This window comes from Crinia signifera, chromosome 2 (genome assembly GCF_055691185.1).
Source record: "Crinia signifera chromosome 2, ASM5569118v1, whole genome shotgun sequence".
Taxonomy (NCBI): domain Eukaryota; kingdom Metazoa; phylum Chordata; class Amphibia; order Anura; family Myobatrachidae; genus Crinia; species Crinia signifera.
In genome coordinates, this window is record NC_139218.1 from 28,432,256 (window position 1) to 28,576,434 (window position 144,179).

At 47.5% G+C, this 144,179-nt stretch overlaps 1 protein-coding gene across 1 annotated transcript; it reads right to left on the bottom strand.

The window, feature by feature from the left end:
• Nucleotides 1-69,173: 69,173 nt before the first annotated feature.
• Nucleotides 69,174-115,166, bottom strand: CYYR1 (cysteine and tyrosine rich 1). Its single transcript, XM_083170962.1, has 4 exons — nucleotides 114,762-115,166; nucleotides 96,174-96,276; nucleotides 72,154-72,311; nucleotides 69,174-69,594 (listed from the first exon to the last, which is right to left on the bottom strand). Exons 1-4 carry the CDS (start codon nucleotides 114,913-114,915, stop codon nucleotides 69,461-69,463), a joined length of 549 nt encoding a protein of 182 aa, XP_083027088.1. The 5' UTR covers nucleotides 114,916-115,166; the 3' UTR covers nucleotides 69,174-69,460.
• Between the last annotated feature and the right edge of the window lie 29,013 nt (nucleotides 115,167-144,179).

Here is a 144,179-nt window from a genome sequence, read left to right on the forward strand (position 1 = left end):
TTAGGTGGGGATAGGTGTGGGACCTTTCTCCTATATATTTGGCTACATTTGTTTTTGCTGGCTGGGTGGTGTGTGACCCCGCCCAGCGTTACAGCCGCAGATGATTGACAGATGTAGCCAAATATATAAGAGATTATTTTCTATATATTAATAGTAGTCTGAGGCTCATTATATGCCAATTTAAAGGTCTTGGGCTCTCATTCAGTATGGGTCTGCAAAGGTGAACACTCCCTGTGCACCTGCTGGGTGATCTGGAACATGTCACCTGCTGGGTGGTCCAGAAACTGTGGCAGTTATTTTTTTTTTATTTTTTTTTTATGCAATCTGTTTTTATTAGGTGATAAAGATAGCAGCAAAAATAACACGAACAGGAACTATTCCAGAACATATAAAGATTTTTAAAATATATCGTAGACATCATAAGGGTATAGTTGAAGTCAAACATTGCTTGTATATTAAAGAAAATAAATGATAACAAGACACTTATATAATTGCAGCATTTAGAAAAAGCAATGTAGTAAAAAAAAAGGGAGAAAAATTAACGTAGAATAGTAAAGAGACAGGAAAAGAAAAGTGAAGTATGAGGACAGGATTCTCATGAAGGACGCGTAGGTGTGTAGTTGGAGGTAGGCAAAGAATAGGTAGAGTAAGGTAAAGAAGACTCCTTGAATTTCAACCAGTCATACCATGAAGTTGTAAAAATGTGGGAAGTGAGGTTTAGAAAGGTCGTAAAATCTTCCGTAGACATGTAATAATCAATTCTCCGGAACCACTGACAGAGAGGAGGGGAGGTGTTAGATCTCCAAAAGCAAGGTATGACAGTGCTAGCTGCAATCATTAGGTGTCTAATTAAAGACTTTTTTTTTAATTGTGATATGGGCATATTTGTCTAACTGATTATCCAGAATTCGGCTGTAAAAGGGAGTAGGAGATTGGTAATGTTTTCTGAAAGAGTATGGACCTGACACCAGTACTCGGATAGTCCTGGGCAGGACCGCCAAATGTGTAAGGGGGTACTTTCTGGCTGGTCACATCTCCAACATGCGTTTGTGAGATTAGGATTAATTTGATGAAGAATTGATGGACATCTGTACCAATGGGACAGAATCTCATATTGGGTTTGTGACATTTATTTGCACCCACTAAGCAGAGTTTTTTCAAAATTCAACTCCTAAGGGGGTAAAAGGTTCCACCGAACAAACCTTTGTCCTGTTGAAACTGGGCACAAGGGCTAGTTATTATTGTTTTTTCTTGTTCCGATCACCGTCATGGGACCAGGGCATGGGCGGGGCATGCGCTGTCCCCAGCCTCTATGGGGCTGCTTCGGGAGCAGCCCCGTAGAATTGTATTGACGGTCCTGGTCTGGTGCATGCACAGTATCGCATACCCTCCAACATATGAAGGTCAGAAATCAGTACACATTCGGAAAGGGTGTGTGTCCATTTGTAAAGTAGGCGTGGCCACAGTTAAAGTGGGCAAAGTCACACCCCATTTCCGAATCTGTACTGTGCATTTTTTTTTCAAGAGGACTCCCACCAGAAGTGGAGTTAACACATAACACATGCATGATGAGTGCTGTATAGCTTTTGCTACTGCTGCCGCCTACCTTGTCTTACTCCAGCAGTCCAGCTGAGCATCAGTCCCCAGCCCCCTGGCCATGTGTGCTGCGGTAGCGGGAGGGCTGGCATTCCCTCACTAATAAGGTGGTGTCTGTCATTCCCAGCACCTTCGCCCTGTGCGTGTGTGTGAGCAGGGGGAGGCAGGCCTGCTGAGTCCCCCCCCTCCCCCCCCCCCCCCCCCCACAGGGCACCTCGGGAGAAGTAGTCTTCTTGGCCAGCCACTCCCCTTCCCGGCTCACTATAACTGTGAAATTACGAATAGGAAACTACAACTTCCAGACTTACAAAAAAACGGTACATTCGGTACAGTTAGATTTAGCCAGTACAGACCATTAAAAACCGGTACTGTACCGGCTAAATTGTTACAGTTGGAGGGTATATAGTCCGCAGTACTGTGCATGCCCAGAACCCGTTTTTAGGGGCTGCCCCGCTGCTGCACATAGATAGGCATACAGGAGGGAGAGAACACCTCCCAATGGGACTGCCTTGGGTGACACAGGCAGGTCGGACATCTAATAGGAAGCCACTACCAGTCACAGTGAAGCCAGTGCGGTCTCACAGAATACATCTTGCTTCACACACAGTGGCGGATTTTACCTGGAGGGGCTGCAGCTCTGCAGCCCATAGGTAAAAACTGCCACATTATTATTATTATTATTATTATTATTCTCTAGATGAAAAACCTGCAATCATTTCTACATGTCTAGTTATATCCAGGGCCGGTGCCACCACTAGGCAAATCTAGGCATTTGCCTAGGGCGCCGGCCACTGGAGGGCGGCATTCCCCCCCCCCCCCCCCCCCGTGCCGCGGGGGTACCTGTCCTGCGGCTGTGTATATAAAGCTTGCGGCGGCAGCGGGGGGTCCCTGCAGTCAATAAGAAATATCCGCCTGGCTACGTGGAAGCGCTTCTGTTGTGAAAACACTGGCCAGTGTTTCCACAACAGAAGCGCTTCCGCATAGCCAGGCAGATAGCGCTCGTTATTTCTTGACTGCAGGGACCCCCATTGCTGCCGCCGCAAGCTTTATATACACAGCCGCAGGACAGGTACACCCCCCGGCACCGGGGCGCCCCCACCCCGACTCGCCTGGGGCGCTCCGGTGCCTTGCACCGGCCCTGGTTATATCTCCTATCTAATACTTTCACTGCTACTAAATTGTCTGATTTTGAAGCTTTTTCTCCCATTTACCTGTGAAATACAGAACATGAGGCAGACAGCCTTCATCGCCTCCTCCTTGTCCCAATTCTAGGATGAGCTCCTGAAAGACACCCCACACTGACACTGCCAAACCTTTCTTAGGAATTGTACATGTCATTTTCCCTACAGAACCTCTGCAATTTACTCTTCAGAATGTAGTCTCAAAGTCCGGTACTTGTGAGTTATCCGGGCGTCCGATTTTTAAATCGGGTCGGATCGGGACATCGCATCGCATCGCATGCGACCATCGGATGCGATGCGATGCGATGCGATGACCCGATTTTTCCATAGGAATCAATGTTAAAATGGACTGAGTCCATTTTAACATGGAATTCAATGGGAAAAAGGGTCCTTTTCATACCCCTACTATCCAAGTGGGCATGGAGTTGGATATAAACCTGTGGCGAGCGTAGCGAGCCACCGAGCCCGAAGCGTGGTGAGCGTAGCGAGCCCCGCGAGGGGACACGGAATACCGTCCCCTCGCGGGGCTCGCTTCGCTCGCCACGCTTCGGGCTCGGTGGCTCGCTACGCTCGCCACAGGTTTATATCCAACTCCATGCCCACTTGGATAGTAGGGGTATGAAAAGGACCCCTTTTTCCATAGGAATCATTTTAACATTGATTCCTATGGAAAAATCGGGTCATCGCATCCGATGGTCGCATGCGATGCGATGCGATGCGATATCGCATCGCATCGCATCTGATTGTATGCCTTAACTTAAGGCATACAATCAAAAAATCGGACGCCCGGATAACTCACAAGTACCCAAAGTCCTATTACCTCCAGCAAACGCAGGTGCAAGTGAACCAGTTTATCTATAAAACAGGTATCGGAGATAATGATGACATTGACAGGAAGCATGGGAAAAGTATATGTTGGTTTGGTTGGTAAAATGATCTGTATAGAGGAATAAATGTAAATGGCTAAATTAGGGGTGGCTGAGAACAGCTGGTCATTCTTTTGGAAAATTATGCTGGGGAGATTTTTCTAACCTTCTAAAGTGAACAATTGATGTTGCCCTTAGCGATCAATTTGATTCTATCAATCATGGTGTAGATTGTACTTGATAAGTGATAGGATCTTGAATCTGATTGGTTCCTATTGGCAACATCTTCACTTGTCCCAGCAGTATACGCTACCCAGTAGGACCTCTAGCCTCTGTCTTCTCCAAAGCGGTGGCCATTTTTGGAGGGACATTTCAGCCGGATTCCTTATGGACTGCCAGACCCATTGGAATCTGCAGAGACCATATGAACCCACAGCGACGGCTCCCCCAAGCCATCGCCTGGGCTGCAGTGCCATTATTACGCCAATGGACATTCTATTATCATCTTATTTTGTTTCTTCCTGCTCCTGGTCTTGGACTGTTACCTCCTCTTGTTTCTGATTCTGCTTCTTGATTACTGATGTTCCCTTCTGGTACTGACCTTGGCCCACCTGACTGCCCTGATCTGGCATGTCACCTGCATCTGATTTCCTATTTTCTCTTCATCTTCATCCTACCTGGAACCCAGTGTTCACCCCATCTTATTGTCCACTGCCACCTGGCGCAGAGGATTGTATGCAGTTCAGTGAACTACTGTAAATGTATTGCTGGCTAGGCTTCCCCCATAGGTAGCATTATAATCAGCAGTGTTATAGTTTCTCTAGCAAGCTCTGTGTTATTGCTGGCCTTCACTATACTAAAATAAAGGACATTCAAAGTCATAATAAGTGGCTGATTTAGTCCAGGATTAATTTAATTCAAGTGTTGTGCCTTCAAATAGCAGCATTCTCCCAGAAAATACATTTTATAGAACAGGATGGAAAAATAATAATGTTCAGTATTGATGGAGAACAAAAACAACAACTTAGAATGATTGAATTATTGATGTATCATCATTTATTTATAAGGTAGCGCAGCTCTGGACAGCTGTAATACATGAGTACAACATAGCAAGTACATGGATATTTAGATAAAGCGAGGGCTGCCTAAGCCAGAGCGTACTTAAGAGGATTACATTTTTTGGGTTGGCAGGAAAGAGTTAATGACTGCTAGTTGCCTAAAGTTAGTTTCAGTTTTGTGGTTAGACTATGGGAGAGCTTAGGGGCGTGAGCTTAGGAGAGGGGTATATAGGCAGGTCCTTACAGGAAATGCTTCCTCTTGGAAAAGTTCTTCAGCCCAGCAGCATGCATGCAGTCACAGCCCAGCAGCATGCAGTCACAGCCCAGCAGCATGCAGTCACAGGCCAGCAGCCTGCAGTCACAGCCCAGCAGCATGCAGTCACAGCCCAGCAGCTTCTCCTCAAAGCTAAGTGCCTGCCTGTGCAGCTGATATTTATCCCCGTGGCCAAGCAGTGCTGTTATCCAGCGTGTCCCATCCCCAGCACTCAGGCCCCCCTCCCTGCCTGTTTTCTGGATACCACCTTCCCTTCCAGGGATAGTGTGCCTCCTCCCCCCCCCCCCCACCTCATTACAGCATGTCCCGTCTCCCCCCAAATCCGCACCCTTTCCGTAGCCCACAGCATGCTGTCGTCCCCCCCCCCCCTGCCAGATACTACCAGGGCCCGATCCGGGCACCCGGATCCGGCACAGCCACTGCTGCCTCGCGGCGGCGCCATCCCCCCGCCCCTTCCCTTGTGCCTCCCGCGGGCCCTCTCTTACCGCCCGCCACTTTCCTCCGTCCCCCTACTACGTCCCCGCCGGGCGCCGGCATCCACGTGTGGCTAGTGCCCCTGTACAGCCGGTCAGCACTGGGCTATGACGCGGTGGGCGGCATTTCCGCCCGCGCGTCTATGCCCGACCCCGGCACCTCCGGGCGGGCGATCCAACCCCATCCCACTGCACTCCGCAAATCTCCCACCCGGTGCCAGGTCAGGGGGGGGTGCAGCGTTTAATGCCGCCACGCAAGATTGCGGCTCCCGGGTGCACGGTCACCCGCAGGTACCCCCGTTCCAGGCCCGCCCCCACCCCCATCTGCCGCCATAAAATAAGGGGCCTCATTCAGCCCTGGTTGGGGCCGTGCCGGGCCTGCCGGGTCAGCCATCCAGCACCCCCTTTCACCCCAGCAGCGAATTTCCTGTGGTACAGGCCCCTCCTGGGCCTGGGGTCGGGTATCCCCACCCGTCCTTCCCACAAAGGGGACCGCTTATCTCACCGGTGCCTCCCCCCGCCTCGGCAGGGGTATGAGCACCGGTGACCGCTCCACCACTGCCCGCGGGGTCCAGGGGGTGGCGGACTTTGTGGCCCCCTACCTCGCGCCCTGGCCCCCTGCCGGGCAACCGTGGTGCCAGCCCCCACTCCACGCCAGGCCCCAGCGGGCTTGGCGCGGGATACCTGGGCCGGGGCCCCTGCGTCTCTGGCTCCCGGATTGCTCAGGCTGGTGTCCGCCCAGTCCCAGTGCTTGCCAATTTTGCCACACCCCTGGGCCATACCCGGCCCAGGGATACGGGCAGGGGGACTGGTCCCAATCCAGCCCGTCCTCCTGGCGGCCTTACCCCTCCCAGCAGCATACGCTCCCGGTGGCCAGGACACCTATTTCGCCCGTCCAATTTCCCGCGCTTCCCCACTCCCACCCCCCTCCCCCTCCCCAGCCAACATGGACATTCAATTCCCACCTGTGACCATGCTATAAAAGGGCAGGGTAGGCCACCGTCGCCCTTGCCACCATTGGGAAATGGCAACCGACCATCGATGGTGGATGACAGCCGATGGGTGTTACATATCGATGGTCGGCCATTGCCACGTAGACGGAATGCAGTGCGGGCTTCACAGGTGCCTGCTCGGAGCTTCCCTCCGCAGCCAAGGCAAAGGCCGGTACAAAAAACTATTTTATGCTTGACATCGATGGGGGGGAAGCCATCTGGCTCTTCCACATCGTGTCCAAACTAGTTGACATCGGCCATAAACCATCTATGTTTTTCCAAACTTCAAAGACCATCCATGTGGGGCCCCACCAGGCCTTGGCAACGCCCAAAATATTGGTGACAGCCCCATCGGCCGGCCTATACCTCTCTCCTGGAAATAGCTCAGATCGAGGGCGCGTTAGCTTAGCATGAGGGGGTAGCGGGGCCGGCGCTTGCATTTTCAATATTGGTATGGGTTGGTCCTCATGTCAGTGTATAGTGTTGTTGGCCAGCTGTGCCACGCATACATTACTGTGGCAACACCCCCCCCCCCTTCATTAGTCGCGCGCATCCCCCGTTTGTGGGAACCTTGTTCGTGACTTTAGCAGGGTTTAACATTTTCTTTTGTTTCCTCCGAGGTGTTACCCAGGATCCGGTGGAGTCTTCTGGATACCTGCCGTCAGCCGGGTTGGATGCAGTCCCGACGCCCCCCCACCACGTGCTGTCAAGAGAGAAACTGGTTTCCGTGCAGGCTTCACTCACGCATCGGCCAGGGGGAAGCGGAATTCCTCCTCTAGGTATTCAGACAGTGCCAGCTCTTCAAAAAAGGCCCTGGATATTATCCTGGGTTTTTGGTGCTGATCCACTTTTGGCGTCGCCGCCGCAAGCATTGCGGCGGCTGCAATATTTAGTGCTGAAACTGCCTGTGTGGGCAGCTACCTGCGCAGCGGCCAGCAGGCTTCCTGACTCTTCCGTTCAGGCAATGGGGACGATGGAAGTCCGCTGCAATTAGGATTTATTTAAGGTAGATAAGATTTGGATGTAGTGCGCCTGTGGCGCTGACCCAAAAACGCTGTTTACCCGCTGGTTTTGGAACAGCTAGTGTTCCGGAATCAGGGGTGTGAAGGACTTTCTTGCATTTTTTACCTCCGTGGGTCCTTATTAATTTCAATTTGGCCCACCTCCCCCTTCCGGGACACACGAGAGGTTTTTATCAAGTTTTCGACTTCACTTGGGTCCATTGTACTAACTTACCTTGTCATACTAATCAATGCAATGTATAATTTCTAACGGTTAGGAACTTTTTCTTTCAGGCTCCCCTTCAATAAGGATAGGGGGTTTTGTTGAGGTATAGTTCAGTTTTAGTTTAGGATAACGGACACTTAGGTAGGTCTTCGCGGGTGGCATGCGGCGGCTCTTAGAGCTCATCTAGTTAATCTCTTAAGAGCCTGGCGGTGGCGGTAGGGCGTCACGGTCCAGCGGTCACTTGTGGCATGAGAGGGCGCTGGGAGGCACTACCCCCGGGAAAGACGGCGGGGTGTCCTGCCTTTGCGGGGGGGCGCTGTGGGCACTTCGTCAGCGGAGTGTCCACACCAGCCAGAGAAGGGGTGGTGAGACTTCCCAGCGTTAGGTTGTGCCTTAGTCGGATGGGGCCGTCTCAGTCGTCCCCATGTTAATATCAGTCAGTTGGGGCGTTTAAGTCGCCGCCATTTTTGATGTGACTAGAGCTGGGCGCCGTGACGCCTTATTGCCAGCCCTTTACGAAGAAGGGTCATACCACATAATAAATATACTATGCCCTTTAAATCTAATTGCTTTGGTGTCCGTGTCTTTATTGTGTCAGTGTGAGTTATTCTTTAGTTAAGCTAGCTTAAAGTGTATGCTAAGGTTCAAGCCAAATAAATGTATAGACGCCTTAGATAAAGCGAGGGCTGCCTAAGCCAGAGCGTACTTAAGAGGATTACATTTTTTGGGTTGGCAGGAAAGAGTTAATGACTGCTAGTTGCCTAAAGTTAGTTTCAGTTTTGTGGTTAGACTATGGGAGAGCTTAGGGGCGTGAGCTTAGGAGAGGGGTATATAGGCAGGTCCTTACAGGAAATGCTTCCTCTTGGAAAAGTTCTTCAGCCCCACCCACCCTCCCTTGCCTTTGGCATTTCAAATTTATAGTCAATTCATTGGTACATTTACCATTATCAGAACTGGGGCGGTAGGGCGTCACGGTCCAGCGGTCACTTGTGGCATGAGAGGGCGCTGGGAGGCACTACCCCCGGGAAAGACGGCGGGGTGTCCTGCCTTTGCGGGGGGGCGCTGTGGGCACTTCGTCAGCGGAGTGTCCACACCAGCCAGAGAAGGGGTGGTGAGACTTCCCAGCGTTAGGTTGTGCCTTAGTCGGATGGGGCCGTCTCAGTCGTCCCCATGTTAATATCAGTCAGTTGGGGCGTTTAAGTCGCCGCCATTTTTGATGTGACTAGAGCTGGGCGCCGTGACGCCTTATTGCCAGCCCTTTACGAAGAAGGGTCATACCACATAATAAATATACTATGCCCTTTAAATCTAATTGCTTTGGTGTCCGTGTCTTTATTGTGTCAGTGTGAGTTATTCTTTAGTTAAGCTAGCTTAAAGTGTATGCTAAGGTTCAAGCCAAATAAATGTATAGACGCCTTATAAGAATATTACTTATTACAATTAAGTATAAAGCAGACTGGATCAAGTCAAAATACCCACAGTCAGGAGACCAACAGCGGGATCTCTATTGCCAGAATCCGGCACATCCCGGTGATAAGTTTGGATAAGATGGAATTAGGGTTAGGCACTAAGGATGAAATCAGGGTTATGCTGCCCATATGTAAAACCCCACTGGCACTAGGTATGGCATACCTGCAGTCACTGGCTATGGTGCATCACACTTACTTTCCTCCGGCTGGTCATGGGTAAGGCACAGGTACCAGGGGGTCCCCTGAATAATCATGAGTTTAATTACAGTTGCATTGTGGGAGTGGACTACAGGTGTCAGTGCAGCCCAGAAAGAATTGGGCGCCAGGCCATCTCATAAAACAGCAATAAACAGTTTATTTTAACATATAGCAGGGAAGAAGCAGGGAAAACTTCTGAACACTCTCCTCCAGCACAAAGCATCACGGTTACATCAGGTCAGGGGCGGATTTAGGGAGGAGGGCGCCCCTAGGCACAACAATAATGTTTACTAAGTAGGACAGTTTATAGGGGCAGTATCTGCATGTCCTATCCATTTACACTCTATTTAAGTTGGAATATAGTACAGTACAGTGGATATTTTGCAGTTATTGGTACATTTTGGGCTGACAGTACTATCACAGGCATCCAAGTGCCGCCCCAAACATGTGCCGCCCCTAGGCCGGTGCCTCACGTGCCTAATGGGAAATTCGGCTCTGCATCAGGTCACTTATCATTCCATCTCCTCCAGCACATTAATCATATCGGTTACATCCGTTCCATCAAGGCACCTCCTCCAGCACGTCACTTAATTGCAGCGGCATAAATATGGCGAACAGCAGTCCATACCAGGGCATCCTGGGACCAGTAGTGCTACACATCACAGGTTACTGTCTCTCTCATACATAACAAGGACTCTTGTCAATGGGGGGCTACTCAGCATGCCGCGTGGCTTCGACCACTCACCCAGATACGTCCTCTCCTGAGACTCACACCTGGCACTTTTCTAGGGCACCTCTACAGGTGGGCATCACCCTCTCACTGGACTCTGTGTACTGCTGCTCTCACACTGCGATCTCTCTATCTGTCAGGTGCCTTGCTGGGACTGGCAGCACTCCCCACATGTGCTGTGAGGGGCTGCATTCTCCTCATGTTACTCTGCAGGAAAGCACCCACATGTGCTGCTGCTCTCTCCATAGAAGGGGTGCAACTCATGACTGCTGTTTCCAAAGCTGGGGACCATGGAAATGACAGTTAGCCATTCCATGGCCCCAGCAATCATCCATGCACCTTCTCCTTCACTCCAAACTTGTGCTGAATCTGCTACTTTCTAACTACACTTCCTGTCTTCCCCCTCTGCAGGAGGCTTGCATGTGTTCACTGCCTGATCCCCAAACTTCTCCCAATCAGTGCACAGGAAATAGACCTAGCTTTGCATGATAAAACTATATGGTATTAACCCTTGCATTACCTGGGTATTACACATACACGCCCCGATACGGGCGTGCGTTCCGTGCTTAACAAGCACGGATCACATTGCCTGTGCATGCGTTGTGCAAGCACAGAACACACAGCCCGCATCGCAGCGTGTATGGGCTGCTTTAGACTGCGGGATAGGAAGATTAGGCTGTGGGAGGTTAGGGTCAGGCTGCAGGATGGGAAAGTTAGGGTTAGGCTGCAGGATGGGGAGGAAGGGTTAGACTGCGGGTGGAGGAGGTTAAGGTTAGGCTGCGGAAGAGGAGGTTATGGTTAGTCTTCAGGATGAGAGGGTAAGGGTTAGGCGGCGGGATGAGGAGGTTAGGGTTAGGCTGCGGAAGAGGAGGTTATGGTTAGTCTTCAGGATGAGAGGGTAAGGGTTAGGCGGCGGGATGAGGAGGTTAGGGTTAGGCTGTGGGAGGAGGAGTTTAGGGTTAGGCTGTGGGAGGAGGAGTTTAGGGTTAAACTGTGGGAAGAGGAGGTTAGGGTTAGGCTGCGGGATGGGGAAGTTAGGGTTAGGCTGCGGGATGGAGGGGTTAGGCTGCAGGATGAAAGGGTAAAGGTTAGATTGCGAGGAGTGATTAGGGTTAGGCTGTGGGAGGAGGTTAGGCTGTAGGATGGGGAGGTTAGGGTTAGGTTGCGGGATGGGGAGGTTAGGCTGTGGGATGGAGGGGTGTAGGGTTAGGCTGTGGGAAGAGGAGGTTAGGGTTAGGCTGCGGGATGGGGAGGTTAGGGTTAGGCTGCGGGATGGAGGAGGTTGGGGTTAGGCTGAGGGATGGGGAGGTTAGGATTAGGCTGCGGGATGGAGGGGTGTAGGGTTAGGCTGTGGGAAGAGGAGGTTAGGGTTAGGCTACGGGATGGAGGGGTTAGGGTTAGGCTGCGGGATGGAGGGGTTAGGGTTAGGCTGCAGGATGAAAGGGTAAAGGTTAGGCTGTGGGTGGAGGAGGTTAGGCTGTAGGATGGGCAGGTTAGGGTTAGGCTGTGGGATAGGGAGGTTAGGGTTAGGCTGTGGGATGGGGGGTTAGGGTGAGGATGCAGGATGAGTGGGTAACGGTTAGGCTGAGGAATGGGGAGGTTAGGGTTAGGCTATGGGATGGGGAGGTTAGGCTGTGGGAGGAGGAGGTTAGGTTAGGGTTTATGAGTGGGAAGTTATAGTTTGTAACCAGTCGGGTCAATTATTTGATTTTAGCTTACAGGAGCATTTTAACTGAGGAGGGGGCCCCATATGCAGCCTCCGGATGGACCCCTTCCTCTTCACGGTGACCTCTGGCATGGTGCCCAAAAAAATGTCACATGAGGTGTGCTCGGATCTCCTGGTGTTATATTGTACCCACTAGCTCCCTAGAAGAACATAATGGCAGCTAGGCAGTGACTGGTATGGTTTTCATATGAGGACATTTTTAAATCCCCCCCCCCTTCCCGGGGCAATACACACTGAAAACTGTTGGCATTGGCATAAGGTCTCACCTGTGTTCTGCAAGCAGATGATCCTGGCACAGACTGTACTGTGTTCTTCTGGGGGTCAGTATGCTTTATTTTTTGTGCACTATGGGGGGACAATGCGATTGATTATTTTATTTTTTTATGTGATAGCCAATGTATTTTATTTTTACTACCTGTGGGGACCAGTGTTATTATTGTTTTTATAAAGGGACCTATTTGTTTTTTTTTTCCCTGTGGGGCAAATGTTTTTTTTTCCCTGTGGGAGTCCGATGGTGCACTTAGCAATTTTTTTTTTTTACAATATTTTTCTTTTATTGAAGCATTACATACAATAAATGTGCATCGTGAATACATTTCCATTGTATAGATCACAATCTGTAGTCATCACAATTTTTTTTACATAAAAAGAATAAACAAGTTGTTACAGACATTTCACAGCAGTGTCTTTTGTTATAAACAATCAACAGAATGCGTAAAAGGGAAATTAGTGAAATATTCCTGGATTTGCATCTATATTCTTCCCAGTCCCGACTAGAGAAGTACAGCAAGTGATATTGGGGGGCCCTGAGCACACAGTCATGTTTCATACCACAAGATGTTCTTGAAACACTTCCATATTTGTTCCTTCATAGAATCTGACAGAGTCTCTATGTAGCTTTCCCACGTTTCAAAGAATTTCTCCGTAAATTTTTATTTTTGTAATGAAGCCTCAAGCCACTCCATTCTAAAAATATGGGACAATTTATCCAAAAACATTGAAAATGGGGGGGGGGCTGTGGGCTGTATCCATAATTGGAGGATGTATTTTTTTGCAGCCGCGGATACTATTATTAGCAATTTTTTTACTCCCGATGCTATTAGAGTGCGGTCTGGTGTTATACCGAATATTGCCCATTCGGGTGTCAGGGGTAGGCAATTTACTAGATGTTGAGTGAAAAATCTCCAAACCTGGATCCAAAACCCCCTTATAATTGGGCAGTCCCAAAAACAGTGGAATATTTCCGCCCTTTTGGAACCACTTGGCTTTTCCATTGTGCTAATCCTGTTTGCTGGGTCTCGTAATTAATGGGGACATGGAGGAAGAGGTAATGCGCAGAAATTGCCTTGAAGGTGGAGTTTGGTGTCGCCAATAAAGTATTCAGTGGGTTATTATAATCCTTCAGAGAAAGTGTCCTGGAAAGGCTAGCTACGTAGTGTCGGGCTTGTAGGTACGCCATGGGGAAGGGTTCTAGCATTGGGAATTTCTCCACGGCCTGTGCAAACTGTAACGGTTTTCAAGTCTCACAATCCATTAGCTGCCTAGCAGTTTCCAGGCCCTGTATATCCCATAAGGAGAAGGGGTAACATGCAAGCCCATTTTGAAAGGAAGGGTTACATACAAAGGGGAGGAATAATCAGTGGCGGAACTATAAATTTTGCTCCCCCCTGCCAAAATAGTTTTTGGCGCCCCCCCCCCCCCTTTATTTATATATATAAACCACCCTGTATACTTTGGTCTGAAGGGATGTTAACCACCTCCCTATGCACAGAGACACATACAGTACATATTTACACTAACACATGTATGTAGACACATAATGCTGACATATACTGTATATGCACATAGACACACAAAGTACATAGTTATGCCGACAAATACATGCACAGACACATACAGTAAGTACATAGTTAACCACCGACACAAACATGCATGCATAGACACACAGTACATAGTTATGCCGACACATACATGCAGAGACACATACAGTACAAAGTTATGCCGACACAAAACATGCACAGACCCATACAATACATAGTTAATATGCTGACATACAGTACATGCACAGACACATACAATACCATACCTCCCAACTTTTGATCTGAAGAAATAGGGACACTCGCGCGGCGAACCCGCGTGAGCGCCCGAAAAGGGGGTGGGGCGTATGCAAATGAGGGTGCGGCTTATGCTAATTAGCCATGACCTCATTTTCATACTAGAATAGACGCTGTGCGCATGCGCACAGCGTCTATTCTACTAGATTGGGGGGTCTCCCAACTGCCACCCCCCGCAGCGGGACAATGCCTGCCGCGGGTGGGACAGCGGGACAGGACCCGAAAATCGGGACTGTCCCTCTAAAATCGTGACAGTTGGGAGGTACAGTATGCAATACATAGGTATGCCAAAACAAACATGCACAGACACATACAATACATAGTTATGCCAAAACACAGACATGTACAGACACATACAGTACATAGTACCTTACAGATTTGTGGCACTGGCAGCTCCTAACTGCCATGTCAGAGTGCAGGCTGTACTCACTACTACGTGCTGGGAAGTCCCACCCCCTGCTGGGACACTGTGTCAACTCCATCTATTCTTTGCTCTTTTTTTAATCAAGGATGGCAATTAGGAGAATGGTGGCCCTGAACACACATGTCCCCAAAGAATCCCTTACTGCTCTGCAAGCAGCTGCCTCCTCTTGAGCTGGGAGGTGGAGCTTCTGCCTGCCGTGCTGGGACTCCCAGGACTAAAGCAGCTGACAAGGAGGAGACGGAGCTGGCTGTCAGTGTGCAAGCCAGGACTGAGGAGCTGATCTGTCAATCAGCGCAGTGGGTAGGGAGCGCAGCGCTGCAGATTGGCTGCATTGTGATTCTCTCCTCTCAGGTTGTAATTGCCGCGAGATCAGCCTGAGAGGAGGAGACGTTTGCCAGCCCAGCGCGGCTCAGCTCAGCCACAGTGACACCCACATATCAGTGCGCTGGCGCCTGCTGGCGCTTGCTCCCCCAAGCAGCCGCAGGGGCTGCTGCATGATAGCTACGCCTCTGGGAATAATGATGCATGTGGCAATTTTTTAAATCTTGTCTGGTGTGCCGTGAGTTGAAAAAGGTTGACAATTCCTGTCTTAGGGTGTTGAACAGTCTTAGCGACTAAAGAGTGCAAACCACACCTCGGTATCCACATTACTGGCCTGTTTACATCTTCTTTATATTTTGCTTAGCAGATAAATAAATAATGTAATTCAAATTACTTTTATCTGTGATATAAAGTCAAGCAGTTTTATTGAAGTCTCAGCTGCGAGGTTCACAAAGATTAATCTACTACCTGGGAGTTTTCCATGTTGTTCAAGCTCTTAATCAGCTCGGGGCACACTGAATGGTTGGAAAATCCGAGCAGCGCATAACACATTCAAACCTGTAACCAGTGGAGGCTCCAGAGGAGGGGTAGCAACACATTCAAAATTCAAGTAGAGGAGCCACACCAACTGCCAGTGAGTCAGTTTGGATTGGCAGTTGGTTGTAGTGGGTGTGGCTCCCCTATTTGAATTTTGAACAGTGCTGCAGCCTGCCCTTTGGAGCCTCCTCTGCCTGAAAGTGACGTTAACTTAAATCTGACTTTAATCGTATGAAAGCGAGATTCTCTCGGTCATTTAAATAATGGTTTGAATTAAACGCGTGCTGCAAAATAGATCCAGGGTTCTGTTATTATTATAAAAAACAAAAGTCTGCTTGGGACTGATAATAACATGTTTTACAATTGTAATTCTTTGGATTTGTCACATGATGAATAAACCATATTCACAGCTCCGGGAAAACATTTAAATAATAATACAAATTTTTATTTATATGACAAATTTCTCCAACAGGGCTCAAGGCGCTTTACAGACATCAAAAACAATGTATATAAAACAGAAGTTTAAGTAATACAGCAGAACACAAGCCACACAGACGTGAAAAGAAAACCTAGAGCGAAGAGTAACTGTGATGTAGGATTGATGCAGGCATTTTGGCCAATAACTTCCATGGGTTGTGTATTCCACACTAACAAGGTACCAGGTGAGGCGGCCATCTTGTTTGCAATGCGTAGGATTACCCTGGGTGTAATAGGTTACCCCTAAAAGAGATGATACAAAATGGGGCGATTGCCGCATCCTAAAGGTCAGAGTAGGATCCCAACAAAACTGTTAGGTCCATGTATTTTTTATCCCATTCCCCAAACATACCAGATGAGGCAGCCATGTTGGGTGCACTTTGAAGGTAACACTATTGGAAGTGAGACATACAAGAGTTCAGTTCATATATGACACTTGTGTAATTGTATGATATACCTTGTAATGGAAAGGGCTATGGTCATAGGGTTGCTAGGCAGCGAGTGTACGCTGCCTAGTGGGCGGGTCTGAATTAGGCCTATAGTACAGATATAAAGCAACTACAACAGGTTTTTAAAGTTTTAACTATGAAATATAATCACTGTTCTTCTATAAAAACACAGATCACATAAATCCAATGAGCATGTTAGTTGATCAAAAATTACCTATATATATAGAGGTATATTCAATGCTTTCTGCTCGCTGTGACAGCGAGCAGTGCTGCCGAATCTGATTGGATGAGTTGGTCACCCTACCTACGGGCAACACCCCATCTTCAATAGAACTCCCATATTAAGTTAATATACCCCCTAGCAATTTAGATTTCAGTTTGAAAAAATATCTGTGTGAAAATAAAGCTATCTGACTTTTGTGGACTCCATGCAAAAGCAGCCAGTATTTACCCTGCACAGAAATAAAAATCTGAATATATGTGTTCCCCTTGCATTGAAATGTGGTTTGTTCTAGACACTAAACTTCTTTCTTTTTTGCTTTACTTACAAACATGAATCATCATACATTGGGAGCAGGATGATATTCAAGAAATTGTATTGTAAATGTGTTGTGTCCCACAGTAAGGGGGGGGGGGGGCAGCTGGGAGTCCCACCTGAAACTCACTGCTCTGCTTTGCTGACCAGAGAGGAATAGACGCCATGCACTATGAGAGAGGGGCTGGGGGCATGGGCAGCTGCTCTCTCAGCACAGTAGTGAAATAGGGGTGTGGCCTCGCGACTACATACATTTCTGCAAAGCCATGCCCCCTTTTTTGCAAGGCCACACCCCCCTTGTAGAGTGTTGTGATGAAAAACAGTTGGGAGGTATGCTCCAGTAATGCGAATCCTCCTCATCTCTGGGCTTTTTTTTTGTAGGGGAAAGAAAGTGTTAATACAATTCTTTCAATTTCTAATGCAGTGAACTTGTGTGAACAAATCCCTAAACGATGGTATAAAAGAAACCAGTGCGCATTTATATGCAGGTGACAGGTCCACTTTTGTAAACTCATTATTCATCTTTTTCCTCCATAAATGCCTATTTTCCCCACTGCCCTATATATTTTCACTAAATCAATTGAATAACAATGCATTTATATTTCCTAAAAGAAGGTAATTTGGATCAGCAGGAGGCAGACGGACCTGGCATTTATATGCTGTGCGGCTGGAGAAATATGTATTCTCATTCTCCTTCAATGGCCGAAATACCCGGTGACCTTCACTGCAATTCGATGTACAGTCAAGGTCGTAAAATGGGCCATAAATAGCCGTTAATTACATAAACTGCAAATAGTGTCTCTATGTATTCGTCACACAATTTGTCCTAGCCTATTTTGTCAGGTCATCTCAGCATAGGAAATATATTATTACCGACATTTAACCAGGTTGGTGCAGGAGGGGGAGTGGCATCATGTGACGGGGCGTGGATGCTCACATGCATCCCCACAGCCCCAACCCCTCTCTACAATGCCCCGATTACCGGCATTGTAAAGCGAAGTGCTGGGTACAAATTGTGTTATTCATTTTAGAGATGGGCAAAACGGGTCACTAGCGAAAGCTGGGCTCCAGCAGATCAGTCAGTGAAAAGATCCGTATCTTTTAGGCTGATCAACGGTTCACTTTGAAAGAAGGGGTAATTTGTGAATAACGAAGCATACTTTGTCTTATAATCATTTATTCCCATTATTTTTTACTTAAAAAAAAAAAAAAAAAAAACATTGATCTGAACAAATAAGAACATACATAACCAAGTAAAACACTGATCGATGGCTGGGTGCAGAATCGCCATCGATGGAGTCTGCACCGATGGCCATCCCTAGCAGCAGCAGGCTTATTATTCTTTATTTTACTTGCAGTAGCAGCACTGAACTCAGTCTCCGGAGTCAGTACATCTCAGCTGCCACAGGTGGCAGTACTGAGATCAGGAAAATGCATTGTAATTAAAAACGAAACTGAAAGTAAAAGAACGACGGATCACCTTTTTGGGATCGGTGGCTCAGTCGTTCTTGAATGGGATCCGTCTCAAAGATTTGCTTCGTTCGCGAACGACCCATCTCTAATTCATTTAAAAAAATGACCCCAGACCACACACTTTTGTGACTGGTGCAGAGGAGGTTCCAGTGGCAGCGGGATAAGAGGTATGCATAAGATTGGATAAGAGGTGAAGCTGCTAAGGGGAGCGTTCTGAGAGATTTTGGTCTAATTACTTTGGGGTATGGATTGGACTGCTGCAGAAAATGAGGACGTGTTAGCCAAGTTTCGCTGGTCCCGGCAACAGCGTATGTTTGACGGACGTCCTGACATCCCCGAGGGTTACTTAGACACACGGGGAGATTTGCTGAGCCTTCTGAACGATGCTAGATTGCTCAGAGTGCTCAGCAAGATCACTCAGCAAACAGCGGTGCGTCAGCTGAATCAGGCCGTTAGTGTTAGGCTATAGGAGAGCATTAGGCGCTTAGAAAGGAGGTGAGTGTAAGGTTTAGGGTATGGGGCAGGAGGGTAACAGTTTGGTGTAAGAATGTTATTGTTCGCCACTATGCTGCGGTGGAGGGACGGTATGCGTTGGGGTGTAGGATGGAAAAGTTAGGGTTGGGGGCAGGGAGTAGGTAAAAATACTTACCAGTCCCCTGCCTGGATTTCCTCTATTGGGATGCTGGTGTAATTATACTAACTGCCAGCATCCCATCCATCAGCCCATCTTTATGTATTCCATAATCCGGCTTTAATCATAGACCTTTCCATCCACACCTGATCACAATGGGAAAATATTTGATTTCAGTTCAATAAAACATTTTCTACAAAAAACTATATATAATGTGTTTGATACATTCCTACAGTACTTAGACTGTAATAGAGAGTAGGAACATATCAAACACATTATAAAGAAATACTGGCGCAAATATATCATATGGCAATAATATTTCTCTGATTTATAGACCAACTGGGCTAAATGTAATAAGGTGTGATTTTTTTACATGTGTGATTGTTGGTCAAAAATGTCCGAATTCGCAAGTTTTCCAAAAATCGCACATGTAATAGGATACGAATTGTAGTAAAAATCTAACTTTTTGCCGTAAAATTTGCACATTTCGACATGTCGATTTTTTGTCACACTTTGTATCCAAATGTTTTCTCGTTATAAAGTATACAACTCACAAATGTATTAGGGTGCAATTTTTGGTAAACATTACCAAAAATTGCAAAACAAATAAACCAGGTTCCGGCAGACGAGTTTGACAGAACCATGCACAGATCAGTGAGATCTGTGCATGGTTCTGTCCAAAAAAATGTGTTAAAGTGAGAATTAAAATAAAAAAAACGGCGTGGGGTCCCCCCCTCCTGAGCAAACCAGACCTAGGTTCATTGAACTGGTCCTGGTTTAAAAAACACTGTTAGGAATAAGATGCTCCAGCTACCGGCAGTCGCTAGGCATCTCTTCCGCTCCCGTGCAGTCAGACTTGGCCACTCGCCGGTCAATCACAGATCCTGCTGATAACGTCATGTCCGCTCCCAGACGTCCTAGTTCAGCCATTCGCCCAGCAACCAGAGACACCAGACGACTGCGGGAGTTACCGCTTCTGGCAGTTCCCAAGACACCGGGTTTAGAGCATCTAGATGAAGCTGCAGTAATTAGGATTCTTCGGGATGGTCTGACTAGGTATCATTTGATCAGCCGTCTAGGTCTTTTTAAAAGATTCAGGCCAATGCAGCCCCGCCGGTGATAGCTCCTAGGTTATCTTGGTCTCTGGTCTGCTTGGTCCAGGTTCCAGGAGTTTTGAATCCACACTTTCTGCCTGCGTATGCAGTGTATTTCCATCTGGTCTCCGGCGCTACTTTCCTTCTCAGGTGTCATGAGTACTAATCTTCAGGTCTCCAAAACCTTGTAGGAAGATCTTGTCTTTTTATTTATTATATTTTGATGCTGTTTATTCTTGCAACGGAGTTGCTGGTATTTAGTTATGTTTTGCGATCTAGACATCTCTTATGTTTTGGGTTAGTGTCTGGGTCGCTCCTGCATCTGGTTAGACCCTCCTTGTGCGGCGGTGTCACTTGCTTAAATTCTTATCCCTTGGTTCTTTATTAGCCTCAGCTAGTTTTCAGTTTGTATTTATCTGTGTCCTGCTAGTGCTTTGTCCTTAATTAAGACCTGGCGGCACCGGAGTTGGGGTGTGGCTGTTATAGGCGAAATCTAGCTTTGCAGGTTCTTTGACGGGCACTGGGGAAGGCAACAGAGGTAGTGTCAGTTTAGGGTCCGCTGTGGCCATTCTGAACAGCAGTCACAGCTACGGGTTCACATCCACAACCTAACAAATACAGGGGAAAAAATGTGTAGGGGTCCCCTGTATTTAAGAAACCAACACCAGGCTCTTGGATCAGTCCTGGTTTTAAAAATACAGGGGACAAAGAAACTGGGGATCCCCTGTATTTTGGAACCAGCACCGGGATCCAACAGCCACCAGTGTCATGCCACAGTCGGGGGACACATTTTGTACAAGATCGTCGATCTGTACCATGCGCACCATGGCAAATCAGTCCTGGATGGGGTCTGTGGGGGAGTCCTGTCCAGGGCTCAAGCCTGGGGCTGTCCATCCCAGAGCAGTGGACACAGGAGAACTACCATGGGGGGCATTAATGTGTCCACTGAGCCTTGTAGTTCACCTGTAAAAAAATGTGTAAAGAAAGAGGCAGACACTCAGAGTAGTATACTTTTAATAACAACCCAAGTTCAGAATCACACATACTCACCTCTCTTCCACTGCTCACTAGCTTCTCACAGCTGCTACAGCAGCCACGCTGTAGAGGAGATGAAGATCCGGTGACGTCACCGTGTCGTCATCTCCGCTACATTATAGTGGCTTTCAAAAGCTAAATCGCATACGAATTCCGACTTTGTCTAAAACAATGCACCCTATTACATTTGCAATTTTCGGACAAAAATCGCACACCATTATTACATCTTGCCCCCTGTTGTTACTGAAGATGTTAACTGGAAAAAATAGATTTTTCAAAATGATTTAAAATGGAAAATGAATAATGGAAGAATGAGTAATGTAGTAAAATACTATATGTAAAAGGGAATCAAGTTAGCAAAGATTGAAGCTGTAATTGGAGTTTTGCAGTCAGCACATTTTAAAAAAAAATTTTAATCAATATATTTTATTCAGATGATCTTTTTTTGATTTACAATTTACAATATACAAGAAAATCAAGAAATACATACAATAAAAATGGACAATGTCAATCAAAATTTTACATAGTACAAATTATAGAAAGTACATTGTGCCATAAAATTTTTAACTCAATCTTATTTTTTGTACAAAAAATAATGAAGTGACACAAGTGTTGCAATAAACTATGTTTTAAATACATGTTCTTAAAATTGTAAACTGCATTACAAACATATTAATTCTTACTTAACAGTTTAAATTATAAAGGTGAAAATTATAGAAGGAAAAAGAAAAAAAAATAATAATAATAATATTGGGTTTAAAAAATATGAATTGGACAACCTAAAAAACTATCCAGAAGTATTTTCATCAGTATTCAAAAATAAATAAAAACAAAACAAGGAAATAGCTTAAGTAGCAACAACCTATCCTCTGTCATCAGAACAAGGTGTAGTTATACCCAAACTTGACTGAGACAAACCAAGAGCCGGACCTGGATGATGTTCATCCAAGTAAGCTAAGGGAGCTAAGTCATTAATATGGTATGTGGTCCTTGTCAACAGTGCATATGTTGATGGTCAATAAGTTGAGAGATATGACAGGGGCCACCTTCACAGTTACATGTGTTACTCACAATGGAGTAACTACCATAGGTGCAGGGGAAGCGGTCATCTATTAGAATGAACTTAGGTCTACAGTCATTAGGTCGACCCCACTAGGTCGACTGGCAGGACGGTCTACCTGATTTAAGGTCAACATGGGCCAAGGTCGACATGACTTAAGGTCGAATTTGCATAAAGGTCGACATGAGGAAGGTCGACTGGTCATAAGGTCGACATGGGGTTTTTCACTGTTTTTTGAGCGACATGTGCCGACAGGCGGTATTTCATGCCCTACCATCCACTAGGGCGTGGAGGAGGTTATTAAAGCTGTGGCGAGCGAAGCGAGCCACCATGCCCGAAGCATTGCGAGCAAAGCGAGCGATGCGAGGGTCCGATTCTCATTGCCAACTGTGTCCATGTCGACTGTGTCGACATTCGGATCAAAAAACAGTGAAAACCCATGTCGACCTTATGACCAGTCGACCTTCCTCATGTCAACCTTTATGCAAATTCGACCTTAAGTCATGTCGACCTTGGCCCATGTCGACCTTAAATCAGGTCGACCTACCTGCCAATCGACCTAGTGGGGTCGACCTAATGACTGTAGACCTAAGTTCATTCTGATAGATGTACCGATTCCAGGTGCAGGGGGTGCAGCTGCTATGGGACCCAGAGCTGAGAGGGGCCCCCTTCCCTGTCACAGTTACATGTGTTATATACAGGGGTGTAGCTACCATAGGTGCAGGGAGTGCAGCTGCTATGGGCGCTGAGCTGAGAGGGGCCACCTTCCCTGTCACAGTTACATGTGTTATATACAGGGGTGTAGCTACCATAGGTGCAGGGAGTGCACCTGCTATGGGGCCCAGAGCTGAGAGGGGCCACCTTCCCTGTCACAGTTACATGTGTTATATACAGGGGTGTAGCTACCATAGGTGCAGGGAGTGCAGCTGCTATGAGGCCCATAGCTGAGAGGGGCCACCTTCCCTGTCACAGTTACATGTGTTATATACAGGGTGTAGCTACCATAGGTGCAGAGGGTGCAGCTGCTATGGGGCCCAGAGCTGAGAGGGGCCACCTTCCCTGTCACAGTTACATGTGTTATACACAGGGGTGTAGTTACCATAGGTGCAGGGGGTGCAGCTGCTATGGGCCCAGAGCTGAAAGGGGCCACCTTCCCTGTCACAGTTACATGTGTTATATACAGGGGTGTAGTTACCATAGGTGCAGGGGGTGCAGCTGCTATGGGGCCCAGAGCTGAGAGGGGCCACCTTCCCTGTCACAGTTACATGTGTTATATACAGGGGTGTAGTTACCATAGGTGCAGGGGGTGCAGCTGCTATGGGGCCCAGAGCTGAGAGGGGCCACCTTCCCTGTCACAGTTAGATGTGTTATATACAGGGGTGTAGCTACCATAGGTGCAGGGGGTGCAGCTGCTATGGGCGCTGAGCTGAGAGGGGCCACCTTCCCTGTCACAGTTACATGTGTTATATACAGGGGTGTAGCTACCATAGGTGCAGGGAGTGCACCTGCTATGGGGCCCAGAGCTGAGAGGGGCCACCTTCCCTGTCACAGTTACATGTGTTATATACAGGGGTGTAGCTACCATAGGTGCAGGGAGTGCAGCTGCTATGAGGCCCATAGCTGAGAGGGGCCACCTTCCCTGTCACAGTTACATGTGTTATATACAGGGTGTAGCTACCATAGGTGCAGAGGGTGCAGCTGCTATGGGGCCCAGAGCTGAGAGGGGCCACCTTCCCTGTCACAGTTACATGTGTTATACACAGGGGTGTAGTTACCATAGGTGCAGGGGGTGCAGCTGCTATGGGCCCAGAGCTGAAAGGGGCCACCTTCCCTGTCACAGTTACATGTGTTATATACAGGGGTGTAGTTACCATAGGTGCAGGGGGTGCAGCTGCTATGGGGCCCAGAGCTGAGAGGGGCCACCTTCCCTGTCACAGTTACATGTGTTATATACAGGGGTGTAGTTACCATAGGTGCAGGGGGTGCAGCTGCTATGGGGCCCAGAGCTGAGAGGGGCCACCTTCCCTGTCACAGTTACATGTGTTATATACAGGGGTGTAGCTACCATAGGTGCAGGGGGTGCAGCTGCTATGGGCGCTGAGCTGAGAGGGGCCACCTTCCCTGTCACAGTTACATGTGTTATATACAGGGGTGTAGCTGCCATAGGTGCAGGGAGTGCACCTGCTATGGGGCCCAGAGCTGAGAGGGGCCACCTTCCCTGTCACAGTTACATGTGTTATATACAGGGGTGTAGCTACCATAGGTGCAGGGAGTGCAGCTGCTATGAGGCCCATAGCTGAGAGGGGCCACCTTCCCTGTCACAGTTACATGTGTTATATACAGGGTGTAGCTACCATAGGTGCAGAGGGTGCAGCTGCTATGGGGCCCAGAGCTGAGAGGGGCCACCTTCCCTGTCACAGTTACATGTGTTATATACAGGGGTGTAGTTACCATAGGTGCAGGGGGTGCAGCTGCTATGGGGCCCAGAGCTGAAAGGGGCCACCTTCCCTGTCACAGTTACATGTGTTATATACAGGGGTGTAGTTACCATAGGTGCAGGGGGTGCAGCTGCTATGGGGCCCAGAGCTGAGAGGGGCCACCTTCCCTGTCACAGTTAGATGTGTTATATACAGGGGTGTAGCTACCATAGGTGCAGGGGGTGCAGCTGCTATGGGCGCTGAGCTGAGAGGGGCCACCTTCCCTGTCACAGTTACAAGTGTTATATACAAACTCTCATGTTTGGTGCACCTTCCAAATTAAAAATTTGTTCCCTGCTGCCCAAACACCATAAAAAAATAGTACGCACCGAAGGCTCGCGACGAAAAAAAGGGGGGTGTGGTATAAATAAAATGAGCATGGACATACAATAGTACCCCCAGTTCAAATAATGCCATAGCATAGAACAATCCTATTTATTTTACACAACACAAGTAGTGACCTTTATTCACATTGACCTCACATAGTCACCCATATTCACGTTACATCGCATGTAGTGACCCATATTTACGTTATACCTCACATAGTGACACATTCGCTTTACACAACACGTAGTGACCCATGTTCAAGTTACACAACACGTAGTGACCCATTTTAACATTACACAACACAGTGACCCCTAATTCACATTACACAAGACACGTAGTGACCCATATTCATTTTACACCACCCATATTCACAATATAAAGTGTTCCACATTATCCAATGCCCTTATACACATAATGACATACATAACACTCCTTACACATGCACCACATTATTAAATGCACTTATACACATAAAGCCCTACATAATTTTCCCTACAAATGCCCCACTTTATTTAATGTCCCAATACATATATAGCCACACACATAATGCCCCTAACACATGCCCACATTATTAAATGCCCTTATACACATGTGCCCCCCACCCCTTACCCTCCTGTTTCCTACAAAGAACTTACCCAGCAGGTGGTACTCGGCTGAGCAGTAGTGGTGAGCTGGGGAGGCAACAGCAGAACAAGCACGGAGGTGTGTGGAGGGGAGTAATATCCCAAACAGGTGCGGCTCCCAGCCTTACACTCCTGAGTTTGGATCACCTCCCTGCTGTGCTTCGCAGTCCGCACACAAATTCTTCCCCTTCCCGTCTAGGATCTTCAGCCGTCTCACTTCTGACGGCTCACATCCACTGACCACTAGTGATATTGCCAGCTAGCGATCTGCAAGCTTGGGAGTAGGGGAGCCGGGAAAAGTGGGCCAATGGAGGTGGAACCGCCTCCAAATTGGAACTGACGGAACGCAGTTAAGCCCCGTTCCGGGCCACTTTAACCCCTGAATGTGGCACAATATGAAGTAGGGGCACCTTAAATGGATATAATAAACAGAGGCTCTGTTATGTGGTATATATGAAGTGGAGGCCTATAGTGAGGCATATTGTGAGTGGGGGCACTGTATACTATGAATTATGAACACTGTACTGTGGCATAATATGAACTGGGGATACTGTATTGCATAATGTGCACTGGCAGCCCTACAATGTGACATAACATGAACAAGGACACTACTACGGTTGATAAAAAAAAAACTATGGCATTACTATGGGGAATAATATTAACTAAAGCACTACTGTTCATAAAATAAACGATGGCACGAGACACGATTCTGTGGGGAGGTGTCTCTCTAGAAGCATTGGGACTGTGGGCCTTATTCTGCTCGATACGGTGGGACCGTATACGGGCAGATCGGGTTTTTTTTTCAACTGCGCATGCGTAGCTTTCGCAATGCGCAGGTGCGGTGACCTCACACTGCTCACGGACGAGTCTCTCCGTGCGAAAAAACCTGTCCGCAAGAGTACGGTCATTTTGGATGGCATGGGGGCGTTTTAATGGGAGCGGCCGGAATAATGAGGAAAACTGTGCGTAAACATGGGCGTACACGGGGGTGTGCACCAAAAAGGTACGGTGCTACAACCGCTCGATCGGCAAACGCACCGTGCATTTTGGGCCAAAAACAGGTGGATGCCAAAGATAGCTCCAGACCACCCCTAGAGATACCGCATGAGAGCGGACGCCTGGGTCTGCTAATTAATGCTGATTACTACACCTGAATGTAATAAGCAATGCTGCAGCCTATTAAGTGAAAACCATGATTTCACTACCTGCAAGCCACACACAGCCCTCAAACACATTGGAAGCATACTGTATCTTTCTACACTTCTCAACATGTAAATGTTGTTTTAATATTAGGTAAGATTCATTCTAAGACCTGCTTACATATGTCAAGGTAGTTATTTTATAAACATCTACACCCATTCAGTAAGTGTTTTTGTAAACTTTAAAAAGCAGGACACTCAATTCACAGAAGTCGACATGTGTCAACTTTTTCCCTGAAACCAACTTAACTTTATTTAAAAGTAAAACCAATGTGGGGACACATAGATATTGATTAAAATGCAACATTAGAACATAATAAATATACATGTAATGAGGGTTCAAATGTTGTTTTATTAGGGTGTTTATTAAGGTACACAATTGAGTTAATAGAAAACAATTATTGAATAACAGTTAGAATAATTAATTAATTGTCTTAATTATAGTTCAAAGGCAAGATTTTCAGTGCCATATATGTGAAGGGTGTGCCACCCTGCACGGACGTACACTCCCTCTCACGATCGGTGACACACGCTGAGTTTTTGAAAAAAGGCGAGACCCGTCCATGCACTGTGGTGTACGCTCCGATATACGGAAGATCTCAGTGTGAAAACGGACGAGACCTGTCCGTACATGGTGGCGTACGCTCTGTTGTGCGCCAGTTAACGGTGTCTAAGAGGAGACCCGTCCGTATACGGTGGCGTACGCTCAAGTGTATGCCACTCCCCATTGTCGGTGTTTGTGACCGTCCGTATGCGGATGTTTTGTGGGCGGACCAGGGGCGTTGCTATCGTAAGGCAGCCCCCGCTGCTGCTTGGGGGAGCAGGGGCTGCGTGGGCGCCGGGTGCTGGCACCAGCCACTGCCCTCCGACCATCTACTTACTGTGCCCCTGCCTCCCCCACCGTGTCTGTATCGCCGGGAGTTGGGACCGCATATCTACTAATATGCGTCCCGGCGCCTGGCTCCTTAGAGTCAAATGTACATAACAAAATGGCCGCCTCCTTAGAGCAGACCGTTTTTTAAGATGCTAGAGGAGGCAGCGGCGGCCTCCTCTAGCATCCTTACAAACGGTCTGCTGTAAGGAGGCGGCCATTTTGTAATGGACATTTTACTCAAGGAGCCAGGCGCTGGGAGATGCAGTCCCAACTCCCGGCTGAATATAGACGCGGCGGGGGAGGCAGGGTAAGAACAGCACTATATATATGGAGGGAGGGGGCGCCGATATTATCCGACAGGGGGGCGCAAAAATTGGCGCTACGCCCCTGGGGCGGACTTACAGTCACCGTCCGCGTACGGTGAAACGGACCGTAGGTCCGTTGCACCGACCAAACCAGAATAAGGCCCTGTGTCCCCTTCAAAATGTTGGTATGGGGTCCACAAAGTTTTGGCTATACCTCTGACCACTGCAGTTAAACCATATTAATTGACTACTGTATGTGACCTGTAGGGCCTGAATTAATATTGTAACTCAGTTACAGACAAAAGTATATCAATTGTATATTAACCTCATATCATGGTGACAAAATACAGACTTTATTAACGGTTACAATAGACACAGACATTCTTATAAATCCAGAATGATATGCAGTTTGCAGTGTACGGTTCTCTTATCATCTTCATTACCTTGCCGTAATGTGCAGTACTCTTTATGTTGCTCATTCCATTTCTTTCCGCCTCGCCATGGTTTATGGTTTCCAATTTTTCATAGCAAAACCCACCTGATCAAGCAAAATGACATTTCTATATTTCGCTATTTTTTTTCCAGCAAATTCACAGCTCCCTCAGCTCAAATCATAATACATTTATTTAACTAAAACAGAAAGGGAACGTATTGAATATTCTGGGTTACCGAAACTGAAACATATATCCAGCTGTGAGAACAATGATGTATAAAAATGAATAGAAAGTAAATACAAAACACATGTATATTAAAGCTGTGCATTTCCCTGGCTGCCCTTGTCCTTCAGTTGGGTATGGGTCATCAGGTCAAGAGTGCGAAGGTTGACATATGTTGGGTCGAACACTAAAGGTCAACAGGCCTAAGGTCAGTAGGGTCGGAAAGGTCAACACAAGCATTCGGTGGACAATGGGAAGGTCGAAAGTCAGAAGGTTGATTTGAGTTCTTCACGTTTTTTCGTGTCTATGTTGACATAATAGTGTTCACTCTAGGTTTTTAGTCGGGCAGGGCGCCGGGGGGGGGGGGGCGGACTGGGCCCGCCGAGGTCACACTTGTGGGCCGTCCCGGGCTGCCGACGTCACAAAAGGGGCGTGCCCGGGCCGCAACGTCATGAAAAGTGGCGGGCCCAGCTGCCGCCGTCACTAAAGGGGGCAGGCCCGGCCCGGGAAGCGCCGGGCATCACCGTCTAAGGCGGCGCTGGTCTTCCCCATGCAAGCAGTCAGGGCAGGCATCAGGCTGTTTTAGCGGGGCACTGCTAGCGGGGCAGGGCACATTTTGCCCTTTAAAAATCGGGCAGGGAGCAGCGCCCCGCTAAAACAGCCTAGCGTGAACACTACATAAGTCGACATGGACACCGTATGAGTGTACCGCGTCTCCTCGCATGGCCCACTGCCCTTACCATGCTTCAAGGCTATTCTCCCTCCATGCCCTAGTGGATAGTAGGGTATGAAATACCACCTGTTTTTGAAAAAAAAAAAGGGGAAAACTCAGCTGTCACCCACTGCTGTGTTGCATATTATAAACTCGGTTTGAGGTGGAGACCAAATCAAATTATCTATTTGAACTTGGGCCCAAAACCTACAAGTTCTGCCAATGTTTCCAGGGTTTTGTTTTCTACCATACGTAGGGTCCTAGGGCCCGCTAGAGTGAAATCCTGCCATGTGAATTAATGTGCTTGCTGTCCGTATGCGCCCTCAACACGCCTACTTCATGTCAATCACCTTGCGACGTCATGCGTTTAGAGAAAGTTGCAGGACTTCTTTGCAAGTTTGCCTCACGCATGCGTACTGCTAATCGTACACACGCGCAGTGCAGCGATAATAGGCCGCTAAATAGGAACCCATTCGGATTGGTTGCCAATAGCAACAACCTATGTGAAATAGAACTCATGAAGACATAGGATCACTATTGACATGGTAAATGTCGACGTGGTTAATGTCGGCATTTCTGCTTTAGGACCATATCAGTATGGCAGGTCAACATTCTCCTATCAACATTGTGAATGTCAACAAAAAAATATACCACACCGTCCAAAAGTTTCATAACATTAACTGCACATGTTACAAATCAGAAAACGAATTAAACATTGTCAAGTGTGATGCTCGCTAATTTAATGCTAAGTATAACTTGTGGGGAATTTGGTGCAGCTAAAGGACTAACGAGACACACAATATAAATGAAATATGGTAAAAAAAAATATATAATGTAGATTTCTTTTAAAAGTTAGAAAAATAGGAGGGATAAATGATATATAAGAACATTAAGATGGCCCAATATCTGCTAACAGTAACAGAAATCTGTTATTTCTGCTAGATGCATTACGTACACTGCCGCTGATTCTCATGCCTCCCAACATATAGGTTTCAAAAACTGGGACTCCTGCGCGGCGATGCCACACACATTACCGGAAAGGGGCGTAACCTTTGCAAGAGGCGTGTGGCTTAGAACAAATTACATATTATGAGCCATGCCCCATCTTCATTAGTCTGGGGGCATGCTCAGTGCTCTGTGAGCTGCTGGCTATGCACCCAGCCCCTCTTTCTCCCGCGCAGAGCATCGAGTTACAGAGGTCCTCCCAAATACCCCCCCCCCAATGGGACACTGCACTGCCTGTGGGTCCGAAGAAAAGGTTCCATTGTGACCTCAGTTACACATTCTGACAGAAGTGGAAGCTGGTGTGGTCTTCTACTACTGTTCCTAATATGATCTTGCCCAAGGATAAGTTCAGTATAGCTTAAACAGGAAGTTTGGTTTATTGAGCAAGAGTACAATCGTACTCACTGTTACATCCATAGAAGGTCATGAAGCGGTGCAGGGTACAGACAGATCACCAGCTGGTGACTGTTTCCTGGATGCAGTATCCCACTATGTCACTCCTACGCAGTAACAAGATGGCACATGCACAGTAAAAGTAGCGCCGGCCATCTTGGTAAGGGAATGAAGCCTCACCTCGGTGGAGCCATAGCGGAGACTGCACAGTAGCATTAGCACATACACTTTCTCATTTAAATCGGCCATTAATTTCAATGATCACATATTCTGTAGAGCATTTAATGTTCGATTGCTTTCCGTTCGCAGAAGAATTGTCATAAATCTTTAAAATGAGACTTCGGCACAGCAGCCGGAGAAATGTTTCTTGCAACGCACCAAGTGTCATATTGAAAAATGATAACTTTTAAAGAAATCAGTGGATTTTTTAAATTACACTCCTAGGTTCTTTAATTACAGTCGCACACCTGGCAAATGTGGTGATTTATCCGTCACATTCAAAACACACAAAGATCTTTGGAGATGTAACGTAAAGCACAAGGGAAATTGAGATTTTTAAGGTTCAGCCTTGCGTGGAGTCACTGGACTAAAATAGAAAATGTGCCTTGGTTTAGGTAGAAAGCATTTATTATTAAAGACTGACCTGGTGGCTGGTAATGTCCTACAGCAGAACTGAAGGAACAACGACCTTAAGTCAATCTGTGCTTTTGATAGCGAAACATTTAAATGCACCTAGTACCTAGGAAGGGAAAGGTAGAATAGAATATCTTTCCGAATCCTAGCAACCATACCCAGTGGGAGAGGATGATCTCAGCCTTGGAAAGCTCTCTGACCCATGCTTGTTGGTGTTGTTGTACGGTTCCTTCGAGTTCCCCCTGTGGCACCTGACAGATGGTGGCAATCTGACTGCTCAAGTGTTTGTGCTTTGCTACTGTCTATTTTTGCTTTTGATTGTAAGCTCTTTCGACATGGTTTCTAATGCTGCCTGTGCCTGTGTTAGATAATACAATTATTAAAGGAATCGAGACAAACAACCTTTGCTTTTTTTAACATATTTATCTAGAATTTCTTCCTTGTGGATGCTCTCCCCCTCCCTACTGTAAAATAACACATAGAAAAAACATAATAGTACTTTACAAAGGGCATGCACTAGTTGTCTTGAGAATTTATTTTGGATTATTTTCAATCAAATATTGTTGTGTGCGCAGAATACTATATTTAAGTCAGCTCAATAAAATTTTAAGTAGTAAACAGTGTCCCAACAGTTACTAAAAACAGGATTTTACACTCATACATGCTAAATATGGGGATGGTGTCCAGTGTCCCTCTGCGGATTCAGAGAAACGGCCGAGAAGAGGAATTGGTGGATACACTAGTCTGTATGGCCACAAACTTGCAAGGGCTTCTAGATCTCTTGTTCTTGAAGTTGAGACATATCGAGGCAGGCGATGGTTGTGCCTCAACACCATTAGCTCCACCACCCTCAACAAAGTACTAGGTCCTGGACCACTTCCTGGTTCAGAGCCCATTCTCCCAGATGGAGACCTGTTGAGATCCTGTTGGTCATCGGTGTAAGAAAAGGCATCCAGTGAAATGTATGAGCTGCCCACATATATATCCATCTACAGCTTTAAATACCCAACATACCTGAAACGTAACACTTACGTTATGGACAGACTTTTCCCCCTTCTGGGAATAACATGGCAATTACAATGGGCCACCCACAGGTGCGACAGCCTACCTACCGGGAATCTCCCTCTGTTAGGTCTGTGGTCAATCCTGCTACCATTGATATTCACTAACAATGAAAAGCATACTTGACAATATTTCGATAATCCCCCTGAACGACTTCTCATAGAGGAGACAGAAATGGCCACTGTGGGGGCAGGAAAGGGGCAAATCTTTGCCCAGAAATGCATTGCAGCAAATTGTGGCATTACATACAGGGGATTAGCCTATGATGATATCATCATTTCATCATCCCATTACCTCACCCTCCTCCCCACGCCTTGCCCATGTCACTAGGAAGGTTCCTAAAGTAAGAACAGTGGATACAATGTTTTCTCTGAAGAAAATCAGCCAGTGCAAACACACACACACTGGACTTGTCAGTAATAGGGTAGCGTACATTGTTATCCTCCTTTCCTTTATTGTGTTCCTGCTCCCGAAAAGTACATTGGGGGGAGGGATGTAATATGGTAGTGCTGGAAACCACCCAAGGGTATAATGCAATGTTCTTCTATGCTCTCTGCTTCTTTCATTGCTAGGCCCCTTATATGATCCCGGTTTGTGGTAGCACAATGTTTACAAATCTCTAATTATAATTACGTTTAGCTTAGATTTTAATTGTATGGTTCTTAATTGAGAGAATATTAGATGGAAGTGCTTAGTCAGTGAGCACAATGTCAGCCAGAGGCACCAAGCAGAGCATTAATGTAAGGTTAATAACTAAACAGGAAAAAAGAACCTAATTAACGACCAGGTCATTTTTCATCTTAGAACTGTAAATTACAACATGGACGGTCAGTGGTAGATGAGATGTCCTCAAAAAAGACATTAGGGATCTAGGCAATAAACTTAGGGCGAGGACATCTAAGGTAATAATCTCAGATATATTACCAGTGCCACAAGCTAGCCCAGGGAGACAGGGGAAGATTAGGGAGGTTAACGTGTGGCTCAATGATTGGTGCAGTGGGGAGGAATTTGACTTTTGACAATTCCTCTCCGGGAGAAGCCCGGAGAGGAGTGAAGAGGGGCTGGACGAGGCTTCATTTTGGGGGCGGGGCGAGGCTGAAGTCACTAAGCTCCGCCCCCATGACCTGAAGCCTCATTAATTTGTGGGTCCGTGGGTGGGGGGAGGGGCTAAAATTACACAAATTGACGCATCATTTAGCCCCGCCCCTCCCCGCGGACCTGTGGCACCCTGCAGAGAGTCCTCCGGGTTGAGACGCGGAGGATTAACCCCGCAGCGTGGCGGGGGTTAACTGCCCTCCCCGCGGCTGCTGCTGCTGTTGAGACCAGGGGCGGGACTTACCCTGGAGATGAAAGAAGGAGCCCGGCCAGGATTGGAGGAGGCAGCAGCGCGCGGGGAAGCCGCAGAGAAGAGGGGTCAGAGGTCGTCGGTCGGCGCGTGAACAGGCAGGACGTGGAGAGAGGAGCGGCAGCCGGAGCAGTGTCTGGGAGCCAGAGTGGAGAGTCAGGCTGCTGGACGGGAGCAGCACTGACAGGAGAGGAAGCACAGCGGCAGCAGGAAGTGGGCAGGGGGACGCCACGGAGACGGAGCGGTGATGGACAGCTCCTGTCTCAGCATCCGGCGGCATATAGGACCCGCGCCCCGCAGCGCCACGCTACCAGATGCCCTGGCCTCCGTCACCTACAGGATAGCCAGTGGCAGCCAGCAGAAGAGGCAGCGTCCGACTGTGGACACCACAGAGGCAGTTCAAGGGAACCATTGTGGGGCTCTTCTAATTACATGCACCCGGACCCTCATTATACACCTCCCCAGCCGAGTAGACCTCACCAGGGCCTGCCCTCCTCTACCTACACCAGGGCAGGACTCCTTTAGCCCTCACTGAGCCCCGTCATACATATGACATCGACAAACAGCCACTCAGGCCCCTCCCCGATTATCAGGGGAATTGTGCCTCTGAACTGACACTTAGGGTACAGTGACGCTACCCACAATTTCCCCAGGCAACTATACTACCTAGGCTATTGATCCGTAGGAAGGCCTACTTGGTGGTAACCCAGGCTACTAATCCATAGGAAGGCCTGCCCAAGGTAATATCCCGGCTACTGATCCGTAGGAAGGCCGGGCGGTCTATTAGAGACATTCCACAGGGAAAGTGTACATTCATTCCTTTTTACAGGCCGAGTCATAGACCTCGGTTCTGCAACGATCATTGGGTACCGGTACCATTGGTCCATGTAGGGTTAGGTACAGTACACCTTGTATTATGTATTAGTAGTATAAGTTGAAATATAGGCGTCCGTTTAGTACGTTAAAAGAAATATGATGTTGGTTAGTCTCGTATAGGCTATTATTTATAGCGTAATCCAATGTATGCAAGATTGATACATTTATTGTTGCAAGATCACCTTGTTTATTTGTTTTACCGCAGCGATTTGTACAGCTGTCCGTGGGGAAGTTGCAGTCGTGATGTTTGCCTGTGCTGAGTTGCGAGTAATAAAATTTATCCTATTTAATTGCATTTGCTCCCTCGACCCTTTGTCCGCTATTGCTGTCTAATCCCCTGGATTAGAAAACCCCAACATCGTGCGGGTACCACACTTGGCGTCATACGAACAGGATCCAGGGTACAATTGGGAAGCAATAAAGGATGGAAGAACCAGTGGCATCAGCGGTGCCAGCGCCACCGAAGGCAAATGCAACGCCAGGAGGGGAACCCCAACAAGAACAGCCCGTACCACCGGGGGTCACGTCCATCACGCTACCGTACTACTTCGGGGCCCCGTGGATACCGACCTACAGCGGGGATGCAAACAAATCGTCAGGGGCGACATTCGAACAGTTTAAAAACAAAATCGGATCGATGTCTCTGCTCTACATCCTTCAAGAGCAACAGACGATAGAAATATTGATAGGACAGCTGACTGGGTCCGCCCTACGTGAGGTGATGTCATGGCCCCCAGAACACAAGCAGACAGTGAAACAGATCCTAAAGAGATTGTTTACCATGTTTGAGACAGGAAGTCTTCTGGAGCTGAGGGTGGAACTATATGGGAGGAAACAGCAACCTGGAGAAACGCTACGGGACTACGCCCTCAGCCTGCAGGAGATTTTGAGGGCAATACAAGCCATCAACCCAGAAGAATCTAAAAACTCAGATGAGACGCTGACCATCCAACTTACAGAAGGGGTGGCGAAGGAAAGTATGCGTGCGCAACTGAGGCTACTCCGTCGACAGATGCCTGGGAAATCGTTCAGCGACTTCAAAGAAGCCGCCATCGCAGTAGTTGGCACCGAGGTCAAGCGAGAAAATGAATACCCCGAGTTATTGGGTCTGAAGGAACAGAGGGACCTGCATGGGCCCACCACCACCAGCCAGGATGAGACCAGGACAAGCAAAAACACGGCTGTACAAGGCGGACAGAACCTTTAGGAAGACAAACTCCAGACGTTGAGCAGACAAATAGAACAGCTGATGGCAGGAATGGTAGACATGAAAAGGGAGATGTATCAAAAGAACAGATCACCGACCGGCGATGAGAGGGGGCCGGGAGTAGATCCAGACCCGGAGGAATGGCGGTCCCAATACATAGGACAATGCCCGAAGATTAAAGTGCTGATCAACGGGATAGAGACGCTGGCCCTGATAGATACTGGGTCGCAAGTATCCACGATACAGTTAACCACTCTTCAAAAATACTGGGGAAAAGAAACACTAATCACACCACCCCCCACGCAGTTGCAACTGGTCGCTAGCGACGGTCGGGAGATCGCCTGCGCCAGATACTGGGAGACCGATCTGAATATAGGACAAACACACCTACCCAAGCAGGGGTACCTGGTGACTACTGTGGGAGAAGGAAAGGGGGCCCCTATCATCCTAGGCATGAACATTCTAAGAAATTGCCCTGAAGAGTTGATCTTGGCGCTGAAGCAAAAACTGGTCACCCAAGATAAGACTGAGAAGCGAACCCTGCAACACACCATCTGCGTCCAGTGGAGCCAAGCAGAGAAGAAAGTGCTGGCTACACAGATACAAGGAACCGTCAAGTGGTTTAATGTCCGAAGGGGATATGGCTTCATCGACAGGAACGACACAAAAGATGATATCTTTGTCCACCAGAGGGGCATAAAGAGAAACAACCCCCGGGAGTCCCGGTGCAGTATTGCAGATGGCGAGACGGTGGAATTTGATGTGGTGGAAGGAGAGAAGGGCGCTGAGGCAGCAAACGTTACTGGCCCCGGTAGCGTACCAGTTAAAAGAAGCCAGTTTGATTCCAACCGACGTCTGTTCCGCAGGCGTTTTTACCGGCCTAAAGGAGATAATGCTACAGAATTTGGTAGAAGAGGCAGAACAGCGAACCAGGAACACCTAAGTTTCACTTTGGCGCGTGAGGACACGGCCATCAAAAGTGGGGGTGAATGTGGCACCCTGCAGAGAGTCCTCCGGGTTGAGACGCGGAGGATTAACTCCGCAGCGTGGCGGGGGTTAACTGCCCTCCCCGCGGCTGCTGCTGCTGTTGAGACCAGGGGCGGGACTTACCCTGGAGATGAAAGAAGGAGCCCGGCCAGGATTGGAGGAGGCAGCAGCGTGAAGGGAAGCCGCAGAGAAGAGGGGTCAGAGGTCGCCGGTCGGCACGTGAACAGGCAGGACGTGGAGAGAGGAGCGGCAGCCGGAGCAGTGTCTGGGAGCCAGAGTGGAGAGTCAGGCTGCTGGACGGGAGCAGCGCTGACAGGAGAGGAAGCACAGCGGCGGCAGGAGCTGGGCAGGGGGACGCGACGGAGACGGAGCGGTGATGGACAGCTCCTGTCTCAGCGTCCGGCGGCATATAGGACCCGCGCCCCGCAGCGCCACGCTACCAGATGCCCTGGCCTCCGTCACCTACAGGATAGCCAGTGGCAGCCAGCAGAAGAGGCAGCGTCCGACTGTGGACACCACAGAGGCAGTTCAAGGGCAGTGACAGCCGGAGTGGAGAGAGATGACCAGCCAGCATCCCAGGCAGCCCAGAGATACGTGAGTCGGCCAGTGTGGCCTTATACAAAATCCTTCCTAAGAGGGGAACCATTGTGGGGCTCTTCTAATTACATGCACCCGGACCCTCATTATACACCTCCCCAGCCGAGTAGACCTCACCAGGGCCTGCCCTCCTCTACCTACACCAGGGCAGGACTCCTTTAGCCCTCACTGAGCCCCGTCATACATATGACATCGACAAACAGCCACTCAGGCCCCTCCCCGATTATCAGGGGAATTGTGCCTCTGAACTGACACTTAGGGTACAGTGACGCTACCCAGAATTTCCCCAGGCAACTATACTACCTAGGCTATTGATCCGTAGGAAGGCCTACTTGGTGGTAACCCAGGCTACTAATCCATAGGAAGGCCTGCCCAGGGTAATATCCCGGCTACTGATTTATAGGAAGGCCGGGCGGTCTATTAGAGACATTCCACAGGGAAAGTGTACATTCATTCCTTTTTACAGGCCGAGTCATAGACCTCGGTTCTGCAACGATCATTGGGTACCGGTACCATTGGTCCATGTAGGGTTAGGTACAGTACACCTTGTATTATGTATTAGTAGTATAAGTTGAAATATAGGCGTCCGTTTAGTACGTTAAAAGAAATATGATGTTGGTTAGTCTCGTATAGGCTATTATTTATAGCGTAATCCAATGTATGCAAGATTGATACATTTATTGTTGCAAGATCACCTTGTTTATTTGTTTTACCGCAGTGATTTGTACAGCTGTCCATGGGGAAGTTGCAGTCGTGATGTTTGCCTGTGCTGAGTTGCGAGTAATAAAATTTATCCTATTTAATTGCATTTGCTCCCTCGACCCTTTGTCCGCTATTGCTGTCTAATCCCCTGGATTAGAAAACCCCAACACCGTGCGGGTACCACACTTGGCGTCATACGAACAGGATCCAGGGTACAATTGGGAAGCAATAAAGGATGGAAGAACCAGTGGCACCAGCGGTGCCAGCGCCACCGAAGGCAAATGCAACGCCAGGAGGGGAACCCCAACAAGAACAGCCCGTACCACCGGGGGTCACGTCCATCACGCTACCGTACTACTTCGTGGCCCCGTGGATACCGACCTACAGCGGGGATGCAAACAAATCATCAGGGGCGACGTTCGAACAGTTTAAAAACAAAATCGGATCGATGTCTCGGCTCTACATCCTTCAAGAGCAACAGACGATAGAAATATTGATAGGACAGCTGACTATGTCCGCCCTACGTGAGGTGATGTCATGGCCACCAGAACACAAACAGACAGTAAAACAGATCCTAAAGAGATTGTTTACCATGTTTGAGACAGGAAGTCTTCTGGAGCTGAGGGTGGAACTATATGGGAGGAAACAGCAACCTGGAGAAACGCTACGGGACTACGCCCTCAGTCTGCAGAAGATTTTGAGGGCAATACAAGCCATCAACCCAGAAGAATCTAAAAACTCAGATGAGACGCTGACCGTCCAACTTACAGAAGGGGTGGCGAAGGAAAGTATGCGTGCGCAACTGAGGCTACTCCGTCGACAGATGCCTGGGAAATCGTTCAGTGACTTCAAAGAAGCCGCCATCGCAGTAGTTGGCACCGAGGTCAAGCGAGAAAATGAATACCCCGAGTTATTGGGTCTGAAGGAACAGAGGGACCTGCATGGGCCCACCACCACCAGCCAGGATGAGACCAGGACAAGCAAAAACACGGCTGTACAAGGCGGACAGAACCTTCAGGAAGACAAACTCCAGACGTTGAGCAGACAAATAGAACAGCTGATGGCAGGAATGGTAGACATGAAAAGGGAGATGTATCAAAAGAACAGATCACCGACCGGCGATGAGAGGGGGCCGGGAGTAGATCCAGACCCGGAGGAATGGCGGTCCCAATACATAGGACAATGCCCGAAGATTGAAAGTTGAAATATAGGCGTCCGTTTAGTACGTTAAAAGAAATATGATGTTGGTTAGTCTCATATAGGCTATTATTTATAGCGTAATCCAATGTATGCAAGATTGATACATTTATTGTTGCAAGATCACCTTGTTTATTTGTTTTACCGCAGCGATTTGTACAGCTGTCCGTGGGGAAGTTGCAGTCGTGATGTTTGCCTGTGCTGAGTTGCGAGTAATAAAATTTATCCTATTTAATTGCATTTGCTCCCTCGACCCTTTGTCCGCTATTGCTGTCTAATCCCCTGGATTAGAAAACCCCAACACTGTGCGGGTACCACAGACCCGCAAAATTCGGAAATTTATAAATTTATACCGCAGGGAGGGGGGGGGGGGAGCAGGGGCTGTTGCTAGAATGCGGGAGACTTGCCCACCTTCCCGGGGGGCCGGGAGGGGGACCCGATTTGCGGGACCCTACGGCCATTCCGGGAGGGTAGGCAAGTATGATTTGAGTTCCTCGAAAACTGGACGGACTTCTCAGTCAGGTGACGGATTGCACCTGAAAGAGGAGGGTGCAGGGGTGCTCCGGGGTAGAATGGTGGGAAGGCTTTAGGAGATTTTAAACTATAAATGAGTGTAGAATACATTGTGGAAGAAGCAAGGGGAAGGGAGGAAGAAAGGAACAAGGCATACAAAAGGTGTATGAGAGACACACAGCCAAATCCAAATATTGTCCATGGTACTGATTTATCATTTCAGGAACCTACTGCTGCAGCCCGTAGGTAAAAACCGTCACTGGTAACATCCCATCCTCAACAGAACTCCCATCTTAGTAAGTTTGCCCAACAGTACAGAAAATCCTTCAGTATCTGCAGCGGTGCATGTGTGAGCACAATCTTCACATGAAATAAGATTTGAACCAGCCAGCGTTTCTTTGAGAAAGCCCCCGTATGTGAAATGGGAGTATACAGTACAGTATGTCCTAAAATAATATTCCCCCCCCCCCCCCCCCCCCCCCGGAGAATGACATTTGTAAATTGTATTTTAGCCGCAGCAATCATTGCGAGTTCTTTATCTACACATGTGCAGCGCACTCGCTCACTGCTGCTAATGACATTTAAAATACAGTTGGCCACCTACTGAATAAGAGACATAGAACATGAAAGTATCCCCTCTCCCCCAAATAATATAGGACATGAAAGCACCCTCTCTGTGTCTTATGATACAGCACAGAGTGTTATCTACATCACCGGATTCAGCGTATTATATTTATCTGCCATCAGCAAGATACGATAAAAGGAAAAAAGCCTGATAAACAACACAAACAAAACAGAAAGTGCGGCATAATGTGCGACTGCCCGGCAGTTACAAAGCCATCACCGTCATCAAGAAAGAAGTAATATAAGGTGAACATGGGGCGATTCAGACCTGCTTGCTAGGTCTAGTAGGTATAGGCACGCCCACGTTCACAGGGGTAAGCCCAACATTTCTATGGCAAGTGTATGAGTATAGGCAGGATTTTTTTTTTTAAAGGGGCAGTCATTACAAGGGTAAATGAGTGCTCCTTTAAAAAAAAAACCTTTGCACTATACTACGTTTATGCTAGTAATATGCAATTGACAAGAGCTCAAGGATAACTAATGGCCTGATTCAGACCTGATCACTGCTGTGCAAATTAGCAGCGGCCAGCGAACAGATAGACGCTGCCCCGCTGTACTGGAATCCCGCCTTGTGAATTAATGTGCTCTCTGTGCGGATAGATGTGTACGGCTGGTGGAGACTTCACTGTTTTTTGACACAGGATAAAGTACACCGCATCCCCTGGCATGGCTCGGTGCCTCGCTGTGCTCGGCACACTATTTTATTCTCCCACCATGCCCTAGCGGATGGTAGGGCATGAAATACCGCCTGTCGGCACATGTCGGGTTAAAAAACAGTGAAAAACCCCATGTCGACCTTTTGACTGTCGACCAGTCCATGTTGACCTAATGCTTGTGTCAACCTAATGACCTGCTGACCTTGTCCCATGTCGACCTAGTGGTGTCGACCTTATGCTTCTCACCCAATGACCGTTTCCCTATATTATTATGAGTACATATCATAGTTGCCTACCCTCCTGCATTCTGCAGGAGACTCCCTGAAATAGCAGCAATCTCCCTCTCTCCCTCATTAGTCTAGCAATCTCCCTCATATCACCTAGCCCACATTACACTGTTACATCATAGTTACCTCCCCTCCTGCATTCTGCAGGAGACTCCCTGACATAGCAGCAATCTCCCTCTCTCCCATTAGTCTAGCAATCTCCCTCATGTCACCTAGCCCACATTACACTGTTACATCATAGTTACCTCCCCTCCTGCATTCTGCAGGAGACTCCCTGACATAGCAGCAATCTCCCTCTCTCCCTCATTAGTCTAGCAATCTCCCTCATGTCACCTAGCCCACATTACACTGTTACATCATAGTTACCTCCCCTCCTGCATTCTGCAGGAGACTCCCTGACATAGCAGCAATCTCCCTCTCTCCCTCATTAGTCTAGCAATCTCCATACTGTCACCTAGCCCACATTACACTGTTACATTTTTAGGAAAAAAAGGAATGAGGCAGATAAATTCATCAGCACCATTTCCCAGCACTTTACCAAGTATAGTATCTCTTACTAACTGCTTTGTGGCTCATCTACATTTGTATATAAGTCATTTGCATGGGGCACTTTGCAAAATTCTATTACCAACTATAATCTCCCTGAACCTAGTTTTCAAAAGTAGGCAAGTATGGTACATATAATATTATGCATTCTAATGCTCCTTTTATTATTATCCAAACAGTTAATAACATTGGAGCTGAAAGGTAATGTGGCATATTCTGCATTACAGGCGCACTAATTGGGGATTGCTTTATATATCGTATTATGTAACACGGTGTAACTCTGTCATTGTGCATTTGTCAGTACATGTGGGTCCTTACATCCCCCTCTGGCCCATGAGATGTCTGTGACTTAATGAACTGTCTATGCTAATTGCTGGATTTAGCTTGCATTACAGTTGTCGTATAAGGCTCTGCTCTCTCCCGGCTTTCTCCGCACCTTGTCAGCGCTGGTGATACAGGTGATCGGTGGATTGTCTAAGAGGCCGACCTCAGCGTGATGCACAGTAAGATGAGTTTTGCAATAATTCCATGCTGGACTATTATTGAACGTCAGCGGGATGGCAAGTATAGAATTATAAAGACTTTTTTAAAATCTGAAGACTATAATCAGTGTTGCACAATGGGCCTGATTCAGAGCATGCGGCTCAGGCGCTGTTGCGCTCCAGCCTGGATTCCCAAGTAAGAAAATATGCAAATGCCAGTTTAAGCGTTCCCCTTGTATTCTTCCCTGCGACGGACTGAGCAAACCCTGCAACCAGGCCCAGCAGCAGGGAAGGTCAAAGGGAACAGCCTTCCGGGGACCCGACGATTGGGTTGCAGTCGGCAGGTCAACAATAATAAAGTCGATAGTCAATCGGCCATATTGGATCGACAGGCCATAGTCGAAACATGAAAAAGATTGACATACCTTAGATTGACATGGTCAAAAGGTGCAGCAAGGTACCACGCCCGAAGTATGGTGAGCGAAGGGGACGCCGTACACCAATATGGCGTCCATGCCAACCTATGTCGACATAGGCAACAACAAAACTTATGTTGACATTTTCCATGTCGACCTATTGTTTGTGTTGACATTTGACCATATTGACCTATGACCTGTCGACCAATAAAGACCATTGACTGTCAATTAGGATGCTGGTATTCCAGAGTTGGCTTCTCCACTGATGTTGGTATTTAGACGACAGTATTGTGGCGCTGATACTGCCGGCATCCCGATCGCTGATGCATCCGCTATCTGGTCTTTTGTGGAGGGTACCAGGGATCCGCCGCCTGCTGCTGCTGCTGCTAGTTCAATGGCTGCATACTGTAGGTGCTGCTGAAATTCCCACCAGTCCTCAGTCCTCTTTTCTTGGGCACTCCTAGTCAATCCACAGCTTGCAGCCCCTAGAAAGGAACTTCCTGAGGCGTTGTCAGGATGCCAGTGCAACATCTCTCAGAGCCGACAGTGTCGGCAGACTCTCTGTGCTCTCCAGTGTTATCTCTTAGAGTCTTCTACTGCGGAACTGGTTCCTGTCTAGTATCCAGGATCATCCTTTAACCAACCCAATGTCCAGTTCCCGTACCACTTAGTAATTTCAAAAAGCCACCCTGTGCGCGGCGAAACGCGTCTTTAAAAAAACCTGAATGCCAGGACACTCTGCCACCCTCATCCCCACCAACTCAACTTCACACTTGCACTGCAGTGGCATCAACCAGCCACATTCATACACACGCCAGTTAAGCGATGGCTGGAGCCTACACAACACCTACACACCACCAGTAGTGAGGTCACCCATGGCGGCTAGGAGCTAACAAGCCGAATATGGAGGTTAGACAGCCGGGCAGACAGTGCTGGTCATGGCACAGTAGGCATCATCCCGACATGACGCAGCAGCTTTACCCCACCAGGCCGTGCGAGCCCCTATCACACGCCGGGAGCTACAGCCTGCAAAGCACTGAGGACGCACCTGCAGCCTTAATTGGTGATATTAATCTACGCACTTGGAGGTAAATTTACCCACTACCCTGACCAGGGCCGGATGAAGGTCTGTGGGGGCCCTGGACAACAAAATGACCCCCCGGGAGGTACATAATCCTTTAGTGTACTTATTATCCATCATTTTTTATCTATATATATATATATATATATATATATATATATATTTTTATCATGTATATATATATATATATATATATATATATATATATATATATATATATATATCTTCTTTATTGTATTTATTATTTTTCGTTATTATTATTTGTATTTTTATTTGTGTTTATTTAGCTTGTAACATTAATAAATTGGTTTTATCATAATTGTTTCTTGCTGTACAAGTATTATGGGTCCCAGTCTATGGTCCAGCACCATGGTACCAGCCCCGAGTCCCACATCTTAGTCTCCATAACTACTGTACCAGTCAGCATTCCTGACCAGACCTGAAGCACATTGCATAATTTAGTACTACCCTCCCCCTGAAGAGCCGCGACTCTTTTACAGGGCTGGCTGGGGGCAGCGCTTAATGGGGGTGGGGCTTAATGCTGGCAAACCCCACCCCTGAGAAGCTGCAGAGAGTCTCCTCTCCAGGCTTCTCCCAGAAAGGAGACTCTAAAGGTTTGCAAGTATGCTTAATGTCACAGCTAAAGGGCTGGATGGAGTTGTGTGGTGCACAGAAGCCGGAGACGGACCAGGAGGAGTAGGATTGAAACGTGCAGGTTTAATAACAGATTTCATAAATGATAAACTTCACTCAAATACTTCTTTAAGTGACAGTTGGGATAAATTAAATAGAGCCAGCACAATATTAATAACGAGCAGGTAAATCTGGAAACGTGTACTTGATGAGCCAGAGTACATAGAGGAAGATCCGGAAAGAGGTTGATTTGATGACAGAAGAAATGGATCCGGATGACTGAAAGATGATGGAATGAATGAGTTGTATGAAGGAGGGCAGCGGAATGCTGTGCAGGGTAATTCTGGGACACAAGCAGGAACAAGCACTAGGTAGGACTTGCAGCATTGGTGTCAGGAGAAAACTTCCTTGTAGCAAGATGCAGGGAGCAAGGCACCAGAGTCAGGAGAGAAAGAGCCAGGATCCGGGAATCAGCTAGGAGTTGTGAATGACTCCAAAGACTCATTGCACTGACACTGAACAGCCTAGGCAGATCCCTTATATCCCCAGGGGACGGCTGCCATTGGCTGTCAGCGCAGGATGAGGAGGGAACCTCCACTCTGGGCCAATCTGTCTCCTGCCCTCAACCAAGATGGCGACGCCGGCCTCCCAGCACCACTATCTGCAAAGACACCGCTACCCGACGCTCCCCTGCTGCCATCCCTACCCAGAGCTGCCGCTACCCGCACACCGCAGACCGGAGCCTGCACACGCTAGCCGGTGGCGGGCGCGGATGGGTGAGTACTGTACCCGCCACGCTCCGTCGCGGCTACGTGTGACAGTACCCCCCCTTTTCAGGGTGACCCCAGGGCGCCTATGGGCCTTGTGAGGATTTCTCTGGAGAAATTGCTTTATCAGTTTCGGAGCGTGCAAATCAATGGAATCCACCCAAGAGTTCTCTTCGGGACCAAACCCAACCCATTCCACCAGATACTGGGTACGAGAATTGCGGCAACGAGAGTCTATAATGCGTCTTACCTCGAATTCAGCCCCACTTTCAGAGTTAATCTTGGGCGGTTTGGGAATCTTCTTTTGATAAGAGTTCAACCTTAAAGGCTTGAGGAGGGACACATGGAAGGAATTGGAAATCCTTAGGGAAGGAGGAAGTTGAAGTCTATAAGCAACCGGATTAATGACTTGGGTGATAGGGTATGGTCCAATGAACCGGGGAGCCAGCTTCATAGAGGGCAGACGGAGGCGTATATGGCGGGTAGACAGCCATACCCGGTCTCCGACTTTCAATCTGGGCGCTGCCCTTCTTTTCCTGTCTGCCATCCTCTTGTATCGGGCGGAAGATTTAAGGAGAGCGGTGTGGACATCCGACCAGATTTTAGCAAAGCGTTGTAATGAAGTGGTTGCAGGAACTTCGGAAGAGGATAATTCTGAGAAATCTGGAGATCGTGGATGTTTGCCGAATACTGTAAAGAAGGGGGTGGTTCCGGAGGAAGAGTGATAGGAGTTGTTATGCATATATTCTGCCCACGGGAGAAGATCCACCCAGTCATCTTGGGAAGACGAGACAAACAGTCGGATAAAGGCCTCCAAGTCTTGATTCACCCGTTCTGTCTGGCCGTTGGTCTGGGGATGAAAGGCAGTGGAAAACTTGAGTTTGACCTGTACCGCGGCACAGAGAGCTCTCCAGAACTTTGCAACGAACTGTACTCCGCGGTCGGATACAATCTCTTTGGGCAGTCCGTGAAGTTTAAAAATGGTTGAGATAAATAGCTGAGCCAGTACTGGAGCAGAGGGGAGACCTTTTAGTGGGACAATATGGACCATTTTAGAGAATCGGTCAACCACTACCCAGATTGCAGTATGACCTTTTGAGGGAGGTAGTTCGCAAATGAAGTCCATTGACAGATGGGTCCATGGTTCTGTGGGAATGGTTAGAGGGCGGAGAGGACCAGCGGGAGTTGTTCTGGGCACCTTATGCTGAGCACATTTTACACAAGAGGCGACGAAGTTGGTTACGTCGTGGCGGATGGTTGGCCACCAATAAGAACGTGACAGGAACATCAAGGTCTTTTGTGCTCCTGCGTGCCCTGCGAAGCGGGAAGAGTGTGCCCATGACAATATTTTCTTGCGGAGTTCGGGGGGAACGAACGTTTTACCTGGAGGAGGAGATGGCTGTACGGTTACTTGGGCGAAGACCACCGGATCGAGGATTGGACGAGGAGGTGTCTCTAGGTCAGAGGTCGTCTCAAAGGAGCGGGATAGAGCGTCCGCCTTAGTATTCGTGGTTCCAGGTCGGAATTTAATTTGGAAATCAAAGCGTTCAAAGAACATGGCCCAACGGGCTTGGCGGGCAGTAAGGCACTGAGCTTGTTTGAGAAAGGACAGATTTTTGTGGTCTGAATACATGGTGATCTTATGCCGCGCCCCCTCCAGAAGGTAGCGCCACTCCTCTAACGCAGTTTTGACTGCAAGCAACTCCTGTTCCCCGATGGGGTAATTCCTCTCTGCCGGGAGGAATTTTTTGGAGAGGAAGGCACAAGGGTGTAATTCTTGATCCTCACCTTTTTGTGACAAGATGGCCCCGATCCCTTCCGAGGATGCATCCACCTCGAGAATGAAGGGCTTGTCGAGGTCTGGTTGGAGGAGGATTGGTGCTGTCATGAATGCTCTCTTTAACTGCTGGAAGGCAGAGGATGCTTCTGGCGACCATCGGCTTGGATCAGCTCTCTTGCAAGTGAGAGCAGTGAGGGGAGCAGCGATAGTAGAGAAGTTCCGGATAAATCGACGGTAATAGTTTGAGAACCCTAGGAATCTCTGAATTCCTTTGAGTGTTGTGGGGGCTGCCCAGTCTTGGATGGCTCTCACCTTCTCTGGGTCCATCTCTATCCCAGTGGCGGAGAGAATGTGACCCAAGAATGGAATGGACGTGACCTCAAAAACGCACTTCTCCAACTTGCAGAACAGTTGATTTTGGCGAAGACGTCGTAGGACTTCGGACACTGTCTGTCTGTGAAGTTGAAGATTTGGAGAGAAGATGAGTATATCGTCTAGATAGACTACGATGGAGTGGTACAGCAAGTCCCGAAAGATATCATTTACAAACTGTTGGAAGACGGCGGGGGCGTTACAAAGGCCGAAGGGCATCACCAGGTATTCATAGTGACCGTCGCGCGTATTAAAAGCCGTCTTCCACTCGTCACCTGGACGGATCCGGATCAAATTGTAGGCCCCTCGCAGGTCCAATTTAGTAAAGATTACTGCCCCTCTGATCTTGTCGAATAGTTCTGCGATAAGGGGTAAGGGATAGCGGTTTTTAATTGTGATGTCGTTCAGGCCCCTATAGTCGATACATGGCCGAAGACCGCCATCCTTCTTTTTCACAAAGAAAAACCCGGCCCCGGCCGGAGAAGTAGATGGTCGAATGAAACCTTTGTTTAAGTTCTCTTGAATGAACGAGGACATGGCCTCAGTCTCGGGTAGCGACAGGGGATAGATGCGGCCACGAGGAGGGAATTTCCCGGCCACCAGCTCTATCGGGCAGTCCCAAGGACGGTGAGGAGGCAGGGTGTCGGCACCACCTTTACTGAAGACATCTGTAAATGAACGATATGGTGCGGGTATCGACAAGGGTGGAACTGAAAAGGATGAAGGACAGTTACCCTCACTTTGTGGATGGGTCTGGTAGACCGGAAGGATCTGAGGAATGCAAGCAGACTGGCAATCTGTTCCCCAGGCCTTGACCTCCATATTGGTCCAATCGATGTGTGGGTTATGTTTGGAGAGCCAGGGAAGGCCCAGGACCATTTGGTGTGAGGACTGTGGAAGAATGAAGAATTCGAGGGTCTCTTGATGTAGAGCTCCTATGAGCAGTGTCACCGGGGTGGTCTGATGGGTGATTTGTCCACTACGAATTCGACTCCCATCCACTGCAGTGAGGACCAGCGAGTGATCCAGGGGTTGTACAGGCAGGGCATGTTGGGTGACAAATGAGGAAGAAAGGAAGTTTCCCGCTGCTCCAGAGTCCAATAGGGCCTGAACTCTTTTTCTCCCTTGGGGACACACAAGGGTAACCGGAATGGTGGAATCAGAAGAAGAGGGAGATGGAAGCAAGACTCCTAATCGGACCTCCCTCGGGGAGATTAGGAGCGGTCGTTTCCCGGCCGCAGCGGGCAGGAAGCCAATAAGTGAGCTGAGGAACCACAGTACATGCACAGATTCTCTCGCCATCTTCGGGACTTCTCTTCGAGAGAAAGACGGGAGTGGTTGATTTGCATGGGCTCATCTGTTGACACCGCAGGAGGCGGGGTTGGTTTGGAAGCTGGTGCTACATTGGAAGGGAATCGAGGGCGAAGGCGATCAGAGCGATTCCTCTCAAGTTGGCGTTCTTGGAGTCGCAGATCGACCTTGTTACATAATGAAATGAGTTCAGCCAGGGTGGAAGGAGAATCGCGAGTTGCTAACTCGTCCTTGATGCGCCCGGCTAGGCCGTTCCAGAAGGCAGAAACGAGAGCCTCTTTGTTCCATCTGAGTTCGGAAGCCAGGATTTGAAATTGTACGACATATTGTCCCACTGGGCGACTGCCCTGACGAATCCTTAGGATCTCCGTGGCTGCGGAGGACACTCTGCCAGGCTCGTCGAAGATGCGACGGAAGGAGGCCACAAATTCTTCATAGTTGTTGAGGATGGGATCCGCACTCTCCCAAAGGGGGGACACCCACTCCAGGGCTGGACCCGCCAGTAGGGACACGATGTAAGCCACCCGAGTCTTGGGAGAGGGGAAATTGGAAGGCTGGAGGGTAAAATGGACGTCACATTGATTCAGGAATCCACGACACCCCCTCGGGGACCCGTCATATTTACTGGGGGTTGATAGCTGTAGATGGTGAGGAGCAGTTGGCCCAGGAGGAGCAGCAGAGGTCGAAGCTCCGGAGGTTGGTGCTGCCGAAACTGGGGGAGCCGCCTGAGGTGGTGACAAGGGCCCTTATTCTGATCGGTGCGGATATTCCCGCATTCTTACGGAGCGGTCCGCACGCCACGGTGTTCTGCCGCGTGCGGCCATCGCCCGTAGAAACGCCCACGTGTCCTCCGCATTCGGACGGACTCACTCTTTAAGAACAGGGCGTGTTTACGGACGACATACAAACCATGCGTGTGCGGGAGAAACACTCAGATTCTGCACGGTATTACAGAGTATTACAGAGTATGCTCGGGAATACCGCATCCGAACGGGAGCCAAGCGGTGCTACCGCCCGTAAGCGGAGTATTTACGCCAAACAACCCACTATTATGTATCTTCTGCAATACATCACATGACCCACTTATTCAATTACCTATCCTCATAAAAAACTGCTTATTTTGAATTGGAATCAATTAGATGCCAATATATCCTTACAAGCATGCCTAACACATGCATTGCACACATTAACCCTTACAGCAATTTAAGTGCCATGGTTTGTTTTTTTTGGTATTTTTATTTTTTTGTCATTGCATCACAGTGGCATTGACAGTGAAATTTATATAAATAAATTGCTTTACTTTACAACAATTGTGTGGTTTAATTAGTACATGTCGCATACACATGTGTATTGCTAGTATTAATATTCAGTCATGTCCATTGTTAGCAGGTTTAAAGTGTGTCAGAAGTACAGCATATGTGGGTGATTAGTAAGGTTTCCTTGAAGCAGCAATGGTTTCAATTAAAGCACTGACAAGCGTCCTATTAGTGATTAATGAGTAAAGGAGTCGATTTTATTGGGTTCAGGTGTTAATGCTTGTAGTCATTAGGCGGTCCGTTCGCCTCCCGCAGGAACGAGTGGTGTCCGCAAAGCAATAGTGGCCTTTTGGACACCGCACATTTCTTCCCTTTTTGTTCGCGTGCATTCGGAGTGCTATCCGAATGCACGCCCCCCAACATAAGTGTACTCCCCCGTGTCCGCCCATGTTTCCGCCCCGTTTTGCCCACTTTGAAACTACGCCCATGTGTCATTCCGCATGACGCCCATAATACGCCCATATTTCCCGAATGATTGCGGTGACCAGTTTTGTACGGGATTTGCCCGAACAGGTACGGAGTCAAGGCGTGGCACATGCGCGTGGCGTTCTCCACGCATGCGCAGACGCCGTAAAGACGCGATCCGAAAGTATGCGGGAAAGTACGCATCAATCAGAATAAGGGCCAAGGTCTGGAGAAATTGAGCCACTTGACGCTGGGTAGCCTCTACCTGTTCCAAGCGAGCCATGATGCCTTGAAGAACATCCGTCATGGAGGCCTGTGCTTCACCCGATTCCATCGGGTCAGTGCAAACTGTCACGGCTAAAGGGCTGGATGGAGTCGTGTGGTGCACAGAAGCCGGAGACGGACCAGGAGGAGTAGGATTGAAACGTGCAGGTTTAATAACAGATTTCATAAATGATAAACTTCACTCAAATACTTCTTTAAGTGACAGTTGGGATAAATTAAATAGAGTCCAGCACAATATTAATAACGAGCAGGTAAATCTGGAAACGTGTACTTGATGAGCCAGAGTACATAGAGGAAGATCCGGAAAGAGGTTGATTTGATGACAGAAGAAATGGATCCGGATGACTGAAAGATGATGGAATGAATGAGTTGTATGAAGGAGGGCAGCGGAATGCTGTGCAGGGTAATTGTCACGGCCTGGACTGTCTGTGTTCCCGGCACTGACCTGGGTGCGCCAGTGGAGGGCGCAGGGAACTGGAAGCGAGGAGGCTTGAGATAGCTGGAGCTCATGCACGGAGACAGGAGGGAGATGAACTGCCGGGGACACAGGGGATTGGCTGAAACCTAAAGCGGAGGCGCGGGGTCTAAGCCGACAGTGGTATTCACCAGGGACCACCGCAAGGGGATATGGACTTCGCTGCAACTGCCGACCAGGTCGCGGCCCTCTGCCCAGGTTCCCCTGTGGCTTTGGCGGAGTTGAGGCACAAGAGTCTTTTAACGGGGTACTTAAACCATCGATGGTGGTCGATGGCACTTAATGCTATACAGCAACACGGAGGGTACTTGAGAGATGAGTGATGCAGCCTGGAAGCCGAGGATGACACGGGGGTAACACAGAGGGACGCTGGAGATACTGGAGACACTTGGTGACACTGGGGCGGCTAGGGAGCCGATACCTGAGATCACTGGGGATCGCTGGAGCGGCTAGGGAGCCGGTACTTGAGACCACTGAGGATCGCTGGAGCGGCCTGAGAGCCGAGGGGAGACAGGTAGGGAACCCACGGATAACCGGACACTGAGAGAGTAACCTGGGCTGCACGAGAAGACAGGATCACACGGCAGATGGAAACACGTGGAGACTTCTGGCAGGAGTGGAATAACCAGGACGCTGAGAGTAACACAGGTGACAGCGGACTCAGGAAACCGGACCTCTGGAGCACGTGGGGAGTCTTGACAGGAGCTTAACGCTGGAGAACTCACAGGTAAACTGACGAGTTGTTCAAGACAAGGAGGAGACTGTGAGCTGGGTTTTTATCCCTCCAGGTGATGAGGGAATCAGACGCAGGTGATGGAATTAGCCACAGCAGCAGCACACAGACCAGGAAGTGAGTTGGAGCTTACCTGGATCATGTGACCCGCAGCTTGATCAGGGAATACACCTGGAGCTCACAGTGACGCAGGGGCGACTTGGAAGCAAAAGACATCACGCCAGGGATTGCCGACTGTGCCGGCAGCCGACCTACGGAGGACACTACCCCAGCGTGCCGGTAAGGGGCGCATGCGAGCAGTGCGAGAACCGGGGTTCATGACAGTACCCCCCCCTTTAAGGGTGGGCACCGAACACCCTTTGGGCTTACTCGGATTGTCTTTATGAAAGGCTGCAATCAAACGGGGAGCATGCACATCTGCAGCATTGATCCAGCTTCTTTCTTCTGGGCCATAGCCCTTCCAATCGATGAGGTATTGGATGTTTCCATATCTTTTGCGAGAATCCACCACCTTATCGACCTCGAATTCAACCCCTCGATGGGTATAGACTCTGGGGAGCTCAGGAGTGGTACTTTGGAACCGGTTGAGAACGAGAGGTCGCAATAAGGATATGTGGAAGGAATTTGGGATCTTCAGGTATGGTGGTAACTTCAGCTTATAAGCTACCGGGTTGATCCTTCGGATCACAGGGAATGGCCCAATGAATCGGGGGGCGAATTTCATGGACGGGACTCGTAGGCGAAGATTTCGAGTGGAGAGCCATACTTTGTCACCAAGTTTTAGCTGAGGAACTGCTCTTCTTTTACGGTCAGCAAAGAATTTGTATCTTTTTGAGGCTTTCTTGAGAGAAACATGCACATTTTTCCAGACTTGTGAAAAATGTTTGAGTGTGGACGATGCGGCAGGCACTTCCAAGGCTGGTAAAGGCTCAAAGGTTGGTGGTCGAGGGTGTTGACCGTAAACTACGTAGAAAGGAGAGTAGCCAGTAGCAGAGTGGTATCTGAAGTTGTGGGCAAATTCAGCCCAAGGCAGTAGACTGACCCAGTTGTCTTGTGACGAGGAGGTATACAGACGGAGGAATGCTTCCAGATCTTGGTTAACTCTCTCTGTTTGCCCGTTAGACTGCGGGTGGTACGCTGTGGAAAAGTTCAATTTTACCTTCAGGGCAGAACAGAGAGCTCTCCAGAAGCGGGCTACAAATTGCACTCCACGATCGGAGACAATGTCTGCAGGGAGTCCATGAATTCGAAAGATGTGTTGAATGAAGATCTGGGCGAGCTTGGGAGCAGAGGGCAGGCCAGTCAATGGAATGAAATGTGCCATTTTGGAGAACCGGTCTACCACCACCCAGATGGTATTACATTCTTGAGACTTAGGGAGTTCAGAGATAAAGTCCATGGAAATGTGCATCCAGGGACGCATGGGAGTGGGCAACGGAAGGAGAGAACCTGCAGGGGACTGACGATGGACTTTATGTTGGGCACAGGTAGGACATGAGGCCACGAAATCCTGGACATCTTTTTTCATGTGAGGCCACCAATATGACCGGCGAAGAATTTCCAGGGTTTTGTGAACGCCTGGGTGACCGGAGAAAGGCGAGGCGTGAGCCCACGATAAGACTTTGGGCTGGAGCCCTGGTAGAACCAGCATCTTTCCTCGAAGTGGCACGGGTGACACATGGGTGGCGGCAAAGGCTGTAGGACTGATGATGGGACGCTGTTCTTGTAGCACTGTGTCATCTTCCATAGAGCGGGACAGTGCATCAGCTTTTGCATTCTGGGACCCAGGACGATAGAAAATTTTAAAACTGAATCGTGAGAAGAATATGGACCAACGAGCTTGGCGAGAATTAAGACACTGGGCTGTCTGGACGTACAGTAAGTTCTTGTGATCTGTGAAGATGGACACGGGAAACTTGGCCCCTTCTAACAGATAACGCCATTCTTCCAGTGCAAGTTTAATTGCCAACAACTCTTGATCGCCAATGGAGTAGTTTTTCTCGGCAGGGAGGAATTTCCGGGAGAAAAACCCACAGGGGTGCTGTTTGCCATCGTCTGTAACTTGAGAGAGCACAGCACCAACACCCACATTCGAGGCGTCGACTTCCAAGAGGAAGGGTTTGTCTGTGTCTGGCTGCTTGAGAATGGGGGCAGATATGAAGGCTTGTTTTAGCAGGTGGAATGCGGACAAGGCTTCTTCGGACCAGACAGCTGGATTGGCACCTTTTTGGGTGAGAGCTGTGATAGGAGCGATGAGGGTGGAGAATCCTTTGACAAATTTTCTGTAGTAATTGGCAAAGCCAATAAAACGCTGGACTGCTTTGAGAGTGGTTGGTTGGGACCAACTGTTGATGGCTTCGAGTTTTGCGGGATCCATTCGCAACTCTGAGCCAGACACGATATATCCTAGGAAGGATATCTGGGGAACTTCGAATGTGCACTTGGAGAGTTTACCGTACAACTTATTGGCACGTAAACGGGACAGCACTTCTTTGACTTGAGAACGATGGGACTGGAGATCTGAAGAAAAAATTAGAATGTCGTCGAGGTAAACAACAAGATATTTATATAGAACATCTCTAAAAATTTCATTGACGAATTCTTGAAAGACGGCGGGTGCATTACTGAGACCGAAGGGCATCACTAGATACTCGTAATGCCCATCTCTAGTGTTGAAGGCAGTCTTCCATTCGTCGCCTTGGCGAATTCTGATCAGATTATACGCCCCTCTGAGGTCAAGCTTGGTAAAAATTTTCGCACCTTTGATGCGATCAAATAACTCAGTGATCAAGGGAAGAGGATAACTGTTCTTGATGGTTATCTCATTGAGACCTCTATAGTCTATGCATGGGCGTAACCCTCCATCTTTTTTTTTCACGAAAAAGAATCCTGCACCAGCAGGGGAGGTAGAGGGTCGGATGAAACCTTTCTGAAGATTTTCTTGGATATACTCAGACATCGCTTTGGTCTCAGGGATTGACAGAGGATAGGTACGCCCCTTAGGAGGGGACTTCCCAGGGAGGAGATCGATGGGACAATCCCACCGGCGGTGTGGAGGCAGAACATCAGCAGCTTGTTCACTGAATACATCACTGAATGCATGGTACACTGAGGGAAGACCCGGAAGGCTTTTAACTGCGGAAGATCGGACCGGAGTTACTTCAGTCAAGCAATGTTTCTGGCAGTATTCGCTCCATTCCACAATTTGGAGAGATCTCCAATCGATACGGGGGTTGTGGAGTTGTAGCCATGGTAGCCCTAACACAAGGTCATGAGAGGATTTAGGAATGACCAGGAAGTCCATACATTCTTGATGAAGTACACCTACATGGAATGAGACAGGAACTGTCCGATACACAATATCGCTTCCGGGGATTCTGCTTCCATCCACTGCTGTTAGGAAGTGAGGCTGGGAAAGGGGCAGAATTGGAATTTTACACTTCTTTACCAGCTCGGCTGAGATAAAGTTTCCTGCAGCCCCGGAGTCTGCCAGGGCTGAGACTTGCAGGGTACCCACAGGGGACACAAGGGCAACAGGTAGAATCAAGTCAGTGGTGGGAGGAGTTTTACTGAGACAACCTAACCTGACTCCCCCACTGCAGGTTAGGGCTTGGCGTTTCCCGGACGCTCGGGACAGGACCCAATGAAGTGACCGGGGGCGGCACAGTAAATACATAATTTTTCTTTCTGCCTCCTAGACCGTTCTTCTGTGGATAACCTAGATCTACCTATTTGCATAGGTTCTTCTGTAGTGGTTGTCGCAGGACGGTGCTGAGGCGGAGACGGAACTCGGGGAACTACTTTCTTTAATTTTTCTAGACCTCGCTCCCTTAGGCGCAGGTCTATTTTGACACACAAGGAAATTAATTCTTCAAGCTGCTCAGGGAGATCTCGGGTGGCAAGTTCGTCTTTGATGCGTTCTGAGACGCCCAACCAGAAGGCGGCTGTCAGCGCCTCATTGTTCCATTTGAGCTTGGAGGCAAGCGTCTGGAATTGAACCACGTATTGGCCCATGGAGCGAGAGCCCTGTTTGAGGCGGAGAATTTCTGTAGAGGCTGATGCAGGCCTTCCTGGCTCATCGAATATCCGTCGGAAGAGAGAGACGAATCTGTCATAGTCGGTGAGAATTGGATCAGATCTTTCCCAGAGGGGGTGATATCCAATCTAGGGCAGAACCAGTCAGCAAGGAAACGATATATGCTATCTTGGTCCTGGCAGTCGGAAAGTTCTGTGGTAGAAGCTCAAATTGGATATCACATTGGTTTAAGAAGCCTCTACAGCCTTTGGGATTGCCATCATATTTATTAGGGGTAGGCAGCTGAAGACGGGGAATATACGTTGGGGCATGAGTGGCAGGCTGATTAGATACCGGTGGCGGAGGTGGCCGGAGGGACTGCTGGAGGGAATCCAGACGAGTGGACACATCCTGGAGGTATGTAATCACCTGCTGCTGCGTCGCTTCCTGCGTTTCTATACGCGAGGTGACATCTTGGAGAGCCGCTGGCCCCACACTATGGTCGCGTGCCGAGTCCATCGGTCTTGAACAATCTGTCACGGCCTGGACTGTCTGTGTTCCCGGCACTGACCTGGGTGCGCCAGTGGAGGGCGCAGGGAACTGGAAGCGAGGAGGCTTGAGATAGCTGGAGCTCATGCACGGAGACAGGAGGGAGATGAACTGCCGGGGACACAGGGGATTGGCTGAAACCTAAAGCGGAGGCGCGGGGTCTAAGCCGACAGTGGTATTCACCAGGGACCCCCGCAAGGGGATATGGACTTCGCTGCAACTGCCGACCAGGTCGCGGCCCTCTGCCCAGGTTCCCCTGTGGCTTTGGCGGAGTTGAGGCACAAGAGTCTTTTAACGGGGTACTTAAACCATCGATGGTGGTCGATGGCACTGAATGCTATACAGCAACACGGAGGGTACTTGAGAGATGAGTGATGCGGCCTGGAAGCCGAGGATGACACGGGGGTAACACAGAGGGACGCTGGAGATACTGGAGACACTTGGTGACACTGGGGCGGCTAGGGAGCCGATACCTGAGATCACTGGGGATCGCTGGAGCGGCTAGGGAGCCGGTACTTGAGACCACTGAGGATCGCTGGAGCGGCCTGAGAGCCGAGGGGAGACAGGTAGGGAACCCACGGATAACCGGACACTGAGAGAGTAACCTGGGCTGCACGAGAAGACAGGATCACACGGCAGATGGAAACACGTGGAGACTTCTGGCAGGAGTGGAATAACCAGGACGCTGAGAGTAACACAGGTGACAGCGGACTCAGGAAACCGGACCTCTGGAGCACGTGGGGAGTCTTGACAGGAGCTTAACGCTGGAGAACTCACAGGTAAACTGACGAGTTGTTCAAGACAAGGAGGAGACTGTGAGCTGGGTTTTTATCCCTCCAGGTGAATCAGACGCAGGTGATGGAATTAGCCGCAGCAGCAGCACACAGACCAGGAAGTGAGTTGGAGCTTACCTGGATCATGTGACCCGCAGCTTGATCAGGGAATACACCTGGAGCTCACAGTGACGCAGGGGCGACTTGGAAGCAAAAGACATCACGCCAGGGATTGCCGACTGTGCCGGCAGCCGACCTACGGAGGACACTACCCCAGCGTGCCGGTAAGGGGCGCATGCGAGCAGTGTGAGAACCGGGGTTCATGACAGTAATTCTGGGACACAAGCAGGAACAAGCACTAGGTAGGACTTGCAGCATTGGTGTCAGGAGAAAACTTCCTTGTAGCAAGATGCAGGGAGCAAGGCACCAGAGTCAGGAGAGAAAGAGCCAGGATCCGGGAATCAGCTAGGAGTTGTGAATGACTCCAAAGACTCATTGCACTGACACTGAACAGCCTAGGCAGATACCTTATATCCCCAGGGGACGGCTGCCATTGGCTGTCAGCGCAGGATGAGGAGGGAACCTCCACTCTGGGCCAATCTGTCTCCTGCCCTCAACCAAGATGGCGACGCCGGCCTCCCAGCACCACTATCTGCAAAGACACCGCTACCCGACGCTCCCCTGCTGCCATCCCTACCCAGAGCTGCCGCTACCCGCACACCGCAGACCGGAGCCTGCACACGCTAGCCGGCGGCGGGCGCGGACGGGTGAGTACTGTACCCGCCGCGCTCCGTTGCGGCTACGTGTGACACTTAAGTTCTAAGCTCCTGAGATATTTACATATATAATTGTTAATGCCATTTTAGCTCTTTCATCCAAGCTAAGTTCTGTTTTGGGTTTCACAGTAATAGACAGTAAATCAAAATGATGAAATAATATAATAGCAATATTACAAAAATGTCCTGCAGCGTTATCAAATGAGTCCAGGAACAAAGTGACAGACAGATAAGTGTCTGCTTCACTGAACACCTTAGTAAAAGGTCACGGTAATTGTAATTGTTAAAAGGAAAAAAAAAAAAAAACACTTCAAAGGGCTTCTTATTCCAACAGAGAAATAACTCATCATGGAGAGCGTTGTACAGAAACCCAGTTGCCAGACCCACGATTATATAGTATTAAATGAAGGGGAATGTTTTTCCTACTGTTTCTGGGCCCTTATTCTGGTTTATTTGCAGCGGTCGCTCATTCGCACGGGGACCGATATTTTGCATATGCGCAGCAGCATTTCTGCGCACGTGTATAGGCTGGGTGCGTGCGAACTCAGCGGAAAGTCTGTTCGTTGGGTGTTTCCGGGGCGTTCCCATGAAAATGCTGGGCGTGCACATGCTAATGTGTCCGTGGCACACGTGCGGGGGGAGGACTGCTGACATAACCGGATGTCAGCTGCCCACCTAATTCCCTGCAATTCTATACGCGTATGTAAGGATGTTCTGGACCACCTTCACATATGCGTGCGCCTTCACCATCATTCGATGGTTGGCGACCATCGAAAGATGGGGGAGGTTCCCACTGACATGCAAAGGAATGTTCATGTAAAACAATCATTCGCAAACCTTTGAACCGAATCCCACTTGCGAACGGGTGGCGCCGGCTAACCATTCGCAAGGCGGGCTTAGGATGCTTAGAGATCTGAGGAGTCCCCGGATAGCTCCGCCCCCACCCCAGTGCTCTACCTGTCCTGTCCAACCCAGCAGCCTCTGCTGCCGCTGCTGCAACCAACAGGCTGCATTCCGGGGCTCCCTCTTCTACATGCACTAACCCCAAACATCGGGGAAGGGACCAAATTTGGCCTGCTACAAGCGAGTCTGAATCGGCCCAATATTTGTGACAATTCAACAGCGTAAAACAGATCCTTCATATAAGTGTATGCAGAGTTGGTGCTCATCAGTGTCATTTGCCTCTGGAAGCAAGGAGTCATTCAAAGAAACCAAGGATAAACAAATGATTGATTTTCTCATTTTTTTTTGCAAATTTTTGGGAAAAATCATGAAAAACGTCATTTTTTTTTACTCCTGATCTTTTTGTGTCCCTATATATTTATTATACGAATGATTATAATATAGGTTATCGCTACTTTTTTTTTATGTATGCCGCCTTAAGTTAAAAGTATGTGATTATCCCTTAAAGATTTATCATTCTGCCCATTAAATGAAACAAATTGAAAAATCTGTGACCATAACTGGTAATGCCTAAATGAATGTGTAACTGATCAACCTAGCTGTCAATCAACAAGCGCCTTGTCTGGCTTTATACCGTGCTTGCTATAGAATAACTAGCGGATGAGTCACAGTCATGTTTGACCTTGGCTGCCTCTTCTCCTCATACTGCATCTGAGCCTGCTATGTGACACATTTATTTATTCCTGTATATCACACATTGTAGGATCCTGTGCTTCATCTATTGCAGGCTTTGCATTCAGGGATCATTTAAATTCCCATCACTTTGCACTGTAATTCATTTCAAAATAGAGTGTTTTAATAATGCTGCTGCGACAGTTCTTCTATACACCGGCGCTGACATTCTGGGAACAGATAAACGGGTCATGTGACATCTTTACTTGGCTTTGTTTGTTGTAAAATAGACATAATTTCCACTGATTTCCGGTATACTGTACAATAATATGATTCGCAAGATGGAAACTAGGTCACCATTATTCTGTTATGCGTTGCCGGATGTGCTTTATGGCCACTCACCTGCCTGTAATTTATGTGTCCTGCCAGAAAGAGAAGGCTACTCTACTTTCCTGGGAGCGGACTGCTTCCGGATGAGAAGTATTACACCACTTTTACATAATCGGAATATCATTTGCATTTTGTTTGACATTTTCCAGAAGGTTTTCTCATACGTTGTGCTGTCTGTCTTTGCCCCCAGGGGGCTTCGCTTCCAATTGGACGCATTTTGCGTTGTGAATGGACATTATATACATTCCTGTTGCTAATAAACCTTACTTATGTCTTTCTTTTGAGTTGTTGATGTATGGGTTCGGATCTTCAATATCGAATTTCGGGATCTGAGGTGGGATTCGCACCGGACTCAGATACTAGATCGAGGCAAAACGTCATCATCCCGCTGTGGGTTTTGGTTCCTATGTAAGTCCCTACTGATAGATGCCATCTTTACTCCAGCATAGGAGAGTGTTGGAGATGGACCTCTGTCTATCTGTGGGTGGGGGTGGTAGGTGGATCCTTGAAGCCACTGTCTGCCCTATAACTGGGTGCTGCCACTGTCTGCCCTATAACTGGGTGCTGCCACTGTCTGCCCTATAACTGGGTGCTGCCACTGTCTGCCCTATAACTGGGTGCTGCCACTGTCTGCCCTATAACTGGGTGCTGCCACTGACTGCTCTATAACTGGGTGCTGCCACTGTCCGTCTGAGCTATAACTGGTTGCAGCAGGGCCGGATTAAGGTCTGTGGGGGCTCTTTACAACAAATTTGTGGGGGCCCCCCACAGATCACGCTGACGATGCCCCCCCCCCCCCCCTCCATCCCCCTCCCCGTGCATGCTCCTGTACCGTGCTCTCTGACTAGGGATGCCAATCCCGGGGCATTTTTTCAATCCCAGGAATCGGGATTGAAAAATGCTCAATCCTAGGATTGACATCTCTAAGCAGTTTAGGCAGGTAGCCCCCCCCCCACATTCATTTACTTACATGGGAGGGTGGGAGTGTGGCAGGGAGCAGGGCAGACATCAGCGGGAGCAGGGAAGACAGTAGCGGGCAGGTGGTGGCAGCAGCAGCAGAGCCGCCAGGAGGGCGGGCGGCCGCAGCTGCAACAGGAGTCAGGACTGGTAGTGAGGGCTGAGGCAGGATCACTCTGGAGCTGATATGGGTGGTGCTTCCTGTGCAGCGTGACGTCAGAGGTCATGCTGCGCGGGTCGGACTGCCTATACCCGCTTCAGACTGCAGGCCGGGGATCGGGAACTCCTGGGCAGCGTCTGAGCACTCGCTCAGATGCTGCCCGGCATCATTTGGCAGCGGCGTCGTGAGTGTGGGGGCCCCCTGATGTGTGGGGGCCCCTGGGAGACCGCCCCTATCGCCCCTGCCTTAATCCGCCACTGGGTTGCAGCACAGTTCAAAAGTAAAATAGGGGAGAAACATCAACTGCCAGTGAGTCAGTTTTGAATGGCAGTTGGGGCAGATCTCCTATTAGAAATTTTTAACTATGCTGCAGTCCCACCTCTGGAACCTCCCCTGCTCTCAGGTATCCAGGAGATGTGAAAGGGGGGGGGGTTGTTTAAGGGATCCACATGTTTCCTGGGTTGGGAACAAATGCTCCACATTGCAGCATGTACTTGGCTTAGTAACAGCGTGCATGGTATTTTTATACTATTATGCCCAAAAAGGAGTGTAACGTAATTTCAGACACTGTTCTTCCCAGAGACAGACACATGACCGCATGACATCATGGGTTTAGGGGGCATGACTGGTACAAGGCACATGACCGACGCGATGTACCACAGTAGTGGTTTTTTCAAGGGAAATCGCGGGCATCGCGGGCATCGTGTGCCTTAAAGTTAAGGCACACGATGCCCGCGATTGTGGCCGTGCTAGGAAACAAGTTCCATCCAACTCTGCATTAGAACCAAAGAATTCTATGCACTTAACCTTGTAGAGAAGCAGAACGGTAAGGAAATATTACGGATAATGGTGTATACGCCCAGCCCACCTTTACGGAGTAATGCGCACTAATGGGCAAATGTCAAACATATTATTATTTCAAATATCAACGCTCAAAAAATACCTGGATCAATATCTCAAATCCGTTGCAAATCCAGGCACAAATGGGTTTGTTAATGTGAGCCGCACATTGGTTCTATAGACCAGTAACAGAAACCCTTTAGTGCCACTTGAAAATCATAAAGGCAGTTTTTGCATAAAGAAATAACATCTATATAATAGATCATATAACTGAATAATATGATCTAACTCTTGGGGGGAAAAAAAATATAAGTTATGCTTTTATTGATGGACAGCTATAAACACTGTCTCTGCAAAATAGAAAGTGTCCCGATCTGTCAATAGGATTAATGGCGTCAATATGAGAGAGGTGATTCAGATAAGCTGAGGAAGCCATAAATTCTCTTCCAACAACTTTCCATTTTCTTCTGATAATGAAAACGTACTGACGCGGGGCTTGGTGGAGCCCCATTGGTGGATCTGAATATGATAATTAGGGAGGCTCAGCCGGGCTGTCCAAAAAAATGGGGGAAAGGCAGCGATCCAGGTAGTAATTGTAAGCAGTACAGTGTGAAACTGGAGACACACATTCGTGTATATACTGTAGCTTAGTATTAGGTTAAGTCACAGGTTCTCAAAGTCGGTTCTCAGGACCCTACACAGTGCATGTTTTGCAGATCTCCTCACAGAATCACAGGTGAAATAACTAGCTCCGCCTGTGGATTTTTTATAATGTATCAGGGGGAGATTCTCTAAGAATCTCCGCCCCCCTTCGCCGCCCATCGCTTATTTAATTATCGCATATGCTGTAACATATGCGACAATTAAGGCAAAGGACAGCTCTTGCGTTAAGAGCTGTCCTTTGCGGTGAGAGTCGCCGGGTCCTAGCAGGTCCCGGCGGCTCCCCCCTCCCTCCCACACCCGGCGCTGCTGCTGCTGCGCCGGGCTCTCCTCCTCCCTGCTCCCGGAAGAGGATCAGTGCAGGGAGGAGGTCACAGGTCCGGGCAGTACTGCGCTGTGCTGCCCGGACACAGGTGAGGGGGGAGGGGGGGATGCGGGGCGGCGGGGGCTCGCCGCGGGGCGGCGGAGGGTTGCGATAGAAGCCCATTGGCTTCTATGGGGCATCACCAGATTTTTCTGGCGATGCCCCCCGCTGCTTACAGTATCCCAAAATGCGGTAAAAACCCGATAACGGGGTTTTTACCGCATTTTTAGCTTAGAGCAGTGGTTCCCAACCTGTGGTACGCATATCCCTGGGGGTACGCGTCCACCCTCTCGGGGGTACGCGGTGGCCTGGCCTGTAATGGCGGCCGCAGCAGTCAGACAGGTTGCTGGAGGGGAGGAGAGTGCATTGCGCATCTCCCCTACCCCTCAGTGTGCTTCCCAGTGACTGGCCGCCCGTCCGCCAATCAGAGCTTGCGGGCCTGCAGCCAATCAGGAGCCGGCCCGCGAACTTTGATTGGCGGGCAGCCCAGTCACAGTGAAGGGAAGGAGAGATACACAGTGTGCTGTACTCTCCTTCCCTGAGAGAAGCAGCGGCGGCAGCTACACGGCAGGGAGACACTGGACTGTCCTCTCCTCAGCAGCACCATCAGCATCAATGGTGAGTGTGCTGCTGCTGGGAAATACTATGGGGGCATTGCTGGCACTGTGTGGGCATACCATATTTCTGGCACTGTGGGGGCATATTTATTGCTGGCACTGTGGGGGCATTGCTGGCACTGTGGGGCATACTTGTTACTGGCACTGTGGGGCATTGCTGGTACTGTGGGGCATACTTGTTACTGGCACTGTGGGGCATTGCTGGCACTGTGGGGCATACTTGTTGCTGGCACTGTGGGGCATACTTGTTGCTGGAACTGTGAGACATTGCTGGCACTGTGGGGCATACTTGTTGCTGGCACTGTGGGCATTGCTGGCACTGTGGGGCATACTTTTTGCTGTCACTGTGGGGCATTGCTGGCACTGTGGGGCATACTTGTTGCTGGCACTGTGGGGCATTGCTGGCACTGTGGGGCATACTTGTTGCTGGCACTATGGGAGCATACTTGTTGCTGGCACTGTAGGGGCATTGTGGGCACTGTGGGCGCATATCCAGTACCATGGGGTCATACCTGGCACCGTGGTTGCATTCCCGTTTCTGGCACTGTGGGGGCATACCTGGCACCATTGGAGCATATGTGTATCTGGCACTTTTGGGGGCATATGTGTATCTGGCACTATTGGAAGGCTAACCTGATCCGTTGGAATGTCTGTTGCTTCAGTAATAGAGATTTGACAAGGTTATATGCTGTCCGCAGAATGGGCTGAGCTTATATTGTGGTCAAGTGGTTGCACTTTTTTTTTTCCTCGTCATTGCCAGTATGACTTGCCCCTGTTAAGCCACACCCTTCAAATGAGGCCACACCCCTTTTTAGGCCACACACCCTAAAACTTCACGAGGGGGTACTCATAAATTAAAAGCCTAATCAAGGGGTACGGGAGACAAAAAAGGTTGGGAACCACTGGCTTAGAGAATCTCCCCCTAAGTGAGTAATGAGTGCACCTGTGCTCCTGCCGGGTGACCTGGAAAACATGAACTGTGTGGGGTCCTGAGGACCGAGTGTGAAAATCTCTGGGTTAAGACATAATTACCTACTCTCCTTGAATGTCTGTGACCGGAGCCGTAGGGGTATGGGTCATAGGGCCAACCTTAAGAAGGTTAACAGTCAATTGGTCGACAGGCCATAGGTGGACACATGGAAAAGGTTGACCTGCCTTAGGTCGACTGGAAAAAGTCATCCTGAAAAACGTTGACAAGCTTTTCACATGTCAACATACATCGCCGTGGACGGGTCGAATCACGTGTCTACCTAATGTTGACCATGTCAAACTAAGGTATGTGGACCCTTTTCATGTGTCAACTTATGCCCTATCAACAAATAGTGGTCGACCTTTTGACTGTCAACCTTTTTATTTTCGACCAAATGACCGCAGCCCAAGCTGCAGCTAGCCAGACAAAGCATCGGCCCCCATATTGGCCCCCTACTTTCCCCATATTTCTCAAACAGGGACATACTGTAAAGCGAACCCTGTCTCCCAGTAAAACTTGCTATGCTGCCCCTTCCCACATGATGAGGACCTTCAGTCACAGACTCCTTTATTTGAAACACACCTTACAAAAAATAAAGACATAACCAGGATACAAACTCACCACCTTCCATATTGCAGTTAAATACCTTACTCATGGATTTATTTGCTCCTGTCTGGGAGAACTGAAATGTGCCTTGAATAAAGACGCGTGCCACACCCGTTTTATTATATAATATTGTGCCATTGATGGGGGATTGCTTGTTTGCTTCCAGGCTGAAAGCTGTAGCCAGCCACTGGGACTGAGGGGCAGATTTATTAAGCCTGGTAGAGAGATAAAGTGGCCAGTGATAACTCACCAGCCTATCAGCTCCTAACTGCCAAGTTACATAATGGGTAAATGGCATTTGGGGGCTGACTGGGTGTTGTGTTATAACTGGGCACTTTATCACTTAATACATCTGCCCCCTGAGTTTCGCTCTTCTAGATAACATTTATTGTAGTGTTCTTCCAGGTTTGTCTGTGTCCCATGGTTCTGCCCTTAACAGGAACCAAGGAAATGGGTGGATTCGGAACATTTGGTTAGTTTAATAACCCTTTCACACAGAAAATGAAATACCCGGGTGAAGCAGTTCCACCGGGGAATTTCATTAAATACACGCGTCCTTTTTCTGTGTGAAAGGGCACACTCGGGTCGTAAATCCCGTGTCTCCGACCCTGGAATTGACCAGGGTCGAGGACACGGAATTTATGACCCGTGTTGACCCTTTCACACAGAAGAAATACCCGTGTTATTCAGCAAATAACTGAAATTTTCAACCCAGTAATTTGTTCTTCTGTGTGAAGGGGGGGTCAGGCTGCACCCAGCAAAATGACATAGCATTTGACAGGGATTTTCTGACTTTTCTGTCTGAAAGGGGTATAATACAGGCATGTCCAAAGTATGGCCCTCCAGCTGTTGTCAAACTACAAGACCCATCATGCCTTGCCACAATTTTGCTATTAGGGTATGATAAAATTATGGCAAGGCATGCTGGGATGTGTAATTTCACAACAGTGAAGGGCCATAGCATACTTGCCGACTTTTCGAGAAGCCTCTCCAGGAGAAGCCCGGAGAGGAGAGCCGGATCTTCAGGTCAGGGGGCTGATGACTGAAAGCCCCGCCCCAATCCAGGCAAATGCCACGATTCGCAGGTCCGCGAGTAGGGGGCGGGGCTAAAATGACACGAAATGACGTGATTTGCGTCCTTTTAGTCCCGCCCCTTGCCGCGGACTCATGAAAAATGGTAATTAATGCGGTAAGAAAGGGGGGTGCGGGGGCTTCCAGGCAAAAGCGGGAGGATTGCCGACCTTCCCGGGGGACCGGGAGGGGGACCCAATTTTCGGGAGCCTCCCGGCAATTCCGGGAGGGTAGGCAAGCCTGGGCCATAGTTTGGACATGTCTGGTTTAGTAAAACCGGTGAAGGGGAGAAACGCAGCCACAAAGTACTTTTTTCATTAAAAAGTCTTCTAGACTTCTCAGTATCGAGTTGTCCTGACCAGACTGCAGTGAGAGGAGTAATTAGATGCATCTAGCCTGTTTTCTTATCTGTAAAGGTGGCCAATCTCTCATTAATACCAGGCACTGTGGTAGTTAGTCTCATTGTCCTGCAATAGGAATGGAATATACAAAGTGCATTAAAAAAGATCCTTTTTCTTCGGGAAGAAGCCAGTTTCACAGAACAGAAGATCAGACAAAACGTCTCTACAGTCACTGCTGAATTCCAATTCCCTCCATCAATGGCGTCAGAAGTCAGGCCGCCTAGAGCCGTACACTTGCAGAACAGATGGAAAGTCTCAGGCAATAGAGTTGCTTCAATTATACTTGAAACGCAAACGACACTGAAATGTTACCTTGTTTGGAAGTGGCAGCTTATGAAGAGTTGTTCTCATTATGTAACACAATGTTCATCCTATCCCCTGAGGTTGTTTCATGCAGAATGTTCTTTCTTGGTCATTTGGTCATTAGCATTTTTCATGACATTTTGGCCACTTGGTGGCACTGTTCCGTGTTTTGACCTGTCACTGTCTGTAGTCATTAGCATTGTGCAAACATGTTTCTCAGCCATATATATATATAGCATGTTGACAACATACAGGGCTGGCTATATGTCAATAGGCATCTGCCAAGGTGATGAGGTCTTAGGGTGGGGTGCCACTGAGTTTGCTTATCACAAATTTAAGGTAGCGGCTGTGTAACTAAGGTGCCACCGGAAAGTGCGTTTTGGTGGCAGTATGGGGTGGGCCGAGGGGAAGTAGGTTGAAGTTTTGCCTAGGATGCCGAGAAGCCTTACACCAGCCCTGCCAACATATCATACTTGCTTACCCTCCCGGAATGACCAGAAGGCTCCCGAAACATCACAGCATTCCAAACTGAATCATTAACCTGGACTGATTAAATAAACTATATATATATATATATATATATATATAAAGACCCATGGTGTTACTAAGGCAGCCAAGAAAATGAGTGCAAATCCCCAAAATATAGGATTAGCATACTGTGATTAAAAATGAAGATGATACAAATGTAACTACCTGGCCAATAGAATTATGCATTACATCAGCTTGCTCACATCCCTGTCACATCCCTAGCCAAATCTAGCCATCACTGCCCAGAGAATTCCCGTAACACTATCCTGCTCAGTGCCTGGATGCTCGGACACCTGCTCAGATGCCATATGCCCATTACAACTCTATTATAGCGTCTGATTTGGACAGGGCATAGAATACACTAGCGAAGCTCTGTGCCCGAATAATGGTGAGCGCAGTGAGCCATGCGAGGGGATGCAGTCAGTGGCATAACTACAATTGGGGCGCCCCCCCGCCACTGAAATGTGTGCGCCCCCCCTCCTACTTCCCCTCCCCCCACTCACCCGCACTTACCCCCTCTTCTGCCGTGACAATCCGTTGCGGTCCCAGGCCGGCTCCCTGGACCTGCTGCTATCTTCAGTCCCGACGCTCCTGCTCCTCTCTCTGAATGTCACATCCAAAATGGCCGCCGCCTTACAGCTGACCATCATTTAGGATGCAAGAGGAGGTCGCTGCCTCCTCTAGCATCCTTAGTAACTGTCTGCTGTGAAGGGGGCGGCCATTTTACAGGAGGACAGGAGGAGCACCGGGACTCAGTGCAGACAGGCACTGCGGGCATCAGAGATTTGGCGGCGGCAATAGCTTCCACAGACCCCAAAGTTCCTTAGCGCCTCCAAGCTTCCGGAGCTATTGCTATTGCTACGCCACTGGACGCAGTGCAATTTGACGGTGCCCATGTCAACTATGTCAACCTTTTGACTGTCGACCTTACCATTGTCCAATGTCGACATAATGCTGGTGTCAACCTTCCAACCTTAGCCATGCTTGAAAAGTGATAAAATAGAAATGATAAACTACCAGTCAATCAGCTCATAACTGTCATGTCACAGGCTGTTTGAAAAATGACAGTTAGGGGCAGATTGGGTGGTGGTTTATCGTTCTCTATTTTATCACTTTTCAAGGCTTAGTACATCTCGACCTCTGTTTTTAGTTGTAGGCTTATTACTTGTGTCACATTTATAGTAAAGTGACCGCGCACGTTCAGTGGATGAGAATATTGTATGTGTCTAAACATTTTTTATCCTATTAAACAGGGCTGGGCAACACCGGCCCTCCAGATGTTAGTGAACCACACATCCCAGGATAGTTTGCATTAGTTTTGCTATGTGGCCATGCTGAAACTGATGCAAGGCATGCTGGGATGTGTAGTTTATCAACATCTGGAGGGCCGGTGTTGCCCAGCCATGCTATTAAAGACCATGAAAGGGACTTTTGAAATGTGGTCGGGTCTGAATGATGTCATGACATCATAGGGTACCCATGCAATGCTCTTCTGGGAATGTTTTGGATGGCCAGGATATCGTTATTGCAGGGCCCTAGGCAGCCACCAAGTGCAGACTTATGCTACTACCTGCCACATGCCTGGCTTCAGGTGTACTGGTCTATCACTATTATAAATACAAGGGCCCAGAACATGCAACTTCCAAATGCCCAGTATTGGTCCCTTACTCACATTACACTGTCACCTGATGATAGAAATAAACCGCAACATACCCAACACTTATCTTGTTGGAAAAAGTACGAAACATTTAAATGCATATATTTAAAAGTTTTTTTTTATCATTTTTGTAAAAACAACATTCAGAAATGACGGGTCTTTCTTCAGGCCACATCAAAATAATACTGTATCTTTATTATCAAAACATTTGGCACAGAAAATAAATACTGCTCTTATAATATGGTGTTCCTGTTCTACGACGGACACCGGCGGTGGCGAGGAAGATCTCAGGTCAAGCACTTCAGGAGGTAAGGCCGAGGCAATGCGGGGATCGGTGTCTATTGTGCTTTGTCTCCCGTTAGTTCCCACAGACTCTTACAAACCATCTTCTATATCTATCTAGGACGTTGAAATGTTTTTGTGTCTGGAAATGTCCAAGTCTCGGAATGTTATTTCCTTGGAGGTCCTGGGTATGGCGGGGGAGCAGGATACTGCATAGGCCCCGGCGGGGTGGGAGTATATGGCGGAGGTAGATCAATAGGAAACTCCATCTCATAATCATAGCTGTACGGTGGTGGAGACACTAGAGGGGAAGACAATAAGATTCAGGTTACCCATTAATGCGGATTCCAAATACCACTCTGCTGTAGCGCCCTATGGTTATTATTTTGTCACTCAATAAAGGGCCAGAGACCTAGAGATGTTCTTAGAGTAAGGGGCAAGCTATGAAAGGAGGGGACTCCGTGTAGACCCCCTCCTCTCTGGTAGCCCAGGTCTGCGTGGACATCGAACCCGCACTTTGGGGGTTATTCTAGTTCACTTGCAAAGGCACAATCACTCTCTAATGGACAAAACCATGTGCACTGCAGGTGGGGCAGATGTAACATGTGCAGAGAGAGTTAGAGTTTGGTGGAAGGTGTACTTCAAACTGATAACTATATTGCAGTGTAAAAGCAGCCAGTATTTACCCTGCACAGAAACAATAAAACACCAAAATCTAACTCTCTCTGCACATATTACATCAGCCACACCTGCAGTGCATATAGTTTTGTCCAATAGAGAGTGATTGTGCCTTTGCGAGTGAACCAGAATAACTCCCTTTGTTACCGGGGACATCTCTACTGTGCATTGGCAAATCACAAGGGCCATTTTCCTAGTGATTTCTGTCTGCAGTGCCGGACTTTGGACGGGTAAGTATAATTATATGGGTGCAGGGTCTGCGTTGTGGCCCCTGGAGCCAGTGGCTTGTGTGCACAGGCCTGACAGATAATCATAACACCAGACAATGCCCTTTATTCAGATCTGATCATAATACAAATTTGTTTGGAAAATGGGCAAAACCATGTGCACTGCAGGTGGGGCAGATGTAACGTGCAGAGAGAGTTAGATTTGGGTGAGTTATTTTGTTTCTGTGCAGGGTAAATACTGGCTGCATTATTTTTACACTGCAATTTAGATTTTAGCTTCAACACACCCCCACCCAAATTTAACTCTCTGCACATGTTACATCTGCCCCACCTGCAGTGCACATGGTTTTGCCCATTTTCCAAACAAATTTGTACTGCGATCAGATCTGAATAAGGGCCAATGTGCAGGAGCTTTGAAGATATTTGCTAGAGGTACACGCTTCGGGCTCGGTGGTTAGCTGGGCTCGCCACGCTTTATAAAATCAACTCTATGCCTACTTGGATAGTGGGGAAATGAACAGGACCTTGTTAACATTGAATCCTATACAAAATCGCATCGAATCGCATCGCATACGATATCGGATGCGATTTTGCCGAAAATCGTGTCGAATCGCATCTGATTGTATGCCTTAAGGTAAGGCATACAATCACAAAATCAGGCGCCCAGATACTACATAAGTACCAAAGCCATCAGCTATTACATTTGTTGTGTTTTTAGTTATGTGTACATGTATGCATTTCAGACTGGCAGTAAATATACAAATGTTGGAGCGCCACTGCCAGCAGGTGGCGCTACTAGGTCTAATGGGAAATGGTTCTGGGATAAATGGACAACAGTGTCTAGGTCAACACCTAAAATGGTCAACATGCACTAGGTCGACAGTGAGAATGGTCGACACAATCAAAACATCTACATCTCGGTATACGTGTGCCGCGTCCCCTTGCATGTTCGGGCATGGTGCCTTGCTGCGCTCGCCACACTATTATGATCTAACTCTATGCCCATTTGGATTGTGAAGTAAGAAAAAGTCCTTGTAAAAAAAAAAAATCATGAAAAACTTGCGTTGACAATTTCCATGTTGACATTTTGCTTGTGTTGGGCTTTTGTCAATGTCGACCTTTACGTCGAAATTTACTGCTGGTAAAGAATGTATAGCTGACAATAGCAGGAATCTGTGCACATTTCTGTCCATCTCTGGCTAGGAATGGGAGGGTTACACTCTGTAGGTACAGTTTATTAGCAGATGGATCCACCAGCCCATTGGAAGCTCAGTAAATTAGCTATATTTCTCATTTGATCTAAAAAAAACCCTTCATTTAAGAGGAGACTGTCAGCAGCACTTTGGGGGGGGGGCCTGATGTAGATGTCATCAAACCCCACCCCCAGTTCTGCAAATCCTGCAATTTGCGGGTCTACGAGGAGGGGGTGGGGCTGAATGGTTCTATTTGCATCTTTAGCCCCATCCCTCCCCCCAAAAACCCACAAATCAGTGCATTCACCATCGATGGCAATACTGCAACCAGCCATCAATTGTATTAAACTATGTGATGGATGACCATCAGTAGTTTTACCTATCGATGGTCATCCATTTTCTTTGACTGACTGGCCTGTGCTGGTCGATGGCCATCCCTAATTGCGGGAAATGAACGCTACTGTGGGGGACCACCGGAATCCGGGAAGGTTGCCCACCTTTCCGGGGGGGGGGGGGGGTACCCGATTTTCGGGTGCCTCCCTCATATTCCGGGAGGGTAGACAACCCTGATATTGCTATATATTGGGCTTACTGTAAATCCTGCAGAAGAGGAGGAAGCGGTAGAATGATAAAGTGGCCCTGTTACTGTACTGTTACTGTACTGTTACTGTGCTGTTACTGTGCTGTTACTGTGCTGTTACTGTACACTGATTGGCTGAGCCTAGAGGTGACACAACCATAATTAATACCCATCCCCGTTACCTGAGTAAGAACTGATGGCATTGATGTGCGTGGCGTGGAGAACTCCCACACGGGTACCGCGTGTACTCTTCATGCACATACAGATGCATATTGCGATTCCTGCAATTACTCCCATGATGAAGACAATTCCAAACACAATTCCAGCTATCGCTGTACCCCTAGAACACAGAAAGTCACCTTCAGGTTACTAGACTGCAATATCATCTGCATATAAGATAAAACATTTATGACAGAGTGCGTGATGTATATAGCCAAACGTTCCGGGGACTTGTCCTGTGCTCCCGTGCGCTGGGGCAGGAGTGGGGGCGTGTCCAGGAGCAGTGCATGGTCACACCCACTCTGCATAACAGTTACTACAAGTACTGTCCGCTCCTCCTCCAGAATCTGGGGATGACACTCAGTCTGACTATCACCAAATTAAGTATGATTCTGAGATAGGCCTCTTCTAAGTCACCACCTCCACAATTTCACCCTGGAAAGTGGGTATTGGTGTGTGGCTGGTTTTGGAAACAGTAAGCTGTTTTACCTAGGGTGCCAAAAAACCTTGTACCTGCCCTGAGTACCTCCCCCTCCCATCAGTATATGAAACAAATGCAAATAACGATCACTTGTAAAGAGACCTAGTACGGAGTACAGTTCTGGGCCCCACACTATAAAAAGGACATCATAGAATTAGAAAAAGTCCAAAGGCGAGCAACAAAGCTTATTAGGGGAATGGAGAATTTAAGCTACGGGGAGAGATTAAGCAATTTGGGACTATTTACATTAGAAAAGAGACGTTTAAGGGGGGATATGCTCAACATGTACAAGTATATCAAGGGCCAATATAAGGAACTGTCACACACCCTATTTTCTACTAGAAAGGAATCTAGGACGCGAGGGCATGAGTATAGATTAGAAGAAAAAAGATTTAATTCAGCTAGTAGAAAGAATTTCTTTACGGTCAGAACAGTCAAACTCTGGAACTCTCTTCCCAGAGAGGTGGTAACGGCTGGCTCATTAAATGCGTTCAAGGCAAAGTTGGACAAACATTTACTGGAGAAAAACATCCATGGGTACAAATAAGAAATATAATTTGTCTGTAAAATACCAGAACCTACCAAATCAGCAATGGATATCTATACCAGGTTGAACTAGATGGACGCAAGTCTTTTTTCAACCTTACCTACTATGTAACTATGTAACTATGTAAAGCGGAAAAGTTTCAGCCTTCAGTCCTCCAGCTGTTGTTGAACTTCACATCCCAGCATGCCCTGCTACAGTTTTGCTATTTGGCCATGCTAAGGTCATGATGTATTAAAATACATCGCCGCCCCTCACCGCCGGACCGCAGTGATACACATGCGGCTAGCATCGAAATGCGGTGACAGAGGCCCCTCCGCGATACATGTGGTGTGGGGCTCCGTCACCTCCCTGGGCACCTCCTCCCCTCACGCCATGAAGCCTAAACAGGCTGTCCCCGGCACATCCTCCTCCCCCCTGCACCCGGAAGGACATCCGGCTGCGTTGCTAGGGGGAGGAGGAGTTTACCTTCCGGGTCCAGGAGGACCTAGAAGAAAGTAAGCCTGGGGGAGGGGGTCGGTATATGTGGCGGGGGTCGGCGGAGGCGGCGTGTGGCGATAGAAGCCCATAGGCTTCTATAGGGTATTGCCACCCAAAGGTGGCAAAACCCTTCCCGGCGAAAACGGGGCGACCGGATGTTAGTACATTTGAAAATGCTGTAAATCCCTGAAAAGCTGATTAACATCGGCACCAGTGTCAATCGTCTAGTATGTATAGGACTTTAGAAGCTGATTGGTTGCTATGGACAACTTCACTTTTTCTTCAAGGTTTGATGCACCACCTTCGGTGCAGTCACCATCAATGGCGATACTGAAAACAGCGACAACATGTGATGGATGACCATCGATATTTTTAGCTATTGATGGTCATCCATTTTCTTTGACTGACTGGCTCGTGGGCCAATCAGAACGACATTGGTCATGCTGTTAACATTGGTTCTGCTGTACCATCACTGGAGGGAAACCATCTGGTTCTCCCCCATCGATGGCAAAACTATTTGACATCAGCCATAAACCACTGATGATTTTGAATCATCGATGGTTGTTAGCCATCCCTACCTTCACCAACTATGACTATATCAGGCCATCCAGTAGATTATTGCAATTATCCATCAAAACAGACTTATCCCATATAACGTTTGATACTGTTCCTGGCAAAAAAAATATTGCCAAGAACGAGCCTTCCTAGAGAACATCCCAAAAAAATGTGACTAGCCTGAAAGTAACATTCGTTGATAACAGCAAATCATGCTACTGAACATAATCATAAGACCATTAGATTGCATTTTGTGTATTAGTTATGAATGCATCCATATTGCAACCAATCATCTGCACTGTTAGAAGAGTTGCCTAGGAACCGTGCAGAATGGGCGTGATTGTGTACCTCCAGGGGGTGGGGTCGGGATATCACCTATACTTGCCTACCATGGCTTCTAAAAATAACATTCAGCAAATGCTTCTGATAAACTGCGACAAAGCAATATAAAAATGAATGCAAATAATAGGACATCTGTTCTAAGAACATTATTATGCCCCAGCTGAAATGATATCAGATATAACTTCATTTCCAGAATAGGAATGATGCCCGAATAAACCTACACTGGGTTATTTCAAATATATGATGTATCCTCCTGTATAATTGGCAGCCACTGTATATGTGTATCCTGTAGCAATTGCTTATGTCTAATTTTACAGATGCGGCATAAAAATGCACAAAAAATAAAAGGTGTTTAAAAAAAACCCAATCAGTATCCCCATCATTTTGTTCACTCAGAAGCCAGCGCCAATATTTTCCGCTGCAATGTTTGCCGGCAAGGAAGGGGTTACAGACAATATTTTTGTGCTCTACAGTCAAATCTCATTACATCTGCAAGGAGATCACAGCGTCCCCAGCCCACAGAGCGCACACTGCAATTACAGTATAGCCCCAAGAGGCTTTTCATTTACGATTTCATATAACAGGCTAGACTAGACATATAGGAGCGTATGTGTGGTCTCAGGGGGTGGGGGTGGGGGCTGGTAGTAGGGGTGGGGGTATAACAGATTTCAGCTGTGTTTGTTAGGAATACATTATCACTTAAATGCAAACCTTTTGTACAACCTAACAGATAATAATGGTATATGTCAAGTGCAATGATTTATACAGGGTATAGATCTTTACCTCCACACATGAATGACATCCTTGGGATAGGTAATCTTTGACTGTATAGAGAGGCATATTTATTTATTTATTTATTTATTTACAGTTTCTTATACAGCGCAGCATATTCCATTGCACTCTACAATTGGAGACAACAGTGATTAAACAAACTGGGTAGATACAAACTGACATGGAGGTAGGATGGCCCTGCTCGCAAGCTTACAGTCTATATTGATAATAGGGATACATAAGGATAGAATGTCATAGCATGGCAGTCCCACCAGATTACAGGATAGTCCCGATGGGATGCAATTAGATATAAATGCTACTGGAAGTTGTGTGGGGGTCCCGAAGGTACTTGTTTCCTAGCACGGCGCCCACTACGTTAATTGCGTAGAGAGCTATTCTGCATAAAAATATTGCATTGCATGCAATTAAAATCGCATGCGATGCAATGCGATTTTTAAGTTAATTTATTCACTGCTGTTATGTCCCATTTCATCGCATGGCATCGCACCTCATGCAAAATCGCATGCGATCGCATGCGATTTTTTTTGATCGCATGCAATTTTCTGGGGTGCTATGCCATGACATTAGGTATACAATAATATGATTGTATGTCCCAAAAATAGACTTAGCGCACCCCCCACTATCCACGCCACCCCGAAGCGTGGCGAGCGCAACAGTTTTAGACTGCTTTAAATATTCTCATTTCGTCACCCACTTGGATGAGGTTTTGGTACTTGTGAGTTATCTGGACGCCCGATTTTTTGATTGTATGCCTTAAGTTAAGGCATACAATCAGATACGATGCGATGCGATATCGCATCGCATCGCATCGCATGCGACCATCGGATGCGATGACCCGATTTTTCCATAGGAATCAATGTTAAAATGATTCCTATGGAAAAAGGGGTCCTTTTCATACCCCTACTATCCAAGTGGGCATGGAGTTGGATATAAACCTGTGGCGAGCGTAGCGAGCCACCGAGCCCGAAGCGTGGCGAGCGAAGCGAGCCCCGCGAGGGGACGGTATTCCGTGTCCCCTCGCGGGGCTCGCTACACTCGCCACGCTTCGGGCTCGGTGGCTCGCTACGCTCGCCACAGGTTTATATCCAACTCCATGCCCACTTGGATAGTAGGGGTATGAAAAAGACCCCTTTTTCCCATTGAATTCCATGTTAAAATGGACTCAGTCCATTTTAACATTGATTCCTATGGAAAAATCGGGTCATCGCATCGCATCGCATCGCATCCGATGGTCGCATGCGATGCGATGCGATGTGCCCGATCCGACCCGATTTTGAAATCGGGCGTCCGGATAACTCACAAGTACCGAGGTTTTAAATGACATAGGACACAATTAAAAATCTGACTTTAATTAGGCACTGACTCTAGCTGTGAAATCCCTGCAGACATGGTCTGGAAACCGGTACTGATAACGTGATGCTAGTTTGCAGCAGGAATATTGCAATTTGTTAAGAGCTATTTTAGAGCGAATTTACTTTAAGATCTCCGACCCGTTTGCCCTCACCCTCTTAGAACATGGAAGCCAATTGAACATGATTAGAATTCCATACATTGTACACAATTTCCCAGGGACGTGGAAGGCCTTGCTGAAGCACGGGCCCACTGACTCTGCTGGTAGAACATTATACCTTTTGTTCACTTTTGTTTTTTATATATTGATTTTTAGTATAATATTTTTGATCATATACTGTACATTACATTTTATGTTTCATTATTCTACTTGTATACTAATTGTGTTATGCTTTCATTGTAATATAATATATATAAAGCAATTATATAGTCATATTTACATTTTCATTGGTTCCTTATTTCTAAAAAAGGGCGGGGTGTTGTTTGAGTCCCTCTGCATTTCTATACCTTGTCAAGCAGCAAACCCGGACACCGACAATAAGGGGGCGTGGCCCTGAGTGGAGGGGGTGTGACCTCACGGTCATTCTGATAGCATTCTCAGCACTCGTGAAGGTGCCTAACTACCCTCAGGTTCTCCCCGAAAACTGAACAGATGCCTTCCACTTTTCACCCTCCACGGACATTGTGGCCCGTGGGCGGGACAGTGGCTTTCACATGGGACTATCCCACTAAGAGCGGGACAGTTGGGAGATACGCATTTCAAATGTTCTGAAGGACAGACTTAAGTAATAGGATCCTAGATGCAGCAAGTGCTAAGATGTTGGCGGTTTGGTCATGCAATTGAAGGTTAGAAAATCGGGGGTTTAAATCTCGCAGCTAAACTGCCGAAACCCCGCCACCAACCGCACCCTAACAATTTTTACATCTGCCCCCTAGAATCTGATCAGTTTTGTTGAATCAAACTAGAGGGTGGATCAAACTTTGGAGAGCGAGATAAAGTGGGGACTACAATCAGCTTCTAACAGACTTTTTCAAATATTTATTGTAAATGACAGATACTGATTGGTTAGTAATTTATCTCTATCCACCTGACCTCTCTCCAAGGTTTCATATATCTCCCTTAGAGAGAGATATACTAACCGTATTACACGGACATATAACATGGACTTATCCATTCAGCACACGCCCTTGCCATATTAAGCTATCATGAACAATTCCATACACGCTTGATTGGTTTGCCCGTTTAGACTCATACGCCGCACCTCTGAAAGCGGTATTAAGGCATAGCAGTTTTTAATGGGATGTCACGGTCTCCTGCCTCTGAGAAGAAGTAAGCAATTTTAAAGCTGGTTGAGAATATCCCGATTACATATTTTAAGAGGATATTTTTTGCAACACTTTCAATAAATCCTTTTAAAATAAGTTTCCCGAAGTAACACTCAATGCCATAAGTGGGACGGGTGATGCAAAGACTTGGCATCTGTAGGAAATTGGCATTAAGGTAGTATTCATATTTACACTAATCAACTCAATATCTGTAGGTGCACTGTAGCAAAAATAATGATATTTTTTTAATGTGCTATATGATCTGACTCCAGTTATTAGCATTGATGTCATTACTTATATAGCACCATAAAGCTCTATAACTTTATACACTCGTGCATAGTGATCTGATCGCTCGTCTGCTACTTTGCAGAGCCCTGCGATCGGATAGCCTCCGCCCACTAGAGTTAAATCCCGTCCTGGAAGAGCCTAGAAGTATCAGGTGCAAATATCGCAGATTGGCGATGAGCTGTTAATCTATTTAATGGGGGAGGCAGTTGATGGTCTTGCGCATGTGTACTATGATTCATATGCAGTCAATCGTTAATTATCCACTCTGCAAATTCACAGCCTAGGTCTGAATAACCCCAAATATCCCACACCATCCTGAGCCTATGGAATCAGAAGATAGTTACTGGCCCTCTTTTGGACCAGCACACCTGGTGAAAATGCACAAGATGACAGGCGCAATATACCTTCTTCATGTAGTTATATTTGTGGGTCGAAAAACAAAATATTGTACCCAATTTTCAGATACAGGTTTTTCGTGTTAAGCCTGGTGTGTGAGCGTGTGTCCAGGTTCCAGCCTGTGACCGTCAGCTTACGTGGTGCTAAAGCAACGTGTGGAGTTGGTGGTTATTTTTGCACACATAATATTTTTGCATTCTTATTATTGAAGTGGCTTGTTTGCTACTAGCCCTGACCCCTTTTATTGATTGTGCCTGCCCTGACCTTGGCCTTTACAGTATATTGACTTCACTTCCGGTCTTGTGCTCCTTTTAGTCAGCCTGATTTGTTAAGTAAATATTAACAGTTGTAATCAGGGCTTACAGTGGTCCTGGGGAGGTGGTGGAACTCATTTCCCTCTGCCACCTAAACCACCCCACTCTCTTCCCCACATTGGGCAGAGCCAGGGCCAGTGTTAGAGGTTTTTGGCACCTCCCTGCATACGATAATGCTTTTCTGTTAGAATCACTGTGAAGGGCCAAGGTGGAGTTTGAACTAGTTTTGCCTCCCTATTACAGGTGGTGGAACTAAGTTCCACCCCCCCCCACCCCACACACACACACACACACACACACACACACACACACACACACTCATGCACTTTAACCCCTGGTTCCAGTAGATGTAGATAATAAACAAACTCATACCTGCCTACTCATACCGCCCGGAGAGGAGTGAAAAGGGGGTGGAATGAGGCTACATGTCAGTGGTGGGACGAGGCTGACATCACCAAGCCCCACCCCTGAGACAGTCAGCCGTAGCAATAGCCGTAGCAGTTGGGGGCTAAAATTAAGCAGAATGATGCAATTTGCAACATTTTAGCCCCGCCCCCTCCCCATGGACCCGCGAAATCAGGATTTTATGCAGAGGGGAAGGGGTTGCAGGGGTGATGCAGGAGACATATCCACCTTCCCGGGGGGCCAGGAGGGGGACCCTAAGCACCGAAATCTGACTATTTGGTGCCCCACCGACTTGGCAACTTATCAAAGGTCCCATGGGAGGCTTATCCCAAATCCGTGGTTCTCCATATGAGCCACCACGCTGTGACTCGCACCACGTATCGTTATGCATAATGGGGGTTATTTTGGTTCACTCGGAAAGGCACAATCACTCTCTAATGGACAAAACCACGTGCACTGCAGGTGTGTAACATGTGCAGAGAGAGTTAGATTTGGGTGTTTTATTGTTTCTGTGCATGGTAAATACAGTCTGCTTTATTTTTCACTGTAATATAGATATCAGTTTGAAGTACAAACCCCACCCAAATCTAACTCTCTCTGCACATGTTACATCTGCCCCCCCCCCCTGCAGTGCACATGGTTTTGTCCATTAGAGAGTGATTGTGCCTTTGCGAGTGAACCAGAATAACCCCCAATGTGTGACTTTATAGTCCATGGGTCTTCAAACTGTGGCCCTCCAGATATTGTGAAACTACAAATCCCAGCATGCCTTGCCACAGTTTTAACACTCCCTTATAGCAAAACTGTGGCAAGGCATGCTGGGATTTGTAGTTTCACAACATTTGGAGTGCCACAGTTTGAAGGCCCATGCTTTATACCAATTCCTTTGGTGATGGTCAGAGATGACTTTGTATTCGGCTACATGGCTGTATCACAGGGTTGTCTTTCCTCCCAGATTGGCCGGGAGGCTCACGAAAATCGGGTCCCCCTCTCGCCCCCCCCCCCCCCCACCCCGGAAAGGTGCATTCCGCCAGACACCCAGAGGAGGGGCGGGGCGAACACGTCTAAATCAGCAACATAATATCAGAGGCGATATAATAGTTCGCTCTATAATAGACAGGTGAGGACCTAAAAAAAAATTTTTTTTCTTTTTTTAAGGAAAGATTAACAAACACAGTGATTATAGTGGCAGCCGAATGGTCATCAGCGCCGGAGATGCAGAAATATATCAATTTGAAGTGACATGAGGAGAAAACATGCATTTTCACGAGAACACAGAAAGCCGGAATAATGTAACCACTCAGGAAGAAGGGAAAAAAATCAATTCCGCATAGCAATGTGATGGAGGTCTCCAAAGTGCTGAGTTTAAAATCATTAAAATGTTTCTCTTTTCACAACAAACATGTACAACTGAATCCATCATCCATGAAAGAACATTTGTCTATCCACCCTTACAAAAAAAAAGCCATTCAAACATTTTTTTCAATGAATGGTCTTGTGCTGACTAAAAGCAGAAACCCATGTGAAATGTGGTACGTGCCCCGTGACTAGGGTAGGACTTACCGCTGTTGAATTCTCTATACCGTTCTACCATGTGTGTTCGTTGGCACATCTACTGTGTAATGAATGGGCAAATGAATTTGTGGTGGTGTCGAAATGCAGACGCGGTTGTAATGTTACTTACAGAACAGGTATCAGTGGCGGCTCCAGAGGAGAGGATGCAGCTCAGTTCAAAATTCAAATAGGGGAGCCACACCCACTGCCAGCGAGTCATTTTGCCTTGGCAGTTGGTGTGGCTCCCCTATTTGAATTGTGAACTTTGCTGCAGCCCCCCTCTGGATCCGCCACTGGTCAGTATTATAACTTAAATCTGATGGTTAACAATGATGTATAATTGAAAAAACTCTTGCACTTTTGTACCCTATAATGGGTGTAGGGAGTGCAATGCACTAGGCTCTGAGGCCAATGGAGTCCAGTGCGGCACACCCATTATGTGTAAAGCATTTTCTCTCTCTGTATACATTCTACTGGCTGCCTTTTTTCGATCTGAGCCCTCAAACATCGCAATGGAGAGCAGCTGCCAGGAGGAAGAGACAGGAGCCTCATCATGAAGTGGGAGATTGTGAGCTTAGAAAGTACAGTACTGGTTCTATTATGTTTGTGTATTTATTTAATATGATATGTTTAACCTGTTCCTGACCACTTATTTTATTGAATATTAGAAACAGCCTATAGTATAGACTATCTGTACTGTTAAATATTAATACTGTATTCCATATAGTATCCAGTGTATAAAAAGACCAATATTTACGGCTTTTACAATTTCCCCAGATTCCGGTTCTTACTCCAATGCAGAGTGGGAGATTTTGGATTACATTTGGAAACCCCCCTCTAAAAATCCTACGTTTGCCAGTGCAACATCCTCCAGTAAAGCAAGACATTTGCAAATCATTGTAGTGTGAAAATGAATTGTCATTAAGGGCTCAAATGGCTAGCCACTCATATTACACTGTCTATTGATATACATATTATTCCAATAAGTAAACCAATACATTTTAATGCTATCAAAGGAGAGTCAGCGAAGGTGCAACCCTGGTTCTCCAAAGTCAGAGCCGAACAAGCCTTCTGATTGGAGGACAGCACCTTCTATTAACCAGAGTGTTGAGCAATGTGATCTACCAATCAGAGTGATCGGAGCTGTCTGCAGACCGCTTAATTGAATAGCTCACGTCAGAACTGTTGCCATGGGGTAAATCCTGTGGCTTATTGAATCTGACCCTTATGAAGCTATGGAACTTTAACATATGCAAACACAGTTGTGTAACACGTTTCCCTATATTTAGTAAATTAGGGCTTCATAGGTCAAATACTGTAGTCCTGGTTCATATACTACTCCCAAATTTTAAGGTATTTCCCTAGGAGAGCAGAAAACCATGCCTGATCCTGTCCACATTTCTAGATGTAATGTTTCGTAGGAGCAGGGCCAGGATGATGCCCCCCACACACAGAATTTAGACATCCCTTCCAGGATCTCCTGGTATGGGAGACATAAAACTCAGTCAAGTATGCTGGTTCTCTGTGTCTATTATATAACCCTATTGTCTGTTTTGCACATGTGCAGTAATGATTGGTTATAGGCCCCACCTCCTTCTCCACTTAGCTCTCACTGGCTGCCTGAGTCTCACACACTTCTACCCCCAACACTCTTGATCTGCCAAATGTCACTGTGCTGCTAATATAATAATTACACACAATATTATCATTGACTAATGGAAAGTAAAGAGGAAAGTGGAGTGGACTTAAATGGTGGTAAGTGAATTTCATAATCCAATCTTTAGCTATGAACTTAAGACACAAGAAAACAAACTCAATCAAAAACAACTGTAGGATTCAGAAAACATCCCACAAGATCCATTCGGGAAGGACCACACGCCTTGATCTGACAGTTCTGTAGTGAAAACTTTTATTCTGCAAGCAGACTCACTTTTATGTATTGTGAAATTTCCCAATGAAACAACAAGGATATTCTTCAAGATACAAGAGGGTATTTTCATAGTCAGAAAAGTGCATCCTGTATTCTATTTATATAGAAATAGAATACCACACACAGCTACATCTGCTGCAGCTCAGTACAAAGCCTTAACTATTTAAGATACATTTTAAAGACATTCTATTGATTTGCTCGTTGATTGTTGTGCACTATTATACATTATTTTATCATACATGGGTAGTGCCATAGGTGGGACAGTGAAAGTGGTGACATAGCCCAGGGTGCACTCTGTTTGGCTTGCGGCAGGGGTGCTTTAAGAGGGGAGTAGGCCCGTGTGCAGCCTCCTCCGTTCGGGCCCCCTACCCTCTCCCAGCCACAGCGTCACACTGTGCAAAGCGCAGTACAGTCTGAGCTCTAGAGGGCTCAGACTCTACTACATATGCGTAGAACTGCCAACAAATGGCGCCACATCCATTTTTGGGGCGATTCTGGCCGCGATATGGAATATAATACGATTTTACAGTGGACACAACATGCATTAAGGGGGCTGTTGCATATGCCCAGCTCAATCGGGCTGGCTCTACTGCCGACAGCTTACTGTGCCCACTGGCCCTGTGTATGTGATGTTCCCCAATAGAAATCCTGCATTTGCCCCTGTGTTACCTGTAAATTATATTTTTATCATAGAGAATACCTGTTCTAAGCTCTCTACAGAGGAACCTGCAGATATGGAAATTCTAAGGCAGGTTATTTACTAAGTGTCGGATTCCGCTGCCTCCGATCATGTTTATGCCCAAAAGTTTACAGGTGTGGGCCATAGGGTTGACCCAATTAACGTCGACAGTCAATAGGAGAACCACTATTGGTAGACAGGCCATAGATCTACACAGCAAAAAGGTCGACATGGCTTATGTCGACAGGGTGGAAAGGTCGAAACAAGAAATAGGTCAACATGGAAAAGGTCAACATGAAAAAAGGTCGACTTGAGTTTTTCGCGTTTTTTTGGCGTCTATCTTGACTTACGTCGACATGGACAATGTACAATGCACCGCGTCCCCTCACATGGCTCGCTGTGCTCGTCATGCTCCGGGCATTATTATATTCTCCCTCTATGTCCACTTGGATAGCTAAGTATGAAAAAAACACCTGTTCAGGACAAAATCAGTGAAAAATTCATGTCGACCTTTTTCATGTCAACCTTTCCCATTTCGACATATGGTATGTGTCGACCTTTTGACCACCTTGACCTAAGCTATATCAACCTTTTTCACGTGTCAGCGTCGACCTACAGTCTGTCGACCAATAGTGTTCGACCTATTTATTGTCAACTTGCCGACCACTTCCCATTTTTACCATCTTTGTTTTGCTCCCTGCCCTTTTAAATTTCGAGCATAAACACTATTGAAGGAACAGTGTTTTATAACGCATCAGCTCTAAGGGGAGTTGTATCATGGCTTGGAGAGGGATCAAGTGAAGAGAGATTTAGGGGTAGATGTCTGAAGCAGTGATAAGGGAGGAGAAGTGAGCCAGAGGAGAAGTGGCCCATGGCAACCAATCAGCTGCTCTGTATAATTTTATATTATGCAAATTACAGATGTTACTTCAGTGTTGATTGGTTGCCATGGGCCACTTCTCCTCTGACTCTCTTCTCGTCCCTTATCACTGCTTCATACATCTACCCCTCAGTACCAGCCAATCAGCTCCTTACAGGATACGTGTGAAAAAGGACAGGAGCTGACGGTCTGGCCCTTTATCTCTCACCACTTTATTTCTCTCCAATGTTTGATACAATTCCCCCTGTATGTGTTCTCTATGCAGCCATGCTTACAGATGAATTTAGTGCCATCCCCTTCCCTAATCTCTCCCTTTTATTGTGTATGCCACCGTGTCCCACAGCAATCACACTCATGGCTATAGTCAGAATCCCAGGCTTAACATTTTGTTGTGTCAGCAAAGTCATTGGCTCTAGAGAGAGAGAGAGAGGTCTGTATAACAGCTGCGTGTGAGGGTTCTGCAGCTGGGGCGGACAGAATTACTATTTCCAAAGCAAACACGAGAGCAGCGGATGCACCACTGGGGAAATATACACAGGGCTAGCAATACTGCAACACCGGACAGCACTGAAGTGGCAGCTCTACAGGAACAAGCTGGGTCCGTTCTGCTGAGTAATGAGGCTCAGTACAAGGCTGTCGACAAAACAATAAAGTAGATAATAATTTAGCTGTAATCCCCTGCCCCCCCTCCCTTTATAAAAGACAACACATACCTGAAATCGCGGGTTTTATTTATGATTTTAATTATTCGGCCAAAGAAGAATATTCTAAGCTCCCACTCTGCGGGCAAATATTAAAAATAAATGGCATTTAGGTGCTCAGCAGGGCCCCAGGAACTGTACCTGTGTTGTCATGGGGAGAAATGCTTTTATTCAGCGGCAGATTCCTCCCAGGGTTAATGTTTTAGCTTTTAAACTTTAATAACGCTGAGTGCACGCTACGGTATTAAAACACATTTCCTAATGCAGGATCTCAGCTGACATTTCCAAAGTTTTATTTTGCCTTTCTAATGGCAGAAACGCCTGGTAAAAGCTTAGAGGAAGATCTTTGCGTTGAATAGCAACAGCCGGGATGTTTAAAGGAAATGATGTCACATTCTCGAGACGTTGGATGTGGTATCTAGTCTTCAGGTCAATGGTAATAAGGTCAACATTGAACAGGTCGATGACTATTGGGCGATATGCATTGGGTGGACCAATAACGTGCAACGTGCATTCTGTTGACATGGGCCGAACAACGCAATGTCACCACAACTGGTAAGTGACAGGTATGGACTCGGAATACCTCAAGAAAGGTATTATCGTCACCAGCTGTAGCCCAAGAGCATTCTTCAGGACCACAACTGTTCACGCCAATCAAGCTGAGAACACCACAAGATATTTTGGAAACAACAATTTTGGTTATCTCAAAATGTTCTTGAACTTGAACATTAATAGGATGTGGATGGAACTGGAAATAGAAATTTAACTGAGATGAGGCCAGAGGTGTTGAATTAAGTATTTATGTAGTGCTAAATATTATATGAATAGGGGATCCAAAGAGATCTAGGCAGTTGCAGGTAGAATGCTACAGGATTAATCATCTGAGATACCTAAAGGCCCCCATACACTAGCCGATTTTGGTCCGAAATCGGACCAAAATCGGCTAGTTTTGATGTCCCCTCAGATCCGATGTGCGGTCCCGTGCGCATCGGATCTGCGTCGGGTGGTCGGACCTGCTGCACGTCCGACCACCCGACTTGGGACCTAGTGGGGCGGCGCGGCGGTGGAGGGAGCAGGGGGGGCTGGGGACACTGCGGGGGACACAGCCGGCATAGAGCCGGGCAGGGGGAGCCGGCGGGAGCTGTCAGTACTGAATAAAAAAAAAAAGCCCATACAATGAATGGGCGGCCTGTGATTGGCTGAGCGCTCTCTCAGCCAGTCAGCAATTGGCTGAGAGAGCGCTCAGCCAATCACAGGCTGCCCATTCATTGTATAGGCTTTTTTTTTCTAGCACTGACAGCTCCCGGCTCCCTCTGCCCGGCTCTATGCCGCCTGTGTCCCCCGCAGCGTCCCCTGCTCACACCAGCAGCCCTGCTCTGTAGCCCCCCCCCCCCCCCCCTGCTCTCTGGGTTTTTTACATGTGATAAATCGAAGGTCCAAGAAGTCATGGATCTAATTCCATGGAAGGTTATTTCAAACAAAGATGCCATGTTGAGAGCCAAACCAGTATTATGCCCCATACACACGGGGTGACTTGGCCTCCATACTGTTTAGCACAGATGGCTCGGTACAGATTACTCAGCACCCAGTGATGCAGCAGGGATGTGTGCTGAGTTCTCTGGTGAGAACACTGGCGATGACTAGATTTATACGGCATGCAGTATAAATCTAGTCCGGCAATGGGGACGCATGGGACCGCGCATTGCCAGGGTGTCCACACATGGAGCTATATGTGCTTATTTCTAAGCGATCTAGTCACATCGCTTAAAAAAAACAGGCTACAATTGCCCCATGTAAATGCCGCATTACTCTTCGGAACTTTCCATCTCCTACTGCAGAGATTTTGTAGTGTTTAGAGGCCTTGAGAAGGTTCTTTTTTACTTGTACCCAGGTGCTGGAGAATTACTGAAGAAACTGGTAATGAACAGGAACTTCAGACAGGAAGTTCAGACACTTCACAACAGGAACTTCAGACACTTCAGAGAGACTTTGAGACATATTAGACAATGTGTGATATTCTGTTCATGAAAGAGGCTGGAACCGGTTGTCCTGGTCCTGAAAATCTAAATTCTAAATAATTCTTCAGGTTTCTGATTGTCCTTTTTAGCATATTCAACTGGTGGTGGTATTCTATAGGATTTAAAATAAGTGAAGTCCAGCACAATATACAGTATCAGGCAGCTTATAGCGGGTTTGATCCAAAATCAATGTCCCCACACCAATGGACAATGGTTAATGAAGGAAAGTATCAAGATACTAGCAGGACCAACCCCACCACCAGTGCCTCAGGAAAAGTGTTTGGTACAGTACACCCCTCATAGGGTATTTGTGTCTCCTCTTCTCTGATATAGAATGGATATTACATAGTTACATAGTAGGTAAGGCTGAAAAAAGACTTGCGTCCATCTAGTTCAACCTGGTATAGATATCCATTGCTGATTTGGTAGGTTCTGGTATTTTACAGACAAATTATATTTCTTATTTGTACCCATGGATGTTTTTCTCCAGTAAATGTCTGTCCAACTTTGCCTTGAACGCATTTAATGAGCCAGCCATTACCACCTCTCTGGGAAGAGAGTTCCAGAGTTTGACTGTTCTGACCGTAAAGAAATTCTTTCTACTAGCTGAATGAAATCTTTTTTTTTCTAATCTATACTCATGCCCTCGCGTCCTAGATTCCTTTCTAGTAGAAAATAGGGTGTGTGACAGTTCCTTATATTGGCCCTTGATATACTTGTACATGTTGAGCATGTCCCCCCTAAAAACTTCTCTTTTCTAATGTAAATAGTCCCAATTTGCTTAATCTCTCCCCGTAGCTTAAATTCTCCATTCCCCTAATAAGCTTTGTTGCTCGCCTTTGGACTTTTTCTAATTCTATGATGTCCTTTTTATAGTGTGGGGCCCAGAACTGTACTCCGTACTCCAGGTGAGGTCTCACCAATGCTTTATATAGTGACATAATTACCCTTGAGTCCCTAGCTTCCATTCCCCTCTTAATACATGCCAGAATTTTGTTGGATATCATCACTTTCTTACAAATTCATAGGCATGAGAAATCTCTCCACCATAGATTTGGTATGAAGGGTCCATTAAATAAGGGTACGCATCTGATGTGTGGAGAAGCTCCGGCAAGCAAGACTTCAGGGTCACGCATCCTATCCGGGAAATAACTTCATTCGGTAACCACAAAAGATGGGTGCATTCATTTACATAATGCTTAATAAATATCTAAAAAAAACTAATTTAAGCAGCTCCTCCATTCTATATGGGAGAATAGGAGACTCAAATACCCCTATAAAGGATATAGGGTACCACACACTTTTCCTGAAGTGCTGGTGGTGGGATCGGTCCTGCTAGTATCTCATGTGGGCAGCCATGGAGTCAAAATATATGCTCAATGAATAGAGAAGCCAAGACAAATGCACCTGCAGTGCACATGGTTTTGCCCAGGCTATTCAGGGATACAAAGTGACATATTTTGGAAAATTGATCCATAATTACCATTGTGGTGTTGCACCCACTAGACTGAAGAAACACAGGGACAAAGTCCACCTAAACATGCATCCAAGGACAATCAGGAAGTGGTCATGTTAGGAGTGGGCCAAAGGGTTTACAGGAGGAAGGAGAGGCCAAATTCGTCCACTTTACTGAGAATAGTTGGCAACCATTAGGTTTTTAAGGTAATCTCTCAAGTCATGACATGAAAAGGGAGACTGGTGGGCCCAAATTAGAAGCTTGGTGTGAAGCTTGTGAGGTACATACGTTTTCCCAACTGGAGCTTTGGTCTCAGATTGGTATTAGCGGAAACTGAATTGGTTATTGGAATATTTTCAGTGTCAGAGGAATACAAGAACAAGAAAGAATCAGCCTTTTGTTCCTGTTTCTTGGATGAAATGTTATAAATAACCAATATTAGAAGATTGTCACGGATTCAACTGAGTGGATTGTATACAAAGAAGGTTGTTATGGTCTGTGTTAATGGCAATAATGCTTCTTCCAATAGATGGCATCACTTTTATTAAGGTCCAATTACTCTTTGGCCCTTATTCAGATCTGATCGCAGTACAAATTTGTTCTCAAAATGGGAAAAACCATGTGCACTACAGGTGGGGCAGATGTAACATGTGCAGAGAGAGTGTTGGATTTGTGTGAGTTATTTTGTTTCTGTGCAGGGTAAATACTATCTGCATTTTTTTTTACACTGCAATTTAGATTTCAGTTTCAACACACCCCACCCAAATGTAACTCTCTCTGCACATGTTACATCTGCCCCACCTGGAGTGCACATGGCTTTGCCCATTTTGAGAACAAATTTGTACTGCGATCAGATCCGAATAAGGGCCCTTATCCACCATTCCATATCTATTTTCTCCTGGGGAGAATTTCTTAGAGAAGAAACTGCAAGAATGAAGTTATAATTGTTAGGCAGGGGGATGATGGGACTATCCGGTATCAGGGCTACACGCACAGCATTAGCCTGATTGCACTAACGAAAAGTCAGGAACGGGAATGCAAACACAGGACAATATTTGGAAATAATGCCAGAGCACGCACAATTCCATCATGGTTTAAAGAGTTAGGTCAATCAAACATGTGCCAGTTGAACAAGAAACATAACTTGCACAGTGTGGTACTGTTGCGAGACACAGGATGGCCGTCAGAAGCTGAAACAGTGATCAGCCCTGACATATGCCACACAGGGACTAGCCTAAGGTGACAGCAAGGCAAAAATGGAGGTACCGCAACTGGCAAGTGACAACACAGCTGAGCGTTGTGAACTGGCATATGCACTCAGTGGCCACTTTATCAGGAGTGCAGCTATTTAATCAGCCAAACACGTGGCAGCAACTCAGTGCATCAAAGCATACATGCATGGTCAAGAGGATCATAGTTACATAGTTACATAGTAGGGAAGGCTGAAAAAAGACTTGCGTCCATCTAGTTCAACCTGGTATAGATATCCAGTGCTGATTTGGTAGGTTCTGGTATTTTACAGACAGATTATATTTCTTATTTGTACCCATGGATGTTTTTCTCCAGTAAATGTTTGTCCAACTTTGCCTTGAACGCATTTAATGAGCCAGCCGTTACCACCTCTCTGGGAAGAGAGTTCCAGAGTTTGACTGTTCTGACCGTAAAGAAATTCTTTCTACTAGCTGAATGAAATCTTTTTTCTTCTAATCTATACTCATGCCCTCGTGTCCTAGATTCCTTTCTAGTAGAAAAGAGGGTACGTGACAGTTCCTTATATTGGCCCTTGATATACTTGTACATGTTGAGCATGTCCCCCCTTAAACGTCTCTTTTCCAATGTAAATAGTCCCAAATTGCTTAATCTCTCCCCGAAGCTTAAATTCTCCATTCCCCTAATAAGCTTTGTTGCTCGCCTTTGGACTTTTTCTAATTCTATGATGTCCTTTTTATAGTGTGGGGCCCAGAACTGTACTCCGTACTCTAGGTGAGGTCTCACCAATGCTTTATATAGTGGCATAATTACCCTTGAGTTCCTAGTTTCCATTCCCCTCTTAATACATGCCAGAATTTTCTTGGCCTTTTTTGTAGCTACATTACAATGGGCACTACATCCCACTTTGCTGTCTATTTGGACTCCTAGATCCTTTTCAAGTATGGAATTACCCAGTTCCTCTCCGCTAAGGTTGTAACTTGCACACTGGTTGTGTCTCCCAAGGGGATGCGGTCATTCGTCAGACTGCATTTAGGTCTACAGTCATTAGGTCGACCCCACTAGGTCGACTGGCAGGAAGGTCGACCTGACTTAAGGTCGACATGGGCCAAGGTCGACATGACTTAAGGTCGAATTTGCATAAAGGTCGACATAAGGAAGGTCGACTGGTCATAAGGTCGACATGGGTTTTTCACTGTTTTTTGAGCCGACATGTGCCGACAGGCGGTATTTCATGCCCTACCATCCACTAGGGCGTGGTGGGAGAATAAAATAGTGTGCCGAGCGCAGCGAGGCACCGTGCCCGAAGCATGGCGAGCGAAGCGAGCGATGCGAGGGTCCGATTCTCATTGCCAACTGTGTCCATGTCGACTGTGTCGACATTCGGATCAAAAAACAGTGAAAAACCCATGTCGACCTTATGACCAGTCGACCTTCCTCATGTCGACCTTTATGCAAATTCGACCTTAAGTCATGTCGACCTTGCCCATGTCGACCTTAAGTCAGGTCGACCTTCCTGCCAGTCGACCTAGTGGGGTCGACCTAATGACTGTAGACCTAAATGCAGTCTGACGAATGATCCCATTCCCTCCCAAGGTGCATAACCTTACATTTATCTACATTGAACCTCATCTTCCATTTTTTTGCCCACTCAGTTGTTGTTCAGATCAAACAGAATGGCAAAGAAGTGTGATCAAAATGATTTGCACAGCATTGCACAGTGGGGGCTGGGTTATATTGACTTGACTTAGCGCAAATCTCCTCTTCAAGGTCTTGGGACTTCCTACTCAGAAGTGGGCAGGATCCATTTGGCTAGGCTACGGGAGAGCTCCCAGAATGCAGTGCTGGTAAGTATGAGCCACATGATGTGCACTGAGTAGGCTATCTTGGGGAATGGATCGCATTGTCTATGAAGTGCTCTTCACAAACTACATCCAGAGAGAGCAGGGAGATTTGATTTTCATTGAATGCTGATTATATTAAGATGCATGAAATTGAAAGTAACGGGCTAAGCAAATGAAGGCTTTAAGCATTGCACTGCTGTTGGCATACTGATTTCATGCACTGTGATGCCCACTCAGTAATGTTTGTCTGTAGGGACCTCTGAGAGCGCAGGATCTCTGCTGGTTGCATTAAGACAGAGCAGAGATCTAACAATAAATTGTATTTGAAGTTAAGTTCGCTGAACAACATACATGATTGCGGGTGGATGGTGGCGTCATGTCACACATCTGCCGGCATTACTGTGATTAATAAAACAAAGGGTCTGATTCAGAATCACTCGTAGCGAAGGGGACCATTGGCGACTATAGAATTTCTTTCCCCTTTATCTGCGTGTGAGGGGATGAGTTCACGTACATCCCCTCACATGGGGCCTTATTCTAGTTCACTCTTTCTGACAAAATCCTTCTTAGATGGACAAAACCATGTGCACTGCAGGGGGGCAGATGTCAAATGTGCAGAGAGAATTAGATTTGGGTGAGTCATTTTGTTTCTGTGCAGGGTAAATACTGCTTTATTTTTACACTGCAATATAGATCTCACTTTGAAGTAAAACCCCACCCAAATCTAATTCTCTATGCACAAGTAACATCTGCCCCACCTGCAGTGCACATGGTTTTGTCCAGCTAAGATGCCAGGGGTCTGCGCATTACCAGGCAGAGTTCCTTGCCTTGTAACTCCAGCTTACTCCGCTGGCCCTCTGCGCAGAACATTATGACTGCCGGTCGTGATGTTGGATCCCAGCTTGTGATGTAAGACGCATTGCTGGGATTGCAGCTACATGCAGGAGACGTGTCTTCTAGTGAGAAGTCTCCCTGTATGCAGCACTGAACTACAGTCCATGTCTGAACCAGGCCCTGAATCCTGCAACATTCCCAAAAGAAACACAGAAGGCTGAATAAGCCTGAGGTGACATAAACCACTGAGGGTTCTCCCAGGGTACACTGCTGTTGGTCACATGATATTGTAATGAGGATGGGCCTATCAGAGCAGGGGGAGGGTTTAGACAGGGTAGGAATGATCACGAGTTTAGAGTGATCACCCTCTGTTCAAGAAGCCCCACCCACCCTTCCCTATTCCTCTTCGGCGGCGGTAAAGAACGGTCATTCTTTAAGAACTCTGTATGTGTGTAGGTAGTGGGGTGCACTCTCCCTCGACATCGATTGTCATGGGCCATGCTTCTGTCCGGGGAATGGCCGTCACCACCAGGCCTGGTGGCTGACCAGGGAGAGTGGTCACCCAGCGTTGTATGTATGCTTAGTGATCTTTAACCCCACCTTTCCTATAGTGACCGTTCTTTAGTGCCGCCACCATTCATAGTCTTAGTTAATTGTCAAAATAAATTTGACATTCTTTTTGAAACGCCAGCACTTTGTGTCGTTTCTTTATTTCAAGTTAAGTTATATAAGGTTTAGAGTTAAGTTTGTATTTAGGTGTATCAACCGTCGGGGTGGGCCAGTGGGATACCCGATGGTGAGTTTATAGCCCATGCACTTTCACGTACAATTTAATTCTCTGCTGGATTTTTTAAACATGATTTTTTTTTTTTTTTATTACGATCCCCGACGGATCAGTGATCAGATTGGCATCAGCACATTTGGGAATTGGCTAGTAGATGTTGAACCCATATACCTACAGGCTGATTCAATTGCACAGATCTCCGGATAATGAATCGGTTGGGAATTCTCATAAAACTGCATTTTAAAAATCCCAACTCATCGATCCGAAATATTTTAGGATCAGAATTGGGAAATTCTTTTCCAAAATGTTGATTTGGTACTTGTTTCCTAGCACGGCCACAACGATCATGATCGTGGTCATCGGGTGTAAAATCGGGGGCATCGCGGCCATCGCATGCACTAAAAAACGGGTGCGATGGTCCAGACGCGATGCCCGCGATTTCCCCACAGAGAACAATGTTAAATGCCTCAATTTACCCGCGATGACCCCGATTTCCCATACGAAACAATGTTAAATGGCTCAATTTACCCAAATCATCATAGGGAACAATGGTAAATGGGCCTGAAACCCCCCAAAACACCCCTGAACATTGAAATGTCCCCCCAAAAGTAGTTTACGCCACCCCGCGATCAACGTGAACCCGAAGCGTGGCGAGCGCAGCGAGCCCGCGAGGGGCGGCGGTACGCGTCCTCCGACCTTTTCATACCCCCACTATCCACGTCGGCGTGGAGTTGAGAATAGAATAGTGTGGCGAGCGCAGCGAGCCACCGAGCCCGAAGCGTGGCGAGCGTAGCGAGCCCCGCGAGGGGACGCGGATACCTGTGAAGCCCACGAAGGGACGCGTTTACCTGTGAAGGTATCCGCGTCCCCTCGCGGGGCGCGCTGCGCTCGCCACGCTTCGGGCTCGGTGGCTCGCTGCGCTCGCCACACTTTTATATTCTCACCTCCACGCCGACGTGGATAGTGGGGGTATGAAAAGGTCGGAGGACGCGTACCGCCGCCCCTCGCGAGCTCGCTGCGCTCGCCACGCTTCGGGTTCACGTTGATCGCGGGGTGGCGTAAACTACTTTTGGGGGGACATTTCAATGTTCAGGGGTGTTTTTGGGGGTTTCTGGCCCATTTACCATTGTTCCCTATGATGATTTTGTTAAATTGAGCCATTTTACATTGTTTCCTATGGGAAATCGGGGGCATCGCGGGTAAACTTAAGCATTTAACATTGTTCCCTATGGGGAAATCGTGGGCATCGCGTCTGGACCATTTAAGCATTTTTAGCCGCATACGACGCGACCGACCCGATTTTGACTGTTTTCAATGCATTTCAATGGCAAAATCGGGGGCATCGCGTCGGTCGCGTCGCAGACCACTAAAAATGACACCCGATGCCCGCGATTGTGGCCGTGCTAGGAAACAAGTACCGTTGATTTTTCCCCTGATGACCCCACTTCGACATCGGAAGAGTGAGGGATTTCCCTAATACTACCCTGATGTCAGCATTATATTATATATTTGATGCCTTTAGATGAACCTGTGGTGTAGATACAATTGTATCACTTCAGATAAAGACAGCATTGAATAGTCTCCCGTCGCTATTTCCCCTGTCGGAAATAGTGTCGGCAGGGGATTGAATACTTCCCTTAGAGATATCTATACATATAAAAGGCTAACTACTAATCACCTCTATGAGGTGAAGTACCTTCACTGACCACTAGAGGCCACTCGACAGACCAAGGGGGAGATTCTCTAAGAATCTCTGCCCCCCTTCGCCGCTCATCGCATTTATAATTATCGCATATGCTCTAACATATGCAATAATTATAGCAAAGGACAGCTCTTGCGTTAAGAGCTGTCCTTTGCGGTGAGAGTTGCCGCGTCCCAGCAGGTCCCGACGGCTCCCCCCTCCCTCCCACACCCGGCGCTGCTGCTGCTGCGCCGGGCTCTCCTCCACCCTGCACCCGGAAGAGGATCAGTGCAGTGAGGAGGTCACAGGTCCGGGCAGCACTGCGCTGTGCTGCCCGGACACAGGTGAGGGGGGAGGGGGCGATGCGGGGCGGTGGGGGTCCGTGCGTGGCGGCGGGGGGTCGTTGCGGGGCGTCGGTGGGATGCGGTAGAAGCCCATTGGCTTCTATGGGGCATTGCCAGATTTTTCTGGCGATGCCCCCCGCCGCATTATCCCGGCGGGGGATGCTTACAGCATCCCAAAATGCGGTAAAAACCCCGATAACAGGGTTTTTACCGCATTTCTTGCTTAGAGAATCTCCCCCCAAATGACTGCTCTGTGTGCTAAAAGATGTCATAACAGAAAGTGAAACCAAATTTTGCAGGGATACTGATCTGTTTCAAACTTACTGGATATGGAGAGAGGGAGCTGGAGGTAGGAGCAGATAGGGACTAGGGGTGGAGAATTTGTGGGCAAAATACTGTCACAGCTCAAAGTGAAAGTAAAAACTGCCACAGCTCAAAGTGAAAGTACATTGCAGAAGCTGTCATATTAACGGGCGTTTAAGTTTAACTAGTACTATGATAACCTACTGTATAGCTGAGTAGAGGACAAACACTGTAGTTTAGTATCTTAAAAAAGCTGCAGTAATGCAACCTGAATATATTAATGATGAAGTTGCATAGTAAGATGCTTATGTGCCGAAGGCTTTAAAAAATGACCATTAATTCCTTAGCTTTTTATTCTCACTATTCATTGGGATATAAGGTCAACTGCAAATGAGCATTTCTGGTAATAAAACTGGGAACGGGGATGTTGCAGATGCTGAGCTATAAAATGCATTAAACGTAAACGCAAGGAAGAAATAAAATATAAACTTACGATAGGACATTTCCGATGTAGGCATAGTAGGAGCAACAGTAAGGCGAGGACCCATCACAGCAGTACGCCTTGCAGTCTATTCCACAGTGTGCGTAGCAGGTATCTGAATGAACAAACACACACACAGGGGAGTAAGGAAACCAGTACATTACACGTTTGCTGCATTATGCTTCTTTGTGTATTATAACAGCTGTATACACATACATTGAGCGTTTGCTAATGCCTGGAATCCCAAACAGTTAGAATGAATACACCAGTAAACCGCAGTTGCCTACTTTTGAAAACTTGTTTCATGGAGATTATGGACTGTAGTAGAATGCGTCCCACAAATCATTGTGTGCCATTGAGTGGGCATGTCCGGCTCCACCTAAAGGGCGTGTCTAGTTCCACATATGTCTATGCTTAACTGCTTTGTTGCAAAATATTTGGTACTTGTGTAATAACTGGGCGGCCGATTTTATGATCGGGTCAGAAAATCGCATCGCATCGCGACCAAATCAAGGTGATAAAGCTCATAGCGAAACGCGTTGGTGAAGGGGAGCAGGGAGACCCCCAATTTACAGACGCTTCATACACTTTCATCCTGAAACCGGACCAACCTCCAGAATCTTCTCCATCCTTGAACCAAGTGGCTATACCAACAGACCCACCAGGTAGAGCACCCCACACCATCAGGAGCTCCCTGGTCAGGAGATTAACATCACTCCTATCAAGGAAACCAAGTGGCAACAACATCAAGCCCACCGGGTAGAGCACCCCCCAACATCGGGAACTCCCTGGTTTGGAGACCATTAGCTCCTCAAATATCCACATTGCAATTGGCATTTCTTACAGGACAGTTACCTGGAGGTAATATAGGAACGGACACAGGATATTATTAGGACTGGACTGTGGGTGAATATCCCTGCTCTCTTTATTTTACTTGTGATACCCCCCAATCTTTTTATTGCATTTTATTTATATTATATGTACCTTTTTCTAAAATAAATGTTTTAAATACACCTGTTGCATGCCTTTTTAGCAAGCGCAGTCTCAAATCCCCTTTTCCTTCCTTAACCGGCAGTATGCTGACGTGACACTTTTACTCTTTGCTCCAAGAGCGCTTTATGCCAAACTGTTCTGCAGATGGATTTAACCGGAATGTTGACGTTTCTGATAATTAGAAGCATTTGCCCCAGATTAACAGTGCTACACGACCTCATATCTTCTGGTTCCTAAATGAGCAATGAGGAGAAGCAGTGCGTGGAGCTGGTACCCAGGTGTCTGCGGTCAGGGGCAGGCTACGTGGCTGCGGAAAGTTGGTCTGGTACGGGTTTTATTTTTGTAGAACAAGACTATAGGGAAAAGGCCGCCAGACGCTTTTTTTTATTTTTTAAATGGTCTGGTCCTAATAACAGATCAAAGTTTGTTTTTGCTTGTTTTTTTTTTTTCTATAAAGGATCAGTCAGTTCCCTGTTTCTATTTAAAATCTGTAACAGAAAGGATCCCGCAATATACTTCATGAATCACTCCGACCTGTAATTCCTGGAAGTGGAGTTACTTGGTAATGAGGTGCATATGAAGTGTTGCATGCTGTGTTCATAGAAATCCTGCTGCACTGGGAAAATTCACTATTGGCGTCTATGGGGGGGATATTCAATCTCCCACCGCCATTCCCGATGGGGGAAATGGCGGTGGGGCCCTATTCAATGCTGTCTTCCCCGACAGCATTGAACAGGGGATCTCAGCAGAAGGAGCCCGACTTCACAAGCATTCGGGCTCGTTCTGGAAATTGACGAGCTCCCAGCGCAGCTCACCGATTCCCAGCCGCTACTCGCAGCCACGCCCTCTTCTCGGCACTCGGCAGACGGGACATTGAATCCCACCTGCAAAATGAGCATCGAGTGGGCCGAGAACAGGACAGGGTCAAGGCTGTTGGGGCAGTCCGACAGTCGTGACCAGACATTTCTAGTCAATTTTGATCACTTCACAGCTTACAAAATTGTTTTCATTTACTGTAGTTGGGCCAAAAGGGTATACCGAGGTAGCTGGATGACTAAGCTAAGCGACAGCAGTGGGCATCACATACATGTGGACCTTACACTTCCAACTTGGCACATCTTGGAAACAGAGCGGCACTGCAGGGGCAGTTTAATAAACTATCCCAAAAAAAGAGAAATGCTCCAAAGAGCAAAAAATACAAAGAGGTATCGGCCTTGTCATGACTGGTGGTAGCAGCTTCAGCACTTCTATCAGGTTGCTGATCTCCCACCATTTCCTCCTCCATCATCCTCCAAAAATGTGTTTTTATTTTATTTATTACTTTTATTTATTTTTCTTACTTTACACTGGACACAGCCTGTCACACTGGACACAGCCCCTTGGACACTGGACACTGCCCCTGGACACAGCCCCTGGACACTTCCCCTGGACACTGGACACAGCCCGTCACCCTGGACACAGCCCCTGGACACAGCCTCTGGACAATGGACACAGCCTCTGGACACCCCCCCCTGGACACAGCTCCTGTACACTGGACACAGCCGTCATACTGGACACTGCCCCTGGACCTTGCCCCTGGACACAGCCCGTCACCCTGGACACAGACCCTGGACAATGGACACAGCTCCTGTACACTGGACACAGCCGTCACACTGGACACAGCCCCTGGACAATGGACACAGTCTCTGGACACAGCTCCTGTACACTGGACACAGCCGTCACACTGGACACAGCCTCTGGACACCACCCCTGGAGACTGGACACAGCCCGTCACCCTGGACACAGCCCCTGGACAATGGACACAGCCGTCACCCTGGACACAGCCCCTGGACAATGGACACAGCCCGTCACCCTGGACACAGCCCCTGGACACAGCCTCTGGACAATGGACACAGCCTCTGGACACTGGACACAGCCGTCATACTGGACACTGCCCCTGGACCTTGCCCCTGGACACTGGACACAGCCCGTCACCCTGGACACAGACCCTGGACAATGGACACAGCCCGTTACCCTGGACACAGCCCCTGTACACTGGACAGAGCCCCTGTCACACTGGACACAGGCCCTGTCACACTGGACACAACCCCTGTACACAGCCTCTGGACACTGGACACAGCCCGTCACCCTGGACACAGACCCTGGACAATGGACACAGCCCGTTACCCTGGACACAGCCCCTGTACACTGGACACAGACCCTGTCACACTGTACACAGGCCCTGTCACACTGGACACAAGCCCTGTCACACTGAACACAGCCCCTGTACAGCCCCTTGTACACTGGCCACTGCAGCCCCTGTACACTGGACTTGTGTACAGCAGCCCCTGCAGACCCTAATCGAGTGAGCAGCAGCAAAATAACATATTATTATTATAGCACAGCACACAGCACAGAGCACAACCACTCTCTTCCCTCTCCTATGCTGGAGTAAAGATGGCGGGGCGCGCGTGCGTCTTGTATAGAATCCAGATCCCGCAAGAATCCGACAGCGCGATTATGACGCTTTGCCTCGTTTTCGGTCCGGAATATAGGCGGGAACTCCCGAGCCGCCTCGGATCCAGACTCGGATCGCGATATTCGGATCTGTCGGATCCCGGAGATCCGGACCCGCTCATCTCTAATAAAAAACATTACACAAGCATCAGCGGCAGGGACTTTTGGCCAGCGGGCATTAGAGGAACTTCACAAACACATCACCCATATACACAGCCAGCATAGCGCTATATAGCGCTATGTATAGCATTCAGGTAATCATGCTATCATCATGCTAAATAGTGCTATGCTGGCTGTGTGTTTGGAAAGTTCCTCTAATGTCTGCTGCCCCTAGTCCAGTGCATAGAAAAAACAAATTTAATAGATCTGCGCATGAGAGGAAAAATACACTTCATTGCGCATGCACAAAAAAAAACCTGAACAGATTCCGACGGACCTAGGGAAAGGAGAAAAAATAATACATAACCCAGAAATCTCCGCAAAACGGCAGCGAAAGAGGCACGAGAAAAAGAACACTTCACTACAGAAATGCGAGTATTGAAACATCCCGCCCTAAATGACATCCCGCTTAAATCCCCTATCGATCGCTGTGGCAAGAGCGGTGACTTCCATACATATAAAGATAGATAACCACTCCCCAGCCAGACTACAGCTGCTGACGGACTATCGCTAATTATAATCATCATTAAATATCTTTGAAGCACGCAATGATAATATAAATTATCATTTATGATCTAATCTCCTCTACATGAATTAATTTGGTCATTTGTATAGATTTTCCCTCTTTCTTTAAAACATGTTAAATATTGACTCTTCGTCTCATCAGATATGTTAAATATCTCATTTATAGTGTATCCCCTTGCCCAATACCTTTCAAAGCTCCTTGTTGCAAAGCAACTGCAATTAATCTTACTTTTCAAACATTCCAAAAGAGCCAAATGTTTGCTTTCTAGAATAATTACATTTGTATAAACAGCTTTAGAACGACTTTTTTTTGTTATTATCAAATGGAGTGTGATTGCTTATTTAGGCAATTCCCTACAGACCACCTGATCATTTGCTACCGTGCAAACAGTATCAAAGACAAAATGAGATTATTTCATTCACAGTCCAGCACCTGCCTGAGAGACAAAAGATCAGCCCTCATTACTAGTTACTAAGTTCAATTAAAACATCTAATAATTAAGCCTAATTTTCTGTAGCTAATTGCGTTCGGTAGCGGATATGAAATAACGGCCATTGGTGGTGTTTTTTCATTGTGTAGAACACTAGACGCTAACCAATTACAAGGTAAAAGCAGATTCATTAAATCAGGTTGATAATCAAATTGTCCATAAACTGGGTTAATGTCGCAGAACTGCCAAGCAAAAGGCCCTATTCAAAGCTGCCCTTGAAACGCGTGATGAGAATGAGGAGCAGCTGCTTCCTCCGGTGGCCTGTGACACAACAGCGGCGAAACGCAGCTTGTTTCCCATTGTGTTGTAAAGAGGAAAGAATGTTAATTAATTCACAAATTAGTTACCTGAAACAAAAACAAAAAAAGGTTAATTGAAAATCTCTTTTAAAAGACGGGCTATAGTATTAATTTTTTATTTTACTTTTTAATTAATGTGATATTAATTAAACCTTCAGTTGTCCTCAGGCAAACTTATGAAATACCCAAGCCATCTTTATAGCATCTCTAGGCTACTTTATAATATTACCACCCATTATTCTTCTTTCTGCGCTCAAAACACACTCTGATACCCAAAAGAAGCAGCAGATGTTAATTGGCTGCAGCCAGATTCAAAAGGGTGCTGTTGGTTTTTTTTTTTTTTTATTCGCACATTTGCAAAGATTGGGCTGATTTTGGTCAGATACACTAGCCGATTTTGGTCAGATTTCAGCCAGATCAGTCGGATCTGGCCGAAATCGGACCAAAATCGGCTAGTTTTGATGTCCCCTCAGATCCGATGCGCGGTCCCGTGCGCATCGGATCTGCGTCGGGTGGTTGGACCTGCTGCACGTCCGACCACCCGACTTGGGACCTAGTGGGGCGGCGCGGCAGTAGAGGGAGCAGGGGGGGCTGGGGGGGCTGCGGGGGACACAGGCGGCATAGAGCCTGGCAGGGGGAGCCGGCGGGAGCTGTCAGTATGGAATAAAAAAAAAAAGCCCATACAATGAATGGGCGGCTTGTGATTGGCTGAGCGCTCTCTCAGCCAGTCAGCAATTGGCTGAGAGAGCGCTCAGCCAATCACAGGCTGCCCATTCATTGTATAGGCTTTTTTTTTCTAGCACTGACAGCTCCTGGCTCTATGCCGCCTGTGTCCCCCGCAGTGTCCCCAGCCCCCCCTGCTCCCACCAGCAGCCCTGCTCTGTAGGCCCCCCCCCCCCCGGGTTTTTTACATGTGATAAATCGAGACGATTTATCACATGTAAAAAATGACACATCAAGTGCCAATCTAATCAAGCTGCCGGGGAAGCTCAGGGGGAAGTCGGGGGGCGACTTGTCCTAAGGACAAGTCGCCCTAGTGTATGGGGGCCTTTAGAGGTGTTGAGAGAGGAGTGGCTACTTTGCACAGTTTTTCTGTTCTCTGGGGAGGATCCATGAAGTATCCCAAGATGGCACCCAAGACCTGAGCATATGCAGGGACCATTTTGTCATGTACTGTTTAGTGCAACTCAGAGGTAGACAGAAGTCTCCTGCTTAGCTCTGTCAGAGACCTGCTATAAAGCTGTTCCAGCATCAATGCACAACTCTACGGCAGTATAAACTCACAGCTGGTGAGCTCTATGACACCCTGCTCCGCTACAGCACCAGTGGACATGTAACAGTGAGTACAGCTGTACCTACACTCTTTCAGTAAACCAACACCTATAGTCAAGTAACTGGGCTCTTCATAGTTTTGAGTCATCTGCTGGTGCACCCCTATCCAATTTGCCAATATCAATAGCTGCGTACAAATCGTTTCTAACTAGAGGTATGCAGTGGTAGTTTTTACCTATGGGCTGCAGCCCCCCCAGGTAAAATCCGCCACTGTGCTCTGACAAGTGAAGCCAGATCTGTGAGACTGCACTGGCTTCACTCTGACTGGCAGGGGCTTCCTATTGGAAGCCCGACCTGCCAGTCACCAAAGGCAGTCCCATTGGGAGGTGTTCCCTCCCTATGGGATGCCTCTATGGGCTGCTTCGGCTGCAGCCCATAGAATCTAGGGTATGTGCATGTGACTGCGGATGGACTGATCCCACGGCCGTGGAGGGGTTGGCAGTTGTGGCAGCAGGGGCCAGCGACAGGGACCAGCAGTGGCAACAGCTGAAGGGGGGGGGGGGGGGCTGACATCATGGCCAGCGGCAGCCCCCCACTGACATGGAGGGTAGGAGCCGCCGCTGAAAGTATTTTCTCACTAATAAAGGGGGAGTAAAATACAAATGGGGTTTAACAGCAACTTCTCCACCCCCAGCAGAGCTTATTACATGTTGTGCGTCTCTACTTAATACACAAACGTGTAAAGTTACGAAAGTCACTAAAATCTAATGATAAAGAAAAGGCACAATCTGCACACAAACTTGCAGTAACCTATATCAACCAATCTGATTCCAGGTGCGATAATTCCAGCATGTTTTACAAAATGAAAACAGACGTCTCACTGGCTGCTATTGGTTATTGGTGCACCATAAATAGGCGCCAATCCGAAGAGGTTCTAGCCATGGCAGATTGGCTCATCTCTAGGAATCTAGAAGACGTTCCTTTGCTCCACAGTCACAGTGACCTTAATTTGCACTTGATTCAAACAGAAACAAAAGCGGCTTCTCATTTGCATTCCCATTATGCTTTGCATTAACATGTTAAGAAGGTCAATTAGTTTGCTAACTGTAATACAAAATGTTCTGTCATTTGCAAATGAATGTCCACCAAAATGAATTGCATTAGTGGGATACTGTATATCCGAGACAGCGTTTCCCCTCGGTGAAGGGATTTCCTCCTTGCACACTGTAAGTAGCTGCAAACGAGGAAACTGCACAGAATATAAATCACACAATTTGGGTCCGATTCAGAGCTGTTCGCAAAGGTCCAAATTCAGCCCTGTCCCCATCATTTTCAGTTCCCCTGCAGCGAACGCCTTTGTCAAAATTTTTATACGCCATGCTAGTCGCTGCCTAATTATCAGTTAGGGGGCGTTGCGGGGTGGACACCCAGCGCTTATTGGGCATTGCCCACAAAGGGGCTCCGTGCCCCAGCACCTTGGGAGAAATAAAATGTAAAAAATGTTTTTTAAAATTGTCCACAAACCAACAATGATTATGAATCATCGATGATTGATGGCCTCCCTAGGGGGCCGCAATGCATGCTGGGTCCCGTCTCGTGATTTAAAAAAAAATCTGGTACTTGTTTCCTAGCACGGAACCCAACGGGTCCCATCGCATACCTTAACTTAAGGTATGCGATGGGACCCGACCGACCCGATTTCGGGCTTTTTTTGAGGTTTCCCGACAAATGTAAAATCGGGTCCATCGCATGCCATTATAATGGCATGCGACGCGACCAACGCGACGGACCCGATTTTACATTGTAAGCATTGTATGTAATGTTAAATTCCTATGTAAAATCGGGTCCATAGCATGCCATTATAATGGCATACAATGCGACCAATGCGATGGACCCGATTTTAAATGGCCCCCCATACCCAATTTTTGATTGTATACCCACCCTGATGGGTAATTTGTATGTCAAATGCCCCCCCCCCCCCATTGTTAACGACACCCCACGATGAACGCCAACCCAAAGCGTGGCGAGCGCAGAGAGCCCGCGAGGGGCAGCGGTACGCGTCCTCTGACCTTTTCATATCCCCACTATCCACGTCGGCGTGGAGTTGATGTTATATAGTGTGGCGAGCGCAGCGAGCCACAGAGCCCGAAGCGTGGCGAGCGCAGCGAGCCCCACGAGGGGACACGTAATACCTGTGAAGTAATGCGCGTCCGCTCGCCACGCTTCGGGCTCAACTCCACGCCGACGTGCATAGTGGGGGTATGAAAAGGTCGGAGGACGCATACCGCCGCCCCTCGCGGGTTTGCTGTGCTCGCCACGCTTCGGGTTCACGTTGATCGTGGCGTGGCGTTAACTATGGGAGAGCATACAATGATAAATGGGGTTTGGGGGCATTTAACATTGGGGCCTATGTTAAATCAGGTCTCAGGGACCATTTAACATTGGTTCCAATCTAAAAAATCGCATGCATGCGATGCGATTGGCCCGATTTTTGCAACCCGATTGCATACAATTAAAATCGGTGGCGCCGTGCTAGGAAACAAGTACCAAAAATCTTTCAATGGCATCACTAATATGCCATTGAAATATTCCACAGCACTTTTGCAGATATTTGCCCATTCACATAATGTCTAATGGAGCTTACCATTTATATTCCATGCTACATGTACACACACACTTATAAACACTAGGGTAAAATTGGTTCATCACATTAATCTACACCAGTATATTTTTTGTCCCTTGAGAGGAAACCCAGGCTGGCACGGAGGGAATGTACAAACTCCACACAGTTAGGAACATTGTGGGAATCAGACCCATGACCTCAGTGCTTCACAGCAGACCACCAAAACAAGGTTGCCTACTTTTCTGGAATAGCCATGAGGCTTTTAAAAACCGGGTCTGCCTCCCAGCCCCTCGGAAAGCGGGGCAAGTCCTCTGCATTTCTGACCAGTCTCCTGCGCCCCTTGGTGGTGCGAATGATGTCATTGTATCCCCACCCACCACTGTGAAATGCCTGTATTATAGGTATTACAGGGCGGAGGAGTGTGTTACCCTCATAGCTCCACCGCTACCCAAAAAAAAAAAACCTGTATAAAATCAGCCCTGTACAGCCAGCCGTCACAGGGTGAGTCCAAGTGGGAAGAATTCCTGCATGGGGGGGATACCTGAGGAGAATGCATGGTACTTGTGTAGTATCACGGCTCCCACGATGGCCATCGTACAGGGAAAAATCGCGTGGCGAGCGCAGCGAGCCCGCGCGGGGTGGCGGTACGCGTCCTACGACCTTTTCATACCCCCACTATCCACGTCGGCGTGGAGTTGAGAATAGAAAGTGTGGCGAGCGCAGCGAGCCACCGAGCCCGAAGCGTGGCGAGCGCAGTGAGCCCCGCGAGGGGACACGGATAGCTGTGAAGCCGGCAAGGGGACACGGATACCTGTGAAGGTATCCGCGTCCGCATGCCACGCTTCGGGCTCGGTGGCTCGCTGCACTCGCCACACTTTCTATTCTCAACTCCACGCCGACGTGGATAGTGGGGGTATGAAAAGCTCGTAGGACGCGCACCGCCGTACCAACATTGGCGTTGATAGTGGGGGTTTCAACTCATGTCCATAATTTCTGTGAAAAATGACATCGCATCGCATCAGATCGCATGCGATTTTTATCAAAAATGCATAAAAACACTGTAAAATCACATCGCATCGCATGCCATCGCATGCCACTTCATATGGCATGCGATGGCATGCGATGGGAGCCGTGATACTACACAAGTACCGAATGCATGAGTGCAGTCACGACAACAAGAGACTGCTGTGAATTATGGGTAGCTGAGATCTCTGTGCAGTCCGACTGACAATGGCCGCGGCATAAAGCTGGCAATACTGCGTGCAGCTATATCACCACATGTTATCAGGAAGGGTTGGGATCGTTTGGTCGAATGCATTATGGTCGAATGTCATTACATCGAATCCATTAGGTCAAATTGCTAAAAGGTCGACATGACTCTAGGTCGACATGGGAAAAGGTCGAAATGATTCTAGGTCGAAAGGTCATTAGTTCGACAGGTCATTAGGTCGACAAGGTCATTAGTTCGACATTGTCTAGGTCGACATTCACAAAGTCGACATGGGGTTTTTCACTGTTTTTTTACCTGAATGTCAACACAGTCGACATGGACACAGTTTAAAGTGCACTGCATCCCCTCGCATCGCTCGCTGCGCTCGCGATGCGTCGGGCACGGTGCCTCGCTACGCTCGGCACACTATTTTATTCTCCCACCACGCCCTAGTGGATGGTAGGGCATGAAATACCGCCTGTCAGCACATGTCGGCTCAAAAAACAGTGAAAAACCCCATGTCGACTTTGTGAATGTCGACCTAGACAATGTCGAACTAATGACCTTGTCGACCTAATGACCTGTCGAACTAATGACCTTTCGACCTAGAATCATTTCGACCTTATCCCATGTCGACCTAGAGTCATGTCGACCTTTTAGCAATTCGACCTAATGGATTCGATGTAATGACATTCGACCATAATGCATTCGACCAAATGACCGCATCCCATCAGGAATAATTGGCGGGAACTGCAGGAAGCTCATCAGACTGCAGAACTGCTGAGAACGAATAACCATGACTCACCCTTGTCTTTATAACAAGAACATATATAATTCCAAACAAAATCTGTCAGGGGTTGTGAATGTGTCCACATACTGTGAATCTGTGAATGGTAAAACATATTATTTTACAGTTTGTGGCCATTTGAATGCAAACTGGAACATGTACCGTGGGGCGCTGGTGGGAGATAAAACGCGGGTTGTTTATTAAACCTGCACAGGATGCAGTTGTGTCTACACATCATATACCCACTGGCAATGGAATACAGAAAGGGATTTCTATAACTCATATATATAACAACAATCAATACACTACGGACTGAAGAATAGGCTTGCCTAGGGAAATTCTATAAAAAGGAGTTTCTTCCGCTGTAACTATATGTTTTTCCATTCCTTGTTATAAATGTGCTCCTGGAGAGATCAGCAAAGCTAATCAGAAACTTAAATAAAATAGAATTCTAAAGAAAAATGCCTTTCCTCATTGTTACATCTGGATTTCCCATTTTGCCCATTGAAATGCGATTTAACTAAAAAAGTCTAATTATAAAAATTGAATACACTTATGTGAGACTCAGCGGCCCTGCACATGTGCAAATACACGCAAGCGCAGAGCCGCACCAGTGGTCCCCGGCGCGACTATCCTGGGGCCCGATCACTAATAAATAAGGGCCAAAAGGTGACGTTGTCCATGGCAACCAATCAGATTATGCTTTTCATTTTCTAAGATACAATAGAGAAATGACAGGCAGCATCTAATTGGTTGTTATGGGCAACATCACCTCTTTTAATTTTGGGAAGCTTTAGTAAATTTACCTCATAACTTTCACCAACGGAACATTGATACAGGAGCTTTGTTTTAGCTGCATTCTGAGCTTGGACGTACATAGCCGCGTATATGTCTTACTTGCGCACACTTAGTTCCGCCACATGCACGACACATGCTCCTGAAACAGGCATCAGGCCCAATTTTCTATCTGTCCGGTCTGCAAGGAAGGTCGCTCAGGCGATTTCCAGACTATACCATAAACTTGGCCTATCAGAAGTGCACAGGGGCGGGATTAACTCTGTATGCGGTAATGAGGCTGCCCACAAAACATCTGGAGCGCAGATAAGTGCATTCCACTCTGTTAATGTATCAATTAGGGCAATCATAACACAGCCTTGCAAATATTACCAGTTATTTATATAGCGCACACATATTCCACAGCACTTTTGAAGAGAATATCTGCCCACATCAGTGGCGTAGCTACAGGGGTTGCAGCGGTCGCAACTGCGACCGGGCCCCTGAGCCAGGGGGGCCCAACCCCCGCCACTGTCATACCCTCAGATGCCCGCTCGGCTCAGCAGTATTAGCTTCCTTGGCCCCGGCGGCGCGCTGCAGTGATTGATGCCCTGTGCGGTGCGCTGGCTCTCCCCTCCCCGGCTCCGTTCCCATGAGTGCATTGCGGCGGGCATTGTGTGACGTCATGACGTCACGTGCCGCCATCCCCGCACCCTGCGCACTCAGGGGACGGATGAGACTCTGCCGTCAATGGCGCAAATCATGTGAGGCAGAGATGGTGCAGTGGCCAGTCGGGGCGCGCATTGAGGGGGGATCTCTGAGTCCAGGAGGACGCAGGTCACGGGTCCCGGTCCGGAGCCGCTGCCTGCCACACAGATCAATCTCCTCCAGAGAGTCTGCAGCATGAGCAAGGTGATGTGTAAATAATTATCACTCAAGCTGAGCTGAGACTATTCAGCATTGTTTCACCTGTCTGTCTGCAGTGCTCATGTCACATGGATTCTTAGTAGTGGGCTGCTGGCATATTAAATAAGTATATTAAATATATTGATTTAATATGCCAGCAGCCCACCATGTGGCATGAGCTTCATCAGGTGCTCGGCCGGGGGCCGTTGTTGTATGTAGGGGGGCCCCAAGCTGACCTTTCGCACCAGGGCCCATGAACCCTTAGCTACGCCCCTGGCCCGAATCATCATGTCTAATGGATCTTACCATTTATATTACATGCCACATGTACACATGCGTACCGTAAATGGGGCGGGGCCATGGGCGGAGCTATCCAAATTAAATTTGAGAGCTCCCCCTACTTCCTGTAACTAGCTGCCCTCCCCCGCAAAGGGGAGCTGAGAAGTCGACAACTATGGGCGGTATTCAATGAGCCTGATTCGCCAGGTTTTTATGGCGAATTTGTGCTGTTTGGCGAATTTCTGTCAAAAACGGTGAATCACCCTATTCAATGACCACATGGCGAATACATTTGAAGGTTTTTTTCGCCATGATTCACCGAGTAGCAATCGCTATCTTTTTATGGTGAAGTGGAATGTAAACTTTTAAAATAAAGTGTTTTGTTTTTTACATTTGGTGTCAAAAAATCAGGAATTTTATTCTGAGGAGGGGCATGCTATCTTTATTCATGTGCTGTAAGCACATGAATATATATTTAATTTTAAAAATATTTTTTTATTTTTTTTATTTTTACACAGCATCCAGCAGGTGGCGCCAGAGCAGAGCCGCTCATTACATATTCATATATTCACTGCACGATCATTACGATCCTGTGTAGTGAATATACGCTCGCCTGCTGGCACCCCCGGGGGGGCAGCCTGTGCTGCCTGGCACCCGGGGAGCACACCTAACCCCCCACAAAGGTCTGGGCTAGGCAGAGAGACTACCATCTCTCTGCCTGGCACCGTCCTGAGGCTCCCTGCGGCAATCGCCGCAGGAGCTCATATTCGCCAGTCAGGGGCTTGCTGCCCCTGACTCGTTGAATACCGGAGCCCGCCGGCTCCGGAACGTGGCGAATGTGCAGCGAATCCAAAAAAGGATTCGCTGCACCTCGCAGGTATTCACATTGAATACCGCCCTATGTGTCCTACCTGTCATGTCACATACTGTGTTTGAAAAATATCAGGCAGGAGCTGATTGGCTGGCTGTTTATCACTCTCCATTTTATCACTTTTGAAGCTTAGTTGCGTCTGGCCCTTAGTACTGTACATTCCATCGTATCGTTTCAGTGAACTGAAAAACTATAACAACATGTCACTTAATTTGTCAGTAAGTGGAAGAATTAAGGACGCACATGCAGATCACAATAGAGGAACTCCCAGTACGTTTACACAGGACGTGACTCTTGAACTTCCCCAAGGGCTGCGACCTCCCAGTCCACTTCCTGCCCGCAAGCTGCTAATAGTTAAAGACCCAGATTTAACAGACTCCTCATCTCACTCTGAGTAGTCGGCTTCATTTATTTATTTATTAGCAGTTTCTTATGTAGCGCAGCATATTAGCGCTTTACAATAGGAGACAATGATAAAACAAACTGGGTATTTAGAGACAGTCAAAGGTATGAGGGCCCTGCTGCAAGCTTATAAGAGTTTTAAGTTAATAATAATAACATCAGAAACTTCTATTTCCATAACTACAGCCTGGTTTTCCCAGAGGAAGAGGAGTATGGCTCTAGGAATGATAGATGGAAGTTTATGGATCCCATAGAATATGGTGTGTTCTGCTTTTCCAGATGCCTAATACCCCTTTCACACAGAAAATTAAATTCCCGGGTGAAGCAGTTCCACCCGGGAATCTCATGAAATATACGGGTCATTTTTCTGTGTCAAAGGGTGAATCCGGATCTTTAACTCCGGCTCTCCATCCCTGCAAATGACCAGGGTCGGAGACCCGGAGTTTAAGATCCGGCTTGACCCTTTCACACAGACGAAAAACCTGTGTAATAGAGCAAATTACCGGTTCTAAATATTAGACCTCTCCTGTGTGAAGGGGGGGGGGGGGGGGGGGGTCTGAAAGCAAGCAGCCAAATAACCTGGTGCTTCAAAATCCTGGTAATTTGGCCACCGCTGTGTGAAAGCGGCATTACATTGCTTATTACAGGCAGCAGAGAGAACCTGGAACAGCTGGACCCCAAACATCAGGTTCTGTAACTAATAAGTGGGAACATGAAATGATGAAATGTTGTGAAGAAATAAATGAAAGAACACAAAGGAAAAATTATTTTCTAGACGGCAGGTCATCTAAGTTCACAGGTAAATGTGGCACTGTGCGGAACACACTGTAGATACTGTAGTTCTGTGTCAGCAATAAAATAAATCCAGGTTTTTCCCATTATAGAATAGAGTGCCGAGCGTAGGGAGTCACCATGCCCAACACATTGCGAACGCGAGTGATGCGAGGGGATGCCGTGCACTTTAAGCTGTGTCCATGTTGACTGTGTTGACATTCAGGTAAAAAAACAGTGAAAAACCCCATGCCGATCTTTTGACTGTCGACATTGTCGAACTAACGACCTGTCGAACTAACAACCTTTCGACCTAGAACCATGTCAACCTTTTCCCATGTCGACCTAATGGTGTCGACCTAATGACTTTCGACCATCATGCTGTAGACCAAATGATCCCAACCCATAAAAACTGCTTCAAAAGCCATTTAATGCATTAGGTCACGCATGTCCAAACCATTTTAGTAAAAATAATTTTGGTAAATAGGACTCTTATGCTGGCCACACATCAGACCAACTTTCCTCCAACCATCCAACTACAGTAGTTGCTTGGATGGAATAAAAAACGGTACTGGATGGGAGGACAATCAGGAATGTGCTCACAAACCCAGGAAAATGGACAAAAACATTCAGTCAAATTGTTTAAATTAAACAGATTCAACCACAGTACCGGGTCTGAGTGACGGTTTTTGTCCTTTTCCAGATTTTGGGAGCAAATTTCTGAAGTAAATATTACATTTGCTCCAGTACCATATTTTTATTCCATCTAAGCAGTTGGTTGGATGGTTAGAGGAAAGTTGGTCTGATGTATGGCCAGCATTAAGCTTTATAGAATTTGCTGATCAAAACCCATGTAAGTTAACGTATGGTCTAGAGCAGGGGCAGCCAACTCCAGTCCTCGAGAGCTACCAACAGTTAAAATTTCCCATGTCTGCTCACAGAGGGGGAGATTCTCTAAGGTAAAAATGCGTTATCGGGGTTTCTCTAGGCATCCCCCGCCGGGTTACCGCGGCGGGGGGCATCGCCAGAAAAATCTGGTGATGCCCCATAGAAGCCAATGGGCTTCTAACGCGAACCCACTGCCGCCCCGCACGACCCCCCGCCGCCCCGCACGGACCCCCGCATCGCCCCCTCACCTGTGTCCGGGCAGCACAGAGCTGTGCTGCCCGGACCTGTGACCTCCTCCCTGCACTGATCCTCTTCCGGGTGCAGGGAGGAGGAGAGCCCGGCGCAGCAGCAGCGCCGGGTGTGGGAGGGAGGGGGGAGCCACCGGGACCCGGCGACTCTCACCGCAAAGGACAGCTCTTAACGCAAGAGCTGTCCTTTGCTATAATTATCGCATATGTTAGATATGTTAGATGTTAGAAGGGGGGCGGAGAGTTTTAGAGAATCTCCCCCAGAATCAGAAGTGAAGCATTTAGCTCCACCTGTGGATCTATTAAAATGTGTCCGTGACTAATGAGTGCACCTGTGTACCTCCGAGGTGAGCTGGAAAACGTGAACTGTTGGTAGCTCTCGAGGACTGGAGTTGGCTACCCCTGTTCTAGTACTATGGTGAACAAAAATTCAAAACAAGTCAAAATTCACAGTGATTATATAATTGAAATAAATAATTAACAAAAAACTTTTTAGAATTAGTTCTAAATTTTCTTAACCCTTTGAGTGTCAACATCTCTGTGAGTTGCAAAATATCCGCTAAAAATGCCGGCGTCGCTCACATTTGTTATATAAACTCAAATAAAAATTGTTGTGTAAAAAAAGTTTATATTTCCTATATAAGGTAAATGTTACAGGTCATAATGATGAATAAAAATATTTACTTGGCAATTTTCACACTTATTTTGACAAATTCACTTGGCACTCAAATGGGTGTATTCAATGCTTTTTGCGAACTCTGACAGGAAGCAGTGCTGCCTGCTCTCTGTCACAGCTCGCAGGGTCAGTATTCAACTGATCCTGTGCACACGCCGTTTCCCCCTCGCTAGGTTTTTGGAGTGAGGGGGAAACGGCATATGTGGCAGCTAAAACAGCGAGACTTTCTGCTACATGCAGCGGGCTCCCTGCATTAGCCGCGAGCCTCGCTGTTTGGGGGAATCCTCTCCATCCTCTGACAGCTAGGATTTCCCTGGCGCTTTGAATAGGGTGAGTGGCCGGCGCGGAGGTTAAACGGCGAGGATCACTTGTTTTCGGCGATCTCTGCCGTTTAACCCCCTCGCTGGTCGCATTGAATACAGCTCAAAGGATTCATTTGATTTTCAACTGATACCAAGGGCAAAATGTACTAAGCCTTGAAAAATGATAAAATGGAGAGTGATAAACCAACAGCCAATCAGCTCCTACCTGACATCTTGCAAACACAGCCTGTGACATGGCAGGTAGGAGCTGATTGGCTGGTGGTTTATCACTCTCCATTTTATCACTTTTCAAGCTTAGTACATCTGGGCCTAAATCCCCAGGGGTACAGCACCAGAAAAAAATACAATATCTAAAAAGATAATACAATAAAGTTTTGTTTGTCAGTGGCACCTGATTGGTGGCAGTTTTAAAATAGCAAGTGGCAAGTATCCCGTGAAACGGGCGGACCAGGTGTCTGATGATGTGATTTGTGTTGTGCCACCACCCAAGCATTATCCAGCTTGCAGCGTGCATGGAGGAGGGTCATGTCACTGTACACCCAGAACTGCCCACTATGCCACCATGCCCCCCCCCTTGCACCGAATCAGCCACAAGGTATCTGTGTAATGTATCACTGTACTGCATGGCAGATATTTGGCATGTGTTGATTGTTCCCGTTACTTACATGTTTGTTGACACAGGAGCATCCCAAAACCCTAAACCAGCTGCTGCCACTACACACACCAGTTTGTGTTCCCAGCTGCCTGCCAACACTTCTACTTCTACTTGCTGCCAACAGGCTTTAAAACTACCAGCTGGTATAACCATTAGCCTAGTCTTATAGGTAGCTGCCATTGTAACTAGGTGGTCAGTACTACTTTCTCGTCAATAGCCAGCAGCAAGACCGTGCTATGCCAATATCGGAACCAGCTTACATACACAACTGTCTTACAACTGTATACCAGTCTGCGTCAGTCTCCCAATACATGCTGTATACTGATGCTGCCTGTTACACAGATAATAGGGTATACATACAGCTGTGTGCCCAAACAGTACAGATACCATGCCTTCCCCTATAGATGCCAACCAGTATATTATTATTATTATTGTTTATTTATATGGCGCCACAAGGGTTCCGCAGCGCCTGACAATACATAGTATACATAACAGCCTACTATTAAAGCATCCCTAAACCCCATTACAGTACACACTGCTGTATCTTTAGCTGTACCTAGAAGTTTCCAGTAGATTGTCTCCAAAGTATATACAGTACACAGTGCATGAATGCAACAGCCTGTCATAAGTGCATGGTCCAATCACAGCCAACTACAATTCACAATGAGTCCGTACTGTCCCAACGCTATCTCCTCCTGCTATCAATTCAATGCGTCCTGATGGTGCCAGGTGTATACCTGTGTGCATATATTAAAGCAGAATATGTTGGCGCTATATAAGTAAACGATAATAAATAAATGTATATAGATGCATACATGCATATACCTAGGTTTGCCTGTGTAGATAGATAGATAGATAGATAGATAGATAGATAGATAGATAGATAGATAGATAGATAGATAGATAGATAGATGTACAGTATGTGTGATCTTCAGGCTGAAGCTAGACTGACCTGTACTGAAAGCAGAGAGCAGGAGCCCTATCCGGATCCTCGTGTGGCAGTGGCTGGAGAACCCCGTTATGTCCATCCAAACTTTGCAGAACGTCCGATCCGCGACTCCCGGAGACAGTAGCAGAGCCCACGTCCTGCAGGGAGTTGATGTCATGTAGTTCAGGATAACATGTATCTATCTGGGTGTGATTTGGGTCCCGTCCTCTTGTCGCCGGCAGCCCCTCACACAATGCTGCAAAGCTGGTATCCTCTCCACAGATTCTCTTTGTGTGAGAGTTCCCTTCTCCTTCCTCTTGTTGTGTAATAGCTTTCCCTGATGCCTTCATTCTCAGATTTCACATTGCAGCCTGGTGGGTGGCAGGGTTCTGTGTGTGTGATATCCCCCCAGGCACTTTTATCTCTTGTGGGAAGTTTAGCAGCATTTTCTTATCTCCTAAATGATAGAAATAAAACCTTGAACAACACATTTGAAATAACGGATTTTCTTGATCACGTTGTTTTTTCCTGCTGGGAAACACACTGATCATTCATTGTTGGAATTTCAAATGAAAAAAAAAATGATGTTGCTTGTTAAAATGATAATTGTTGCGGGGAGTAGTAGACATGGGGGGTGACAATTAATAGGAGTCGATTTGTGATATTTTCGCATAAAAACGTTGATTTCGCATTTTTTCGCATTTTTTGGCCAAATCGCACATTTAATAGGGTGCGCAAAAGCCTGTTTTTCGCATTTTTTTGGCGATAAATCGCACTTTCTAAAAGTGCGTAAAAAAATCGCACTTAATTCGTATCCAGGTGTTTTCCCACAGAAAAGTATACAAACGGAAATCGCACTTTTTTGGTCGATATAAATCGCACCAAAATCAGGAGCCGAGAAAGTCGGCTCCTGATTGGCTGCTAGGCGGCCAATAGAATCATTTGGATGAGAGGCGCGGAAGATGAAACATCTCTGCGCCTCTCAAAGTCCAATGGGTACCGGCTGCTGACTACAGCAGAGACGGAGAAGATGAGGGGATCTTCGCCAGAGGACCTGGGTGAGTAGGATTTCCTTTCACAGGTCCCCCATGGATTTCTTCAGATCTAGGACCCCGGACTCTTCAGCCCTGGAGCCCCGGACCAGCCCCGGAACCAAGGCACCGGAACCGGACCCTGGGACCGACCGACGGGCTCAAGATAAGTATCAGTATGTATGGGCTTTGGATGTATTAAAGTTTTATTTTTAATGGGTGTCAGTGTGTGTTTATTTAACTATTTATTTTACTGTGGAACTACAAGTGCCAGTGGGCCCTTTAATGCCCCACATGCTGGGACTTGTGGTTCTCCAAGTCCCAGCATGCGGAGGAGGCTTGCTGGGACTCATAGTTCCACGGTATAAGACAATAGTTTATCATCTATTTTTTACACAAAATATCAGCTCGATGCCCACCGCCCAGGTGCAACGAGGACAGCCCCAGGCTTCAGCATGGGCAGGTAAGTTCTGGAGGGGGGACCCCTTCTTTGGGGGGTCCCCACTCCCCCAGGACCCCTGCCCATGCTGCCCGGTCAGGGGGATGAATGCTTTGACCGGGGGGACTTGTATAAACAGTCTCCCCGGCTGTGGCATTACCCTGCTGGCTGGTTGGGTCTGGTGCTGGTTCTTGAAATACGGGGGACCCCTACTCATTTTGTCCCCCCGTATTTTGGGAACCAGGACCGGCCCTTGAGCCTGGTGCTGGTTTTATAAAATCCAGGGGAACACTATTTGTTTTGCCCCGTGATTTTATGAAACCAGAACCGGCTCTTTGAGCCCGGGGCTGGTTATGCTCAGGAGGGCGGACCCCACGCCGTTTTTTTACGTTTTTGTTTTTTTTTACCAGAAATCGTTGTGCACATTTCCGTGACTTAATTTCACCACAAATCGCACCATATCGCACTTTTTAGCCGCTTATTCGCATCCGATTAAATATGCGATTTACACATGAAAAATGCGGGAAAAAAGTGCGATTTGCGGCGACATGGTGCGATTTTAAAAAGTGCGAAAAACTCTCATTCTATTAAATATCACTCGGGATGCAGTCAATTTACCGACAGTCAAAATACTAGGTTTTGGGTCATAGGGTTGACTCAATGAAGGCCGACATGCATTAGGTCGACATTACTATCGTTGACAGGGTCAGAAGATCGACACAAGCTTTAGTTTAAAAATGGGAAGGTCGACAGCCAAAAGGTCAACATGAGTTTTTCGTGTTTTTTTCCAAATGTCGACATAGTCGAGATGAACACTGTGTACAGCATCCCCTTGCATGACTCGCCATGTTATATTCTCGTAACGCGCAGTAGTGGATGGTAGGGTATGAAATTCCACCTGTTGACACAAGTCGGCTAAACAAAACAGTGAAAAATTCATGTCGACCTTTTGATTGTTGACCTTCCCATTGTTCTCCTAATGCTTGTGTCGGCTTTCTGACCCTGTCGACCTTAGCTAGGTCAACCTATTTCAGGTGACAAACGAAGCACTGTCGACCTTCAGTAGTCAACCTTATATATGTCGATCTTCATAGGGTCGACCTAGTGACCGTAACCCAAATCCTGCCGTACCCCAAATGCTGATGGCCAAAATACCAACAACCATTGGCAGACAGTCAAAATACCGACACGTTCACAATTCCCACATTCATTATGCCGACATGGTCATAATGCCAACACAGGCCACATGCTGACATTTAAAATGTCGACATGTCAAAAATTCGAGTTTTTCATTTGAAACCGACTTGTTCTTACTTCATGATCCAAGTGGGCATACTATTTGATTATAATAGTGCGCCAAGCGCAGCGAGCCACGCTGTATTTTAAATGTCAGTAGCTCATACTGAACCTGTGGACTTATTATATTACATATTATTCACAGGAGTAATTCTGAGGGGATCTCCATAATAAAAACCAGAATGTAACTAAACCCCCCTGAAAGTACTTTCACTGCTCTTATATGGAGACTATGGTTGCCAAAAAAATAAACTTAGGGGGAGATTTATATACTACTAGTAAGCCCACTCAAAGCAAATGCTTCGAAAGCTAGAAATGTGAGAGAGATACAGAGATGTACTTTCACTTTCTGCCAACAGATGGCAGTGTTTGGGTGACACACAGACATTAGACATATAGGGCCTTATTCTGATCGGTGCGGCCCGATCAGAATATGCGGCCAGGACCGTGCAGGCGAATCCCCGCCTTCCATACGGATCGCCACCTCCGTACGTACGCGGATATGTGGCGATCCGCATGAAAGTGGACGGGGATACGCCTCCTCCATCTTGGGAGCAGCCCCTGCATTCGATGGTCGCCGACCATCGAATGCAGGGCCGCACGCTCCACCAGCTGCCGCCACCCAAGACCACACGGACACTTGTCCGTATGAAATCATGTATGGGGGCGGGCAGCTGACATCCGGCGATGTCAGATGCCCGCCCCCTACACAAGCGTCACGGCTTCATTACCATGCATACGCCCCGCGTTTGCATGGGAACGCCCATGAAACGCGGGGCGTATGCATAGGGTAATGAGGCTAAGTAGCCCCTCACGCCCCTCTACGCCCCCTGTGCGGCGTGTAAAGAATACGTGCGGCGAAATCGCCTGCACATGCGCAGACGATAACCATCGGCGGGACGACCGCATGCGGTAAAATCCGCACCGATCAGAATAAGGGCCATAGAGAGAGAGAGAGAGAGAGAGAGAGACTAGTAAGCCCAATCGAAGAAAAAGCTTTGAAAGCTAGTCTGCTACCTTGTGCTTGTGCATGTGTGAGAAAGAGATGTAGCTTCACTCTCTGCCAGCAGATGGCAGTGCTTCGGTGACTCACGAACACTAGACATATATATATATATAGATGATGATGAGATAAAGTGGAGAAATAAAACATCAGAAGCGGATTGGTTGCTATGAGCAACTTTATCTCTCTCCGAGTGGGGAGAGATAAAGTACCGGTCAATCAGCTTCTAATGACCATGTTGCAGGCTGGGTTTGAAAGATGACAGAAGCTGATTGGTTGGTAGTTTATCTCTCTATACTTTATCTCTGTCCAAGGAAAAGTACATAGACCCCTATGTCTTAGTACACAGACCCTATAAACTTTCTCCACCTTATCTTTTTCTACGCGTTGATGTGCTCCAAGGTCTAGGTTGGTGTCCGGACGGCGGATCGACCGGTTTCAGGTCGACAATGGTCGACGGTGTCTAGTTAGACGTCTATACTTGGTCATCCGCATTTACATAGACAGTAAATCGACAGGAGGAAAGCATCGACAGGAACCTGGTCGGGTTTCCCGCCTTTTTTTGATGTCTCTCCACTTGTTTCCTAATCTACTATCCCAGTGGATATAAGTGGGAATATAGGGGATGCAGCTGGCATCCAGATGGCCAAGATACCGATGATCAAGATGTTGGCTCCACCCACGTACGCTGGCTGCTGTTACGGCCTGTTGTAGAACCAACAACCGAGATGAGCTCACCCTGGCATGGAGTGTGTAGGTGGAGACGAGAGAGATTGGCTGTACAGATACATATACTGAAGGGTCCGTGCACAGCATTGTTGTGAGCAGGGGCACCAACAGTTCCACCGGGCCCTGGTAAAATGAGGGGGTGTGACCAAAGGGAGGGATGGTCAGTGGAGTGCTCTATGCAGGGGGTGTCGGTGTGATCAGGGGGTGTCGGAGAGAGTGCGAAGGGTGCCGGTACAGCTGCCTTTCTCCCCAGCTCAGCACACTGGGCTGGGGAGAGTGGCAGTTAGTTCTCACCCTCTGTGCCCGGTTCTCCACAATGGGGGAGGAGGTAGTGGCCCCCAGTCCCTCTATCAGGCCCAGGCCCGGGTAAAGAGTACCAGCTCCCCTCTCTGTGCCGCTGATGGTGATAACTAGAGAGAGGATTATATGCAACATAAAAAGCTTGAAATATGCATGCAAATATGCATGAAAAATACTTAAAATATGCATGAAAAGTGTTAAAATATGCTACATTAAATAATAAAAAAAGTAATTTTTAACTTATTTATTTAAAAATCAGCATAAAATTAGTTGCAAATAAACCTCAAATATAGGCCCACAGCACCTGCAGGTGTCTAGTGCTGTACACAGGACTCTTTTTCTTCCTGGCTGCTACAGCATACTGCAGCATCCAAAGCTCTTCTTGCATCAACTACACGGACCCTCATCTCCAGCGCCAATGGATCAAATGTCAGCATAGTGTGTGAGGGTGGCGCAGTGGAAGGCTTCCTCCCTGCGCCGCATACTCACTGTGACACAGCATTTCCTCCGCGCAGCGTGATGTCACAACCCTTCCGCCCGCCTCCTCTGCTGCAGAAGTCTGTCTCTTGGTGTAAAGTCCCAGGCCAGGGGCAGGCAAAGGTTCAGGAGCTTCGTAATGGCATCCGCTCCAACTGACTTTTATCACCATGGATTGGCAGTCTACAGCAGTGTCAGACATAGCGTACATCCAAGGTTCCCCACACTGCGCACATATTGCCCCAGCCTGCACACTCTACCACTACCTGGCCAGCAGCAGGGCAAAGCAGTGCTGTAACTTGCGGGTGGGAAGAGGACGGGGCCTAAAATATGCACCATCACTAGAATTTAGGTAAAATATGCAATAACCAGTGAGAATGGGCAAAATATTCAAATGCATATGCAATTATGCAAATGCTTATAATCCTGTCTCTAGTGATAACATTCATTGCTGGGTCTCCCCTTCCCCTCCACCACCACCCTTGGGGTCCCACTTTATTCTTCAAAGTCCAAAACAGAGCCTCAAATGACATAAACTATCCTCTAAGTGCGGTTCTCCAATGGGGTGTAAGGACTTAGATAGGGATCCTTGTTTATGTACGGCGCTGCGAAACACTTGTGGCGCCTTATAAATAAAATAATAATAATAATAATAATAATAAAGTTTATACGTCCTCCACACAGTAAGGGGTTATATAATGTATAAGACTTCATTTCACATAATTAGAATATCTGTGTATGATATATATGATTCTTATTCATTTGCATATTAAGCAGCATTGTATGTGTTATTCTATAATTACCATATGTTTACACTGCCTCCTTCTGTGCGCTATTCGCTCTGGTTGGATGTGTTACTTTTGGTTGAATCACATTGCTGGTGCTGATTTAATTAACCCTAAAACAGTTTGCGTTGCTGTCTGACAAGGGTCCTGTTTCTCAAGTCATTGTATATTTGTGGCAATTTCACCAAAACAAGGTTTTGGGGGTTAGCTGCAAATTCACTATTAGGTATAACCTAGACATAAGAAGGAGGGAACGCTGCAGGTATCCAATACCCTTTATTCCAGGGTTGCCTACTTTCTGTCCGCCTTCTCAGGGAGAGGGCAGACAGTTCAGAGTAACAGGGGGAGTGGGGCCGCTGACGGGATAAAAAAGTGGCGGGACCGCCGAAGGAACATCTTGTTGGGGGCGTGACCAGTGTTATAGTGTTCTCGCCCTGCCGAGCAATGCGATTATTTCAGGCATCTCACTGCGGTGGGCAGAGCTAAATGATGCCATTCCGGGAGGGTAGGCAAACCCTGCTTTATTTCTGCCTGCCTGCAACCACATCCCCGATCCCCATAGAGGATATTGGTTCCCACAGCTACCATCATCTCCAGATAGCGCTAGCCCATTGTAGCCTATGGGCGACAGATCAGGAATGCAGTTCTGGCAGGGTTCCACAGAAACCTTCTGCCAGAAACGGCCGCTGTCCATGGCAATCATCGTGACCGCGCATGCACAACAGCACGGACACCACTCTCAGCTTGTCAAAGAAGACGGACTCCTTTCAGAGCCTTTGTCCCTGCCTGTGGCGGGTAATATATTCATACCTTACCATCCCATTGGGCATAGCGGGAGAATAAACCCTACCAGAAGCATGGCGAGCAAAGCGAGAGGACGCGGTACACTTCTACGTAGACCATTTGAACCTATTGACCATCTCCACCTAACGTATGTAGACCTTTTTTCATGTGTCGACCTATGGCCCATACCCATTTGGCCCTGGTGGATGGTAGGGCATGAAATACCACCTGTCGGCACATCGGCTAAGAAAAAAAAGGTGAAAAAACCCATGTCAACCTTTTGACTGTTGACCTAGCCCATGTTGACCTAATGCTTGTGTCGACCTAATGACATGTCCCGTGTGTCAACCTTGGCTCATGTTGACCTAAAGTGGTCAACCCAATGCTGTCTACCACTCTTTAGTACCTAAACTACTTTTCAGTAATATAACACATTTGTACTCCCTGATTATTACTTCACACCTATGTAACACTGTATCACTGATATAACACCTATGTAACACTGTATCACTGATATAACACCTATGTAACACTGTATCACTGGTATAACACCTATGTAACACTGTATCACTGATATAACACCTATGTAACACTGTATCACTGATATAACACCTATGTAACACTGTATCACTGATATAACACCTATGTAACACTGTATCACTGATATAACACCTATGTAACACTGTATCACTGATATAACACCTATGTAACACTGTATCACTGATATAACACCTATGTAACACTGTTTCACTGATATAACACCTATGTAACACTGTATCACTGATATAACACCTATGTAACACTGTATCACGGATATAACACCTATGTAACACTGTATCACTGATATAACACCTATGTAACACTGTATCACGGATATAACACCTATGTAACACTGTATCACTGATATAACACCTATGTAACACTGTATCACAGATATAACACCTATGTAACACTGTATCACTGATATAACACCTATGTAACACTGTATCACTGATTTAACACCTATGTAACACTGTATCACTGATATAATACCTATGTAACACTGTATCACTGATATAACACCTATGTAACACAGTTTTACTGATATAACACCTATGTAACACTGTATCACTGATATAACACCTATGTAACACTGTATCACTGATATAACACCTATGTAACACTGTATCACTGATATAACACCTATGTAACACTGTATCACTGATATAACACCTATGTAACACTGTATCACTGATATAACACCTATGTAACACTGTATCACTGATATAACACCTATGTAACACTGTATCACTGATATAACACCTATGTAACACTGTATCACTGATATAACACCTATGTAACACTGTATCACTGATATAACACCTATGTAACACTGTATCACTGATATAACACCTATGTAACACTGTATCACTGATATAACACCTATGTAACACTGTATCACTGATATAACACCTATGTAACACTGTATCACTGATATAACACCTATGTAACACTGTATCACTGATATAACACCTATGTAACACTGTATCACTGATCTATTTCCTATACAGGTAACACCTTTAAACACTAAACTGCTACTTCTAATTAGTGTGATACCTTGGGGGCAGCAGGGTTGTGCAGGCCCCGGGGGGGGGGGGTCCTGTGCTGTGGATTTGAACCACAGGAATGTTAGGGACCAACCTGATGAAGTCACCTGGCTTGGGTAGGTGATGTGGCGTAACTATAGTGCCGCAGCCCCGGCGATGGTGGCTAAGTGTGGGTGCCTGGGGGACTGCGGGCGCTATTGTCACGCCTCCAGCTCCCCCCTCCTTGTGGGTGCAGCAGGGTGCGGACAGGGGGGTCCGTGCGTGTGTACCTGCGGCACGGTGAGAGGGGTCCCTGCAGCGCTGTGTAGTGAGTTGGTAGGTCCCTGCAGTGTCTTGGAAATAACTAGTCTCTCGCTATTTGCCGGGCGGCGGCACGGGAAGCGCTTCTGATTTTGAAAACACTGTCCGCACGCTGATTGGCTGAGATTCCCTTTGAAAAATTTCCTGGCGGGGGGGGGGGGGGGGGGGGCAGGCGGTGGGGGGGTTGGGTGGGGGGTTAGGGGGGTGCACAAAATTTGTTGTTCCACTGGGTAGGTGGGCCGGTATTTTGGGGCAATTAGTATGCTAAGAACGTCCATTTTACTCCATCATAAATTGCAGATTTTACAACAAATTATTCTGATTATCAGCGTTCTTAGGGGCAGTTGTACTGAAGCCTGGTAAAGTAATAAAGTTGTGATAAAGTGTAATGGTGCCCATACACGCTACGCTTTTTTGGTCCTATTTGATTTGATTTGATTTTGACTATGCGATACAGTACAAAAAGGATGTGCCTGCACATCCTTTTTGTACTTTACTATATCGGGCTCCCGGGGACGCGCATCGCGTCGGATCTGAACGCGGCAGACACTCAACACGCCGCGATTATCGTATATGCGATGCGTTTTGTACTTAAAAAGTACAAAACGCATACGATAATCGTAGCGTGTATGGGCACCATTAGGTGGTAACGCACCAGCCAATCAACTCCCAACTGTCATTTTTCAAACACAGTTGATTGTCTGGTACATTATCACCTTCCAGGTGATTACTGATTTGTCACCACTTTATCAATTCACCAGGCTTAATACATCTGTCTCTTTGGGGAGAAGGAAGCCCTGAAGACCAGCATTGCTGGAGGAGCCGGGGTGGTGAGTATAAATCAGTGGGGGATGGCAGTGGCGCATGTGCAGTACAGCATTGGGGTGTTTTCTGTGAAAAAATCCTCTGATGGTGCTGCGGACACCCATCACAGGGACAGCTTTAATGCAAGCTCTGTCCCTGTCAATGTATTCAGTTAGCGCATTGCGAGTTTGGCCGATATTGTCACATCTATGTTTTCTCATTTCTTTGTGAACCTAGGTAATTGTCTTCGGGTGCCAATGTTTAGGGGGCCTAATATACTGATGGAGTGACATCATTTATTGTCATGCAGCATTTTTACTGCCCCCGAGCTGCTATGACCCAAATTAAGAATTGGCTGCTGTCATGGCTGCTGGAGGCAACACCTCTGCTTCTAAATATCAGCCCTTTAATAAATATACCCATAGTGCCCAAGGCTACTAATCAGTGTCTGTCATCTCAATCTCTCTGCTGGATAAATGACAGAAGTTAAATGGATTAGCCAAAATCCGCAAAGTGAATGAGAGGAAGTCAGCATTTTTGGGTGGTAACTGGGAGTGGTCAGCTAAATGCAGGTGTGTCATGGGTGGTCAGGCAGCATTTTTGGGGGTTTAGAACCTGTGATCTTACTTGATACTGGAGAGTCCTCTGCGTCAGGAGACCAGCTCAGCCTGGCTTGTACAGAGGCACTCACACTGTGACAGGACCCGATTTGTGGAGTGAGGTCATGGCTCTAACTGTGCGGAGTTTGTATATTCTCCCCGTGCTTGCGTGGGTTTCCTCCGGGTACTCCGGTTTCCTCCCACCATATCAAAATATACTGGTAGGTTAATTGGCTCCCAACAAATTAACCCTATAATATCTGTGTGTGCATGTACATGTGGTAGGGAATATAGATTGTAAGCTGATCTGGGGCAGGGACTGATGTGAATGTTCAAATATTCTCTGTAAAGCGCTGCGGAATCTATGAGCGCTATATAAATAACTGGTAATAAATAAATGAATAATAAATATAGTCGCAATTGTAAATGGCAAAATATAGCAAGAAAAACCACATTATCACCTATATATTGAAAATATTTCTTTTGTTTAACATATCACTTTTGCATACCTCTCAACTGTCCCGCTTTCCGCAGGACCGTCCCGTTTTTTGGGGGGAAGTTCCCGCATCCCTCCCAGGCCGGCAGTGTCCTGCGGTGGGGGGGCAATTGGGAGTCCCCCCTTGTTACCCATGATTAGAGGCTGTGCCCATGCGCACAGCCTCTATTCATGCCCCTACAGCGGCAAAAATGTTTTTGCTGCTGTGTGTGTGTGTTTGTGTGTGTGTGTGTGGGGGCATGAACAGCGTCTACTCATGCATACCTCCCAACTTTTGACCTGAAGAAATAGGGACACTCGCGCGACGAAGCCGCGCGAGCGTCCGAAAAGGGGGCGTGGCTTATGCTAATTAGCCGCAACCTCATTTTCATACGAGAATAAACGCTGTGCGCATGCGCACAGCGTCTATTCTACTAGATTGGGGGGTCTCCCAACTGCCACCCCCCACAGCGGGACAATGCCTGCCGCGGGTGGGACAGCGGGACAGGACCCGAAAATCGGGACTGTCCCTCTAAAATCGTGACAGTTGGGAGGTATGACTCATGGGTGACGGGGGGCTCCCAACTGCCCCCACTTCTCACAAGGCCATGTCCCCAAAATTTTCGTGTGTGCCTTCGCCGTGCGACAGCGTCCCTCCTCATACCTCCCCAATGTTGGGAGGTTTGCTATTGTTTCCCTCCTGTATTTGTAGACTGAAAATCCCTGTAAATCTTTGCATGTAATTCCCAGCGGTGGCGGTTTATCTCCCTGCTCACATTTTCACCTTTCAGTTCTCTGGAGTCAGCTCTCACTTCAGGACTACTGCAAAAGCAATTAGAACAAGAAAACCCTGTTGTTTACTGTAGATTACGGCTGTGCCGGAGCCGCTAACCGGAGCTGTAGGCAGTGGGGATGTGGATAAAGGGATTGGCGTAACAAACAAGTTGGAGTAAACGTGCACTGTAGGAAATCCTGAGGGTGAGATGTACTAAGCCTGAAAAGTGATAAAATGGAGAGTGATAAACCACCAACCAATCAGCTTCTACAGATGGGGCACCTCTCTTCTTTGCCGGACTCCATCAGACTGGGATGTGCGTGTATCTTATGTGCGTACGCATCCCAGTCTCTCGGCCCTGCCCGTCTCCGCTTCAGGGAGATGGGCAAGGTTAGGGGAGGTCGGTGGCGATGGGGACCGTCGGTGGCAATGGGGGAGGCGGACGGTGGCGGGGGGCTCTGTCATCACGGGGCGTGCGAGCGGCTCGTGCGCGCGCCCCCTGGTGGAATGAATGAGCAGCGCTACATCTGTACCTATTTTTCATAACACAGCCTGTGAGATGGCATTTATGAGCTGATTGGCTGGTGGTTTATCACTCTCCTTTTTATCACTTTTACCAAAGGTTATACGGCGGGATGTATAAACATACATCACTGCCCCTCACTACGTCCCTGCTGCGATGCTAGCGCATATGTACTAACATATGCGGCTAGCATCGCAGTGCGGTGACGGAAGCCCCCCACTATACCTGTGATGTGGTGTGCGGGGGTCTCGGTCACCTCCTGGGCTCTGCGGCGGTCCGCAGCATCTCCCCCCCTGCAACCGGAAGGCATATACGGCTGTGACATGCTGCTGGGGGAGGAGGAGCAGCATGGAGGACAGGGAGGGGGGTCTGCATCTGCAGCGTGCAACGGTTGGCGACAGAAGTCTATAGGCTTCTATAGGGTATCGCCACCCCAAGGTGGCGATATCCTGCCTTGCAAAGTCAGGGTGGATGGATCTTGGTACTAAAGAAAATCCAGGGGTTTACCGCATTTCCCCTTAGTCCATCCCGCCCCGAGAGAAACAAAGTCGAGAGAGATAAAGTACCAACCATTCCGCTACGAGTTGCCATGTTCCAGGCTGTGTTTGAAAACCGACAGTTGGGAGCTGATTGTTTGGTACTAACAAATATATAATCATTAAAGACACTGAGACGTAGATTTGGCAGAGAATAGGTTAGCTATTTCATTAAATGACTAGCCACCTTTTTGGGTGATGACACTGCCCCTATTAAGGTGGTACAGCCAACTACCGGTCAATGTGACCTGATGTTCTTTCCCGCCATAGAACAGCCAACACTCAATTACCAACAACAAGACCACAGGGAGTATGGGAAAACTGGATCTGATTCCAAAGAATGTTTGCTCACAAGTCCATAAATATAGTCCATCACAAAATACTCCCTGCCACATCATAGGCAGGCTAAGTCACATGATGTCCCTGCCAAATCATAGGCAGGCTAAGTCACATGATGGTTTTTCATGACAGACCTCATCTTAGAGGTTCAAATTACGTAATTTCTTATAGCAATTAATTGGTTTCTTTCTCTACACACTGAAGTTTTCAAAAGATAAAGGGCGGGATACCTTGAAAAGTGATAAAATGGAGAGTGATCAACCACCAAAAAAATCAGCTTCTACCTGTCAATTTTCAAATTCAGAGCAGGATGTTGTAACATCCGCGGCCCCTTCGCCGGCTACCGCAATTTTAATAACGTCATATGCTGTAACATATGCCGTTATTAACGCAAGGGACAGCTCTTGCGATAAGAGCTGTCCCTTGCGAAGCGTTGCCGGCACTGGACTTCCGGGTCTATGACCCGGGAGTCCATATGCACATGTGCAGACCCCGGCGCCGGCCGCAGGGCATGCTGGGAGGGATCCGTGATGGATCCCTCAAACAGCGCTGCGGTAAGAAGCCCATAGGCTTCTGCATGGACTCGTCTGGCGATTCCATCCGCAACGCTAACACTGCGGTGGGCTAATACAGCATACAGAAATGCGGTAAAAACCCGATAACGGGGTTTTTACCGCATTTCTGTGTTACAGAATCGCCCCCTCAGCCTGTGACATGATAGCAGCTGATTGGCTGGTGGTTGATCACTCTCCATTTTATCACGTTTCAAGCTTAGTATATCTGGCCCATAGACAACCTATTAAATACAAAAGCACATAATTGTATTACCGGATGGCTTTTACCGCTGTATCTCAGTACTGCATCTAAATGTTTTAATCGTAGTGTAAAACTTTAATCTCTACAAGTACCACAAGAGCTCACTCAACCAAAAATTGTGTTTGGGGCTTTCAATTTGTATATATTCCCAAGTTAGGAATCAGAATAAAAATGATTTTAGATTTCCCGGAGTAGCTTTTGAGATGAGAATTAATACGATACTTAAATAGAAATATGAATAAGTGTTTCTGTGATCATTTGTCAGCAAGCGATTGCTCCCAGCGCCGGTTCGGTAGCACAGCACACCCCAAAAAAAAATGAGATGCTACAATTCAGGACACAGTAATCACTGCACAGAAATGAAATGACTACTGTTTATGGCAATGATGGTCTATTAACATTGCACACTAAAGTGTGTCTCCAAATTGAATATGAACATTATTTTCTGTGCCGTGCATTATGTATGGTCATGTGACAAACTCACATTGTAGGTTTTTAGCTTTCCTAGGAGAGGATGCTACATACTTTAATATGAAGTTTTAGAGCAGCAGCAGGAAAACTGATGTGATCAGGGTTGGGCTGATTCGCAGCACCTGTGCTTTCTTGATATAAGTGTTTCCAGAGCAGGAGGCCATTGCGCCGGATGGTGGAATAGCCAATCAGGTGATAGGCTGGGGGTGTGGGCTACGGAAGGGACCACTGGAACGTACTGAGGAGTTTGTACTATGCTGTGGCATGCTGCAATGCTGTAACCAGGGGAGGTTCCAGAGATGGGGCTGCAGCACAGTTCAAAATTCAAATAGGGGAGCCACACTAACTGCCATTGAGTCAGTTTGAAATGACAGTTGATAGCAGTTGAACTGTACTGCAGCCCCTCCTCTGGAGCCTCCACTGGCAGTAACCATTCTTGCTTATGCTGTTTACCTGGTATGCTGTTTACCTGCTACAAAATAAAGAAGAATACTTCATTTAATTCAGTGTATGCGATTCCTCGTCACATTGGGTATATAATAATAGTTAAAACATGAATGCCAAATATGTGGCTATAGCTGAAATAATATCGCTGGACATGATATTGGTTCCAACAAATGAGTTAAGAAATCGTGGTTTAGATTGTAAGAAACAGGGGGCGAAATGTAATAGGTTGCGATTTTTGGACGAGTTCCAAACTCGCAGTTTTTTGCCGCGAATTCGCATATGTAATGAGATGCGAATTAGCGGCAAAAATGCGATTTTTTTGCAGCAAATCGCACCCTATAAAATATGCGATTTTCGGGAAATGCCCGAAAACGGCATATTTTGCGGGAAAAAACACAAAAAAAAAAAAATCGCCACCCATTACATTTCACCCCGGATGTGTTAAGTATTACCCACTTTTGTGCTATTTAGTAAAAAGTAAAACCTTTCCCAGCACCCTTGGGTGCTCCTACCCTCTGTCCCTTTCTGGATTCCAGCTGTAATGTAGGATTTAACAACAATGGTATCAACAGGGCTGCCATTACGGAGCGGGGGGGGGGGGGGGGGGGTTGCGACTCTAGTCCAGGGCCAGACAGAAAGGAGTCTATCAAGTATAAATTGTCATAAGCAAAGTTCACATATACCTTGAAACAATGTAGAGGTAGAGTAGTGAGGCCAGCGGTGCCCAGGTGCGGATTGGCCCACCGGGAAACCGGGCCATTTCCCGATGGGCCAACCCAAAACTCATAAAAAATGGTCTGGCGGCGCTCCCCCCTGGGCTGGGGGCAGCGGCCGCAGCACTTTGTCTAAATCCAAAATGGCCATGCACGCACAGCACCTCCCAGGGCCTTCAAGCGGGCTCCTACCTTCCGTTCCCCCTCCGCCCGGCCAGCAGAAAGAAGCAGCAAGCGAGGTACCCCCCCTGCGCGCATTACATACCGCCGCCGCCGGCACCACCCATCCAAGAACTGTGTGTCTACCAGGGATGTGCAGTCAGGGGAGGCAGTGCCTCCCCTGTCATTAGTGATAAACATAATAAAATAATACAAAGAATATACTTATGACACATATTATGTGTCATAAGTATCTGCTTTATATTAATCTATTATTTTTGCCACCATAATTTGTTGCTTTACTATTTCGGAGACACCGAGAGCAGTGCCTCCGACTGTTAATGTTCAGGTTGATGGAACAAGGGGCGGGCAGGGGGCAGGGTCAAGCACCAGGCTGCAAATTCCCATTAAATAAAGCTCTGCAAGCGGCACCTATAGAGGTGCCTCGGTGACAGGGACATGCTTTCAAAGCACGCCCCTGTCAGCGTGATATCCACCATCAATTGAATATTGTCCTGCAACTCCCATCACTTTAGACAGGAAAAAACTATTGAATTCCCTCCAAATGCTGGGTACACACTGAAGTGATTCCCGTCTCTGCCGATATAGTTGAGTGTGTCGGCAGTGTCGCAGAAGAACGATATAGTGCAGGGGTGGCCAACTGGTCAGAGGTAAAGAGCCGAAAAATATCGGCAGTCAAGCCAAAGAGCCAACATCATGCGCACCGAAGGCGCACGCACCAAAAAGGGGCGTGGACGGGGGAGTGGCCAGGAGCGTGGTCATATGACACAAGGGGGAGTGGCTACATGACAAAACTTTATGCCCCCAGTGCCAGCTATGCCCCCCACAGTGCTAGGTATGCCCCCAGTGCCACACATATACGCCCCACAGTGCCAGATATGCCCCCCACCGTGCTAGGTATGCCCCCAATGCCACACATATACGCCCCACAGTGCCAGATATGCCCCCACAGTGCCAGATATCATATGCTGGAGGGCCCAGCTTCCTAACTAAAGGGCCCACCTATTCTGAGGGGCCAGGAGGGCCCAACAAACAAATGAGCCACGGGCCAAGAAAGCCCGACTAATGCGCCCACAGGCCGGAAGGGCCTTAATGTGCCCACGGGCCTAGTGCCTGACACCCGGTGGTCTAGGGTGGATTGGGGGTAGGTGGCCAAAGGCCCCTACCTGGTGTTGGGAGAGGCCGCGGGGGGGGGGAGCTTCGTCAGCTCTATTGCATCCCACCCCCGCTGGCCTCTCCGGCTGTCATCTTCTTTCTTCTGGCCAGCGGCGGCGCCGCTTGTTTTCTTCTTGCAGAAGGCGCCGGATATCTTCTGTCTTGATCCCGGTGTCTTCTGGCCTCTTCAGCGGCCGCCGGACCTCTTCTCCCAGACGTCGTCTTCTGCGCCGTCCTCCGGCATCTTCTCAAGTCTTCAGGAGCGCTCCTGCACTCCGCCGGCGTGGAGTCGTCTTCTTCTTCAACCTCCCGGTGGCGTCTGATGTCAGACGCAGGGGGTGGGGCGGAGCACAGTGCGGCGAGCGCTGATTGGCTCGCCGCGGCCGTTTCCTATTGGCCGCCAATTCGGGAGCCCTGATTGGCTCCCGGACGGCGGGAGGTTCAAACCACCACGAGCGGTGTTTTGAATTGGCAGCCAAATTGGCGCCAAATTCAAAACCCCGCTCCATCCACCGCCGTTCCGCACTTCATTAGCGGCGCAGGGATCAGACAGCTGATCTCTGCGCCAGGGGAAGCTGTGTCCTCTGTCTCTCCCTGTCCCTGCTCCGGTGCTGGGAGCAGGGGAGCTGTCCCAGCACCGGGCACGTCCCTACACAGGACACAGGAGCCGCACATTACAAGAGGGCGAGCCGCATGCGGCTCGAGAGCCGCGGGTTGGCCACCGCTGATATAGTGCATACACACTGGCCAATATTGTTCACGTCACCTCCCCCACCCGCTCCGTACATGCAGTGGCTGCTGATATTGTCAGATTGAGTTGCATGGACAGAAGGTTTGGGGGTTTGTTAACAGCCCCTGCGGCCGCACCACCCATAGGTTTCTTTGCCTGCACTTGTGGGAGGATACATCCCAGTGCTAGTATCACATTTTACATTGAGATCCTGGGCAGTAACATTGTAAATGCGATACATGATAAATGGGCCCCTCAGCATACGATTTTTTGTCCGATTGTCCGATTTCCGACCGATCGTCCGATATATCGGACGATCAGTCGGAAATCGGACAATCGGACAAAAAATCGTTTTAGTGTGTTGGGGCCTTAAGGTATGCAGCAGTATATATAGGGCAGCTCCTGTATACATGGGTGGGTGGCACTTCCGTGTCTGGTTGGCACTCACTAATGTGCCCCCTTAGCCAGTTCTATTGATGGGCAGACATTACATTGATAAATAAATCACTGCACAAACAATGCAGCGGTTACAAAGATTATTGTGAACATTGCAAATATGATGAGCAGGAAATTGTTACAGTCTGTACTGAAAATGAAAATAATCCACTTGAGAGGGAGAATGGAAGTCATTGTAAATATGATTAAACACTATTCATTGGAGTCTTCTGAGTGGGATAATAGCAGCACAATAGCAATGACAGCAATAAATGGCTTGGCATCAATAGGAGACAATTCTGCTGAGAAATGATAGCACATCCTTCACGCTGTTTAATTAAATAGAGTTCAAGCCATTCGTGACCTAATTTAGCTTCGGCACCTAAGGCCAGCAAAGGGATTATTAGAGAATATTTGCAGTAGCTCCCATGGAATATATTGTGCACATACCTCACCACCGCTGGGGAAAGGCAGAGTTCTAGAATAAGTATTTGAAAAGGCAAAAGAAAAGAAAAAAAGGGCTTTGCGTACTTAGGGGGTGATTCGAGACCGATGGTGTGGTTCTGCGCATACACGTTTTTGCGCATGTGCAGGGCTGCCAATAGGGGGTGCTGTGGTTACAGCTGTTCCGGGCTCGCCCTCTCTGAGAGACAGGGAAGGGCCTGGAACACTCATTTTGCACTCCGCACCCCCCCCCCCCAACTGCCAGACAGCCCAGCTCCGTCTCACAGCCCCATGTGACGTGGAGGGAGGAGCTGCCTGAGAGGAGCTGTGCTCTGCAGCGCCACCTACAGCAGTAGCTCCACCTCTTCATATACACAGCTGGCTTCCTGTGCTCCACCCTACTTAGGTCGACGTGCGTTGTGCCAACCACTGGAGGTCGACACATGAAATAGGTTGACATTGCTAAGGTCGACGGGGTTGGAAGGTCAAGACAGGCATTAGGTCCAAAGTCAAAAGATTTTTGTGAGCAAACATGTGCCGACAGTCGGTATTTCATGCCCTACCATCCACCACTGTGTGGTGGGAGAATGAAATAGCAAAGTGCAAGTGCAGCGAGGCACCGCGCCCAAAGCATAGCGAGCGCATCGAAACGCCGCGTCCGAGGCATTGTGAGTGCAGCGAGGGGACGCGGTACACTTTCACGGTGCCCATGTCGATTGTGTCCACCAAAAACTCGTGTCAACCTTTTCAGGACCAAACACTCATGTCAACCGAATGCTGGTGTCGACATTCCAACCCTGTCGACCTTAGCCATGTCAACCTATTTCAGACCCAGTCGACCTTCAGTGGGCGCCCCAATGCATGTTAACCTAAATGGGTTGAGCCAATAAACCCATAGCCGTTTGTAGCAGTACTTGTATTATTTCACAGACGGGAGACTGCCATTAAACGCTGCTGCATGTGAATCAGGCCCTTAGTGTCATCCGTAATTATTGTTAATGCAGTCTGGTGCTTTCACTGAGCTACAACCTTATTGGTGGTTGCAATCTCTGCTTCCAAAACGCAAATGGATAATAAAAAATAAAAAAAAATGTCTATTTCCTACATTCCTTATGCGAGGATTCCTTTCTATGGGAGAAATACTCTATCTATGTTCCTGCTGGTACAGTACTTGCTTGCCTAGCCTATCTGCAGTGTCCTCGCTGCAGGCTTTACATCCACTATAATGATCTCTAGAGATATGCATGATTTATACAATGGGCAGCGCCATATTGCAGTATGAAATAGAATGGGTTTCTCACGGACAGGCAATCATCCCCGAGCTAACAAGTAGAACCTTAAAAAATGATACTTTTAGTTTCATTGACTTTATATTAAACAATTTATATATCTATCTATATACATATACATTTATATATCTCTTATATATTTGGATACATGTGTCAATCATCCTGAGAGTGTGTGTATAACGCTGGACAGGGTCACACATGAAACTCCACCCCCCACCCAGCCTTATACACACACACCACACATAATACACACACACATGTAGCCTAATATATGAGATAATACACACATATTGGCCCCTGCCTGCCTGCACTACACCCCCCGCAATACCACACACCTATAATACTCACAGACACATGTAGCTCAGCCAGCGTCGATGGGTGCGGAAGGGAGTGCAGTGAATAAATTAAGTCTGCGCAGCTGCAGATCTGTGGTGCTGACATAGCAGCCTCTGGCAGCCAGGGGGAGCAGCTCTGCCACCTCTCAGGCTGACCTCGAGTCACAGACAGAGTCACATGGTCACAGCCTGAGAGGAGAGAAGCATGATGCAGCTGTGACTCGGCAGAGCTGCCTCCTCATGTATAGTAAAGCTCTGGGCTGGCTGTAGCTCCTTTCAGGCATTTCCAATCTGCCGCTGGCCGGGTGAATTAGGGGGGGGGGGTACACAAGGCAGCAGCAACCCGCTCCCCCCCCCGGCCTGCACACCCCACCGTCCTGCACACCCACCCCTGGCACACACACATAGGGTTACCACCTAGTCCCTTTAATTCCGGACACATGTTAATTACACAGGTTCTGTGGCAGTTTAAAATCAGGTGAAGTGGAGTCTTGAAGTCAGCCAGCCACAGAACCTGTGTAATTAATATGTGTCCGGAATTAAAGGGACTAGGTGGTAACCCTACACACACACCCCCCCCCCCCCCCCTGCCTGCACACAGCAGCAGCAGCAACCCGCTTCCCCCCCCCCCCCCCCCCGGCCTGCACACCCCACCGTCCTGCAAACCCACCCCTGGCACACACACACACACACCCGCCTGCACACAGCAGCAAGGTCACCGGGCAGACACACACAGGTGTACTCATTACTCACTGACACACTTCCCAGGTCACCAGGCAAACACACAGGTGTACTCATTACTCACTGACACACTTCCCAGGTCACCAGGCAAACACACAGGTGTACTCATTACTCACTGACACACTTCCCAGGTCACCGGGCAAACACACAGGTGTACTCATTACTCACTGACACACTTCCCAGGTCACTGCGCAGACACACAGGTGTACTCATTACTCACTAATATACTACCCAGGTCACTGCGCAGACACAAAGGTTTACTCATTACTCACTAACATACTTCCCAGGTCACCGGGCAGACACACACAGGTGTACTCATTACTCACTAACATACTTCCCAGGTCACTGCGCAGACACACAGGTGTACTCATTACTCACTGACACACTTCCCAGGTCACAGAGCAGACACACAGGTGTACTAATTACTCACTGACACACTTCCCAGGTCACAGCGCAGACACACAGGTGTACTCATTACTCACTAACATACTTCCCAGGTCACCGCGCAGACACACATGTGTACTCATTACTCACTAACATACTTCCTAGGTCACAGCGCAGACACACAGGTGTACTCATTACTCACTTACATACTTCCCAGGTCACCGGGCAGCCACACAGGTGTACTCATTACTCACTGACACACTTCCCAGGTCACAGCGCAGACACACAGGTGTACTCATTACTCACTGACACACTTCCCAGGTCACAGCGCAGACACACAGGTGTACTCATTACTCACTAACATACTTCCCAGGTCACCGCGCAGACACACAGATGTACTTATTACTCACTAACATACTTCCCAGGTCACTGCGCAGACACACAGGTGTACTCATTACTCACTAACATACTTCCCAGGTCACCGCGCAGAGACACAGGTGTACTCATTACTCACTGACACACTTCCCAGGTCACAGCGCAGACACACAGGTGTATTCATTACTCACTGACACTTCCCAGATCACCTCGCAGACACACAGGTGTACTCATTACTCACTGACACTTCCCAGGTCACCACACAGACACACAGGTGTACTCATTACTCATTGACACACTTCCCACGTCACCACGCAGACACACAGGTGTACTCATTACTCACTGACACTTCCCGGGTCACCACACAGACACACAGGTGTACTCATTACTCACTGACACACTTCCCTCATCACTGCGCAGACACACAGGTGTACTCATTACTCACTGACACATTTCCCTCATCACTGCGCAGACACACAGGTGTACTCATTACTCACTGACACTTTCCAGGTCACCACACAGACACACAGGTGTACTCATTACTCACTGTCACTTCCCAGGTCACCGCGCAGACACACAGGTGTACCCATTACTCACTGACACACTTCCCAGGTCAACACGCAGACACACAGGTGTACTCATTACTCACTGACACTTCCCGGGTCACCGCGCAGACACACAGGTTTACTCATTACTCACTGACACACTTCCCACGTCACCACTCAGACACACAAGTGTACTCATTACTCACTGTCACTTCCCAGGTCACCGCGCAGACACACAGGTTTACTCATTACTCACTGACACACTTCCCACGTCACCACTCAGACACACAAGTGTACTCATTACTCACTGTCACTTCCCAGGTCACCGCGCAGACACACAGGTGTACTCATTACTCACTGTCACTTCCCAGGTCACCGCGCAGACACACAGGTGTACTCATTACTCACTGACACACTTCCCAGGTCAACACGCAGACACACAGGTGTACTCATTACTCACTGACACATTCATCCACAAATAACAAACATAATTCACATTAAAATATATTTATAATTTTAATGGGGCGTAGCCCCTTACGACGGTGTGAAGAGCGCCTGTAGGGACACCTAGTATATATATATATATATATATATATATATATATATATATATGGTACTTGTGTACTAGCACGGCGCCCACGATAATTAGTCGCCCGATTTTTTATTGCATCGCATGCCATACACCCGATGGCATGCGATGCGATTTTGACCCATATAAGATATTCAATTGTATAAGCACCCTAATGGTTGCTTTTAAGCACCCTAATGGGTGCTTACAATGCTTAAATTTACCCCCACGCCACCCCCCAAGTATAAATGTGAACCTGAAGCGTGGCGAGCGCAGCGAGCCCGCGCGGGGCGGCGGTACACGTCCTACGACCTTTTCATACCCCCACTATCCACGTCGGCGTGGAGTTGATTTTACAAAGTGTGGCGAGCGCAGCGAGCCACCGCGCCCGAAGCGTGGCGAGGGGACGCGGATACCAAAAAAGTGAAAAAAACCTTGTGTTGACCATATTCATGTCAACATTTTGCTTGTGTTGACCCAATGTTACAGCCGACCTACAGCATGTTGGGGTCGACTTAACCACTGTTGACCGTTAGTGAACTACCAAGTGACTGTCGACCTAGACATTGTCTATCCTCTATACCAGAACCGTTTTAGTCGGTCTCCTTTCTAGGACACAATTTGGTACAAAACTGTCCCAGAAACAAATCAACAAATCTGGCATGTGCATTGACCAGTTGGACTAGCTGCACAATGGAAATTTGTATAGTGGATTAATTCATTCATCAATACATTGGTGGACCCTGTGGTATGATGGGGCCACGAATGTCAAATGGACAGAAATAAGGGGCGTGATTATTATTATTATTTTTTTACCAGGTTGTTCCATTTGAAGGCTAGTCTCATACGTAGTGTATGTCAGTATATTGGACCTGAGCTGGTGGTCAAACCTGCTGCCCGTCCGACCATCCAACCTGGGACCTCCCTCCCCGTGCGTCAGGGGTGGGCAGTGGGGTCCGGCCAGCTGTTGGTGATGGTGTAGGGAGGGCAGCTCGTAGTAGCAGACAGTGGGGTCCGTCCGAGCAGCGGCGGCGGCTGGGAGCTTGTAGACGTTTTTTTCCGGGCGTCGTGGTGGGAGATGCGGCTGCTCAATATTTTGAAATGACTGGCCGGATGTTGATTGGCTGAGAGAATTCTACAAGCTTCCAGCCGCTGCCGCTGCTCAGACGGACCCCACTGCCAGCCACTATGAGCTGCCCGCCCTCCACCATCACCAACAGCTGGCCGGACCGCACTGCCCGTCCCCGCCACACAGGGAGTGAGGTCCCAGGTCAGGTGGTCGGATGGGCAGCAGGTCCGACCACCGGCTCAGGTCTGATGTGCACGGAACCTGAGGGGACATCAAACTGAGCTGATTTGGCCTGATTTCAAGGCCTGATTCGTCGGAATCTGCCAAAATTGACTGAAATTGGCTCAGTGTATGAGCACCTTAAGTTTGGATGAGTTCATATTTCAGGAAAGTCGAACTACACATCTCTAGTCATAGTAGATGCATAAAATCAGCCTTCAACAAGAATGTCACTTTCCTTGTCTACCCGATAAGATGTAGTATATACCATCTACAGAAAGTGTATAATCATTATTCCTTCATAGAATACGTCTAATTATTAGTTATGCAGAGAAAACATATAATTAGTCGCTGAAAGACGTGGAACAAAACATTAAACCTTTTCATTGTAAAGAATCTGCAAGATAAAACCTTTCTATCGCTAGGTTCTATGTGGCTAAAAATCATCCAATTGTGCTTCCCTTTCATAATCCTCATTCTAGTGAATATTAATACTTTTAATAATTTTTCATAAGACTGTGATTACTAACAGAGATAGAGGAGTAGTTTTACAGACATTTTCTGTTGGATAATTATAAATGACTAGTAAGCCCGTTCAAAGCAAATGCTTCAAAAGTTAGTCTGCTACCTTGTGATTGCCTCTGTGTCTGTGCATGTGTGAGAGAGAAAGAGATGTAGTTTCACTTGCTGCAAACAGAAGGCAGTGTTTTGGAGACATATATATATATATATATATATATATATATATATATATATATATATATATATATATAGACACAAAAAAAAGGAAAAAAATGTGTTGCCCATGTCCTTAAGTTTGTGTCGACCTTTAGTCAATTGTATGTCGACCACTTTCACCTAGACATTGTTTATCCCTTATACCGTAACTGTTACAGAGGTATACGGGACAGAAACATTATGTTCTGTAAATCTGCATAATAGCATTCTTCCCAATTTTTTTCTTCTTCTCCTACATGCTAGACCAGCCACCCTGGAGGTGTTTCAGCTCCCAAAAAGGAGGTGGGGCCTTAGGTGGAAGGGGAAAGGCCTCATATGGAGGGGCGGGGCTAAGCACCAAAATCCCATTGTTGTCACTTCAGGGGCATGTTCAATGCTCACTTAGCAGATGGGCAGACCCCGGCTACCCTCACTGCATTGATTGATGCATCTATTCAGTGACCACTGGCTGCTCTGTCTTCCCCGTCTGTGGGACACAGTGGTCTGGGAGGTATGATAATAGTGAAGTTACCGCTTAAGGTGTTAAGGTACTAGGCCTTATAAAGAGACAACGTTGAGGAAACATACCAGCCAATCAGCTCCTAACTGTCACCTTAAAAGACATGCAGTTAAGCGCCAACTTGCCTATTCTCCTGCAAGTCCCAGGACACTTGCGCTTTTGTCCTCTGCTACCATGGAACAGTAGGAAGTTCTCTTGCGTCCTGCAGTGAAGTGAAGTGGGCAGGATGAGGAGATATTAGACCAAATTATGGTCCACAGGGCCAGGCTAAATGATGCTGGGCCGAATGACTGACAGCCTGGCCCCACCCTCTGACAGTGCAAGCAGTTCCTCTTCTTCAGGCTACTCCCTGAGTGGAGACTGGTTTTTCCACACAACTTACTCAAACTTCCTTTGTACTAGAATAGAGTCCATTATAGGGCTGTGGGCAGTGTTCCCTCTAAGCTGTGCGCGTGTGCGCGCGTACACAACTCGCCGAGCCCGCGCACAGACATTACAACTGAGTGCACAAAGGTTAAAATCTTGTTTAGTGTGCCACGAGTTTAATAAGGTTGAAAATCACTGCTATAGCCTATATGTGTGGTGTGTGAAGTCTGTAAACATTCAAATTGCTTTATTAACTCAACAGAACTCGAAACCTAGGCCTTTATACGTTATGTGACGCGCAAAATTTTTAATTTCCTTCCAAAGTTGCACAGCCAATATCTTGTGCCGCACACAGCCTTCGTAAAATTAGAGGGAACATTGGCTGTGGGGGAGCAATTTGTCCTTTTTCTCAATATTTCCATCTTTGCCTGCATTCTTTAAAATGGTATTATAATGGCGAATGCAGGTGCTCCTGCTAGCATACCAAAATGAGGCACTGGCGCAGTACATTATATACCGCATGCCTGTATTTCTGCACTTCTTTAATGACCCTTTGTATCTTTTAGCTTATAATTAAGCAACACATTGCATTTTATTGAGGTTGTAAAAAGCTTCCAGACAATGCGGATTTACATTGTAAACAAGCTCAGTCGGAGCAGTTATATGTCCCTTGGAACGTGTAGGAATTGTGGTCACAGAGTAACCTTGTTTCATTAAAGTAGAAAAGAAAAAGTGTCAGTTTAATATTTAAACCTTGAATTATTCATATGTTCTATCATGGACCTGTAGTCCTGGGAGTATAGCACTATTGCCATTTTTTAAATGGATAGTATGAAAAAATAAACTTCAATTTTGAGTGAATGATACATTGATGATGTTTTTCTATTTTGCCTCATTTTACAATTATGTAGTAATATCAGGTACAAAACAACTAGTACAGGAGGAGGTTACAGCAGTTTGCATATAGCGGTAATGTGTATTTGTGTGTGACCGCTAATCCATTCTTGCTTACTACTTAACTGTCCTCTCCGGAAGAAGCCCGGAGAGGAGACACTTTCAGTCCACTTGGGGAGGGGGGATGACTGGTTCATAATTTGGCCCCACCCCCCAACACAGAGAAACACCTGTGGCCCAATCAGTGCCGGCATTCTGGGTACGGGGGTTGTGTGTGTTTGCCGGTGATTGTGGCAGCCGGCCGCGCGACATTCTGAGTTGGCGGGAGGGTTGGCAGGGGGTGTTGGCTCATTTCCCAGGTGATGCGCCGGCGACCACCTAGTCGCTCCGGAGGGGCGGCGGGGGAGTTGCGGCCATCGTCAGTGCCACTCAACTCCATGGGGGGGGGACCTGCTGCCAACTGGTGCCCTCCAGTGGATACCTAGAACTGCCTAGTGGTGGCGCCGGCCCTGGGCCCAATCTCATTTAGCCCCACCCCTTACCACTCTAAGAAGCAGGCAGGGTGCAGGAAAATGGCCTACTCTTTCTAGGGTACTCTTCCCCAAAAGTTGGGTTCTCTTGCATCTTCTGGGAGGGATTGCAATTCTTGGTAAATCTGTTAGCATATAGTACATCATGGTGGACAAATGTCACACATTACTGGGTTTGGTATAGAATTCTCTGCATTAGCTTGTATAAGGCATCACATCTCCATCCTGATATTTGTACTGTCCCGGAACAGCTGGGAGTCTTGTGTAAATTGTGTGGCACCACCCACTTGGAAAAATTAGAAAGTCTCGAGCAGTCTGCTACAAAAGCCCACATTCCCAACAGCTGCCTACTTACTTCCACCCCCCTGCAGTCGCCAATGGAAAGTGGGTGGGATCATCGTAATTTCACTCAGAAATGTGTCATCCTAGCCACCTGCTTTACAGTGCCGTAATTTGGGTATTATATAGCCGCCCCCTAATCCAGAACCACGCCCCCACCCAGGGATCAGCCATAAATTCAACAAGTATGCTTTGTTGGCTGCCCACAACAGCACAGTTCATTTTCCAATCAGATGTCTTTTTAAATAACATGAATGTTCTGAAAATGATTGTCATTGTAATGTTCTCTGCATTCGCATCACTGCATTACGCACAGATGATTATAGCAGTTCCCAGTCAACAAAGAATGCAATAATTGAACGGTATGAAGGTAGCCATTACTGCTGCTGAACATTCCGCGGGAATAAATGTGCTTAATATAAAAAAATAATTCCATATATTACTACAATGGCTTCAGTCACGCCAAACAGCCCCGCTCAGCACACAATGTCCCGGGGAACTCGGCTGAGCATCTTCTTCGCACAAATTTTGCATCTTATTTGCATAAATAAAAAAACTGGATGCGACAAAACTACTTGGCTACATTACACCGATCAACTTGATATTTGACATTGTACATCTGTGTACCAGTGAGTCTGAATCTGTATACGTATATGTCAGGGCTGGGCAACACCGGCCCTCCAGATGTTATTGAACTACACATCCCAGGATGCCTTGCATGTTTCAGCATGGCCACATAGCAAAACTTATGCAAAGCATCCTGGGATGTGTAGTTCATTAACATCTGGAGGGCCGGTGTTGCCCAGCCCTGGTATATGTGGTAGCTGCACCTTTGTCTCACGCCAAGTTCCAGTGTGACTTTGGGCCAGATTCTCTAAGCTTCAAAAATTATAAAATGGAGAGTGATAAACAGCCAGCCAATCAGCTCCTACCTGCCATGTCACAGGGTGTGTTTGAAAAATGTCAGATAGGAGCTGATTGGCTGTTTTTTTATCACTCTCCATTTTATCACTTTTTGAAGCTTAGTGCACCTGGAAGGAAATCTTATAATTGTAATACACACTGTACCCCCAGAGATTGATGATAGAGTATATACTGCTAGTACGGTACACTGCCTGAGAGCCATTGATGATGATGATTACCATGTATGGCTGTGTGTGGTACAAAATTTGTACCACACACAGCCATACATGGTAAACATCATCATTATCATCAATGGCTGCCAGGATGTGTGTGGTATAGCCATTGTTAATGTGACATCCAGGCAATTAGTGTCAGTATTTCAAGATGAGCTAATTTTTCCCCCCTAGACTAGAGATGGGTATAGCTTGGCAGGAGCTAAGAACCAGGCAAAGAAACTCGGCGTCGCAGCGGCAGTACAGACTGCGTGCTGCCGAGATGGCGCAGCAACTAGTCGAGACTACTAAAGAAAAGGGCGGACTTGGAGGCGGGGCCCAGAGCATCAGGCAGGGAAATATACACAAGGGCCTACTGCACTGCACTGCGTCAGGTCCTTGCACACTACAGTACTGTAACACACAGCCATGCGTGCATATAGAGCTATGTATAGATTCTATATGCAATTAAATGAAATTCCTGGGGGTAATGGGCAGTCTATATAGATTCATATGCATTCCCGGCTGTGTCTCAGCAGCGCGACCGGCCATTAACCCCAGGAATTAAATTTTTACCCCATTTGGGGTAATTTACCCCTGTTCCCTGACCACTGTTCTAGAAGGTGCTAAATAAATAAGTAGAGTCTAATGGGTTGCTAAGGGCAACATTCCATCTACAATGAAACTCCCATCGTAGTAAATTTACCCCTGAGCGTTTCTACATCCACTCTGAAATGGTCCTCATTGCGGCCTTTTCCCTGGCTGAATCAATATTCAGCCTGTCAGTTACTAGGAGCTAATGCCGGCATCACGGAGAGATGCAGAGTTTTGTGAATGACGGGCTGAATGCTTATGAAAACGGATTATGTCTACAAGATGTCTCCAAGCGATGGGTACACATTACCAGAATAATGTATCTTCTCAGTGGTAAGAGCAGATCGTCATCTTCTGTATGACAAGACGTTTTATTAGCAGGCGGTTCTGCCTCTGCTGCTGCTACTTGTAAAATCACCCAGGACTTATCCAGTCATTTCCCGCCTGAAACAGCTGCTCTGTCTGCTCGCTGCGAACCCAGACTTTAATTTAGTCTCTGCTAAATATTGTTTTTAATGATATAATTGGCAGCACAGCAGATCCACTCCACTTTACTGTATCGGGGTTATTCTAGTTCACTCTTTCTGACAAAATCCTTCTTAGATGGACAAAACCATGTGCACTGCAGGTGGGGCAGATGTTACTTGTGCAGAAAGAATTCGATTTTGGGT

Coding starts and splice junctions, on each gene's coding strand:
- CYYR1 (XM_083170962.1), bottom strand. CDS start 114,915: ATGACATCAACTCCCTGCAGGACGTGGGCTCTGCTACTGTCTCCGGGA. Junction 96,277..114,761: donor GCTCTCTGCTTTCAGTACAG/GTCAGTCTAGCT, acceptor TTGTTCATTCAG/ATACCTGCTACGCACACTGT. Junction 72,312..96,173: donor TACATCGGAAATGTCCTATC/GTAAGTTTATAT, acceptor TCTGTGTTCTAG/GGGTACAGCGATAGCTGGAA.